Source organism: Mobula birostris, chromosome 7 (assembly GCF_030028105.1).
Source record: "Mobula birostris isolate sMobBir1 chromosome 7, sMobBir1.hap1, whole genome shotgun sequence".
In the NCBI taxonomy this organism is placed as follows: domain Eukaryota; kingdom Metazoa; phylum Chordata; class Chondrichthyes; order Myliobatiformes; family Myliobatidae; genus Mobula; species Mobula birostris.
Window position 1 is genome coordinate 113369212 of NC_092376.1, and position 144179 is coordinate 113513390.

General features: G+C 42.7%; 1 protein-coding gene across 1 annotated transcript; it reads right to left on the reverse strand.

Annotated features, from left to right (window-relative positions):
• Positions 1–8156: 8156 nt before the first annotated feature.
• On the reverse strand, positions 8157–117121 carry LOC140200379 (receptor expression-enhancing protein 2-like). Its single transcript, XM_072263633.1, has 8 exons — positions 117017–117121; positions 87960–88032; positions 50922–50998; positions 48757–48877; positions 45087–45200; positions 35422–35569; positions 17155–17324; positions 8157–15969 (listed from the first exon to the last, which is right to left on the reverse strand). The coding sequence occupies exons 1-8, from the start codon at positions 117046–117048 to the stop codon at positions 15895–15897; spliced, it is 810 nt and encodes a 269-aa protein (XP_072119734.1). The 5' UTR covers positions 117049–117121; the 3' UTR covers positions 8157–15894.
• Positions 117122–144179: the final 27058 nt, after the last annotated feature.

Sequence of the window (144179 nt, forward strand, 5' to 3'; positions counted from 1 at the left end):
CTCCTCCCCTTCTCTCTTCTTCATTTCCATGCTGGCCTCCCTCTTCCCTCTTCTCCTCACCTGCCTATCACCTCCCCTGGTGCCCCTCCTCCTTCCCTTTCCCCCATTGTTCACTTTCCTCTCCTATCAGATTCCTTCTTCAGCTCTTTACCTTTTCCACATATCATCTATCACCTTCCAGCTAGCCTCCTTCCCCTCCCCCCACCTTATTCTGGCATCTTCCCTTTTCCTTTCCAGTCCTCATGAAGGGTCTCAGCCCAAACGTCGATTGTTTATTAATTTCCATAGATGTTGCCTGACTTGCTGAGTTCCTCTAGGATTTTGTATGGTACGTGCTGCTCAAAGACATACACTTAATTCATTTGAGAGTGAAATACTGTGCACTGTTACTTCATTATTGGGTTGCTCCACAACTGGCTGCAGGAGTTTGGGATCACTTTTTTTTAAATTTAAAAGGAATTTCAAGTAATTGAACTGGACATTCACTTTCCTTCCGTACTCTTACCAATGCAAATAAACAGGTCTAGGTTACATCGGGCAGTTCTTTCAAGTGGGACAGTATTATTATAACTCATTCTAAAAATAATTATAGGTTAACGTACTATTTCTTGAAATTGTGGAATAATTTTCAGTGGGGAAGAAAGAATGTATGGTGATATCCAAAAAGAAGGAGAATCCTATCTGCAGGCTGAGAATAAACGGGGAAGACATAAAACAAGTACAGAACTTTTGCTACTTAGGAAGCTGGGTGACATCAGATGGCAGTAGCGACTTGGACATCAAAAGAAGAATAGAGATGGCAAAAGACACCTTTACGAGAATGAAGAATATACCGACCAATACTAAACTAGGCATGGCAACCCGCCTCAGAGTACTGAAATGTTACATTTATCCAGTTATGTTATATGGCTCAGAATGTTGGACAATATCTAGTAACATGAGAAAACGAATTGAAGCAGCAGAGATGTGGTTTTTGAGGAGGATGCAAAGAATATCATGGACGAAATGAATATCTAACGAGGATGTCATGAACACAGCAAACACAAAAAGAGAAATAATGTATGAGATCATGAAAAGGCAATGTAACTTCATTGGACATGTGATTAGGAAAGAGGAGTTAGAATGCACGGTAATTATGGGAAAGATTGAAGGGAAGAAAGCAGAGGAAGACAAAGACATGATGATGGAGATAGCAGCCAGAGAACTGGAAATGAATACCAATGAATTGATCCACTTGACCGGAAACAGGAATGTGTGGGCCATGGCAGTCAAAGCTCAAACTGGGTATGGCACCTGATGATGATGATGGAGAAGAAAATTCGGAAGAGTCATTGAAGTGGAAGAAGGAAACCATTATTTCCTCTGTTTTGTGAGTTAAAGAAGGGAAAAGAGTCATTAATTTAAAGTTAGTATTGAAAACAATAAGGGAAGTTTGGTGAACTATATGGACTTAGTTATTAAACATGGAGCAGGCAGAAAAAGCAATATAAAAGACTAGATTGGTATGAAAAGCACAAATAACTATGAACTTACTTATTTATTTAAACATGCTTTCCAATATTATTTTCCTTTTAGTTTTTTTTACCTCCCTAGTTCAGTCTACAGGACCACCTCCTTGGGTCTGTCTTCTTCACATAATTTGAGCATTCACACTGGTTATTTGCACCTTAAAGAATTGTTTTATACATTAGTAAGAAACAGAGAATTTCTATCCAGCTTTTTGTTGTTCCTTTTCTTCTCGTGTATTTGTATTTCTGAGCTCTTGGTATTATGGACCCTTTGGTAAGAGAACCTCCATTTATCCTAAGATGCTGTCAACTGGAAATCATTTAATTAATAATGACATGCCAGAAGAGAAACATGATGTTGGGTGAAGGTTACTTGTTTCTGAATATCTAGCTAGATGCAGGTGTCAAAATTTGATGACAAAAAATAGTGTATGAACAACATGTGCCATTTTTAATATGGTAAACAGCTAGCAAGTTCAAGAAATAAGCAGAAAACACATGAATTTTCTACTCTTTTTACAGCTTTGCATGAACAGCATCTAATCTAAAAATATGTATTAATTTTGAAGTAAATTTTCCATTAAACTTAAAATGAATAGCACATGTCATTCAACCTAAATGGCATACTAAGTAAACAATTTAAACTCCGGCATCTCATTCCTTCAAATACTGAATGGTTGCATGAAATTTTAAAAATATAGGATCTACTTCCTCTCATTATCTCTTTTTTTTCTTACTTGATTTTGCCTTCTCAATCTAATTTTATTCCAATTAAGCCTATTCACACCTTCCTTTATGTTTTCCATCACAGATCTCATTAATTAGGAAGAAGCATTATTGGTATTGCTGTTTATTCATTTTCCTCTTTCCCTGGTATAAGATTATCCTTATCTCTTCCATTAAGTTAGAACATAACATTTTTGAGGTAATTTTTTTTTACAGAGAAAGAACTGTACAACACAAGCTATTAAATGCTGCAATCCACAAATTCAAGCCCAAGATCTTATTATAATATTTCCTCTTGTAAACTTTTATGCTATTATGTACTTACAGTTCCTCTTACAAGCTTGTGGGCTTATTTGTGTCTTTGGATGAAGCATAGTTGGCACTAAGTCAACCCTAAATTTCTTTTATATATTTCCAATTGGTTGCTTTAAGAGGTTCACAGACAAATGCCTTGGAGTAAACTTCCTGAACTCCATATCTATAAGAGAAATAAAAAAAAGAACGTGTTGAGATGATAGACCAAATTTGAATTATTTTCCACTTTTTTTGTTTATATCTGGAAAATTTACATCTGGGTGAGATTGCAGAGTGCTCAACTGACCTCTGATCGTTTGTTGATGAGGCTCTTTCTTGTATGTAAAATAGAAGCGGCAACAATACAGTACTTAACTATTAAAAGTGTCCTACAGCAGTCCCAGGAGCATTTAAAATGAAGTTTGATACCAAATCCATGTTTTTCAGAAGTACTAGAATGTACAGCCAAAAAGGAAAGTTTATAAGAGTGTAAGAGTTTTAGAGTTCTTTTGCAGTTGATTACACAACTACCAATGGTGGTTTCGTTAAGACAGGTGATGTTCAAGAGAACAAAACTGGAGGAGTGCAGATATCTCAGAATAGTAGGGTTCCAAGCAAATGTTGAGATCTGGAGGGCACTGCAATGCTGAAAGTTTTTGAAATCAAGGGATTCCATAACCAGTGCATATCATGGGAGATTCATAACATTGCTTATCCCCATTACTGAGGGAGCAACTTCTTAGAACAAAGTGATAAAACCCTGAATGAAGACTCCAGAGTCTAAACAAGTGTAGATTATAAACTATGTTCCAGAATTATAAGTATTCCAGTCTCTTCATTCTATATTGGGAAATATTAACATCTAATGATAAATTTCACTCTTTAAGTGATATGCCACCCTTGAAGAAAAAAGCAATTTGTTTTGCCTATCTAAACTGGCCAATAACCAAAACATCAAGTGGCTATTAATTTCTCTCGTGCTTTAGAATTTTATGTACTATGCATGAAAATGAAAACATGAAATGAAAAAAAGAATGTATGTCTGTCCTGTCAAAAGGAAACCGGTGATTTGATTTAATGTATATGGGCATACAATCTCTTCAATGAATCTGAGTTAACTTTAATCTGAAGTTCCTCCTGAAATGAAGCAACCTGAAGTCTAAAATTCCCACTTGACCAAGTACATAACTGGTGGACTGTGGCAATCATGAAAACTTGGAGTACAAATGTAAAATCCTTCCTGATAGCCTAGGGTATCCGTACCAGAGTGACGTGGCATCTAATTGGCCTGAGTCATTCCATCCAAAACACATTGCTCAAAGGTCATTGAGATCCATAGCCAGGTCCTTCCACTTGCTTCTGAGTTGAACTTTAGTAGGTTATTATGGTCTGTCAGGCTGATACAATATGATACCATTATATAAGACCATAAGATATAGGAGCAGAATTAGACCATTCGGCCCTTTGAGTATGCTCTGTCTTTCCATCAAGGTTAATTTATTATCCCTATCAAAATCATTCTCCGGCCTTCACCCCGTAACTTTTGATGCCCTCACTAATTAAGAACCTATTAACCTCCGCCTTAAATATACCCGATGTCTTGGCCTGCACAGTTGTCTGTGGTAATGATTCGCAGATTCACTATCTTCTGGATAAAGAAATTTTTATTTACCTCTGTTCAAAATGGATGTCCCTCAATTCTAAGGCTGTGCCATCTGGTCTTAGACTCTCCCACTGTAGGAAATAACCTCTCCACATCCACTCTATCTAAGCCTTTCAGCATTCAATAGGTTTCAATGAGATCCCACCTCATTTTTCGAAACTCCAGTAAACAGGCCCAGAGCCGTCAAATGTTCTGCATGTGTTAACCCTTTTATTTCAGGGATCATTTTCGTGAACCTCCTCTCAACCCTCTCAATGCTAGCACATCTTTTCTTAGATAAGGGGCCCAAAACTGCTGACAGTACTCTCAAGTGCGGGCTGATCAATGCCTTATAAAGCCTCAGCGTTACATCCCTACTCTTATTTTCTAATCCCCTCAGAATGAATGCTAACATTGCATTTGCCTTCCTCACCACCAACTCAACCTGCGAGTTAACCTTTAGAGAATCCTGCACGACGACTCCGAAGTCCCTTTGAAGCTCTGATTTTGAAATTCCTCCCAATTTAGAAAATAGTCCAAGCCTTTATTCCTTCTGCCAAAGTGCATGATCATGCATTTCACTGCACTATATTTCATTTATCACTTCTTTGCCCATTCTCCAACATCCTGCTTCCTCAACACTACCAGCCCCTCCACCTATCTTTGCATCATCCTCAAACTTGGCCACAAGGCCATCAATTTTTTCATCCAATCATTGATCTATAACTTGTAATGGATTGGTCCCAACACCGACCCCTGTGGCACACCACTAGTCACTGGCACCCTACCAGAAAAGGCCCCCTTTATTCCCACTCTTTGCCTCCTGTTAGCAAGCCAATCTTCTATCCATGCTAGTACCTTTCCTGTAATACCATGGGCTCTTATCTTGTTAAGCAGCCTCGTGTGGCATCTTGTCAGGGGCCTTCTGAAAATCCAAATAAACAACATCCACTGACTCTCCTCTGTCTATCCTGTCTGTTATTTCCTCAAGGAGTTCCAACAGATTTGTCAGGCAAGATTTCTGCTGTAGAAAACCATGCTGATTTTGGCCTCCAAGTGCCCAGAAACCACATACTGTACTTAACTATTGGCTCCAACATCTTTCCAATCACTGAAACCAGGCTAAATGGCCTATAATTTTCTTTCTTCTGCTTCCCTCCTTTCTTAAAGAGTGGAGTGACATTTGCAATTTTCAGGAACACTGGAGCCATTCCAGAATCTAGTGATTCTTGAAAGATCATTACTAATGCCTTCACAATCTCTTCAAATACCTCTTTCAGAACTGCAGTCCATCTGGTCCAGGTGATTTATTTACCTTCAGACTTTTCAGCTTATCAAGCACCTTCTCCTTAGTAATATCAATGACACTGTCTCGTTTCTGGCACTCTGCTAGTGACTTCCATGGTGAAGACTGAATCAAACATTACGTTCATCAGCCATTTCTTTGTTGCCCATTATGACCTCCCATTTTCCAGCAGTCCAATATCCTCTCTTGACTCTCTTTTGCTCCTAATAAAAAACTTTTTGGTATCTAACTTTTAATTATTGGCTAGATTACCTTCATATTTCATCTTTTCTCTATGTTTTTTTGGTTGCCTTTTGTTGGTTTTAAAAGCTTTCCAGTGCTCTATCTTCTCACTAATTTTTGCAAAATTATTTGCCCTCTCTTTTGCTTTTATGTTGGCTTATGTCAGCCACAGTTGCCTCACCCTCCCTGAACTCTTCATCTTTGGGATGTATCTTTCCTGCACCTTCCAAATTTCCCTCAGAAACACCAGCCATTGCTGCTCTGCCATCATCTCTGCTAGTAACCACTTCCAATTACCTTTGGCCAGCTCCTCTCTCAATCCTCTGTAATTCCCACTACTCCACTGTAATACTGATAGATCTGACATTAGCTTCTCTCTCTCTCAATTTTCAGGGTGAATTCTATCATATTATGATGACGGCCTCCTAAGGATTCCTTTACTTTGCGCTCCCTAATCAAATCTGGGTCATTATGCAGCATCCAATCCAGAATTGCCATTCCCTTAGTGGTCTCAACCATAAGCTGCTCTTAAAAAGCCATCTCATAGGTATTCTACAAATTCCCTGTCTTGGGATCAGCATCAACCTGATTTTCCCAATCTACCTACACATTGAAATCCCCATGATTATCTCAACATTGCCCTTTTTGCATGCCTTTTTTAAAATCTCCCATTGTAACTTGTGGCCCACATCCAGGCTACTTTTCGGAGGCCTGTATATAACTCCCATCGGGATCTTTTTACCCTTGTAGTTTCTTGGATGTTAAGCTCCCAACTATTACCTTCTTTCAGCCACAACTCACACATGCCCACACTTGCCAGTCTCTAACTGCGCTACAAGATCATCGACCTTTTTCCGTATACTGCGCGCATTATAATTTAACACCTTCAGTCCTGTATTCATCATTTTTTTTCGATTTAGGCCCCCTATTACACTTTAACTCATCCTACCTCCACACATTCTCACTACCTCAGCCCTATCAATCTGGTTCCCATCCCCCTGGCAAATTAGTTTAAACCCTCTCCCACAGATCTACCAAACCTGCCTGCAAGGATTTTGGTCCCCCTTGTGTTCAGGTGTAATCCATCCTTTTTGTATGGGTCATATCTTCCCTAGAAGAGATCCCAATGATTCAGAAATCTGAAACCCTGCCCCCCCCGCATCATTTCTTCAGCCACACATTCACCTGCCAAATCATCCTATTCTTATCCTCACTGGCATATGGCACAGACAGCAATCCAGAGATTTCTACCCTCTAGGTTCTGCTTTTCAGTTTAGCCTAACTTCCTCTATTCTCTCTTCAGGACCTCCTCCCTTTTCCTACCAATGTGTACCACCACTTCTGGCTGCTCACCCTCCCCCTTTTGAATGCTGTGGACCCAATCTGAGACATCCATAATCCTGCCACCTGGGAGATAACATACCATCCGAGTGTCTCTTTCAAGTTGACAGAATCTGCTGTGTACTCCTCTACTTGTGCAATCCCCTATCACTACCGCACTCCTTTCCCTCCTGAGCCACAGAGCCAGACTCAGTGGCAGAGACCCAGTCACTGCGGTTTCTCCTAGACCACTGCCCCCCAACAGTATCCAAAGCAGTATTATTATTATTATTGAGGGAACTAGCTACAAGGTACTCTACAGTGGCTGCCTATTCCTTCCCTCACTCCCCCTGCCTACTTGCCTGTCCTTTCGATACAAGGTTTATCTTTGGATGTTAAGTTCCCAACTATGATCTTCTTTCTTCTTTCAGCCACACCTCACAGATTGCCCACAACATCACACCTTCTAGTCTCTAACTGTGCTACAAGTTAATCTATCTTATTCTGTATAGTGGTACCTACCAGGTACCTATCCCCTGCAACTAATGGATGACTACCTTCCTGTAGCTCCTATCTATCACCTCCTCATTTTCCCGTATGAGCCAAAGTCATCCAGCTGTTGCTCCTGTTTCTTAACATGGTCTCTAAGGAATTGCAGCTCAGTACACTTCATGTAGACGTAGTTATCAGGGAAACTGGTGGTCTTTCAGAGTCCCCACATCTTACACAAAGAACATACCATTACCTCCGAACCCATTCTCAGCACACCAGCTATGTATTAACAGAAAATAAAACTGACTAGAAACTTACTTAGAACCTCTGCCTGTGCTTGCTCAAGCCTGTTGAGTCAAAGCCAGACCATTCTAGCACTGCTCTGCTCCAACAATGGCCGCTCTGCTTACACCTCCATTTTTATTGGCCCCACACTAATTGTAGCTCACTGATAGGAGCCAAAAGCACTGGAGCTCTTTTTAAGCCTTGCATTGTGTCACCAACAAATGGTGAGTTGATTGCGGCCTGCTGATATTTGAAATGAAAGCTAACGTCAGTCTTAGAGTATCTGAAATAGTTTCAAGAAATGTTATATAATTCAATCAGATTACAAAAAAACAGTCATTTTTCTTTTAATTATGCAGTTTCAAATAGACATTACATTGTTAAATATATACTGTTAAGTAACCAAATACTGGTTTACAAACCAGGTAAGGGCATGTGCAGTTTAGAAAAAATACAGAAAATGCAACTCCTGCTAAACTATATATACATATAAAAAACATCACTACCAGTTAGTCACAACTATTGATAAATAATGTGCACCTCTTGGCTTGGCATTTAAACGGTTGTTACAGAAATTCACCTTTGCATTTATGTTGACTGTAAAGTTTTGCAGTGCCTTGAAAAAGTACTCAACCCCCACAACTACTTTCACATCTTACTGTCTCATTTTCTAAATTTAAACTATATTGAAGTAGGGTGTTTTTGAGCTAATCTACAAGACATTGTACATCATGTCAAATCAAGAGAAAAATTCCAAAATCTGTCAATAATTTATTAAAAATTAAAAATCAAAATTGTGAGGATGAAAAAGTATTCATCCTCTTTGTAATTACTAGGCTAATGTTCCTCAGGTGCAATATTGTATATTACCTTACCAAGTCACCCAGTTTGTTATGCAGAAAATTAGAGGATCTCCTGTTTTCAATGAATTAATAAGGATAAATACCCCCCTCTCTGTAAGGTGCAACAGTAAGGAAGAGTTTCAATAAATCAAACCAAAGTTAAGACGAGAGTATTCAAGATAAGTCAGAAAATGATTATAGAGAAGCACAAATCTGGGGAAGGATACAATACAATTTCAAAGGCACTGAACATACCTCAGAGTACCATCATGAAAAAGTGGGAAAACACACTGCCTAGGGTAGGCCACTCCTCTCTCCTTAATCACTGGAGTGGAATGTCACTTTCAGAGAGGCGACTGGGATGCCAACAGTCATTCTGAGTGAACTGCAAAAGTCAGTGGCTGCAACTGGAGATGGAGTTCATGGCTCCACAACCCCCATGGCCTTGCAAAAAGAAGTAGCAAGGAAGAAGCCCCGACTAAAACAGAAAAGCATCCTTGTCCATAAAGACTCTGCAAAGCATAATTTAGAAAATGTTGTAAAGATGTGGAATGAGGTTTTGTGGTTGGATGAGACTAAATTGGAACTTTTTGGCCTCAACACTAGGCAGTACTTGTGGCGTAAATCTAATCTTCCGCCAAGTAACACCTTCCCTACTGTAAAGTATGGTGAAGGTAGTATCATACTATGGGGATGCTTTTCAGTAGCAGGCACTGGAAATCTGGTCAGGATTGATGGGAAGATGAATGCTGCTAAATACAGAGAGATCCTGGATAAAAACCTGCTACCCTCTGCCAGAAAGCTTAAAGTGGAGCGGAAGTTTGCCCTTCTGTAAGAAAGCGACCCAAAGCACACTGCCAGAACAACTATGGAGTGGCTTCAAATGAAGAAAACTGATCCCCCTGCATGGCCCAGTCAGAGTCCTGTCCTTAACCCAATCAAACATCACTGACAAGACCTCAGGATAGCTGTCTACTGCCACTCCCCAGCTAACCTGGCACAGCTTGAACAATTTTACGAGGAGGAACGGGCAAATCTTGCGCCATCACATTGTACAAAGCTAATGCAGACTTATTCAAAAAGACGACTGGTTGTAATAGCTGCAAGAGGTGGTTCAAATAAGTACTGAGTGAACGGGGATGAATACTTTGGAACTGCTGACATTTCAGTTTTTGAATTTTTAGTTTTTCTCTGTTTTTGGGGCTCTACTGGGAAAAAAAGGAGCATGTGATTCACAAATAAAATTCTCAGTTAATTTGATGAAAATCCCTGGTTGTAATACTCATTTATGTGAATAAAGGGCTGGGGGGATGAATATTTTTACAAGGCACTGTAAAATGGTTAATAAGGAAGCTTGAGCTGGAGACTGAAGAGGTACAGTATTGTTGCAGAATGGAAAGTGATTTGGCTCATTTTGGTTCTAGTATAGTGTGGGTTTAAATCTACATGTAAGCTTCAAACCTGTTCTGTAGATTAATAGATCCAGATTAGGTTTTACTAGTTGTAATTAAGTGGGGTAACCACAACAAGTAAGCTGCAAGTTCCAGAAGTGTACACGAGCAATTGAAGATTATTCAGTTCACATATCAAGTGTGGTTTCACAACAACTAGGATGCATCTTCTTAATTACAATGATGTTGACATAAATATATTCCTTTTCTGATCAATATATGCTGTCAGAGCCAAGTCCACTGACGATGGGTTCCTACAATTTTGCTCATGAAACCCATTGTTATACATAAGTTAGAAAATTATGAAATTGTTAAATATGCATTATGTTTTAAACAGTGTAAATGCAGGGGATGGGAGAGAAAGAAAGAACAGGATGGAAAAAATGACAGAATCAAGTGGGAAATATGAGAGTAAACAAAGAGAAAGGACAGATGAAAGAGAAACGTAGATAAGGAAGACAATTAGATCCAAACATATAAAGAAGTACACGAAAACATCAACCTATTCAACATACCTGCCCTATATCGTCGTGGTTGCAACCTAGAGATGACATTGAATCCCACACATTTCTTTGTATAATTAAATGATCTGGAGCATTGAAAAGGTGAGAGATGATGCATATTACTAACTGCCGTAAAGATGAATTCAGGTGTTAAAATGTAATCCTTAAAAGCTTTGTCATATTGTTTTGACTTGTCAGCTATAGGTACATGGCTCTTGTAACACTGGGTGGGTGGTTAGGAATATTAATATGCTACTGTGCAAATCCCAAGAGGAACTGACCTTATGATAAAATAATTAATTTTCCATTGCATGTTTAACAGTGGGTACTGCCACTTCTGTGGCAGTAGAGTAGCAGGAGAAACTTGATTAAATTGTTGCATAGGTCATACGGCATGGATGAAGGTGGAAAGATACTTTATTTGTGGGGCTGTCTTTGCTTGCTGGGCCATTGAGGCAATTTCCAACACAAGAACTAAGGACAAAATGGAAGTTAGCATCAGCAGGTTATTTCCAGGGTCCCAGTGCCATTCGTGAGGAGAAGAGTGACATTCCAAACAAAGTGTTATGAGTACATGCCACTTACAAGAATTAATGTTAGTGGCACTTAGTCAAGAGGTTGCTCACCTGGAAAATTGGGGTTCTATTTACTATTATCTTACAGCTGAAAATAAGTAGTACCTCAGAGGAAAATAATAATGTTTGGTTATTTATTTCATTAATATTAATCTTGTTTATTGGTTTCCATTTAGTGGTTATTATCCTGCTAGAATATAACTGTGCAATTTAAACAAGACTTAGTATTTAGAATTGCCCAGGTTTCTGCAATGTGGATGAGGAGGAAATGCATCGGGCTCCGAAAGATTCCTGTAGGAAATTGCTGTGAATATCCCAATTTGTTCCCTGCATTCTAAGTAAATTTTTTAACTGGTAAATCTGATTCAGTATGTAGCTGGAAATGTTCTTGACTTTGCTTTCAGGAGTGAGAATGCAGGCAATTATCCTTGTTGCAAACTTGAATCCTTGTTGCAGATGATCTTGGTGAGTGGACATTGGAGCACTGCCTTTGGATTTTGGCTTACAGTCAGCAGTAAGCTAACAGTTGGAGATTGTGGGTGGACTGTGGATGCTGACCTGGACATGATGGGCTGAACAGCCTCCATACTGTACTGTTTTATGTTTCTCTAAACCCTCTTGTTGAAGGGACTAAATACTTCCATATAAAGACTTGTTCATGCTCCATGGAATTTCTTACAGAACTTTACACCATTTTCTGAGAGAGCAAAATAAATGAAAGCATTACCACCTAAAATATTATATACAGTGTAATCTATTTACCGAATAATTTAATATATACTTATGAATGGTTAGCAATAACAGTGACTTGTATTGAAGAGAACTAATTAGTTACATGGATAGAGAAGCATTCAGAATGTTTTTGGAAAAGAGGATAAACTTATTTCTCTGCAGATGTGATTGGAAAAGCAGTTAATTCTCAAAGCTCCTTTGGAGTCTTTATTCCATGTCAGTTTTCTATCTTTAATGCATCACGTCTCCAACCTCCATTGCTTTGTCACAGTGCACCTTAGTGAATTTTGAGCCCAATATCTATTCTTCGTCAAGATCCATCGATGCTTTCTTCACCAAAGGGATTTGAGGAATCACTGGAGACTGATCGGTTCCTGATTTCACAGATTCTTTGAGACCTTTTTAAATGTCTTTTTTACTTCACCAGCTAAAGTTAGATTAGTTAACAGTGCAAAATGGAAATAAAAGCAGGAACTTCCCTGGCTCAGCTATGTAATGAGAAACCCAGTACAGTGAAATTACAGAGAAGAGAGTGTGTCTGTATATTATTTTCAAAACTAGGCCAAGCCTCCAGCTCTAAAGCAGCAGTAACAAAACACACCAAGGGCAACAAGATCTGATAATGAAAACAATGTATACAGTTTAAAACAAGTGAGGCACACTACTTGAGACTTTATGCAAACTCAACTGAACATCTTGCATAACATTCAGAAAGAAAAAAATAATTGGCATTATATTTCTTACTTTGAGAGGAATGCATTAGTCAGCACAGAACTAGCATAATAATAGAAAGCAATACCTAGGTCTTTATGCATGAAGCACAAGGCTGAGGCTTGTAGTGCACTGGATTCCCCATGGGATATCAATACTAAACACTGCTGAACCCTGACATCCAAATCCAGATGTACATAGTTTGAGGAAGTACAGAGGGCTTTAATTAATATGAGTACCTGAGACTTTGATAAGAGCTATCTTATGAATGACTGACATGAAAAATATCAGTTTTTCTTAATTATACATACTAAGCAAATCACTGCAAAGCTTTGCCAGTTACTAATAGATCTGAGGGATCATAAATGTCCTCGAATTGGATGGCTTCCTACCTCATAAATTTCTATGATAAGACCCATCACAATGCCAATAATTAATTATTGAATTTTAATTGAATAATAAGTATCTTGAAAATAAACAAGATACCACATATAACCAATATTGAGATGAAAGATATTTGTCAAGCACGTTCACCTAAAGCATCTTTAAATAGTGACCATGTACAGCCAAAGGACAAAAGCTTCTTGTGAGACCAATATTCGTCGCAAATGGAGTGCAAATGAATTACTGCAACATCAACAACATCCTCCATAAATTCTCAGATGAATGGGAACCTGATAGGTTACCCATGTGCATCTTTCATGTTTTGCCTAAATATTCTTCCATTAATGAAGTTTTCTGCAGGAAACCAGCATTTGTTCCTGATATGAAAACCTATTGATCATTGTGAATGTCAGTGAATTGAAAATTTACAGCATGAAAATGTTTCGAGGTGCTGAACATCAATGAAATAGATTCACATTTCTCCCGTTACGTGAGTGGGGCTGGTTTATCTTGTTCCAGCAATAATGGAGAACCAGTATATTTTATTTTCCATCATTTGCTAACAGTATTTCTAACTACAATCAAGTTTCGATGGTGGGTAAATCTAGTAAAACAACAAGTAGGAGCTAGAGAGAACTGCTCAGCTCAAATGACATAAAAAGTATGTTACTCTTTTTGGGATTTGGGTATCAAACTATAACTTTCAGCTTTGTATGTGTTTTGTAATAACGTGGATAGAATTTGAATCTGGTATTTTTTTGTCTGGATCAGTAACAACCACCTTGTAAACTAACTAACAGATGTATGTTTGTAATAAACTGAGATTGTAAGTTGTAATTTTAAATGTTCTATTTACAAAAATTGTAAATAACCGAAGTATTAATGATAACACAGAAACTGATCGATCATGTAAACATGTAGGAGGAGGTAATTAGGGCACTCACTGAAATAACATGCTTACTACACTGACCTCTAGTATAGAGTGATGACTGAAGGCTTTTATTCAGTGTATTAAAAGTTATACATTTTGTTCAGTCTAGTACATCATGTACAGTATAGCGCATATCCTGGTAATGCATTTGCAAAAATATCTATATTCCAGTTGTAATCACATGATTTCACACAGCTTCATTTCCTACATCACTATAATTTCCATTCATGTGACATTACTTCAGCCCCACTATATGTACAGTATCTACTGGCAAATACTAAAACGTGAACAATAACTAAACAGCATGCTACACAGAATAGGGAATATAGTAAGCACTTGGCAGCCAGTTTATTTTAACTTGATGTCCATAAATCAATCTCACTTCACTCTCATGGTTTTCGAGAGCACCAGAAACTGATTAAATTACTGTTTATGGTTCATCACCGATCATCTCTTAAAACCTACAGGGAAATTCTGGAAAGCAGTGTGGTAATAATGTTCTGATCCTAGATGTCCATATAACAATTAGAAAATTCTATTTCAACTACTTCTAGTGCATAGGAAAACCATGCAGACATTCAAAAACAGGTCATCATTAGGCCACATGAACCTGGATCTCTGAATGCAGTTGTAGCTCTGGGAAATTAGTGAAAATAACATCAATAGATTCCATTTCAGAATCCCAGTTCTATAATTGAAAGGACAATCAATTCCATATCCTAGTCCAGAATTCCAATGCAGCAATCTGTTTCCTTTCACTGAACCAAATCTCTGGCGGCTTCTCTATTTCACAGTCCCCAGCTCTCCTTATATACTATGTACAATTCCAAATGAATAATCCCCTTCTCATCACTTCCACGGCACAGATTTCCAGCAAACCCAAGTCACTTTCCATCTACTTCCATTATTTAGAATCCCAAATCACTTCCTCTCAATCAAGGTATAAATTTCAAAAACCCTCACATTCATTTTAATGCTACCAAGTTCCCATGAAGGTATAACCCCCCACACATATTTTTCCATTCGTAGCATGTTAGTTAAGCATGCTTTCCTGTTCATTCTTGCAATGCGATTTTCTATATCTGAAAATAAATTTCCAGTGCATAGTTTTTAATTCTGATTGAATACAGTGAGTCTGCTACCCAATGACATCTAAAGATCTGAATATGATGATACATTTTAGAAATCTAATTACTTTGTTTAATGTATTTTCTTTATTTTTTTGAGATAGATGGTTTGTTAAATTAGTAGGTGAAATATTAGGTTACAGAACTAAAATCTGAAAACATAAGTTTAAAAACAGTTTTCATACTGTATCTTCAGTTTATAAGATTTCCTGATTCCAAAAAATTACAGTACCATCACAAAATACCTCAGCCAGCTTTCCTTCTCTTTATCAGTTCAATTGGAGTGCAAGCTAAATCCATTTAGGTTACCTTAAGGTCGAGTTCGCAATAGCTGTTCACGTAGTCACTTCCGGGCACAAACTAACTAACTATCTGGAATGTTAGTCCTCTTTTATTCACTGATGTTAAAATTCATAGTTTTTATCCATGCTGCCTTTTCACAGAGACCATACGGAGCAGGAAGTGATACAAATGGGGGAAGAAAAATAATCCAGAGGGAAATAACAGTGATTGCAAACATAAGAATGGCTTAATATTTCCTATGATATATTTTGGTGGAACTTTATTTTGAATACCATGGATGAAATGCATATATAACACTGAGCAAGATTACTTAAGTCTAGTCCCTCAACAACAGCTCAAGTACTGCTATGCTGTGGTGACGACTGCATTCCCCCATACCTGCTAAAGACACAGTGCCCAAGCTCCTATTTACAAGGTATAGCTCTTCCATTATGCTGTGGCAGTTTCTCTGCTTGAAGCAAGACTCAAATCTGTGATGTACTGAAGGCAGATGGAAAGACTTGTGGCACTCTGTACGGCTTCTTCCCCGTGTGATCCAGTTCACGCAGACTCGGGGCTGGTGGTGGTGCTAGTGGCCTTCTTTTTAGCACGTAACTTTACACTCTTCGATTGTGGCTGTAAAACAGATATTAAAAGACAACTGATTAGATTGTGGGAGTTGAAGTGCAAACAATGGTCCAACTCCATTAAGAAAGCAGAACAGGAGAAGATAACAACATCTGTTAATCATAAGTTGGAACAATTTTATTCATACTGGAAAAAATGGTTTAACTGCATAACATCTCATAGGCCTGATTTTATTCTCACAATCAATACGTTGTTAAAAAAAATCACTCCCTACTCTGTACATAGTTTTCTTCTTTCGATTATTCTTTCTTTCCTCCTCTTTCTATACGAGTATACTTCAGATAAATATTATATTATATTTTGTGACAAATATGATTATATGATATATATGTACAGTATCTGAAATACATCCAATGGAAATGTTTGTTTGATGATGAAACTCAATAAAAAATAAATTACAAAAAAAAAGGAAAGCAGAGCAATATGCTGGACCATCCAGTCCACTCAGAGAGACATTCCCACTGCTGGCCCCTGTGAGTGTGTTCAGGAGAAGTAAAATTACCCCGTGTATCCACTCCTCAGTGCTCTCCAGCTTTGCAAGTTCTTCAAGCTGCTGATTTTTTGACAAAATGCTCGTGTATTTGCAATGAGTACATTTATTATCAAAAGCAAAATCCGGTCAAATTGAAAAAAATGCAGCGTTGAAAAATATTTTCTGCGTGACAGCTGTTTATCACTGGCTTTCGTTTGAAATGAGCAAAGCCTGTAGGTATTAAGCATTGCTCATCAATCAAAGAATCTCGATTCCTATGCCTACACCAACATCTGTTAACCTTTCAAAGATTTACACCAGCCAGCATTAATTAAGTGCACATTCAGTAGATCTTATTTTTTGGATAAATTAAAGTATCACCACCTATTAAGATTTCATTCTGCATTATAAGTTGTCATCACACCACAAGCATCTGCATTTCTGAAGAAATTCATTTTATTTTCTAAACTCAAAAGAATTTCAGAAGTTTAATAATGGTTCTTCAAAATCTATACTGTTTCATACAGTATGATCTCTGCATTATTAAAATATCCGTAATTCAATGTACCCCTTGAAGAGGAAGAACTGACGAGTCAGAATTGATGAGCTGGAGAATATTAACTGATGGAGTGGTTAACAAATAAATAAGACAGCATTTTGATAACTAAATTTAATTGAGGCTAGCAAACATAATAAAATACCTCTGAACGCTGCAGTTTTTGTTTACTGGCTTTAAGGCTCTGGGTGCGTTTTGGTACTTTGTCCACGATATCTTCATCTGCTTGTTCAAGTTTCACATCTGGCTGCTCTCCATCTGATTTCTGAGCTTGTGCATTTCCTAGTTCTTCCCCTGAAGAAAGCCGGCGTGTGTCTGAGAAACAGCGAGCAAAAAGAAGGGGGCTAAAACCCAAAACAACATTTTGTTGGAGTGCATTTCTCGAAAGTATTTCAGAAATACTGAAAACAATTCTTAGCAGATGCAAACAAATTATGGATTTCTCAGAATAATAGTAATATATAAATACGAGGTACTGTTACAGGAATGTAGACATATACATTTTCCAATTTGTTCTTCAATAATGCTAGACTTGGCCTTATTGATGCTTGTTCAATTAATAGAGTCTCATTTAAAATTTAGAAAAGACACCTAAAGAATCACAACCAAATATTCCTGCTCTACCGATGTGAAATGAAAAAAACTGCCTTTGTTCCTTCATTGGACATGTGTGACATCACACTGTAGGTGATATTTTTTACTTATCACTTTCTTAGAATATGGATGTTGCTTGCTTTTACAGCATTTATTGCCCATCTCTAAATGCCCTTAAGTTTGATCTATTTTGAAACGGACTTTTTAACATTGTAAACCAGTGGGTTGTTGTTGTTATGTCTCTCGCTCGCTGTGAAAATGGGGGACACCTCCCTCTCCCTTATTAGAGTGAGAGAAAACCTGCGGTTTGTCGAATGCTGGATGAAATGTGATAGACTTTCGGGTAGCTGCAAGGTCTGTGTCTTTGCTATCGCCTGACTCATGCTTCTGCTCGGTAGTGGGTGTGGTTTTATTTGCCGGGGGGAGGGGGTATCGTTGCTTGCTGCCACTTACGCGCGGGAGGGGAAGCTGGTGGGGGGGTACTTCGGGGTTCTCATGTTTAACCATCGTTCATTCTTTGGGGCACTTCCCTGTTTTTGTGGATGTTTGTGAAGAGAAAGCATTTCAGGATGTATATTTGTATAGATTTCTCTGACATTAGATTGGACCTTTGCACTGCTGTTATCCTGGTGAAAGTATTCCCTAATGCTGTTGCTGAGTGGTGGGGGGGTGGGGCTAGGACTTAGATGTTGCAGTCTCTTTCTAATAATGTAGAACAAAGAGAGAAAACAGATGTTGACACGTGTCTGTTGCCCTTGTCCTCATAATGATAAAAATCATGAGTTTGGTAGATGTTGTCCAAGTACCCTAGGCAAGTAACCACAATGTATCATGGAAGTGGTCCACACGCTGCAGACATGGTGCACTAGAGGTTCAGGGAATGAATGGCTAAGGTGGTAGATAGGATTCCAGTCAAGCGGATTGTCTGTTAGAGAACATGGAACCATACAGGGTAGTCCAAGCACTTTGGACTATGATGACCTTTTAACTAACTGATCAATCTGACCCTTTCCTCCCACATAACCCTCCATTTTTATTTTATACACGTGCCTATTTACGAATCCCTAATTGTTTATGCCTCTACCATTACCTTTGGCTTTCTGTGCACCTATCACTCTCTGTGAAAAAAAATCTTACCTCTGACATTCTCTATACTTCCTTCCAATCACATTAAAAATATGCTCCCATGAAACAACCATTTCTGCTCTGGGGAGAAGGTCTCTGGGTGTCCACATATAGAAACATAGAAAACCTACAGCACAATACAGGCCCTTCGGCCCACAATGCTGTGCCAAACATGTACTTAATTTAGAAAGTACCTAGGGTTACCCATAGCCCTCTATTTTTCTAAACTCCATGTACTCTAGGAGGCTCTTAAAAGACCTTATCATATCCACCTCCACCATTGTCACCGGCAGCCCATTCCACGCACCCACCACTCTCTGCATAAAAAATTTACCCTGACATCTCCTCTGTACCTATTTCCAAGTACCTTAAAACTGTGCCCTCAAGTGCTAGCCATTTATCTCAATCTATGCTTCTTATAATCTTTGCTACTTCTATCAAGTCACCTCTCATCCACGTTTGCTCCAAAGAGAAAAGCCCTAGCTTGCTCAACTTTTACTTATAAGACATGCTTAACAATCTGGACATCATTCTGATAAATCTTCTCTACCCTCTCCAGGGCTTCCACATTATATTAGATTATGAGGACACTCAGTCCTCGTTTATTGTCATTTAGAAATGCATGCATAAAAATGATACAATGTTCCTCCAGAATGATATCACAGAAATACAAGACAAACCAAGACTAAAACTGACAAAACCACATAATTATAACATATAGTTACAACAGTGCAAAGCAATGCCGTAATTTGATAAAGAGCAGACCATGGGCACGGTAAAGAAAGTCTCAAGTCCTGATAGCCCCATCATCTGACGCAGACGGTAGAAGGGAGAAACTCTCCCTGCCACGAACTTCCAAGCGCCGCAAACTTGCCAATGCAGCACCATTGGAAGCACCCGACCGCAGCAGACTCTGAGTCCGTCCGAAAACTTCGAGCCTCCAACCAGCCCCTTCGACACAGCCTCTCCGAGCGCCATCCTCTGCCGAGCGCTTCGACCCCGCCCTGGCCGCCAAGCAACAAGCAAAGCCGAGGACTTGGGGCCTTCTCCTCCAGAGATTCTGGACCACACAGCAGCAGCAGCAGCGAAGCAGGCATTTCAGAAGTTTCTCCAGATGTTCCTCCGTGTTCTCACGTATGTCTCCATCAAATCAGGATTGTGCACGGCACCCTACTTGACAGATAACAGATATCATCATCACCGGAGTGGCCGCTGTGAGCTGCGTCGCGCCGCCATCTTCTCCATCCTTCCTATAATGAGGCAACCAGCACTGAGCATAATATTCTAAGTGTGACTTAACCACAGGTTTGTATAACTACAACATTTCCTCATGCTTTTGGACTCAGTTCCCCAAATAATGAAGGCAAACAAACCATATGCTTTCTTAACTACTCTGGCAACTTGCACAGCACCTTTGAGGTATCTGTGAAGATGGAACCAAGACCCCTCCATTCTTCCACACTGCTAAGAATCCTGCCATTAACCCTGTACTCTACCTTCAAATTCAACCTTCCAAAAGTATATCACTTCACACGTTTCCATATTGAATTCCATCTGCCACCTCTCAGCCTAGCCCTGCCTCCTATCAATGTTCAACCGTCCCTCTCCACTATCCACACCGTCACCAACCTTTGTGTCATCTACTAACCCGCACTTCAACTTCCTCATACACGTCATTTATAAAAATTTTAAAAAAGCAGGGGTCCCAGAACAGATCCTGTGAAACACCTCTGGTCACCAATTTCCGAACAGGATACACTCCATCTAGTACCAGCTTCTATCTTCAGTGCGCAAGCCAATTCTGAATCCACACAGCCAAGTTTCCCTCAATCCCATCCCTCCTGACTTTCTGAATGAGACTACCATGGGGAACCTTGTAAAATGCCTTACTAAAATGCACATACACAACATCCACTGCTCTATCTTCATCCATTTGTTTTCGCACATCCTCAAACAAGTCATGCTGGCTTATGAGGCATGACTTGCCCCTCACAAAGCCACGTTTACTATCTTCAATCAGACAATGCTTCTCCAAATGCTCATAAATCCTGCCTCTAAGAATCCTCTTCAATAATGTTGTCACCACTGATGTAAGAGTCACTGTTCCATATTAATTTCTAAGGGTGATCCCTATTCCCTTTCTTAAACAAAGGAATTATATTTGCCACCCTCCAATCTTCTGGTATTACTCCTGCAGCCAATAAGGACACAAGGATCATCTTCAAAGGCACAACAATCTCTTCCTTCACTTCCTGTAGCAACCTGGAGTATATCCCGCCTAGCCCCGGGGATCTAATGTTTTTCAAACATTCCCGCACATCCTCTTTCTTAATGTCATAATGTTCTACCATATCAGCCCGTTTTACACTGTCCTTACATTTGTAAAGGTCCCTCTGACTGGAAAATACCGAAGCAAAATATTCATTAAAGACTTCCCTTACCTGCTCCGACTCCAGGCATATGTTTCCTCTTCTATCCCTGATTGTTCCTATTCTCACTCTCATCCTTTTCTTCAGGTACTGTATATGTAGAATGCCTTGTGATTTTCCTTAATCCTACTCATCAAGGCCTTCTCATGTCCCCTTCTGGCTCTCCAAAGTCCATTCTTAAGCTCCTTCCTGACTACCTTGTAACTCTCCACATCCTCATCTGATTCCTGTTCCCTATTCTTAAGTATACTTCTTGCTTCCTCTTGACTAGATGCTCTACATCTCTTATCAACAATGGTTCCTCCACCCTACCATTCTTTCCCTCCCTTAATGGGACAAACTAATCCAGAACCCTATACAAGTGCTCCCTAAACAACCTTCACATTTCTGTTAACAACAGGAATTCTGCAGATGCTGGAAATTCAAGCAACACACATCAAAGTTGCTGGTGAACGCAGCAGGCCAGGCAGCATCTGTAGGAAGAGGTGCAGTCGACGTTTCAGGCCGAGACCCTTCATCAGGAGTCCTGACGAAGGGTCTCGGCCTGAAACGTCGACTGCACCTCTTCCTACAGATGCTGCCTGGCCTGCTGCGTTCACCAGCAACTTTGATGTGTGTTGTTCACATTTCTGTTGTGCATTTCCCCATTCCAAATATGTTCCCAATTTACAGTCCAAAGTTCCTGCTGAAAAGCATCATAATTCATCCTCCCCAATTAGGTACCTACCTATACTATCTACTCCTATTCCCATCCAAGTCAATGGTAAAGGGCAGGGAGTTATGGTCACTATCTCTGAATGATTACCCACCAAGAGATCTTTCACCTGACCAGGTTCCTTGCCTTCTATCAGATTCAGTCATCCACCTGTCTGCATATTGGGCCAGGAATCCTTCCTGAACACACCTAACAAATTCTGCCCCATTTCAAACTTTTGCACTAAAGAGATTCTAATGAAGATTAGGGGAGTTGAAGTCACCCATGACAACAACCCTGTTAGTTTTTAATCTTTCTAAAATTTGCCTCCTAATCTGATCCTCAGTGTCTCTGTTGCTACTGGGGAAGGGGTAAGTCTATAGAATACTCCGAAGACAGTAAGTGCTCCTTTCCTGTTTCTGACTTAGATATCTCCACGATGTCCTCCCTTTCTTCAGCTATGATACTTCCCCTGATTGGCAATGCCATTCCCCCACTTCTTTTACTTCCCTTTCTGTCCCTTTTGAAATATCTAACAGGAACATCCAGCACCCATTCCTGCCCTTGTGACAGTCAGATCTCTGTAATGGCCACAACATCATAGTTCCATGTACTGACCCATGCTGTAATTTCATCAGCCTTGTTCTGAAACTTCTTGTGTTAATATAGTACACTTCCACCCATCTAACTGACTGTTCTAATGCCCTATTCACTGCCTCTATACGTCGCATCTATCTTTACACCAACTGCCCCACCCACTCTGGTTCCCATCCCACTGTCAATCTAGTTTAAACCCACTCCAACAGCTCTAGCAAATCTTGGTCCTCTTCAAGTTCAGGTGTAATCTGTCTGTTCTGTACAGGTCATATTTGCCCCAGAAGACATCCTGATAATTCACAAATCTGAAATCCTGCCACTGCATCAATTCTTCAACCATTCATTCGTCAGCCAAATAATCCTATTCTTAGCCGCACCGGTGTGCAGTACAGGCAGCAATTCAGAGATTACTACCCTTGAGGTCCTGCTTTTCAGCTCCCTACCTAGCTCTCTCTATTCACTCTTCAGGACCTTATCACTTTTCCTACCTTGTCATTGATACCAATACGTACGCTGACTCCTAGCAGCTCACCCTCCCCCTTCAGACTGCTATGGACATGATCCAAAACATCCCTGACCCTGACACCTGAGAGACAACATACAATCTGGGGTTCTCTTTCACATCTACAGACTCCTCAGTTTGTTCCCCACACTATTGAATCCCCTATCAACACTGCTCTTCTCTTCTTCCCCGCTTCCCTTCTCAGCCACAAAGCCAGACTCGAAGCCAGAGTGATATTTACCTCCTTGAGTGTCAGAGCTACAATCATCCAAGAAAACCCTGGTAATTATCACACGCCCAAATTGTGCCATGTAGATGTCAAACCTGCGCAGAAAGGCACCTCTCAGTCTCCACCCAACTAACAAGAATCGCCTGCCACTCGTTTCCAATTCAACACCCGCAGCCTATTAAAACCCAGCTCTCATCCACAGTCCTTGTTCGCCCACTGAACCAACCAGCCTCAACCAGTTGCTCCCAGCCTTCAGTTATATTGTTGGATGTTGTGTTCAGTATCTGTCCTCTCTTGTTTTGTGCCCCTCATGGCTTGTTATTTTGCAGTCTGTTATTAAAGTTACTGGCTAGTGCCAAATCATCTCCCTGCTCCTCGACTTTGTGACAGGATGAGTGAGTCAGAGATTGACCCAGCAGAGTCTGCTCACCCAAAGGAAGTCATCCACAAACATGAGTTCGCGATCTGGAGGCGGCAGGAAAACATTGACCATTTGCTCGCTAATCTCAAACAACTCACCATCTCATTACAGCAACCTCACGCCAGACAGTCTCCTCCCTCAGTGCCCAAATGTTTTGACAGATTCCCAAGCTGATGCCACAACCTCCTGTCCCAGTGTATCTTATATTTCGAACTACAGCCACCTCTATTCTATGGACTGAGCCAAGGTTGCCTTTGTCATTTCTCTGATGACTGGGTGAACTCTGATCCAGGCCGCCACTAACTACGACAATAAAACCACAATTTGCAATAAATATGAGCAATTCACTGCTGAGATGCACCGGGTTTTCAACCATCTGGGAAATGGAAGGAAGGTAGTGGATTGGATACTTCACATGCGTCACGCTTGGTGCTGGATTACACGGTGAAATTCAGAACCCTCATGCCATGTGCTGGACTTCAGGATCCTCACACTCGGTGCTGGATTACACGCTGGAATTAGAACCCTCGTGCTCGGTGCAGGATTATACAATGCAATTCAGGACTCTCTCACTCGGAGCTGGTGAAATTCAGGACCCTCACAGCAGAGTGCAGCTGGAATGCAGAAGTGCAGCTGATCCATTACCATCACAGCCTCTTGGAGCACTTGAAAGACGAGCTGTCAACCTGGGAGATGCCCACCGACCTCGAAAGCCTCAACACTCTGACCCTCCGTATTGAAGAGTCTTGTGTTATGACCCACCAGATCATCAACCAGAACCCCAGTTCTGTTCCCTGAACCATCTCAGGCTGCAGGACCGTCATGAGAAATGCCTCCAGAATTCATGCAGTTAGGGAGAGCTCCCTTGCCATCCCCCCGCAACCCCCATCAGTATGAGTGTTGGTAGAGGAACAACCTGTGTGATTACTGTCATCCACACATCAAATCATCAAATGCCCACTGCTTCAAAACCAGCACCTCCAGGTAGAGATGAGGGCCTTCTATCCGATAAGCTCCCCCCTCACCCACGGCCTTTTTGTTTCAGTATCGTAGCCCGACTCACTCTCTCTGTCCTCCACAACCTGATGGCTCTACGTGCACATGAGACTCTGGTGGATTCCAATGCAGCAGGCAACTCTCTGGACTGGTCTCTGCGTGTGCCACTTGGGCTCCCTATAGAGTCTCTCTCAGCCCTTCTGCATCATGGCCATTGAAGGACGTCCCTTGGGGTCCAGGATGGTCAGAGCTCACACACGCCCTATGCACGTGAGTATCCAAGAGCACCACGAGTCCATACAACTCCTCACTGAACACTCCTCTAGTTTGGATCACGCCTGGACATCAGTTCACTGCTGAGTTGGGGACCCACCTGATGCAACCAAAGTTTAGTTCACCCCGTGAATCCATGGAGACGGAGGAAACCCTTGTCCTCACCAAAATCCCACAGGAATACCACGACTTAGCCATTGCCTTCAGTAAAAGGAAAACCAGTTCCCTGCCACCTCACAGACCACATGACCATGCGATCGATCTCCTGGGAACTACCCCTCCCAGAGGTCATCTGTTCTCCCTCTCCACTCCTGAGACCCATGCCATGAATGACCACATTACTGAAGGACTGAAGCATAGCTTCATTCGAACATCCCAGTCCTCATCAGCTGCGAGGTTCTTCTTAGACAAAAGGAAAGATGGGAGTCTCTGTCCCTGCATCAGCTGCCATGCATTCAACAAAATCACCATTAAGAACTGCTCCCCTCTCCCAAAATCATGTCTGACGAATTTCATAGAATTTTTTGAGGATGTAGCTAGTAGAGTAGATAGGGGAGAACCAGTGGATGTGGTATATTTGGATTTTCAAAAGGCTTTTGACAAGGTCCCACACAGGAGATTAGTGTGCAAACTTAAAGCACACGGTATTGGGGGTATGGTATTGATGTGGATAGAGAATTGGTTAGCAGACAGGAAGCAAAGAGTGGGAATAAACGGGACCTTTTCAGAATGGCAGGCAGTGACTAGTGGGGTACCGCAAGGCTCAGTGCTGGGACCCCAGTTGTTTACAATGTATATTAATGACTTGGGTGAGGGAATTAAATGCAGCATCTCCAAGTTTGCGGATGACACGAAGCTGGGCGGCAGTGTTAGCTGTGAGGAGGATGCTAAGAGGATGCAGGGTGACTTGGTTAGGATAGGTGAGTGGGCAAATTCATGGCAGATGCAATTTAATATGGATAAATGTGAGGTTATCCACTTTGGTGGCAAGAACAGGAAAACAGATTATTATCTGAATGGTGGCCAATTAGGAAAAGGGGAGGTGCAACGAGACCTGGGTGTCATTGTACACCAGTCATTGAAAATGGGCATGTAGGTACAGCAGGCGGTGAAAAAGGCGAATGGTATTCTGGCATTCATAGCAAGAGGATTCGAGTACAGGAGCAGGGAGGTACTACTGCAGTTGTACAAGGCCTTGGTGAGACCACACCTGAAGTATTGTGTGCAGTTTTGGTCCCCTAATCTGAGGAAAGTCATTCTTGCCATAGAGGGAGTACAAAGAAGGTTCACCAGATTGATTCCTGGGATGGCAGGACTTTCATATGATGAAAGACTGGATCGACTAGGCTTGTACTCTCTGGAATTTAGAAGATTGAGGGGGGGATCTTATTGAAAAGTATAAAATTCTAAAGGGATTGGACAGGCTAGATGTAAGAAGATTGTTCCCGATGTTGGGGAAGTCCAGAACGAGGGGTCACAGTTTGAGGATAAAGGGGAAGCCTTTTAGGACTGAGATGAGAAAAAAACTTCTTCACACAGAGAGTGGTGAATCTGTGGAATTCTCTGCCACAGGAAACAGTTGAGGCCAGTTCACTGGCTATGGTTAAGAGGGAGTTAGATATGGCCCTTGTGGCTAAAGGGATCAGGGGGTATGTTTTCTGTGGAATTCTCTGCCACAGGAAACAGTTGAGGCCAGTTCACTGGCTATATTTAAGAGGGAGTTAGATATGGCCCTTGTGGCTAAAGGGACCAGGGGGTATGGAGAGAAGGCAGGTACAGGGTTCTGAGTTGGATGATCAGCCATGATCGTACTAAATGGCGGTGCAGGCTCGAAGGACCGAATGGCCTACTCCTGCACCTATTTTCTATGTTTCTATTAATGGGTAGCGCATTCAAAATGCTCCATGGGGCTGGGGGGATGAGCGAAAGACAGTGTCCAACACATCCACTGGCCACTGATGCCTATTGGGCTTTTCAATAGTCCAGCCTTTTCCAAACTTCCATTAACGAACTCCTCCAAGAAATGCTACACAAGTATGTGTCTCATCTTCTCCAGGGATCCTCAAGACAATAATTGCCATATCCGTACAGTCTGTCAGCATCTCCTCAAGAACCAAATATACTGCAAGATATAGAAACGCCAGTTCCACAGCCCAATCATTTCCTTCCTGGGGACATACTTTCACCCCAAGGCTTAACCATGGACCCAAAGAAAATGTATGCCATCATTGAATAGTCCCGACCACACTCCTTCAAACAGCCACAGCACTTCCTGGGCTTCTCCAACTTCTACTGCTGTTTCATCAATAACTACAGCCAAATCGCCACTCCCCTCACCTCCCTCTCCAAATCACATACCTCACTGATAACCTGGTCAGTTGTTGTGGACCTGTCTTTTGAGAAGCTTAAGAGAGGCTTCAGCACTGCTCCCATTCTCTGCCACCCAAACCCCTTCGGACATTTTCTGTTAGAGGTAGACGCATCTGACATGAACACCATGGCCATCCTCTCCCAGCGAGGACTGGACAGGAAGACGCACTCTGTACTTTCTTGTGTAAGTTCCACTCTACACAGCACCATTATGGATTAGGGGTACTTGCTATTAATTATGACCTTGGAGGAACGGAGATAATAACCGATAGGAAGCACGGAGCCCTTCCCGATCTGGATTAACCAACAGAACCTCATCCATACAACAGGCTCACAAACTCAACCCATGTCAGGTGCACTGGACCTTGTTCTTCAACTTCACTACCTCCTACCAACCCAGCTCCAAAAGCAGTAAGGTGGACACCCTATCATGACAGTTTGACCTGCTGCAATGGAATTTAACCCTAAAGCTCTCATTCCATCCTCGAAGATCCTTGCCCTGATTGGGCTTTTGAGAACCAGATCCGCAAACCCCTACGGCATGAGCCCGCTCTGGCTGACACACCTGACAACTTCACGCACGTGTCAGCAGCTGTGCACTCTGAGACGTTCCAATGGGCCCATCCCACATGCCTCTCCAGCCATCCGGGCTCCGGATTTTCTGAGACCCCAGTTCTGGTGGGCCCTCATGGTTGCAGATGTATGTCAGTTCGTACTGCCCGCCCTCAATATGTTCAGCCCAATTCCCACAACTTGCAGCTCTCTGGGCTCCTGGGACCCTACCAGTCCCTCAATGCCAGTGGTCCCACACATTGCCATGGATTTCATCACGGTAGATTGGGTCTCCAAGGCAGCCCACCTCCACAAACCTGAGTCAGCCTGGAACCCCAGCATGTAGTTCACCTCTGTGGTTTTCCTCAGGACATTGTGTCAGACTCGGGCCCACAATTTGTCTCCCATTTCTGGCAAGCCTTCTGCTCCCTCCTCTACACCTCAGTAAGTTTGGCTATTATCTGTGGACCAACAATCAGCTAGAAAGAGCCAGACAGCAAGTGGAGAAGATTCTGTGACACTTTGGCTTTCTGCCACGAGCATATCACCCTTCGAAATGCTTCCTGGCTACTAGCTCCCATGGAGGAGCCAACGGTAGAAGTCCAGCCCACCAAGGCCCTGGTTCGCTGCTGCAGGAGGGCATGGAGGGCAATCCTTGCTGCCAACTGTGCCTACTGCTATCATGCCAAACGCCAGCAGTGTCCAGCCAGATGACTCCAGCCTGGGGTGCATGTCTGACTGTCCACCCGAGATCTGCCCCTGCACACAGCTCTCTCACTAGTCCATTGGTCCCTTCAGTATTACCCATCGCAACAATCCAGCCATCAATCAAGTTGAACAGCTTGAAGAAGAGGGCCTAGTGAGCCTGACGTTGGTTGAGTTGGTGGGTCTGTGGTTCTGGTGGTCAGGAGGGAATCAGAGTTTCCCATCAGCCAGTGTCTCCGTTCCTCCAGCTGCCATCATCCCTCAGGGTCATAGCTGCCACAAGTCCCTTGTCCTTCACTCGACCCACCTGAACCTGCACCTCCCGAACCTACGATGGTGGACGGTGGTCCAGTGTAAATGGTTCGACAGTTGATGGATTCACGTCATCGTGGACGGTGTGTTCAGTACCTGGACAACTAGGAAGGGTACAGCCCAGAGGAGAGGTCTTGGGTGCCATCTACTTTCACCTCGGATCAGCAAGAAGTTCCACTGGACCCATCCAGATCATCCTGGGCCATCAGAAGCCAGATGTAGGAGGGACGTCCTGTCAGGCTTGTACCGCAGGCACTTCCAAGTCTCTACCCAGCTAACAGTAATCACCTGCCACTCGTTTCCAACTCGTCACCTGCAGCCTATTTAAACCCAGCTCTCATACACAGTCCTTGTTCACCCATTGAACCAGCCAATTCCTAGCCTTCAATTACGTTGCTGCCTATGGTGTTTACTATCTGTTTTATCTTGTCTGGTGGCCCCTTGTGGCTTGTTATTTTGTTGTCTATTATTAAAGTTACTATTCATCACTGAATCACCTCTGTTGCTCTGCTTTTCATCTCCTCTACATTTCTGGACAGTAAGTGGTGGAAAGGTTTTGGGATATCAGCAGCTTCCCATAGGACACTCAGCTTCTGATCTGTTCTTGTTACCACAGTAAGCATGTAACGGCCCATTTAAGTTAGCCCCACAGGATGTTATGATAATGTACTCTTATGCCGACACCATTAGTTATCAAGGTTATATGGTCAGAATCTTTTTAGAAGTCGTCATTTATGGCACTTTTGTGGCATGAATGTTATTCCTATGGTGAGGTTATATGGTAAATATAAAGCCCACCATCCACACAAATTAGAGATTCACAGGACCTCTTCTATAATATTTCATTTATCAATATCAACTACATGTGAATAGTCAACCAACCCAATCATCTCATTTGTTTTACAGAGCTTAACCTTTTCTATACTGTGCTTGCATTCATTTTAGAATACCGTTTATCATTTATTCCAATATTGGGCTTTTAACATGCAAAAGATTCCCAGCAATATGAAGCTGATTTTAACTTTCATTCTACTTGTAACAACCATGGTGTTTGGAATGAATTACTTCACTGAATTGACTTTTTTCAACCCACTTCAGAAAATTTAGAACACGGTTCTCTTTAATTTTTTTCTCACAAATTGTTTAACAACTCTGCCAATAAAACAGGATCTGAAACAATTCTGAAGGCTCCACGTGCACCTCCACAAGGGAAGGCATTGTCTAAAGAAGGTGGATAAACCACTGAATGTTGAGCCTAGTGACACTGAAGGTGAAAACATGGCAAGAACCCTGTTGCGTTTTTAGGAGGCAGGGGAAAGGGAGGTCGATGTGCAGGGAATTGCACAGAATGACCAAGGACTTCAGAATTCTCAGTACACCATCAGTACTCATCAACAGGCTTCAAAACCTACACACCTCATGAATGCGTGCTCAGCCTACTGCTCGACTCTCTCTACGGTCATTACTGCGTGCTTATGCACAGCACAAACACCAACTATAAACTCACTGATGACACATTTATTATTCGCAGAATCTCAGGTGATGATGAGGGGGCGTACAGGAGGGAGATAGATCAGCTGGTTGAGTGGTATTGCAATAACAATCTTGCACTCAATGTCAATAAGACCAAGGAATTGATTGTGGACTTCAGGAAGGGGAAGTTGGGTGTACACGCATCAGTCCTCATGGAGGGATCACTAGTGGAAAGGGTGAGCAGCTTTAGTTCCTGGGCATCAGTATCTCAGACGATCTATCCTGGGCCAAACATTGATGTAATCATGAAGAAGACATGCTTCATCGGGAGTTTGAGGAGATTTGGTATACCAGCAAAGACTCTAGCAAAATTCTACACATGTACGGTGGAAAGCTTGCTGACTGGGTGCTTCACCACCTGATATGGAGGCTGCAATGCACAAGATCAAGAAAAAGATGCGGAGGATTATAGGCTCAGCTGGCTTCATCCTGGGCACTGGCCTCTCCACTATCAATGACATCTTCAAAATGCGGTGCCTCAAGAAGGTGGCATCCATCATTATTCATGACATGCCCTCTTCTCATTGCTACCATCGTGGAAGACATACAGGAGTCTGAAGACTCAACATTTTGGGAATAGCTTCTTCCCCTCCGCCACTAGATTTCTGAACAGTCCATGAACCCATGAACACTACTTTTTTATATTTCTTGTTGTAAGTTGTGATAACTTTTGTGCATTGCATTGTACTGCTGCCACAGAACATTTGTCAGTGATAATAAATCTGACTTTGCAAATTCAGTAAAGAGGGATTTTCCTTATAATAAAATATAAGTCCTGATTTTTATTACATTGAGTAGAAAAATTACAAACATGATAAAAAAGATGAAACTTACACATATTTTCCAATTGAAGGCAAGAGGAGAAAAGGAAGAGTTAAAGCATTGGCAGTGGGGTAGAATCCATCAAATCAATGTAATCAACGTAACACTCAAAAGCATTAAGTGCTTCAATTGTATCAACAGAAATATAAAAGAATTATAAAAAAGCCTTCAAAATGTATTCGTGCACATTCTATATCTCACTCACAGAAATATTCATAATGTATTCACTATCAGTTTCTTTTTATATAAAATGACTTTTCATGAGGCCTAATATTGCTAGGCCTCACCTCACTGTTGGAGATTGTTGCATACTGTGAACATGGGTAGAATCATCAGTGTTTGAAGTATTTAGTGTCAGTTCAGAAGAAAACCATAAGACATACAAATAGGAGTATTCAGCCCATTGAGTCTGCTCCGCCATTCAATCATGACTAATTTAGTTTTTGCTCTCAACTCCATTCTCCTGCCTACTTCATGCAATGAATTCCACAGATTCTCCACCCTCTGATTAAAGAAATCCTCCTCATCTCAGTTCTAAATGGGCGCACTTTTAGTCTGCTCTAGGTGTTTAATTGGAATAATTGTTTATCAGGTTTCATAACCTCTGCCCTATTTTAGGATTCTCTCTATCACATTCACCTTAAAATCTGGAGGTTATCAGCAAGACCGCCTTGGCTGTCATACGGCAAATCCTAAAGACTCAGCAGTGCTCACAGAATGATGAACTTTATGTGCTGCATAGAGTCATAGAGCAGTACAGCACAGAAACAGGCCCTTCGGCCTATCTAGTCTGAACCATCAATCTGTCTAGACCCATCGACCTGTATCCAGCCTCATTCTTTGCCAATATCATAAAAGAATCCTAAATATATATGCATTGCTAACCAACAAGGAGAAACATCACAAAGGACGTAATAGCAATGCCTAAGGAGGAGCTTTTTCTATTACAAACTGCATTGGACCAAGGCCTAAGACTTTTCTTCTCATGGCTTTGGTCTGTCACATACTGAGGGTATGCAATCATGAAGTGACATCGAGAATTGGGTGCGGTGCTCTGAAGCTGACTGATTTCTTGGCATGATTCAGCTTGGGTATGGATGGGCAGAATGGCCGTTGCAGAGCTGGGAGAGTAGGTATCAGGATGTGAAGGAGTCCATGCTTAATGTGTGGAAAATATTTCCTGCTTAGAAAGATGAGAGATTGGAGTCACAGAGCCATTGAAAAGTACAGCACAAAACCAGGCCCTTTGGCCAATCTAGTCCATGCCGAACCATTTATACTGCACTTGGACCATATCCCTCCATACCCCTACCATCCATGTACCTATCTAAACTTCTCTTAAACATTGAAATCGAGCTCCCATGCACTGCTTGTGCTGGTAGCTCATTCCACACTCTCACGATCCTCTGAGTGAAGAAGTTTCCCTCAAGTTCCCCTTAAATTTTTCACCTTTCACCCTCAACCCTTGACCTCTGGTTGTAGTCCCACCCAAACTCAATGGGAAAAGCCTGCTTGCATTTACCCTATCTATACCCTTCATAATTTTGTATACCTCTATCAAACCTTCCTTCAATCTTCTACGTTGCAAAGAATAATGTTCTAACCTATTCAATCTTTATTTATAGCTCAGGTCCTCCAAACCCGAAAACATCCTCGTAAATTTTCTCTGGACTCTTTCAACCTTACTTACATAAAGGTCTAGTTCAGGGAAACTTCAGACTTTGCACACAAATCAAAGAAAGCTTACAAACCAGGAAGCTGCAGATGCTGGTGTGTAAAACAAAAACAGAAGATGCTGGAACAATTCAGTCAGTCAAAAAGCATCTGTGGAAAGAAGATCTAGTCAATGGGTATCAGGGTCTCTTTCGTAGAAATGAGGTTTTCAACTGGCTAAGTCCTTCCTACATTTTCTGTTTTAGTTAGAGACAGTTACAATTCTGTTCAGCAAGCAAGTGGGACATTGGTCTACCCTGCAGGAGGATAAGAGTACAAAAGTAGAAACCTTTGCATCAGTTATATAGGGTCCTGGTGAAACCATATGTAGAATATTGTGCTCAGGCTTGGCTTTCCATTTAAGGAAGGAGATACTTGTGATAAATGAACACTTGTAAATCTTTGGAATTCTCTACTCAAGAGGGCTGGGGAGGCCCAGTTGCTGAGTATATTCAAACACATTGATATTCTTTTTTAATATTGAGGAACTCAAAGGCTATATAGTGCAGGATAGTGGTGCCACTAATAGAAGATTAGCCATGACTTACTGAATGGAGTAACAGGCACGGGGCATGGGAAGCTGCTTCTGTTTCTGATAATGGGACATGAATGTGTAGTATGTAGAAATTCAGTGAACCTCCTTTGTAATAGATTCAGTTGGACTGAGAGAATTTAACTTTATCTCTCTTTTACCCTTAGTAAGGCTGTGTGCCAGGGAAATCAAAGCTGTGCATCTGGGAGGTAAAGGTATGCTTAGGTACAAACTGCAGGAAATGTTTTTAAGTGAAGTAATCTTATCATTTGACTATAAATCATCTGTCTAAATATACCAGATGATTCTGGTGAAGTACTCCTGACCAGTACCTCACGACACTCCATTTAAGTTATGCCCAGAGTTTGGAATAAATCAGAAACTTTTAACGAGTGTTCACACAGTTGCAAGTCTTAGGCCCTTATCTGGGGAAGTTTTTTGCCGATTTACTGTAGCAGAGTTTATTAACAACACAGAAATAAGATTACACTTAGCGTGTGTTGTGCATGTGCACTTTCCCTGCTTATTCCAGACCAAACTGGAAAGTTCTTTTCTCTTGAACATCAAAACCTCGTTACGCATTGTCTGCTATGTTAATTCTCTCCCCAACAGTTTTGGCACAGTCTAACTGAAAACCTCGCACTCTCACAGATAACAGAGCATGCACTGTTCTCCTGTAATATATCAACTGCTTCCAAATGTCTTTATCCAAAAACTTCTGGCACAGGATGGTGTTTTGAGCTCCTTACCTACCTGCACCAGTGACACGACAAGGAGAAACCCCGTGAATAACAAAGAGGATAGAATTTAGAATTATCCTGCCTCACTCAAGAGTTGTGCTAATGCCCAACCAGTTATAAAGGAGCTTGTCAGCATTCTGTACACATACAGTGCAGCAGAAGCTGAGAAGTTTTAGCCCAAGTGCAGCCATGTAACTCATCTTTGTTTACTCAGGCAAGCCACCTCTTTTTCAGACTATGTAGTAACCCTGTGATGCGAAGGCACTGCACAAACAGGAACCCTGCATTACTGTGTCAAACCATTTTGTTCTTTAGGACACAATAAATGCAAACCCACTTGAAGTTTACAATGTTGCCTAGCTACAAATCCAATTGTCAAGTACAGTAAATTTACAGAGAAAATCCTTAACACACATGTGGCCATTTTGACCTTAATGTAAAGTGGATGTTGGCAAATTAGCAACCAATTTTAAACCCCTTGCAATATTATTTACATTCAAAATAACAGGCTGGTGTTGTGCAAAGAATGTTGTGCATTCACTTTAAGATGTTTTATCCTGTTGCATGGTCAAAATTACCCATATTTAATACAGATGTAACAAGTGATGCTTCCATGATTATATACAACTATAGGCGTATTTAAAATTTTGTCTATTAATGATACTAGAAGATGCCAGATTTAATTTATCAAACAATTAATTCCTGAGCTGATCATTGAAACATGTTAGCTAATGTTAGATGTTCTCAAAACAGAATGATATAGTACACAAAATCAATGCCATGGTAGACTAAAACCATCTATCACAAACTCCTACTGTACTGCAACCATGCTTATCCAAGACAAAGAGGCAATGTCTGTAACTACAGACAAAAGCAGCAATGACTTTTAATAATTTAATTACCCTTTTCTAAAGGCTGGAAATTGTGCTGAGTTTTGCGCCCACTTTTCAAAAGCCAGTTCCATTCTAGAACAATAATGTGACACCAACTATGATCCAACTTGCAGCGAGGAGCTATGTAATGCTGCAGAATGCTCCTTCATATTCGAGTTAGAAACATGGAATAATGGGTAAATGACAGTAGATGAACCCCCAATCTGATTGAAATAGTGAATGGATGCTTTGACGTATCACTAATCTATCAATTCTGAGCTCGTCTTATGAAGGAACAGAACAGAACTCTGGTTCTTCCAAGTTGCTTGTGTTTACTCATGTGGTTAGCTTAATGACAAGAGGAATAATGTGCCCTGAGTGACTGTTTTTACTAAATGTACCAGAATCACTTATTGTTTCCAGAAGGTTGCCTGTGGATGTTCTCATGTGGGAGTCCGTGCTGCGCGGGTGGATAGAGTCCTCATCGCGGAGCAGCGTCAGGTCCTGCATGCTGAAACTCCGCAGCTTGTCCGACAGCACTCCTTGACCCTGGGCAACATAGGAGATGGACGATGTTAGCGGCAAGCGAAACCTAACAGCAGCAAGATAACCAGCTTGTAAACTAGTGACTGAGGGCACCAGCGGAACAGTCCACGCTACAGTAACAAGCACCAGACTCGATTCCACAGAGTTCTTACTTCAACAATATTGTGTGCAATTAAAGTAGAAAGCAGAAACAGATGTATTACGGAGGGAAGAGTGCTTAATTCAAGATTTATGAAGGAGATTAATGAAAAGAACTATCAGTTTCTGAATTACTTACAGACGGAAGAAGTGCACATGCTTTGGTGTGTATATACTGTATACATATACATATGGGAATGCTTGGGATCCTAACATTCCCAGCTCAAAATCACCTGGCCCTGGTGCTAGGAACTGCTCCCACAATGTATGGAGTCACTTTTAAGGACTCCTCATTTCATGTTCTCGATAATTATTGCTTATTTATTTACTATTAGTATTTCTTATTTTTTCTTTTGTATTTGTACAATCTGTTGTCTTGTGCACGCTGGTTGTCCGCCCTATTGCATGTGGTCTTTCATTGATTCTACAATGGTTACTGGATTTATTGAGTATTCCCTCAAGAAAATGAATCTCAAGGTTATATATAGTGGCATGTATGTACTTTAATAATAAATTCACTATGAACTTTGAGCTTAGAAATATACAGATGGTGTCAACAAAGGCATCCTCCCCAACGTTCCTCACATCCTCCCTGAAAATAAGGTTACACCAGAGCAAGATTGCCTTATCGAAGGGGAGCGCTGTTTATTCTGTTTCACAGAGCCGAGGCTCACTCACAACTCGCCTGACCCAGCCCTCCAGCCCAAGGGTTTTACAATCCACCTCATGAACCTGACAGCAGTGTCAGGTAAGGGAAAATTTGGAGGTGTCTGTTTTACGGTAAAGTTATCAGAGTGGACATACAAGTGGTACAAGAGGGAGGCTGAGCAGCCAGAGGTCGTGGTGAACATTGGCAATTGATAGGAAGGGGAAGTGGTCCTGCACAGTGAGCATACGCGTTAGGTAAAAAGCTGAAGAACAGGACCTACAAGATAGTAATGTCTGGATTACTCCCAGTGCCACGTGCTCATCGGATCAGGAATAAGATGATGGTGAGGAAATGGTGCAGGAGGCAGGGTTTCAGTTTTCTGGATCATTGGGATCTCTTTTGAGGAAGGTACGGCCTGTTCAAAAAGGATGGGTTACATCTGAATTCGAGGGGGACCAATATCCTTACTAGAATTGTTGGAGAGGGTTTAAACAAAGGGAGGATCAGGCAACCGTAGATGATAAGAGAAGTCAAAGAAAGCATAAAAGCAAACAAGAGAGCATAAAATATAGCAAAAATTAGTTGGAGATTAGAGGATTGGGAAGCTTTTAAATACCAACAAAAGGCAACTAAAAAAACATAAGGAGAGGAAAGAGGATTCCAAAAGTTTATTAAAATATATAAAGAGCAAAAGAGAGGCGAGTGTGAATATTGGACCACTGGAAAATGATGCTGGAGAGGTAGTACTGGGAGACAAAGAAATGTCGGACAAACTTGCATCAGTCTTCACTGTGGAACACATGAGCAGTATGCAAGAATTTCGAGAGTATCATAGAAAACATAGAAAACATAGAAAATAGGTGCAGGAGTAGGCCATTCAGCCCTTCGAGCCTGCACCGCCATTTATTATGATCATGGCTGATCATCCAACTCAGAACCCTGCACCAGCCTTCCCTCCATACCCCCTGATCCCCGTAGCCACAAGGGCCATATCTAACTCCCTCTTAAATATAGCCAATGAACCGGCCTCAACTGTTTCCTGTGGCAGACAGTTCCACAGATTCACCACTCTGTGTGTGAAGAAGTTTTTTCTCATCTCGGTCCTAAAAGGCTTCCCCTCTATCCTCAAACTGTGACCCCTCGTTCTGGACTTCCCCAACATCGGGAACAATCTTCCTGCATCTAGCCTGTCCAACCCCTTTAGGATTTTATACGTTTCAATCAGATCCCCCCTCAATCTTCTAAATTCCAACGAGTACAAGCCCAGTTCATCCAGTCTTTCTTCATATGAAAGTCCTGCCATCCCAGGAATCAATCTGGTGAACCTTCTTTGTACTCCTCTATGGCAAGAATGTCTTTCCTCAGATTAGGGGACCAAAACTGCACACAATACTCCAGGTGTGGTCTCACCAAGGCCTTGTACAACTGCAGTAGTACCTCCCTGCTCCTGTACTTGAATCCTCTCGCTATAAATGCCAGCATACCATTTGCCTTTTTCACCACCTGCTGTACCTGCATGCCCACTTTCAATGACTGGTGTATAATGACACCCAGGTCTCGTCGCACCTCCTCTTTTCCTAATCGGCCACCATTCAGATAATAATCTGTTTTCCTATTTTTGCCACCAAAGTGGATAACCTCACATTTATCCACATTAAATTGCATCTGCCATGAATTTGCCCACTCACCCAACCTATCCAAGTCACCCTGCATCCTCTTAGCATCCTCCTCACAGCTAACACTGCCGCCCAGCTTCGTGTCATCCGCAAACTTGGAGATGCTGCATTTAATTCCCTCATCCAAGTCATTAATATACATTGTAAACAACTGGGGTCCCAGCACTGAGCCTTGCGGTACCCCACTAGTCACTGCCTGCCATTCTGAAAAGGTCCCGTTTATTCCCACTCTTTGCTTCCTGTCTGCTAACCAATTCTCTATCCACATCAATACCTTACCCCCAATACCGTGTGCTTTAAGTTTGCACACTAATCTCCTGTGTGGGACCTTGTCAAAAGCCTTTTGAAAATCCAAATATACCACATCCACTGGTTCTCCCCTATCCACTCTACTAGTTACATCCTCAAAAAATTCACAGAAGTGAATGTAGTTGCTACTACAAAGGAGAACGTGCTTGGAAAGCTGAAACATCTGAAGGTAGATAGGTCACCTGGACCAGATGGGCTACACCTCAGGGTTCTGAAAGAGGCAGTGAAGAGATTGTGCAGGCACTAATAATGATCTGTCAAGAATCACTAGATTCTGGAATGGGTCCGGTGGACTGGAAAATTGCAAAAGTCACTCCACTCTTTAAGAAGTGAGAGAGACAGAAGAAAGGAAGTTATAGTCCAGTTAGCCTGACTATATTGGTTGGGAAGATGTTGGACCCAATTATTAAGGATGAGGTTTTGGAGTACTTGGAGGTGCATGATAAAGTAGCCAAGTCAGCATGGATTCCTTCAGGGGAAATATTGCCTAACAAATCTATTGGAATTCATGAGGAAATAATAGGCAGGATTGACAAACGAGAGTCAGTAGATGTTGTTTACTTGAATTTTCAGAAGGGCTTTGACAAGATGCTGCACATGAGGCTGCTTAACGAGATAAGAGCCCAATGTATTACAGGAAAGATATTAGCATGGATTGGTGGAAGGCAAAGAGTCAGAATAAAGAGGGCATTTTCTGGATGGTTGCTGGTGACAAGTGGTGTTCCACAGGGTTTGGAATTGGGACCACTACTTCTCACGTTGTTGGTCAATGAGTTGATTACAGAATTGATAGATTTCTGGCCAACTCTGCAGACGGTACAAAGGTAAGTGGAAGGGCAGGTGGTGTTGGGGAAGCAGGGAGTCTGCAGAAAGACTTGGACTGATTGGGAGAATGGGCAAAGAGGAGGATGATGGAGTATAGTGTAGGGAAGCGTATGGTCAGAGACTTTGGTAAAAGGAATAAAGGCACAGTCTGTTTTCTAAACGGCGAGAAAATTCAACATACAAAGGTGCAAAGGAATTATGGAATCCTTGTGCAGGATTCCCTAAAGGTTAACTTGCAGGTTGAGTTGGTAGTAAGGAAGTCAAATGCAATGTTAGCATTCATTTAGAGAAGAAAATAATATTAAAGCAATGATGTAATACTGAGGCTTCATAAGCATTGGTCAGACCACACTTAAGAGTATTGTAAGCTGTTCTGGATCCCTTATCGAAGAAAAGATGTGCTGACACTGTAGAGGTTTCGGAGGAGATTTGCAAGAATGATTGTGGGAATGGAAGAGTTAACATGTGAGGAGCATTTGATGACTCTGGGCCTGTACTTGCTGGGGTTTAGCAGAATGAGGGGGATCTCATTGAGATCTATCGAATATTGAAAGGCTTCGACAGAGTGGATGTGGAGAGGATGTTTACACCACCATTAAGGACACCTACTGGTCCATCCCTCACCTGCACTTCGGTCAATCCAACCACCTGGCCATGCTTCTTCTACCTCCACAGACAGAGCTGCAGAGTGTAGCAATGATGAAGAAGACTATGAAGAGCAGGACAGTGGAAGCCAAGAAGCAAATTCAGGATTGCTTCAAGTCAGTGAACTGGAACACATTCAAAGATTCATCAAAGAACCTAAATGGATATGCTACTCTCAGGGTGGATGAGTAACACCTCATATTCTGTCTAGGTAGCTCCAACACGACAGCATGAACATCGATTTCTCCTTCCAGTACTCTTCTTTCCTTTCTTTTTTACTTTTCCCCGAACCCTTCCTTTTTCTTATATTCTCCACTCTAGCCTCTTATCTCTTCTCCTCACCTACCTATCACCTCCCCCTGATGCCCTTCCTTCTTCCCTTTCTCCCATGGTCCACTCTCATTTCCTATCAGATTCCTTCTTCTCCAGCCCTTTACCTTTCCCACCCACATATCTGCACCCGTCACCTTTTAGCTTGTCCTCCTTCCTCTCCGCCCACCTTTTTATTCTGCTGCCTATTTGACATGCCAAGAGTTTGGCCTGAGAGTCTCGATCGTGTTCGGAAGCTTAAGATCTCAGGGCTCCGGGGATGGGCGGATCGAGGGTTGGTGTCATGGCCGGAGACTCGTGTGGCGTCAGGGAGGCTGGAAAATCTTTCGCTATGGGCCCAAAGATGTGAGGTCTTTGCAATCTTCGGACACAGAGCTCGAAAAAAGCAACGACACGGACTTTTAACATCGTAAACCAGCAGGTTGTTGTTATGTCTCCCTGCTCGCTGTGAAAATGGGGCCACCTCCCTCTCCCTTACCAGGGAGAGAGAGAACCTGTGGGTTGTCGAATCTCAGATGAAATGCGAGGCCTTTGGGGTAACTTGGATGCACATTTATTTTGCTGGTGGGGGGAGGGGGTGATCGTTGTTTGCCGCCGCTTACGCGTGGGAGGGGGGAGCTGGGGGGGACTTTGGGGTTCTCATGGTTAACTGTCGTTCATTCTTTGGGGCACTCCTCCGTTTTCGTAGATGTTTGCGAAGAAAAAGCATTTCAGGATGTATATTCTATACATTTCTCTGACATTAAATTTGACCTTTGAACCTTTGAACCTTTGAACTCCCTTCCTTTCCAGTCCCGATTAACAGTCTCGGCCGAAAATGTTGCCTGTTTATTCATTTTCATAGATGCTGCCTGACCTGCTCAGTTCCTCCAGCATTTTGTGTGCGTTGATCTGTGTGTGCCACAGTCATCACCAACTTCTTAAGAAAATGTACAGATGAGGGTGTCCCCACAAAACTTTTCTGAGTCTTCCACAACCAGAAGCCCTGGATAAACCAGGAGATCCATCATCTGATGAGGGCTAGATCTGTTGGCCAGAGTCTTACAAGTACAGCTATGGCTTCTAAAAGGCCATTGTGAACAGAAACGGCAATTTCAGACTAAACTGGAATCATGGATGGACACTGTGCAGCTGTGGTAGAGTTTGCACAACATCACTTCCCACAAGACAAAAGTGGGTAGCTTGCGACAGTGACCCATCACTCCCAGATTAGCTTTACGCCCTTTATGAACTTTGATATGAGAACTATGACATGCCAACACATCTCCATGTGACCCCATAATTTCAGTCTCTCAGGCTGACATCTGGGCATCCCTCAAGAGTGAATCCATGAAACATATCTGGTCCAGAAAGCATACCTGGCCAAGAACTAAAGATCTGTGCAGACCAAATAGGTGGAGTATTACATACTCAATATTTAACATCTTTTGCTTCTGTCTGAGGTTCCCAGCTGCTTTAAAAAGGCATCTATTGCACTTGTGCCCAAGATGAGTGTGGTGACCTGCTCCAATGACTACTATCCAGTGGCATTTACATCAACCATAATAAATTGTTTTGGGATGGCATGAAACCACTCCAGCTTCAGTGATGATCTGGATCCACACCAATTTGTCTACGGCCAAAACAGGTCAGCAGCAGATGCAATTTCTCCACCTCTTCACTCTGCTTTGGACCATCTGGACAACAGGAACTCAGATATCAGGTTGCCTTTCAATACCCCATCTTTCCATCCAAATTCATCATCAAGTTCTGGACCTCTGTACCCCCTTCTGCAACTAGATACTCAACTTCCAAATCAAGAAAGTCAATCAGTGGGGATTGGTAACAGCTCCTCTCTGACCATCAACACTGCTGCACACTTGGGCACCTTCTCTACTCTCTAAACACGTATGTCTCTGGCTAATTCACTGACAACACTACAGCTGCTGGATGAATCATAGGTGGATGGTCACCATTCCAATAGCATAGGTCACTTGTTTGAATGATGCCACAAAAACAACCTCTCGCTCAGTGACAGCAAAACTAACGAGCTGATTGTTGACTTCAACAGAGAAAGAGAGTGAACATATATGAGCTATATTGAGGTATTGATGAAGGAGAGAGTAAGCAGCTTCATGTGCCTGAGCATTAACATATCAGATACCCTGTCCTGGTCCCAGCACATACAGGAGATGCGATCAAAAGGAAAGTGCACTAATATTTTTATTTTCATAGGAGGCTTGGCATGTTAGCGAACAATCTACTCAAATTATACAGATGAACTGTAAAGTATGCTGAATAGTTGTATCATGATCTGGTACAGTCACCTGGATGCACAGGAAAGGAAGAAGCTGCAGAACTCAACCCAATTCATCACAGGCACATCCCTCCCCACCTTTGGTGGTATCTGCAGAAGGAGCACGCTCAGGAAGACCATAAGACATGGAGCAGAATTAGGCCATTCGGTCTGTTGAGTTTGCTCCACCAATTCGTCATGGCTGATTTATTATCCTTCTCAACCCCATTTTCCTGTCTTCACCCCATAACCTTTGATGCCCTGATTAATCAAGAATTTTATCAACCTCCATCTTAAATAAACCCAATGAACTGGCCTGTACATCTGTCTGTGGCAATGAATTCCACAGATTCATCACTCTCTGGCTAAATAAATGTTTCCTCGTTTCTGTTTTAAATGGACTTCCCTCGATTCTGAGGCTGTGCCCTCTGGTCCTAGACTCACACACTATAGGAATTATCCTCTTCACATGCACTTTATCTAGGCCTTTCATATTTGATAGCTTTCAATGAAATCCTCCCTCATTCTTCTAAATTCCAGCAGATACAAGCCTAGAGCCATCAAACACTCCTCATATGTTTACCCTTTCATTACTGGGACTATTCTCGTGAACCTCCTCTGGAGCTTCTCCAATGCCAACACATCTTTTCTTAGATTCGGGGCCCAAAACTGCTCACAATATTTCACATGCGGTCTGACTATGTCTTATAAAACCTCATCATTACATCCTTGATTTTGTATTCTAGTCCTCTCAAAATGAATACTACCTACCTGCCTGGCCTCTCGACACAAGGTTTATCTTTGGACGTTAAGCTCCCAACTATGATCTCCTTTCAGCCATGACTCAGATATGCCCACAACATCAGACCTGCCAATCTCTAACTGCACTGCAAGATCGTCTACCTTATCCTGTATGCTGAACACCTCCAGTCCTGCACTCGTCACCCTTTTCGATCTTGTCCCTCTGTAATTTGCCCTTCCTCTCAGTCTCACTACACAGTGGGGTTGTCTCAGAAGTGCTCAGAATCAGCATGTGGCTGTAGCTATCATAGCTGAAATGTATTCTTGTTGACCCAACACAAGGAAGTACAAGATAATCTTAATGTCAGGAAGTTCTCACTGACATAAACTGTTCAACAGCCTGCTTAGCCACCATGCTGACGCTATAACCAAGAGCACTCACCAATGCCTCTACTTCCTTAGGTGAAAGAAAACTGGCATGTTGCCTTTGACCCTAACTGGTTTTTATCAAAGCACCATAGAAAGTATCCTGTCTGGATGCATCACAGCTTGGTGGGGCAACTGCTCCACCCTGGGCCACAAGAAAATGCGCTGTATTAAGGGACAGCGAAAAATGTGTCTTGCCTATGATGTTTTCAATACGACAGTGCACTGACGTACTACAAGGCAAAACAACAAAAGAGTGCAGACTGAAAGGTTACAGTGCAGATAAAATGCAGCACAGCTGAACAGTAAAGTGTGGGGTCACAACGAGGTAGATTTTAAGTGCATGTTGTCGTACTAGGGAAACATTTAACAGTGTTATAACAGCAGAATAAAAGCCGTCTTTGAGCCTGGTGGTGTGTGCTTTCAGGCTTTTGTATCTTCTACCTGAAGGAAGGGGGAAGAAAAGGGTAGGTGGGATCTTTGATTATGTTGGTTGATTTACTGAGGTGGTGAGAAGTACAGGCAGAGTCCTTTGAAGGGAGGCTGGTTTCCATGATGTGTGAGCAGTGCCCACAACTCTCGGCATACCACGGGCTCATCGCTTGTTCAGCAGCCTCATCTGTGACACTTTGCCAAAGCCCTTCTGAAAATCCAAGTACACAATATCCACCCATTCTCCTTTGTCTATTCTCCTGTTATTTCTTCAAAAAATTCCAGCAGATCTGTCAGGCAAGATTTTTCCTAAGGAAACCATACAGACTTTGGCCTATTTTATCATGTGCCTCCAAATACCCCAAAACCACATCCTTAACATCAACTCCAACATCTTCCCAACCACTGAGGTCAGACTAATTGGCCTGTAGTTTCCTCTCTTCTGCCTGTCTCCCTTCTTGAAGAGTGGAGTGACATTTACAATTTTCCAGTCCTCTGGAACCATGGCAGAATCTATTGTTTCTTGAAAGATCATTACTAATGCCTCCACAATCTCTTCAGCCACCTTTTTCAGAACCCTGGGAAGTACACCATCCAGTCCAGGTGATTTATCTACCTTTAAACCTTGCAGTTTCCCAAGCACCTTCTCCCAATTAATGGCAACTTCACTCACTTCCACCTTCTAACACTCTCAAACTTCTGGCATACTGCTAGCGTCTTCCACAATGAAGATCGATGCAAAATAGTTATTCAGTTCATCCGCCATTTCCCTAGCCCCTGATTACAACCTGTCCAGAGTCATTTTCCAGCGGTCCGATATCTACTCTCACCTCTCTTTTACTCCTTATACCTGTATATCTGAAGAAACTTTCAGTACCCTCTTTGATATGTTTGACTAACTACCTTTGTATTTCATCGTCTCCATCTTTATGATATTTTTAGTTGTTTTTTTAAAAGCTTTCCAATCCTCTAACTTCCCACAAATTTTTGCTCTATTGTATGCCCTCTCTGTGGCTTTGATTTCTCTTGCTAACAGTTAAACAGCATAAAGTGGTAAGTGCATTTTACGATCACCTTAGCGGCAGCCGTTACTGCAGCATTGGCAGCAAGATTGAGTCCACGCTTGCCAAACCGCATCATGGTCTGATAACTGCGATCTTTGGCTTGGCTTATGTACTCGTCAATTTCCTATAGATGATCAGAAGAGAGAGCAGAATTAGAACAAAGAGGCAACAATCTGAAGTGTGCAGCACTTCTAGAAATGTTGGCTTTAATTGTTCAAGCATCCCTGTGTTGGCCAAAGGAGCATCAAGCTCTTAAAACTATGAGTCCTTCCCACGTTATGATAGTCCAGAGAATTGTTCAGAACCCAAGCAGTTTGTAAGTCGGAAGTGTGGCTTCTTGCTCATATATTTAAATAAATAAATCCTTCAAGATTCTACAGTTGTATTAAGAATAAAAGATCATCTGTGCGTGGAACCAAAGGAAATGGGAGAGACTTCTGATGAACCTTTCTCTTCAGATATTACTGGGGAGTAAATGACGAAACCAAAGAAATTGAGGTAGGTTGTCTTGCATCACTTAAGAATTAGCAGTGAGGGGGTATTGGAGGCATTAAGGTGCTTTGAGGTGATTAAACCTCCAGGGCCAACTCCAGTGCATCTCTCACCTCGTGGGAAGATAAAGAGGAAATCGTGGAGGCTCTTGCAGAGATTTTTCCTTCAATTCTGGCCACAGGTGAGGTTCCAGAGTTCTGGAGAGTAGCTAATGTGATACCGTTGTTTGAAACAGAATAGCAAAAGGAAAACACAGGGCAGTGAGTCTGACACTGGTGGTGGGTAAGTTACTGGAGAGGATTCTGATGAACAGCATTTGATTTGGGACAGTCAGCATGACTTTGTGTGTGGGAGTTTGTGTCTGATAAATCCTTGGAATTCTTCACAGAAGTAACCAAGAGGGTAGATGGGGGTAGGGTAAAGGATGTTATCTATATAAACTTTAGCATGGCCTTTGACTAGGTCTCCTGTGGCAGTCAAGTCTGGGAGGTTAAATTGATGGGATCCAGGGGAAAATTGTGGGTTGAGATCATAATTGGACAGTGGTAGAAAGCAGAGGGTGATGGTTGAGGGCTGTTAATCAGACAAGAGGCCTGAGTCTAGAGATGTGCCACAGGCGTCAGTGTTGGGATCTGAGGCGTTTGTAATTTATATAAATAATTTGGATGTGAATGTACAAGGCTGATTGTGATTAGCTATGTGTATGGACTGAGAACTAGCAAATGGCTTTTAATCCAGATAAATGTGGGCTACTGCATTTTGGAAGATCAAACCAGGGGAGGATTTATACAGTGAATGGTAGGTTCCTGGGGATTGTTATAGAGCAGAGGGACCTCAGCGTGCAAGTGCATAGTTCACTGAAAATAGTGTCGTGCATAAAATGGATTGTGAAGGTGGCATTTGACACACTTGGCCTTCATTCTTTTCTACAGTTTTGGTCACAATGTTGTGGGAAAAATATTACGAAACTATTAAGAGTGCAGGACATTGCCTGGACTTGGGGGCCAGAATTACAGGGAGAGGTTGTGTCGACTAGAACTTTATTCCTGGAATAGAAACATAGAAATCTACAACACATTACAGGCCCTTTGGCCCACAATACTCTAGAAACTGCCTAGAATTTCCCTACTGCCTAGCTCTCTACTTTTCTAAGCTCCATGTACCTATCCATGTGTCTCTGAAAAGACCCTGTTGTATCCACCTCTACCACCAATGCTGGCAGTACATTCCACACATCCACCACTCTCTGTGTGAAAAACTTACCTCTGACATCCCCCTTGTATTTATTTCCAAGCACCTTAAAACTATGCCCCCTGTGTTAGGCATTTCAGCCCTGGGAAAAAGCCTCTGGCTATCCACATGATCATTGCCCCTCATCATCTTATACACCTCTATTAGGTCACCCCTCATCCAAGAAGAAAAGGCCAAGTTCACTCAATCTGTTCTCATAAGGCATGCTCTCCAATCCAGGCAACATCCTTGTAAATCTCCTCTGCACTCTCTCTATAGTATCCAAAGCCTTCCTGTAGTGAGGTGACCAGAACTGAACACAGTACTCCAAGTGGGGTCAAAGTAAGGTCTTATATAGCTGTAACAGTACCTCACAGCTCTTGAACTCAATCCCACAGTTGATAGAGGCCAATATATCATACACCTTCTTAACAACACTGTCAACCTGTGCAGTAGATTTGAGTGTCCTAGGACACAGATCCCAAGATATCTCTGATCCTCCACGCTGCCAAGAGTTTTACCATTAATTTAATATTCTATCTTCAAATTTGACCAACCGAAATGAACCACTTCACACTTCTCTGGGTTGAACTCCATCTGTCACTTCTCAGCCCAGTTTTGCATCCTATTGATGTCCCGCGGTAACCTCTGACAACCCTCCAGACTATCCACAACAACCCCAACCTTTGTGCCCTCAGCAAACTCACTAACCCACCCTTCTACTTCCTCATCCAGGTCATTTATAAAAATCATAAGGAGGAGGGGCTCCAGAACAGATTTCTGCAGAACACCACTGGTCACCGACCTACACTGAGACTGAGGGTGTGACGGTATAAAAGATCATGAGGGGCAGAGACATAGTGAAAGCACAGCCTTTTCTCCTGGTGAAGGGGTGTTAAAAACAAGAGGGCATATGTTTAAGATCAGAGGCAAGAGATTTAAAAGGAAAATAAGAGGAGCTCCTTCATTCGAAGGGTGGTGTGTGTTTGGACTGAGCTGCCAGAAATAGTGATTGAGGCAGGCACATTAGCCGTGTTTAAAAGTTATCTGGATAATTACATGGATAGGAAAGGTTTAAAGGGCAAAATATGGGCAGATTAGTCATGGATGAGTTGGGACAAAGGCCTGTTTCCATGCTGCCCCTTCTCAATTATTAAATGACAGACATTTGCTCAATGATCTCTGAGTCAAACATAATGGATTAGTCAGAAATACCAACAAAATTCAGCAGAATTTGTGATTTTTCCAGTAATTCTCTTTTTGCACAATCACCACTTATCTAGTGTAGGAGTATTACCTTTCTGTTTGATAAGAGTGCAAAAGGAAAGCACTTAACTGTTCCCAAATGCAGTGCAACTCAAGGTCAAATGACCTTAACAGAAATTGCCTGGTTCATGTTGAAATTCTCCTTCCTTAATATGAACAGCATTAAGAATGAGCCATGTAGCAATTAAAAGCAACACAAAATTCTTAGGCAGGTGCACTGTATATTTGTGCCAGAAACAGTATGTTGGTGCTACATTAACTTTCAATCATCTAAAAAGGTATGACAATATTAATGGCAAATATTCCTGATAACAGTTCTGATTATGAAACTCCTTCAACAAATTACTCATTTTCAACTGAGGAAGATGATGTCCCTGCCTGATAAATACTGAGGAAAGATACAAAACAAAGATAAGTTTATGCACTGGATCTTCCTTGTTTGATAAAACACAAGCTAGACAAGGGAAGTCAAAATGGAAATAAAATTCAAATTTTTAATTACAATGATTTTCAAACTGCTATTATCTTATAGAACATTCATTAAACCTTCTTCCCCAAGTTTCATTTTTGACTTCTGGTTTAACATCAGCATAAACACTAAAACTTGGTGAGGTATTGAATTTTTCACATGGATCCAGATGTTCTATCAGGGTGTGGTGGTAAAAACTACAATCCAGCCTAATCAGTGATACCTTCTCTTTGCTGGATAAGGTCGGATGAACAAACTTTCTGTACAGAACGCTGGAGCCTTTTGTGTATGGAGACAACAACCAGATAACGAAAGCTATCTTCAACTCAAAGTAAAACGGAAACCTGTGGGAACACAATAGCAGGTTAACTGAGCAGAGAGATAGAGTAATTAATGAAAGTCTGTAAATTATCTCCCCAGGACCCACAAATTCTCCAACTGTGTTTTCAGTTTCTTACTAACAATCTTGTACAAATGGTAGGACAGACACTAAATGTCATTAAAGTTCTTTCTCTATGCTTAACATTGCTTCATCCATTTTAGCAGCAGTTGAATCACACCCACACAGCTTGCTTTCTGGTGCCAATCAATGCAATTCCAGAAAGGGATTATTGGGCAGATAGCCATCATATTAGAACAAGAGAGCCTGGGTTCCACAGGTGGAAAGAAAACTTAAGGAAGAACTTTTCATTACTTCACCAAAAGCAGGCAATGCTTGGAATCATCTCTTTGACAGAATGGAGAGACTTAAATCTCTGCTTTATCTAATCAGAATCAGGTTTAAAATCACTGGCTTATGAAATATGTTGTTTTGTGGCAGCAGTACATTGCAATACATAATAATAAAAAAACTATAAATTACAATGAGAAATTTGTAATTTCTTATGGCCGCCTTTTTGAGGCATCGCCTTTTGAAGATGCTGGAAAAGTTAGTGCCCCTGGTGGAGCTGGCTGAGTTTGAAGTTTTTTCCGATCCTGTGAAGTGGCTGGTGATGCAACCAGTTAGATATTCTCCATGGTATATCTGTAGAAATTTGTGAGAGTGTCTCTGGAGACATATGAATTCTCCTCAAACTCCTAATGAAACATAGCCATTCCCATGCCTTCCTTGTAGCTGCATCAATATGTTGGGCCCAAGACAGATCCTCAGGGATGTTGACACCCAGAAACTTGAAACTGCTCACCCTTTCCACTGCTGACCCCTCAATCGGGAGTTTATTTTTAGCTCTAATCTGATTGTTTCTTAAAAACTGCATATAATTTGATTTACTTGCAAATGTTGCTTATCTGATGCTGTGTGCCTGTGACGCTGCTGCAAGTTTTCATTGCACCTGTGTATAAGTGACATGCCATGGATCTCTTGTTGAGTGGATGAGATGGATTTCTTAACAGTCACTCATCCCGTTTCCGAGTAGGGGCAGTCTTTGACCTACATCAAAGCTGATCAAAACTCAGAAAGAGAAGTGCACACACAGCTACAAGCCTTTGTGGAGCACGTATTACACAATAATAATCTAAGTGTGCTTTGGAGAGGGTTCAGAAGAGGTTTGCCAGGAAGCTACCTGGATTAGAGGGTAAGTAATATAATGAGAGATTGGACAAACTTGGGTTCTTTTCTCTGGAGTTGGGGGGGGGGAGCTGAGGGGAGATCTGATAGAAACATAGAAACATAGAAAATAGGTGCAGGAGTAGGCCATTCGGCCCTTCGAGCCTGCACCGCCATTCAGTATGATCATGGCTGATCATCCAACTCAGAACCCTGTACCAGCCTTCCCTCCATTCCCCCTGATCCCTTTAGCCACAAGGGCCATATCTAACTCCCTCTTAAATATAGCCAATGAACTGGCCTCAACTGTTTCCTGTGGCAGAGAATTCCACAGATTCACCACTCTCTGTGTGAAGAAGTTTTTCCTCATCTCGGTCCTAAAAGGCTTCCCCTTTATCCTCAAACTGTGACCCCTCGTTCTGGATAGAGGTTTGTAAGGTTATGAAAGACATAGATAACGCAGACAGACAGTGTCTTTTTCCCAGGGTTGACATTTCTAATACCGAAGCATGCATTTAAGTGGAGAGGGGGAAGTTCAAGGGAGATGTGAGGGCCAAGGTATTTTTTACAGAGAGTGGTGGGGGCTGGGATTGTGTTGCCTGGGGTGGTGGCAGTGAAAAATACATTAGGGAATTTTAAGAGGTGTTTAGATAGGGACATGGATGTGAGGGAAATGGAAGAAGAGGCAGAAGGCATTAGTTTAATTGGCCATTTGATTACTAATTTAATTGGTTTGGCACAACACTGTGGGCTGAAGGACCTGTTTATGTGTTGGACTGCTTCTTGTCTACAGGATACATTTCACAACTCCACTGTTGTCATTTCCATACTACTGTACTCACCATGACAGGATTATATCTGTGAGCGTCTCTGCTGTTGTAAAAAATGCAAATACTATCCAATACATCATCCACTTCACCTGAAAATGAGGAACATATGTAACTGTTAGCAACAGGCCATTCAAGATTCTGCCTTATCCGTTGAGTAGATGATTTTGTTGGAGTATTTCTTATTCAGTCAAACAAACAGCAATTTGTAATCATTATGCAATGAACAGCTCACAGTGTACTTAATAACAAGAGATGTTAGCTATATTGTGAGTAATAACTGTACAAAAATGGGGATTCCACTCAGATAGTGACGAGTTACGTTGCTAATTAAACATAACTTTGAACTTTGCAAATATGTTGAGTTGCTGCTAGTTAACAATGCTTACAAATGAATATTAGAATCACGTTCTTCAAAAATTCTGCAACATCCAACGGTTTTTAAAATAACACATCCAATGCTTTTGTATGGAGCTCTTCAGCCAGAAAACATTATAACGTGCAGTACCCTCTCCATCCCACTAGATGTCGATAACTTGTCCTTCAAAATGTTTACATTTTGACTACATTTTCAAGCAATGAAAGATAAAGGGGTTGATTGAGGCTGCTCGCTGTGCATCCTGCTCCTGGTTTCATCATGTAATAGTACAACATTGAGCTCACTTTCCCTTCCCTCTTCTAGTCAGCATCTGGAAAGTCACTCAAGCCATCAACCATGAAACTGAAAACCAATAATTGCAGTATATCGTACTATACAGCAGATTCTCGGTTACAATGGCATTCAGTCAAGCTACCTGCTGAGCTGAGGACCTGGGCAAATTCCTGCCTTCTGCAGGTGTTCCTGCAGCAATGAGTTCCCCATTTGTCACAGAGACTGCATGGAAGGGAAGGGGTGATGTTGAAGGAACTGGGCTTGCCTGAAGCTGCTCAGCATTGAGATCTGGGCTTCAGGACTGCACCCCACTAGACATTAAGCTTGTTACTACAGAGAAATCTCTACACTGGGTGGAGGGCAGCCAGAGAAGAAGAGAAGACAGCAGCTTCCACCGCATCCAATTGGAGGTAATGAAAGAAAGGCCACAGGAGCCAGGCAGACTGACAGTGCATGGAGCAGATGCTGCTAGTTCCCAGAGAAGGTTCACACTCACCATCCTGGCCAGGTACCAGCCCGGAGCCCTGACGCCTCAGCACTGACAGAAATATCACTCACTCTGGCCCACCCACCATCAAGCTTCACTGGAGCCTCTTCACAGCAAGACAGTGGAAACATCAATGGTGTGACAAGGTCAAGAACATATGTGCCTTCTGCTCTTGCAAATTTCACACAACTACATATTACTTCCAGCTAATATCTCTGCACCAGTGTTATGTAAACATGTAAAAAGACTGTTGTAATGTAGCCTAGAATATATCTGCTGTTTACCAGAGAGAAAGGAGTTATGGGGAAATGATGTAGCCTGTAGTGCCCCTGCTGAGGTGTTGTAACATTAACTAGACAGTCAGCCAAACGCCGTTCAAAAATGGCATGAGAGTCAGGTATAGCCTCCTAGCTCCTTGGTTTTACTAGAGACTCAACGGCATAACATAGTGATAATAAGTGAAACTGAACAACTACAAAATACAGTGCAATTACCACATTGTTCCATTCACACAAGTAAATATGCACAGGTAAGTAAGAACATAGTTAAATTTGCTGCAGGTAAATAGTATGTGTAAACCATTAGCATCTAGGTTAGTGGCTAATAAAGTCAAGAATAGCACTCTATTTCATCAAAATTTTATTGATCTTCTTCGGTTGTCCATCGAAATCCAATGACGACGTCCACTCCTTAAACGGTGAGATCTTTGATGACTATACAGTCCTATCCTGGACCCACAAGCTCTATTGCAGGTGGGACATGTATATGTAGCAGTGGTGGCAACCATGGCTGCATTTCTCCTGGCTCTCTTCTGCTGTCTTCTGGTTGTTCTTTCCATCTGCAGAATACAAACCCCGTCCCTACACAGCTGTCGCCAAGTTGTACGGTCAGCAGCAACCTCCTCCAGGTCCTCAGGTTTTTATATTAACTTCTAAACAATATAGTGTCAACTTACAAGCAATGTTTCTGCTGAGGAAACAGCACGATGGCTTTAGATCGAAACTTCTTTTGCTCCTGACATAAACCTCTGGCTTTCTGCCAGCCAATGTGCATTCCTACTTACTATTTTCTGACAGCCCAGGAAGTAACCTAATACAGATCTGAAACTGCTTATTTCAAAATAAAAGCTGAATGTGCTTAATCACACAGTGAAAGCATAACTCAGTTCTATGAAATGCAGAACATAGTATAAGAGACTGGATGAGTGGAGCACCAACAGAGAGGCTATGTACAAGTAGGGCCAAAGTCATTTCTACCTCCTGAGGTGACTGAGGTCCTTTGGAGTATGCAGGCCCCTCTTTCACATGCTCTACCAGTCTGTCACCAGTACATTCTTCTATGCAATGGTGTGCTGGGGCAATGGCATCAACATGGGTTGATGGCATAATCCATAAACTGATTAGAAAGGCTGTCTCTGTTACAGGAGTCAAACTGGACATACTGCAGGCAGTGGTAGAACAAAGGACCTGAAGGAAAATCCTGCCATTTCTGGACAATGTTTCTCACCCTCTGCTTGCCACCTTGCTCCAAAGAGCACTATATGAGGTCATTCTTACCCTCGGCCAATAGGCTCTATAATGACTCAACATATAGCTGGGGAAGTGATGACCCCCTCCTGTTAGAATCTTGAGGGAACTTGTTTTTTAATTCTTTTTTACTTCTCTTCTAATATTTGTATATTTGTGCACTTGTAATGCTACATTGACACTGTACTTTCCTTTGGGATCAATAAAGTATCTATCTATTTATCTAAGAGTATGAGTAATAAGCAGTTGAAATTGATCTGAGTATTACTAGGATGAACAATGAAGACACAGAATTACGTAAATAAAATGCTGGAGATAAAACAAAACTACTCCAAAAATTGTTTTGAAAGAGTAGAGACAAACTTAATCTAAAACTGATCCATAACTGAGAAGGATAATTAGCCCGTGTTCAATCTTTTGTGCATTACAGCTTGATGCTGTTTGATGCGGTAATATTGTTACATCACAAGTTTCCTTTTACAGAAGTTTCATTCCACGGTGCTGTTGTAACAGCAACTGCTTCATTAACCTCAACCAGAACGTTTAGTGTGAAAATATCTGATGGAATTCTTTCGAAGATGATGAATTTGGAGAAGGAAGATTTGTCCAGTTACTGTAAATTATAGGAATGACGGCATTTCCAGTTTCTCACACCTACCTGATGCAAGTCTTCGTCCCAAGCCATATTTAAAAGATATTTAGGCAGGCACATGGATAGAAAAGGTTACAGGCCAATGCAAGCTCGTATAGACATCTTGGTTGGTATGGCCAAGTTGGATGTAAGGGCCTGTTTCTGTGCACTATCACCAGACCTCTATGACTCTGTGCTTAGGGAAGTGTGAGGTGGAGATGAGGGTAGGTGTGCCAGGGCAGGTGGTGGCAGAGGCAACCCATTTTCACTCTGAATAAACATCATATTTGTATAGATCCATCTCAGCCACCTTGAGTGACAATTGCAGTATTCAGCTGAAATATGAAGGTATAATTGAAAGCAGCTTTGTTTTCCATGGTGAATAGCTTCCATTAGGTTCTTGATGACAGCAAAGTACAGCAGGGACGCTGCTTTCCACAAACCCCACAACTTGTTGATGATGCAGATGTAGCCATCAGGTTTTCCCTGAATAGGAATGGCTATAATTTTTCAAGTCCACAAGTGGTTTTGAGTAATAAACAACATAATGCCACAATAATTATTAAAAACTAGTAGACTAGTTAGGGAAGGGATACTCAATGCATTCCTAATTAATAAAATGATCAAGATTTAAAGGCACCTTTAGCCAGCTGCCTTGCTGTGTGACATGCAGAGGAGCTGAAGGAGAGACTGTAGTATTTGGAAGACTGAAGAATCATTGCTCAACGGCTGTCACTTAATCTGGAATGTTGTCTATATGTGCTGTACATTAATATCAATCCAGAAGACTAATGTGAAAATCCAGAACTGTTGGTAGAAGAGGAAGAGGAACGAAGAAGAAAAGATGGAAGTAGAATGACATCACTCATTTGGTAACGAACCTCTGTAAATATCCACTCCATTGTTGTCTTTATTTACTGATGCACATAAAAATGTATGGTGGTTAACATCACCTCATCTGCCAGAAATTCTAACTTATCCTGAAGGAAAAGCAATTGAAGAAAACAGTTTTTTAAAGAGATACAGCATGGTAACAGCTTCTTTCAGCTGATTGAGCCCACACTCCTCAGTTACACCCAGGTGACCAATTAGCCTACTAACCCGTACATCTTCACCAACCCGTACGTCTTTAATAACCCGTACATCTTTACTAACTCGTACGTCTTTACTAACCCGGACATCTTTACTAACACGTACGTCTTTACTAACCGTATGTCTTTACTAACCTGTACATCTTCACCAACCCGTACGTCTTTACTAACCCGGACATCTTTACTAACCCATATGTCTTTACTAACCCGGACATCTTTACTAACACGTACGTCTTTACTAACCCATACGTCTTCACCAACCGTACGTCTTTACTAACCCGTACATCTTTACTAACCCATATGTCTTTACTAACCCGGACATCTTTACTAACACGTACGTCTTTACTAACACGTACGTCTTTACTAACCCATACGTCTTTACTAACCGTACGTCTTTACTAATCCAGACATCTTTACTAACCTGTATGTCTTTACTAATCCCTACGTCTTTACTAACCCGGACATCTTTGGAAAGTGAGAGGATACCAGGGCACGAAGAGGAAATCCACATAGTCTCGAGAGAACATACAATCGTCTTACAGACAGCAGGAATTGAACCTGTGTCACTGACGTTGTAAGAATGTTATGCTAACTGCTTCACTATCATGCTGCCCCATTATTATTTTGTGAATTTTTCCCAACCTTTCCCAAATGCCTCAACACCCACAGTCTGATGGACAATCTTCTCATGACCATCAGCAGGATGATTTTTTTTGTGCAGGGTTGAGAACGTGTACTTTCAGTATTTGGAAGTAAGGATGCTAATCCAACAGCCAGCCATTCAGTGTAACTGGCTGATGTCACACATGCAAGTTCTTTCAGGCAACTTTAACTTCATAAACGATCAACAGCCATGCATTGCATTAGAAATACTTCACTATATCATCCACAAGGTTCAACACTGAAGCTTACAAACTTCTTTGCAAACTGTGTGAGAGGTGCTGCTAAGTTCCCTTATCATTGGGAACAGATCACAGCTGAAAATAGGCTTAATCCATATTGTTAAATAGAAGCTACTTTTCATCAGACCTGACAATTTCTGCACCAGGTGCTCCCAATACTATTGACATTTGGGAGACCACATTCGCTCTCTTCATTACCTTGTGCCATATATATTGCACACAAACTTACATACGTATAAGTGCTTGGCGATGGAGTCCTGTTGAAAATGGCAGAAATTCTGCAGAGTGATGCTCAGGATGAGGAGGCTCGTGGGGTGGTAGGTGAGGACAAAAGAGGAACTCTATCTATGTTAAGACGGCGGAAAGATGGGGTGAGCGCGGATGTCCAGGAAACATCCAGGTGCGGGTGAGGTCAACATAAAAGGTGGAGAAAGGGAAACCCCGCTGTTTGAAGGAAGAAGACATCTATGTCGTCCTGGAAAGGAAAGCCTTATCCTGAGAACAGATGCAGCAGAGATGAAGGAACTGAGAAAAGGAAATGGCATTTTTACAAGAGACAGGGTAAGAAGAATATAGATAAGATAACCATGGGAATCATTGGATTTTATAAAAATTATTGGTAGACAGTTTGTCTCCGGAGATAGAGACAGAGAGATCAAGAAAGGGGAGATATAAAGTCAATAGTATTGGGAGCACCTGGACCTTGAATTTAAGTGCAGGGTGGATGATGGAGGCAAGGTTAATGAAATTGCCAGCTCAGCAGAGGTGCATGAAGCAGCACTAATGCAGTCATCAATATAGAGATGAAAGAGTTGCCGAGCATTGACTGTTCCACGTAGCTAACAAAAAGGCAGGCATACAATAACTGAGGCCCATGGCTACACCTTCAGTTTGGAGAAAGTGGGAGGAGCCCAAAGAGAAATTGTTGAGGATGAGGACCAGTTCTGCAAGATAGAGGAAGGTGGTGGTGAAGGGGAACTGGTTGGGTCTGTTGTCAAGAAAGTAGCAGAGAACGTTAAGACCTTCTTGATGGGGATAGGGGTGTGTAAGGACTGGATATCATTGGTGAAAATGAGGTGATCAGGGCCATGGAGTTGAAAGTTGTTGAGGAGATCGAGAGCATGTGAAGTGTCGTGGATGTAGATGGGAAGGGACTGAAGCAAGGGTGATTAAATGGACTGAGGTATGTAGCCACGCGTTCAGGACAGGAGCAGGCAGAAATAATGGGCCTACCCAGACAGTTATATTTGTTGAGCTTGGGTAGGAGGAAGAAATGAGCAGTGCAAGGGTAAGGGAACTATGAGGTTGGTGGCAAAGGATGGGAAAACCCTGGAGTTAATGAAGTTGGTGATGGTGTCAGAGATAATGACAAAAAACTGCAGGTACTGGAAATCTGAGACAAAAACATTGTTGGAAAACCCCAGCAGGCCATGTGGCATCTGTGGATAGGGAAGTTATGTTAACATTTCAGATCAAGCATGCTTTAGTACATAACAGCAGTCAAGAAGAGAGAACATTGCCAACCTTTCCAAGGATAACTGGGAATAGACAACAAATGTCAGCCACAACCTTCCTTTTCAAATCCATTGCTTTAAATTGCACACAGTCTTCTAAATGTGGCATTACTCCAAAAAATTGAAGGGTTAAAACAGTTCAATCTGCATTATTATTAAAACATATTCTAGTATTCAAATATTTTCAAGAACACTTGGAGCAATCCGACAAGTGTTCCCATGCAGGTCTGAAGCGGAGCTTGAAAAACCAGCCAGTTTTCAGTGGGAATTTTTGATTGGATATTGGCACAGACACAGTAGAAGTATTCCTGTGCATGTCTGGAGTGGAGCTTGAAAAAACCCAGTCTCCATAACAGAGAGGTACTGTCTAGCAGAGCGGTCATCATGGGAGTGGTCTGAGTCACAGTGGTAAGACTTTGGCTCAACAGGCTTCGGTGAGGTAAGTAGGTAAGTTTATTTCTTACTTCTTTTTCTTATTTAACCCTTGAAAGAATAGGGATAATGTCTGCAGGGCCAGAGTTCTGTTCTGGGTGTCAGATGTGGGATTTCCAGGAGACTTCCAGCCTCGATGCACCTGGTGAAGTGTGATGCAGCTCCTTAGAGATAGTGTTAGGGGACTGGAGCTGCAGCCCAATGACCTTCAGCTTGTTAGAGAAAGTGAGGAGGTGATAGACAGGAGCTGCAGGGAGGTAGTCACCCCAAGGCTACAGGAGACAGATAAATGGATGACTGTCAGGAGAGGAAAGGGGAAACATCAGAGAATGAACAACCAAGAACCCATCCCCCTTGACAATAAGCACTCCATTTTGAGTGTGTTGGGGGGGGCTACCTGGGGGGAGCAACAGAGACTGTGCCTCTGACCCTGTGGCTCAGAAGGGTAGGGAACTGTAGAGAATGGCAGCAGTAATAGGGCACTCTATTGTCGGGGGACAGGTAGGTGATTCTGTGAACTCAAAAAAGAAGCACGGATGTTAGGTTTGCCTCCCAGGTGCCATGGTCTGCAATGTTTCTGAACACGTCCACAATATCCTAAAAAGGGAGGGTGAGCAGCCAGAAGTCGTGGTACATATTGGTACCAATGACACAGGTAGAAAAGGGATGAGGTCCTGAAAACAGACTACAGGGAGTTAGGAAGGAAGCTGAGAAGCAGGACCTCAAAGGTAGTAACCTCAGGATTGCTGTCTGTGTCACGCGACAGTGAGGATAGGAATAGAATGAAGTGGCAGATAAATGCATGGCTGAAGAATTAGAGAGGGGGCAGGGATTCAGATTTCTGGATCTTTGGGACCTCTTCTGGGGCAGGAGTGACTTGTACAAAAGGGATGGGTTGCACTTGAATTTGAGGGAGACCAATATCCTTATGGCATAAGGAGGGACAAGCCAATGATTGGGTACAAATGCAGACAGAGCAAGCAGTTAAATTGTACCACAGAGGCAAAATTCAGAAGGGCGAAGAATACAGGACTGAAGGTGTTGTATTTAAATGCATGTAGTATTCGGAATAAGGTGGATGAATTCTTAGCACAATTAGAGATTGGTTGGTATGATGTTGTGGGCATCACTAAGTCATGGCCGAAAGAAGGTCAAAGTTGGGAACTTACATCAAAGGATATACTTTGTATTGAAAAGACAGGCAGGAAGGCATAGGCGATGGTGTGGCTCTGTTGGTAACAGATAGAATTACATCTTTAGAAAGAGGTGACATAGAGTCCGAGAATATTGAATCTTTGTGGGTGGAGTTAAGAAACTGCAAGTTTAAAAATCCATTATGGGAATCATATACAGGCCTCCAAATAGTAACCAAGATATGGTGTTGAGATTGCAAAGGGAGCAGGAAAGGGCATGTAATAAGGGTAATGACACAATTGTATTGGGGGACTTCAATATGAATGGGAATTGGGAAAATTAGGTTGGTGTTGGATTGCAAGAGAGGGAATTTGCTGAATGCCTACAAGATGACTTTTTAGAGCAGCTTGTTCATGATCCTACTTGGGGAAAGGCGATCTTAGATTGGGTGTTGTGTAATAACCCAGATTTTATTAGGGGGCTTAAGGTAAAGGAACCTTTAGGAGGCAGTGATCATAATATGATTGCATTCATACTGCAATTTAAGAGAGAGAAGTATAAGTCAGATATATCAGTATCGTAATTAAATTAAGAGAACTGCAGAGGCATGAGAGAGGAGGTTGCCCAGGTGGATTGCGGGGGTGGATTCTGGTGGGGATGACAGCAGAGTAGAGATGGTTGAAGTTTTTGGGAATAGTTCACAAGGCGCAGGATAGGTATGTCCCATAGAAGAAGAAGTTATTAAAAGGCAGGGGTAGGCAACTATAGCTGATGAAGGAAGTTAAGCACTGCATAAGAGCCAAGGAAAGGGCATATAATGTGGCAAAAGGGAGTGGGGAGTTAAATGATGGGAAATTTTTAAAATCCAGCTAAAGGCAACTAAAAAGTCATAAGAAGGGAAAAGATGAAATACGAGGGCAAACTAGCCAATAATACAAAGCAGAACAATAACAGTTTTTTTTTAGTTATATGAAGAGTAAAAGGGAGGTGAGAGTTTATATTGGACTACTGGGATATGATGCTGGTGAGGTAGTAATGGGGACAAAGAAATGGCAGATGAATTTAATAAGTACTTTGCATTAGCCTTTGCTGTGGAAGACACTAGCGGTGTGCCAGAGGTTCATGAGTGTCAGGGAGTAGGAGTGAGTGCCATTGCTATTACAAAGGAGAAAGTGCTAGGTAAATTCAAAGGTCTTAAGGTGGATAAGTCACCTGGACCAGATGGACTACATCCCAAAGTCCTGAAAGAGGTTGCTGAAAAGATAGCAGATGCATTGGTTATAATCTTTGAACAATTACTTGATTCTGGCATGTTCCAGAGGACTGTAAAATTGCAAATGTCATTCCACTCTTAAAGAAGGGAGGAGGGAAATTATAGGCCAGTTATCCTAACCTTACTGGTTGGGAAAGTGTTGGAGTTCATCATTAATGATGGGGTTTTCAGCTATTTGAAGACTAATGATAAAATGATAAAATAAGTGATAAGTTAAAGTCAGCATAGTTTCTGTAAAGGGAAATCTTGCCTGACAAATCTGTTAAGAGTTCTTTGATGAAATAACAAGCAAGCTGGACAAAGAAGAGGCAGTGGATGTCACCTACTTGGATTTTCAGATGGTATTTGATAAGGTGGCACACATGAGGCTGCACAAGGACTCCTAAGTCCCTTTACACCTCTGTTTTTTGTATTTTCTCTCCACTTAGAAAGTCATCAACCCTTTCATTTCTTCTGCCAAAGTGCATGACCATATACTTCCGAACACTGTATTCCATCTGCCATTTCCTTGCCATTTCCTAATCTGCCTAGTCCCTCTGTAGTCTCTCTCCTTGCCCCTCCATCTGTCTTCATATCACCTGCAAGCTTTGCAACAAAACCATCAACTCCATTATCCAAATCATTCACATATAAAAGGATCGGTCCCAACACAGATCCCTTGTGGAACACCAATAGTCACCGGCAGCCAGCCAGAAAAAGGCTCACTTTATTCCCACTCTTTGCCTCCTGCCAATCAGCCACTGCTTTATCCATGCTAGAATCTTAGATTAGATTAGATTAGATTATGAGGACACTCAGTCCTCATTTATTGTCATTTAGTAATGCATGCATTAAGAAATGATACAATGTTCCTCCAGTATGATATCACAGAAACACAAGACAGACCAAGACTAAAACTGACAAAAAACACATAATTATAACATATAGTTATAACAGTGCAAAGCAATACTGCAATTTGATAAAGAGCAGACCATGGGCCATGGTGAAAAAAAGTCTCAAAGTCCCAACAGCCCCATTATCTCACGCAGACGGTAGAAGGAAGAAAGACTCTCCCTGCCATGAACCTCCAGCGCCGCAAACTTGCCGATGCAGCACCCTGGAAGCACCCAACCACAGCCGACTCTGAGTTCGTCCGAAAACTTCGAGCCTCCGACCAGCCCTCCAACACAGAGCACCGAGCACCATCTCTGCCGAGCGCTTCGACCCCGACCCCGGCCACTGAGCAACAGGCAAAGCCGAGGAGTCGGGGCCTTCCCCTCCGGAGATTTTGGATCGCACAGTAGCAGTGACAGCAAAACAGTCATTTCAGAAGTTTCCCCAGATGTTCCTCTGTGCTTCTCATGTCTGTCTCCATCAAATCAGGATTGTGCAGGCATCCTACTTAACAAATAACAGATATTCATTCTGGCGTGGCTGCTGTGTGCTGCATCGTGCCACCATCTTCTCATTTAATCTTTCCTGTAATACCATGAGCTTGTAGCTTGTTAAGCAGCCTCGTGTGTGGCACCTTGTCAAAAGCCTTCTGAAAATCCAAGTACACAATATCAACTGATTCTCCTTTGTCTGTTCTGCTTGTTATTTCTTCAAAGAATTCCAACAAATTTGTCAGGCAAGATTTTCCCTTGAGAAAGCCATGCTGTCTACGGCCTCTTTTACCATGTGCCTCCTAGTACCCTGAGATCTCATCCTTAACAGTCAACTCCAACATCTTCCCAATCACCGAGATCTCATCCTTAATAGTCAACTCCAACATCTTCCCAATCACTGGCCTATAGTTTCCTTTCTTTTGCTTCTCTCCCTTCTTGAAGAGTGGAATGACATTTGATATTTTCCAGTCTTCCAGAACCATTCTAGAATCTAGTGATTCTTGAAAGATCATTACTAATGCCTCCATAATCTCTTCAGCTACCTCTTATTCAGTTCATCAGCTATTTCATTGTCCTCCATTACACCCTGTCCAACATCATTTTCCAACAGTCCGTTATCCACTCTCACCTCATTTTTACACTTTGTGTATCGGAGAAAACTTTTGTTATCCTTGTTAATATTACTGGATTGCTTACTTCCGTATTTCATCTTTACCTTCTTACTTACTTTTTTAGTTGCCTTCTGTTGGTTTTAAAGCGCTTCCCAATCCTCTAACTTCCCACTAATTTTTTCTCTATTATATGCTGTCTCTTTGGCTTTTATGTTGGTTTTGACTTCTCTTGTTAGTCACGTTTGTGAATATATTTCCTTTAAAATACATCTTCCTCTTTAAGATGTACATCTCCTGTACTTTCCAAATTGCTTCCAGAAATTTCAGCCATTGCTGCTCTGCCATCATCCCTGCCAGTGTTCTTATCCAATCAATAGATGTTTTCAATAGAGATTTACCTACAGTATATACATGGATTTTTCTCTGGAATGAATTATCTATTGGCTCACCTCCATTATTCCTGATTGTTGGAGAAAATATCGCTTTATGAAGATTGTGGAGGCACTCACTTTATGAAGAATTATTACTAGTAAGATCTATTTTCAAATGGTTTATGAATAATGCAAGCAGCAGAAAAGCAGTCTCTGACCACTGATCAATAATCTGCCACAGAGCATAAAACAAACTGATGGAGGAACTCATTGTGGGTTCAGCAGCATTTGTGGGTTCATGGAAGGGAGATGGTGGAAGGAACTGTCAATGTTTCTGTTCAAACCCCTGCACTGGGACCATTCCTTTCCTCTCACAGACCCTACTTAAGTTCCTGAGTTCCTCCAGCATATTGCAGCATTTGCAGTCTCTTGCATCTGCCAAGTACCACAGTTTGTTCTCTCTCGGGAAATGATTATGAAAATCAATTTTCAATACAAAAAGCTATTTGTCACTAGTCATCACTCAATCTGCAAAGTCATTAAGCGTAATGCTTTCCCAAACATTCTCTGAAATGTTGTCATCCAAGGTACAATTAATTTCTGATAGGATCCCAACCATCAGTTACTGTTTTGAAGTCCACGCTGATGTTCTCTGTCTACATTAAAATTTTATTCCACCATGCTTCCTATTGTAGGTGCTCCAGATTCTTTGTGGTTGGCAATTAAATAAAGATTTTACCGATATTAATTGAGGTAGGAGGATAACAGCTAGTCCTAGGCTTAGATGGCAGTCAGTACACCACTGGATGAACATCAGAGAATGTATATAGTAGAACCACCTGAAATTCTCACCCTTCACAGACATGCATGAAACAAGAAACCCCAAAGAATGACTGACAGGAACATCAGAACCCCAAAGCTTCCTCCCCCCCTCCACTTGCACCAACAGAAGCAGTGAACTCCCACTCCCCCCCCCCCCCACCCCACTATGCAAGCAAGGCCAATGCAAAGTGTGAATTTAATCATAATTTGACACATGGTGTAATTTGAATTAAGTGATTTGGGGTGAAGAGCAGTTTATTATATAACTTCTTGCCACACTATCCCTGCAGCATATTTTAAGGGATATGGCAATGTTACTTGTCAGATGATAAAGCACTACAGCACAGTAAATGCCCTTCAGCCAACAATCAAAGTTCCCTCTAATTTGTGTGCAAAAATCTTGTGCTATGCAATTTTATGCCCAGTGACAACATGTGTGCACTGAATTTTATATATAAAGGTATTTATTTTAACAGCAAGAACTTTAACCTCCAACAAGAACTTTAACCTCCTCTTGGCTTCAGGAGGAGGGAACCAGAGGTCCATGAGCCAGTGCTCATTGGAGAAACAGAGGTGGAGAGGATCCGCAACTTTAAATTCCAGAGTGATATTATTCTAGAGGACTATCCTGGGGCCAAACACATAAGTGCCATTATGAAGAAAGCACAGCAGTGCTGCTACTTCCTTGAGTGTTTCTGGAGATTCAGCATGACATCTAAAACTTTGACAAACTTCTAGTGATGTGCAGTGGAGAAAATATTGACTGGCTATATCACAGCCTGGTATGGAAACACCAGTGCCCTTGAATGAAAAATCCTACAAAATGTAGTGGATACTGCTCAATCACTCATTGGTAAAGCCCTTCCAATCACTGAGCACATCTACATGCAACGCTGTTGCAGGACAGCAGCATCCATCATCAGGGACCCCCAACTCCCACGACTAGCTCTCTTCTTGCTATTGCTATCAGGAAGAAGTAACAAGAGCCTCAGGACTTGCACCATCAGGTTGAGGAACAGTTACTACCTCTCAGCCATCGGGCTCTTGAAGCTAAGAGGATAACTTCACTCAACTTCACTTGCCCCATCATTGAAAAGTTCCCACAATCAATGGCCTCACTTTCAAGGACTCTTCATCTCATGTTCTCAATATTTATTGTTTATTTATTTATTATTATTGTTTCCTCTTTTGCACATTTTGTGCTCTGGTTGAACGTCCTAGTTGTCAGTCTTTCTTTGACAATATTATAGTTATTATTCTGTATATTTAAGTATACCCACAAGAAAATGAATCCCAGGGTTGTATACGTTCATATATACGTACTTCGATAATAACATTTCTTTTGAACTTCGTTTGTTGACAACATCACTGTCGAAAGTGGTGATGAATCAGTATATAGGAGGGAGACTGAAAATTTGGCTGAGTATTGCCATAACAACGGGCAATAACACAATGACGACAAGAGCAAGGATAATCTTTATCGACTACAGCTCAGCATTCAATGCCATCATCCCCCCAAAACTAATCAATAAGCTTTTAGACCTTGGCCTCAATATCTCGTTGTGCAATTGGATCCTTGATTTCCTTACATGTCGGCCTCAGCCAGTTCGGCTCACCACTCTCAACCAACTCTCTGTCTTGTTGCAGCATCCCCGCACCAGTCAACTTCCTCCCTTGGAGCACCAGATGCAGGCGCCCAAATGCTTTGACGCATCCCCAATGTAATGCTGCAACCTCCTGTCCCAGTGTGTCTTACGCTTTGAGCTACAGCCATCTCTGTATTCTACCGACCAAACTATGATTGCCTTTATCATCTCTCTCTTGAGTGGGAAAGCTCTGACCTGGGACAATAAAACCACCATTTGCAATAATTACACTGGACAACAAAGACTTTGCTTCCTGAATACTCTTGGGGTGTATCATATGAATTTTGGGCTGCCGAACATGAAAATCACCATGATATTTCCCTATCATGCAACATTTTTTAAAAATTGCCTATATTTGTTGTTTCAATTGATCATTTATGTCAAATAAAATGTTGAATCACAATCAAGAGAAAATCTGCAGATGCTGGAAATCAAGTAATACACACAAAATGCTGGAGGATCTCAGCAGGCCAGGCAGCATCTATGGAAAAGAGTACAGTCAATGTTTCGGGCAATTTATCAGGACTGGAAAAAAAGAGATAAGAAGTCAGAGGAAGAAGGTGGGGTGAGAGGAGGAAGAAGAACAAGATAGGAGGTGATAGGTGAAACTGGGAGAGGGGGAGGAGTGAAATAAAGAGCTGGGAGATCTATTGGTGAAAGAGATAAAGGGCTAGAGAAGGGGGATTCTCACAGGAGAGGACAGAAGACCATGGAAGAAAGGGAGGGGGAGAAGCACCAGAGGGAGGTGATAGGGAGGTGAGGAGATAAGGTGAGAGAGGGAAATGGGAATGGGGAATGGGGAATGGGGAATGGAGAAGGAGGCAATTACTAGAAGTTTGAGAAATCACATCAGTTTGCAATTGTGTTGATGTGCATGCTTCACATGCACAGCATATTGTGTGTACCCATTATAACCAAGTAACTGTATTTTCAGGAGTAATTGTGATAGCAAAATGTGTCGTCATTGTTGCAACAGCCACAATACTTTCTGTTATATTTGTGGCGAGTATACGCTTAAATCTCAAAGACAAAGCATGACTTCTCTTGTTAAGAAAGCCTATGAGCTCTACTTCGGGTGTAAAATTGGTGACCAAGACAAAGCCTGGGCTCCTCACATCTGTTCCACCACATGCGCTTGGCTCAGGTGTACTCGGAAATCAATGCTGTTCACTGTCCCAATGATATGGTGAGAGCAGAAGGAACATGTGACAAACTGCTACTTCTGTCTGTCTGGTTTCTCTGCTAAAAACAAGAATACTCCAATCTCCCTTCAGCCATGAGATCTGTGCTGAAGACGATAATCTTCCAGTCCCAAAGCCACCAGAGACATGGAGTCTAGAGGAGGCAGACGAAGATGCTATGATGCACAAGCCAGGTATGGAAAATAGCACTGATACTGATGCAGATTTTGAATCCTTTATGTTAAGTGAGCCTCATCTGATAACTCAATCTGAGTTAAATGACCTGGTCAGAGACTTGTGTTTGTCAAAGGTAAAAGCAGAATTACTGGATTCAAGACTGCAAGGATGGAATCTGCTGTCACCAGGCACAAAAATTTCCATGAAGAATTTCAATATTTGAAACAGCTGTTTCCTAGAATAACTGATGCCAAGATTGAGGAAGGCATTTTTTTGGTTCACAAATCAAACAGGTCATCAATGACAGACAATTTTAAGAACTTCTAGTAGGACTGGAGAAAATTGCATGGAAGGCGTTCAAGGATGTTGTTGAAAAAGCACCAATCTACGTGCAGATGATTGACAACATGCTTCAAGCATACAAAACCATGAAGTTCAACTGTCTCTAAAGATACATTTTCTGCATTTCCATTTAGACTTCATCACTGCAAATCTTGGCACTGTGTGTGACAAACACGATGAAAGGTTTCACCAGGACATTGCAATCATGGAGAAACATTATTAGGGTAACTGGAATCCATTAGTGCTGGCTGATTATTGTTGGACATAAGCCAGAAGCCTCAGACACTGAGTACAAATGAAAATCATCAACAAAACATCAGTTGAACTATGGCAAAACATCAGCACCATTATGCAATTAAATACATTATATTCAATAAAAGTTAATTTCTTGTTTCTAGACTGAAATTATATTTGTGTTCAGCATCAAGCAGTCTATCATAATCACAAAAAAAATTTCTGAGGAAGCCACACTTTTGGAAACATTTGCTGTCCAATGTAATGAGGAATTTACTGCTGAGATGTGCACATTTTCAACCATCCAGAAAGTGGAAGGGAGGCAGTGAATCAAGATACTTGGCCTGCGTTAAGGCTCAGGCTCAGTGCCGGACGACACCATAAAATTCAGGACCCTTGCAGCAGAGTGTGGCTGGATTGCCGATGCACTGCTGACCCATTACCACCACAGCCTCTCAGAGCGCTTGAAAGACGAGTTATCTACCTGGGAAATGCCCATTGACCTCAAGAGCCTCATCACTGACCCTCCGTATTGACAAGCGTCTTACTGTATGAAACAGCCCTCTACATCACCAGCCAGAACCCGAGGTTCCATTCTCAAAACCATTTCAGGCTGCAGGATCCTCATCAGCAATGCCTCTAAAACCCTCGCAGTGAGGGAGAACTCCCTTAATACCCAAAAGCGTGAGCGTCGGTGGAGAACAACTTGTGTGTGTACTGCAAAAGTGCTGATTACCCACAAATCAAGTGCCCACCGTTTCTGTGAAATCACACAACCAGGTAGAGACGAGGGGGCTGGTATCTGATAAGTTCCCTCCGACCTCTCATTCCAGCACCATAGTCCGACTCACACTCTCTGTCCTCCTCCACACACCGACAGCTCTTCACACCCAGAAGGCTCCGGTGGATCCCAGCAATGCCCTTAACTTGGGTTACCCCTGGCTCTCCACTCTTGACCTTCACTTCCCTAGTCATCCAGTTCACTGCTGAGTTGCAGGTCCACCTGCTTGCAACCTCAGCTCAGATAACTCTGTAAATCCATGGAGACAGAGGAAACCCTCGACCGTACCAAACTCCCACAGGAATATCACGACTCAGCCTTGCCTTCAGTAAAAGGGAAGCAGCACCTGACGCCTCATGGACCACACAACTGCACGATCGACCTCCTTCCGGCCGTCCCCCCTCCTCGAGATTATCTATTCTTCCTCTCCCCACCTGAGACCCAGACCATGAAAGACTACACTCCCAAAGCACAATAGCATGGCTTCATTCAACCATTCCAGTTCCCAGCTTGTACAGGACTCTTCCTTGTCAAAAAGAAAGAAGGGGTTATCTATCCCTGCATTGATTACTGTAGATTTAACAAAATCACCATTAAGAACAGCTGCTCTCTCTCTTTGATAGATAACACATTTGAAACACTCTGCAGGGCCCAGATCTTCACTAAACCAGATCTATGGAGCACATACAACCTGATCCACATCTGCCAGGGGATGAGTGGACCACACCACTCATAACACCCACTGACCACTACAGATACTGAATGATGCCTTTCTGACTTTCCAACAGACCAGCCATTTTCCAAGCCTTCATTCACAAGATCTTCCAAGACATGTTGCACACCTTCCACGTGTCCTGCATCAAGCCGCCTGAGCCTGCACCTCTGGCCCCCGGGGTGGTGGAAGGTGGTCAAGTGTACACAGTTCATGGATTAACGTCATCGCAGATGGCGTATGCAGTAGTTTGCTGAATGGGAATGGTACGGCCCAGAGGAGAGCTCTTGGGTGCAGTACAGTTTCATCTTGATTCCATTGCTCATTGAGCAGTTCCACTGGACCAATCTGGATCACCCTAGGTTGTCAGATGCCAACCATAGGAGAGGGGGTTCTGTCAGGCACCTCCCAGTCTCCACCCACCTAGCAGGAGTCACCTGCCACTCATTTCCAACTCATCACCTGGAGCCTATTTAAACCCAGCTCTCATCCACAGTCCTTGTTCTCCCATCGGACCAGCCAGCCTCAACCAGTTGCTCCCCATCTTCAGTTACTTTGTTGTCTTTGGTGTTTAGCATTTGTTCTCTTGTTTTCTGACTCTTGGTGGCTTGTTATTTTGCAGTATGTTACCAAAGTTATTGTTCATTGATGAATCGCCTCCACTGCTCTGCTTTTGGGTCAACCTTCCTCAACATTTCCTGACAGAGGGTAGCTCTCCAACATCTTCTCAAGGGCAAGTAAAGAAAGGCCACAAATGCTGGGCATGATAGCACTGTCCATGTCCCGCAAATCAGTGTAAATAATTAACCTGCAGAAAATTCAACTACATATTCACAAAGAATTGGTTACTTGACAATGACCAATACTTATCACAAATAAATCAGTCCCAGAGTTTTCCATGTTTTAACTGCTAAGTCTTGAAAGAATGTACTACATTTTGAATTCAACAGTGAATCAAAGAATCATTATAATAATTTCAGTAGCAGGTGCTGACAATATCATGTTTTGCTTCTATGTTAAATTCCATCCCCACATCTTGCTTATGAGTCTTTGACTTAAACTCTTAGTACTCCCAATCAAATAGATGCAGAGAATCAAGCCATGACAAACTTGGGACTTTATTAGGTTACTGACATTTGGATGCAGTGAGGCCATAAAAAGGGAAGTAAATAACATGACAACCTATCAGAATCAGATGCCCACAGGGAATCTCACACTGCAATCTCAACTGGCTACAGCCACAGAGATGGGGATATGGAAGGCTTGGAGTCACATCAGTTGAACCAGTTCCCTTTACTATATAAATTTCCTGCACAATCACGTTAGAAAATGTAAAGTTAGTTGTGGTCAACTGTGGCTTTGATCTTATTTCCACCCTTTGTTTTAAACTTCCACCATCAAATTACTTATTTCAACTACTTGTAAATTAGTTCTTGTAAATGCACCATACTGGTGACTTGCACATTCCAAGTCCCAACAGTATGCAAATGTACTTCTTCTAACCTTTCATCATATCAGTGTAAACTTATAAATTTGTGCCCAGTCAGAAGATGGGGTACTGTTTAAAAGTCACATTTAGCTTTATTTATTAAGACAGTATGGTAAGCCACAGACTCAGAGTGTGTGGTGATAAGAGGCACTGGGAGCTTTGCAACGAAAACGAAAGAATGCTGGGGTTACTCAGCTGGCCAGGCAGCATCTGTGGAGGTAGAAACAAAGCTGACATCTCAGTTCAACAACCCTTCATCAGAACTTAATGTGGAAGCTTTTGAAACAGAACAGCACATCACAACCTACAAGACTCAACACTAAGAACATTGATTACAGATGATTATAATCAGACAAAACCCAGTCTTGCATCTCATATTTCTTGGATTTGGAGCCTTCTTTCTCCCTTTCAGATTTCATACATTTCCTGTAAGTATACCTTTTGGATAGACACCTTTTGTTATTCAAAAGTCTTTATTATACTCTGCAGCCAGCATGACTCAAGTTATTCAAATTCCCACTGTGAGGAAAAACCTGATTCCTCCTTTCTATGTGCTAAAATGTGTAAACACAAAATGGAAGTTTGCAAGTCAAAAAGTTGTCAGCTTGGAATTGTGATAATGGCTGAAAGCTGTGCATGGGTGTGTACTGTAATGTAATATTGTTTATGATAGAAACTGTTCTATACAATTCTCAAACACTGTCATTGAGTTGTTGTGTTCACGTTAAGAGATAGCATCTGACGTAATGACATCAGTGTAAAGCTGATGTTCGTAATGGAAGTAAAGTGTTGAGCCTTTTGTTACTCACATAAAACAACTCTTCACGTGCTTTATTCACAAAATCCTATAGGCACACATCCTTAAGATGAGATACCAATAAAGAATGTTTTCTTCCTTAAAGATTTGTTATTAGACTATAAGGCATAGGAGCAGAATCAGGCCATTTGGCCCATTGAATCCACTCTGCTATTCCATCATGGCTGATTTATTATTCCACTCAACCCCATTCTCTCACCTTCTGAGCCGAAGCCAAAGGCACAGGCTGATGCCGCTAGGCAATGGAAAAGTACACTGGTAAAAGTTACTCAAACACAAACAAGAGAAAACCTGCTGATGCTGGAAATCCAAGCAACACACCCGAAGTGCTGAGGAACTCAACAGGCCAGGCAGCATCTATGGAAAAGAGTATAGTTGCCGTTTCGGGCTGAGACCCTTCAGCAGGACTGGAGAAAAATTGCTGAGGTGTAGATTTAAAACGTGGGAGGAGGGAAGAGAGAAACAAGATGATAGATGAAACATGAAAGGGGAGGGATGAAGTAAAGAGTTGGGAAGTTGATTGGTGAAAGGGTTACAGGGCTGTAGAAGGGGGAGAGGACTGAAGGCCATGGAAGAAAGAAAAGGGGGGAGGAGCACCAGAAGGAGGTGATCGGTGGACAAGGAGATAAGGTGAGAGAGGGAAAAGGGGTGGTGAATAGTGAAAGAGGCGGGGGGGGAGCAGTACCAGAGGTTTGAGAAATTGATGTTCATGCTATCAGGATGAAGGTTACCCAGACAGAATGAAGGGTGTTATCTTCCTACCAAAGGTGGGAAAGGGAATAAAAATGGGTGGCCACTGGGAAACTCCGCTTTTTCTGGCAGGTGGAGTGTAGGTGCTTGGTGAACCTGTCTCCCAATCTACGTCAGGTCTCACCAATATACAGGAGGCCACACTGGGAGCACCGGACACAATATATGACCCCACAGACTCACAGGTGAAGTGTCGCCTCACCTGGGAGGACTGTTCCGGGCCCCGAATGGTAGTGAGGGAGGAGGAGTAGGGGTGGTCTAGCACTTGTTCTGCTTGTAAGGGTAAGGGCTAGGAGGGAGATCAGTGGAGAAGGACAAATAGACAAAGAAGTCATGTAGGGAGTGACCCCTGCAGAAAGCAGAAAGTGAGAGGGAGGGAAAGATGTGCTTGGTGGTGCGATTCCATTGGAGATGGTAGAAGTTGTGGAGAATTATGTGCTGGATGCAGTGGCTGGTGGAGTGGTAGGTGAAGACAAGAGGAACCCTATCCTTGGTAGGGTGGCGGGAGGATGGGATGAGAGCAGGTGTGTGTGAAATGGAAGAGATGTGGTTGAAGGCAGCGTTGATGGTGGAGGAAGGGAAGCCCCTTTCTTTGAAAAAGGAGGACATCTCCTTCGTTCTGGAATGAAAAGTCTCATCCTGAGAGCAGATGCGGTGGAGACAGAGGAATTGAGAGAAGCGTTTTTATAAGTAACAGGATGGGAGGAGGTATAATCCAGGCATGTAGAATAATTTACGTTCCAAGCCTACACTGGTGTCCGTCCCATACTTTTCCTATGCTGCATTGCTGCTGCTTCCTACACCCATGCAGAACCCATCGACTTCATCCACTTCGGCTCCAGCTTCCACCCTGCCCTTAAATTTACCTGGTCCATTTCTGACACCTCCCTCTCCTTTCCCGATCTCTCTGTCTCTATCTCTGGCACCCTGCCAGAAACAGCGGGATCTTCCAGTGCCACCCATTCTAATTCCACTTCTCATTCCCATTCCGAATATGCCCATCCATGGCCTCCTCCACTGTCGTGATGAGGCCACACTTACATTGGAGGAACAACACCTTTAATTCCATCTGGGTAGCCTCCGACCTGATGGCATGAACATTTATTCCTCAAACTTCCATTAATGCCCCCCCCTTCAACATTCCTTATCCCCTTTCCCTCTCTCACCTTATCTCCTTGCCCACCTATTGCCTCCCTCTGGTGCTGCTCACCCATTTTCTTTCTTCCATGGTCTTCTGTCCTCTTTCATCAGACTCCCACTTCTCCAGCCCTGTAGCTCTTTCACCAATCAACTTTCCAACTCTTTACTTCATCCCACCCCCTTCAGGTTTCACCTGTCACCTCGTGTTTCTCTCTCCCCTCCCCCACCTTTTAAATCTACCCCTCAGCGTGTTTTCTCCAGTCCTTTTTATTTGTAATTTATCTTATACTGAGTTTCATCATCAAACAAATATTTCCATAAGATGTATTTCAGATACTGTACATATATATCATATAGTCATATATGCCACAAATCTCCACATAATATTTATACACTTATAGAAAAGAGAAGAAAGAAAGAACAAGCAAAAGGAGAAAACTATGTACAAGCAGGGAGTGATCTTTTTTTTACAACATATTCATTGATTTGTGAGAATAAAATCAGGCCTCTGAGGTGTTATATGGTTAAACCATTTTCCCAGTATGAATCAAATTGTTCCAACTTACGATTAACAGATGCTGTTATCTTCTCCATTTTGTAAATGTCCATTGTAATTCCCATCCATGCATTTAAAGTTGGGCTCTCCTGAGATAATCATTTCCTGGTAAGGGTCTTTTTACCAGCCACCAGCAGTACATTCATTAAATATTTATCTCTTTTCAACCATTCTTGAGGTATATACCCAAAATATATGGTATTAGTTTCTAATGGTATTTCACATTTAAAGATGTCTTGTAGGGCATTGTGTATCCCACTCCGATAGTCTTTGATAACGGGGCAACCCCAGAAAATATGATAATGGTTTACATGTTGATTTCCACAATTTCTCCAGGAAACAGGGAGGTTACTATCATAATGGGATTTCTGAGAGGGTGTAATAAAATATCTTATCAAGTTTTTCCATCCAAACTCCCTCCATTTCTGTGAACTGGTACACTTCCATTGATACCTCCATATTATTGTCCATTCTTCCTCAGATGTAATTATCCCTCCTTCCTTCTCCCATTTTGTTTTAATGTATGAAGTCGAATGTGTTGTAAGATTTGACAAACCCTTATACACGCTTGAAATGATTCTACTACCGTTATCTGAATTATATACATTTCTAATTAGCTCTATCAAACATGTACTTGCCTTGGTTACATTTTTAACCCTCCTATTAACATACTGTTGCATCTGTAAATACCAATAAAAGTCTTGTTTTTCTAATAAGTGTATCTCTTTAAGCATTTCAAAACTGAACAGTGTTCCTTCTTTCATTATATTGCAAATAGCTGTTATTCCTTTAGCTGTTCAGTCCTTAAATCTAGCATCCAGTTTATTCGGCGTAAAATCTGAGTCATAAGCACACCATTTAAGAATTGCAATATCTCCCTCTAGTTTATATTCTTTAATAATATTTTTCTATATTTTAAGAGTCCATTTTACCAATGGGTTATCAATAGTATTTACGTAACCTTGTAGGTTGTTATCAGCCAAAATTGCCTGTATGGGGATGGAAAGTATCCTCTCCTCAATGCTTTTCCATTGAGCGCCATATGATGGGTTGTACCAGCATATCACGGCTCTCAACTGTGCTGCAAAATAATAATCTCTAAGAGAAGGTAGGCCCCATCCCCCCTTTTACTTGGTTAATTGCAGTTTTAAGGTGAACTCTAGGCCTTTTACCTTGCCATATATATCTTGATAACATTTTGTTCCATTCATTGAATTGATTTTGGTCAATCTCTATTAGTAGGGTCTGAAAGAGCTATAATAGTCTGGGCAATATATTCATTTTAACGGATTCAATCCTTGAACTGAGACTTAGAAAAGGAATTAGGTTCCATCTTGTTATACTTTCCTTAATTTTTTTATACATAGGCAGATAATTACATTCTAATAATTTTGCCAAATCTTTGAAAGACTCTGTTTGCCCAAGGATATCTACTTTCAATTTCTCTTGGTGGGCTATAATTATAAGTAATTGAAAGTAATTAGGTTTTACAGTATCTATATTGATCTTGTATCCTGATAATTGACCATATTGTTCAAAGGATTGCATCAATTTAGGTAAAGAGTACGTTGGTTGCCCTAGATAGATCAAAATGTCATCCGCGTAACAGGCCAATTTATGCTCTGTTCCTTTTATAGTAATTCCCTTGATATCTTCATTTTGTCTGATGTATTGAGCTCATGGTTCCAGATATAATGCGAAGAGTAGCAGTGACCATGCACAATCCTGTCTCGTGCTCCTTTCTAGGGTAAAATTATTTGATAAATATCCATTGATTCTAATCCTAGCAGTAGGATTGTCATATAGTGCCTGTATAGTTTTAATAATTGTGTCATGTAGACCAAATCTATGTAAAACTCTGTATAGAAAATTCCAATTAATTGAATCAAATGCCTTTTCAGCATCCACGCTTATCACTATTGCTCCAATTTTATTTTTTTGTATATGATCCATAATGTGAAGTGTCCTTCGTATATTGTCTTGTTTTGGCGTTGTTATATAAAACCTGTCTAGCTATGTATCGGTGTGGGTAGAAACTCTGCTAATCCTTTGACCATGATGGAGGTAAATATTCTATAATCCACATTAAGAGCAGATATTGGTCTAAATGACCCACATTCCATTTTATCCTTGCCTTCTTTCGGTATAGCTGAGATTATCGCCTCCTTCCAGCTGGGTGGCATTTGCGCCTTTTTTTTAGAGCCCAGTTCAGTATGGGGAGTAAAACAGGAATTAACTCACTTCTAAACTCTTTATACCACTCTGCCATATATCTACCTGATCCTGGTGACTTGCTTAATTTAAGACCACTAATTGCAGTTTTTAGTTCAGCTTCAGTTATGTCAGCAGTCATCGTTCTATTTTGTTCTTTGCTTAAAGTGGGTAACTCTAGAGAATTCAGGAAGGTGTCAATTTTGGTTATGCTTCCCCCTGGAACTTTGGAATATAGAGTTTTGTAAAACATTTCAAAAGTTTCTTGAATTTCATTTAGTGTTTTTTTAATCACTTTTGTTCTTCGATCCCTAATTCTATGAATTGTTATTTCTGCTATCTTTTTTTCCAGTTTCCACGCCAGTATTTTCATAGATTTAGATCCACTTTCATAGTGTCTCTGTTTCAGAAACATTAAATTTTTTCTGATTTCTTGTGTAGCCAAACTATTAATTTCATTCCTAATTTTTAAAATTTCCTCTAATGTATCCTGTGCCAAACTCAATTTGTGTTTTTTCTAGTTCCTTCAGCTTATTTTGTAATTCCTCTAATGTTTTATTCCTTATTCTTTTCTTATATGAAGATATCGCTATAACTTTCCCTCTTAAGACAGCCTTCAGAGTATCCCATAGAATGGGAGGTGAAACTTCTCCATTATCATTGAATTCTAAGTAAAGACCAATTTCTTTTTTAATTTGTTCCTTAAAATAGAGATCATTGAGTAGACTTGAATTTAGTTTCCAAATAGTATTCTTTGGTTGTAGGTCAAAATCAACAGATAAATATATAGGTGCATGGTCACTTACATCTATTGTCCCAATTCCACAGGTGATTATTTTGTCTCTATCTTTTCCAAATATTATGAAATAGTCTATTCTTGTATATACAGATTGGGGGGCAGAATAGTGAGTGTAATCCCTTCTGTTGGGGAAAAGGTCCCTCCATATATCAATTAGACCAACATCCTCAAAAAGTGTGTTAACTTTCTTATGTAAGGACTTTGTTTCATAGGTTTTTCTATTGGAAGAGTCTAACTTTGGTTGTAATTGTAAATTTAAGTTTCCCCCACATATCGAGAGACCTTCTGTTTCCGTTACCATGATATTAGTAATTTTCTGGAAGAAACTAATATCACTTCCTGGGGGCGCGTATATATTCAGTAGAGTAACTGAATTTCCGTCTATATTTCCCCTTACCAGAATATACCAGCCCTCCATATCTCCCATTTCGAATACTTTTTCAAAATTTAGCTTGCTTGAGATGAGAACAGCAACTCCTCTCCTATGTCCTGATTTATATGAGGAGAAAAACAAATTAGTGAAGCCCATTCTCTTTAGTTTTCCATGGTCTTTATCACTTAAGTGAGTTTCCTGTAAATATACTACATGGGCTTTTTCTTTCTTCATTTTTGATAGAATTTTACTCCGTTTGATTGAATTTAACAGCCCATTGACATTAAAAAAAATGAATTTTACTTTGTCCTTAGCCAAGTGTATTTATCTGTCAGTATATACTTTATACTTTATTGTCGCCAAACAATTGATACTAGAACGTACAATCATCACAGCGATATTTGATTCTGCACTTCACACTCCCTGGATTACAAATGTTAAATATTAAAAATAGTTAAAATTAGTAAATATTAAAAATTTAAATTATAAATCATAAATAGAAAATAGAAAAATGGGAAGTAAGATAGTGCAAAAAAAGCCCTGAGAGGCAGGTCCGGATATTTGGAGGGAACGGCCCAGATCCGGGTCAGGATCCATTCAGCAGTCTTATCACAGTTGGAAAGAAGCTGTTCCCAAATCTGGCCGTACGAGTCTTCAAGCTCCTGAACCTTCTCCCAGAGGGAAGAGGGACAAAAAGTGTGTTGGCTGGGTGGATCATTGAAATTAGCAGAATAAAACTTAATTGATCTACTCCCTGAACAAATAAGAACCAAGAAACGCGAATTGACAAAAAGGTAACGAAGGTGTGATTCCAAGGCTGAGGTCTCTAGTAGATGACCCTGGGTTTCTCCACTCCTGCTGAAGGGTCTCGGCCTGAAACATTGACTGTGCTCTTTTCCATAGATGCTGCCTGGCCTGCTGAGTTCCTCCAGCATTTTGTGTGTGTTGCTGGAAAAAGTTATGTTAAATTTACAAAGGGTACAAGAAGGGGTACCTTCTTGGTGAAAATGGTAATCTCCTCTTAAGCTGGATCACAAGAAAGCAAGACTGGAGAAGCTACCTGATATTTCCCTCCAGCAGCATATGATGTAGTGTGACTGGGTGATCGGATGATAAGTATTATTTTGTCTCTTTTCAAGGTTCAAAGTCAATCTTATTATCAAAGTACAAATATGTCATCATATACAACCTTGAGACTCATTTTCTTCTGTGCATACTCAATAAATCTATAAATTAATAACTATAACAGAATCATTGAAAAACCGCCCAATGAGGGCATTAGGGTAGAAGACAACAAACTGTGCAAATACAAAAAGAAGAAATAATAATAATAAACAAATAAGCAATAAAATCAAGAATGTCAGATGAAGAGTCCTTGAAAGTATATCTATTGGTTGTGACAACAGTTCAGTGACGGGGTAAGTGAAGGTCAGTGAGGTTATCCCCTCTGGTTGAAGAGCCTGATGGTTGAGGGGTTATAACTGTTCCTGAACCTGGCAGTGTGAGTCCTGAGGCTCCTGTACCTTCTTCCTGATGGCAGCAGCGAGAAGAGAGAATGTTCTGGGAGTTGGGGTTGGGGGTCCCTGATGATCGACGCTGCTTTCAGGTGACATTGTTTTGTGTAGATGTGCTCAATGGTTGGGAGGCCTTTACCCTGACAGACTGGGCCGTATCCACTATTTTTTAATATAGGGTTTTCCGTTCAAGGGCATTGGTGTTCCCATACCAGGCTGTGATGCAGCCAGTCATACACTCTCCACCAAACACCTATAGAGGTTTGTCAACATTTTAGACATCATGTGAACCTCTGCAAACTCCTAAGGACGTAGAGGTGCTGCCGTGCTTTATTCATAATTGCATTTACGTGCTGGGCCCAGGACAGGTCCTTTAAAATAATAACATCTAGAAATTCAAGGTTGCTGACCCTCTCCAACCCTGACCCTCCAATGACTTTTACTTCTTCACTGGCCATTTGTCTTTCTTTTTGCATTTATTCTTTATATTCATCTAATAATATAAAGTGGTTAAGGTGTTCGTCTAGTGATCTGAAGGTCGCTAGTTTGAGCCTTGGCTGAGGCAGTGTGTGTGTCCTTGAGCAAGGCGCTTAACCACACATTGCTCTGCGACGACACTGGTGCCAAGCTGTATGGGTCCTAATGCCCTTCCCTTGGACAACATCGGCGGCGTGGAGAGGGAAGACTAGCAGCATGGGCAACTGCTGGTCTTCCTTACAACCTTGCCCAGACCTGCACCCTGGAAACTTTCCAAGGCATAAATCCATGGTCTCATGAGACTAACGGATGCCTATAAATCTATTAAGGTAATTTCTTGCAATCTTGAATACATGTACAATGTCTCCTTTGTTTGCAGATACCTCTTGCTGCTGAATCAGAAAAGAACAAGGGATAAATATAAAATTACTTTCATTATAATCACAAACATGCCCCATTATTCTCTCCGTATCGCTCCACTTTCTCAGCAAGTTAAAACTTGTCTCATCAACATGAAACAGTATCCATAGTGGTTCTGATGAAGGATCTTGGACGGAGCACATTAAGTCTTTTCACAAATGCTGCCTGATCTACTGAGTGCTTCCAGCATTTTCCGATTGTACTTCAAATCTTCAGCATTTTACAAAAAAGCATTCACCATCTACAGCAATTTGCTTTTGGATTTTTCCTCTGACATTGAAGCATATCAAACCTGGACAGCATTTAACCACAGGTCCACAATGGTCACGTGGTATCTCACTAAGGTTTCCCTGATAGCACCACCTGAATCTGCAGACTCTACAAAGGCAGCAGGCGTTCTGGTAAACCATTCACCTGCAATTTCCTTTCAGGTTGCATGTCTTTCTGGCTAACAGCCTTCAATGTAAGGAATTCACCGGTCAATGACAGCAGCTTAGCAGTGCCTACTGGAATGATAGGATAAATGCCAGCTTGCATATCTCTTAAATTAGGGGTTCCCAGCCTGGGGTCCATGGCATAAAAAAGGTTGGGAACCTCTGTCTTAGAGGAATATTAAACAAAAATCTAAAACTTATCAGCATTCTTGGTCAATTGTAATAATTAGCTTGAATCTGCACAGCAGCAGTGAAAGTAACTTGCTGATCCACACTTCCAATAAATTAAAGACTATTTTCAGACACAACATTTTGTTAAATCTTATGTGAAATATTGAGAATTATGGAGCACATGGTCACATGTTTCACCGCTGTACTAGGAAATGCTGGGATTTATAAATAAGTAGGTTAAACATTTTATAACATAAGGTAAAACTGAGGTACCCAGTTAATTTATGAACACCACTCCATCTTCAGGTTTTCTTTTTTCAGCTGTACTGCTGAATTGGACTACAATTGATTAATGCCAAATTATGTGTTGGGTTTGAATACTGTTCTATTGCACTGTGAAACAGTCACACTGAATTGCAGAAAGAAAATGTCAAATACCAATGAAAACACAACATATCTCTTCTATTTCATTGCAATTTATGCAGCAATCTTCAATAATATATTGGTGACACCACTTTCAAATCTAAGAGGCCACATTTACATTTTCAGTGTTTTCCTTCGGTAGACAGTGCACATTGAGTGGATTGATGCCATTAGGGAATGTATTCACTTGTACAGGGATTAATTTAATCTCCTGCCTGTATTGGATTTGTGAAAAAACGTTAAGTGCATTAACCTGTCCCTACTAATAGCCTTGCCATCAGATGCGTAAAATAACTGAACATTAAAGTAAGTCCAGTTATACCGCATCTATTTGTAAATCAACATGTAGAAAGTGAGGCACCAACCATTGGCAGCTGTTAACTGCTTCCCATCTTTGGCATTATATTCTGTGTCTGGCTTCTCAAAAGTTCGTATTATCCAAAGTGTGGTAATGGTGCCTTGCACATAAGAAATGCTAACACGACAAATGGATAGACTGATGATATTGCAAACATCTAGACTGAATCACGCCATGAATGTTAAGTAGGCCATGCACTTTTTTGTATTCTTGTATATAATTTTCTGAATAAAGTTTATTGCTGAAGTAAAAAAAAATAAGCTGACATTCACTGATAAATCATTTTGGAGCTGCATGTCCAAAAAGACTGGCTGGATAGAAAAGATCTGGCAATTTATGTTGAAAAATATTTTACAAACAAAAGTTAAGGGTTTATACTAAAGGCAGAAGGAAATGAATATCTCACTGCATCCAGTAGACGCAGTCTCTCCTGAATAATTCTAAGCCCAAAACTTTGTGCAGTGACCTGGGTACTAATACAGTACTTACGGATGGTTCTTGAATAAAATGAACAAATAAATAAATTATTCCTTGAGTGCTGAATCTGGCTCTAGAGTTCTTATTTCAGAAGGAATTCCCTAGCTGCCATGTATCACCGTCAAATCAAAAAATGAAGACAAAAATGGAGTTAAAAAATCAGAATTTTGGACTAACTACAATGCTCCAAGCAACTGCATAATTGCTGCATCATAGTCATCCATTGAATATGGAGGGACTTTATCTATTCCGGAGACACGATATTCTGAAGCCTGAAGAACAACTTGGATCTGCTCCAATTTGCCTGCTGTCACAACAGGTCAACAGCAGATGCAATTTCATTGGCATTTCACTCAACCCTGAAACATCTGGATAGTGCATACATCAGGATACATTCAATCACTATCAAAACTAATCAATAAGCTTCAAGATCCATGCCCCAATATCTCCTTGTGAAACTGGATCCTTTATTTCCTCACTTGCAGATATCAGTTAGTTTGGATTGGCAACAACATCTCCTCCACGATCACCCTCAGCTCAGGTGGTTAGCCCTCTGATCTACTGCTTTATACATCTGACTGGGTGGCTAAGCACAGCTCCAAGGCCATATTTAGGTTTGCTGATGACACCACTGTTGTAGGTTGAATCAAAGGTGGTGACAAATCAGCGTATAGGAGGGAGATTGAAAATATGGCTGTGTGGTGCCACAACAACAGTCTCTTACACAAAGACAGCGAGACCAAAGAGCTGATTATTGACTACAGGAGGAGGAAATCAGAGGTCCATAAGCCAGTCCTCACCAGGGGATCAGAGGTGGAGAGGGTCAGCAGCTTCATATTGTTATCGTTTCAGAAGACCTGTCCAAGGTCCGGCAATTACGAAGAAGACACAGCAGCGCCTGTACTTTTCTTAGCAGTTTGCAAAGATTCGGCACGTCTCCTAAAACCTTGACAAAACTTCTATAGATTCATGGTGGAGAGTAAACAGACTAGTAGCATAATGGCTTATTAGGGAATCACCGATGCCTTTGACTGGAAAAGCGTACAAAACGTAGTAGATATGGCCCAGTCCATCACAGGTAAAGCCCTGCCCTGCATTGAGCACATCTACAGGAAGTGCTGTTGCAGGAAAGCAGCATCCATTGTTAAGGACACACACTATCCAGGCCATGCTCTCTTCTCACTGATGCCATCAGGATGGAGATGTAGGAGCTTTAGATCTCACATCACCAGGTCCAGCAACAGTTATTACCCTCAACCATTAGGATTCTGAAACCGAGTGGATAACCTGTGGCTGTGATTCACTTTCGAGGGTCCTTCAACTCTTGTTCTCAATCTTATTTATCTGTTTGCTTGATTATTATTAAGTTATTTGTTGTCATTTTGTTATTATTTTTCTGTTTTGTATTTGCACAATATGTTGTCTTTTGCACACTGGTTGCTTGTCTGTCTTTGTATTGTGCATTTTTTCATTGATTCTATTCTATTTCTTTGCATTTACTGCAAATGCCCACAAGAAAATGTATGTACTCTGATGATAAGTTTACTTTGAAATTTGAGTTCCATTTAAAAGCATGTTCTTTACTTTTCCCCTCTAGAATACAAAGCTTGTTTGTATTAAATATCTGCTAATGATAGTGAACACAGAGATGATCAAATTCTTATAGTTCGTGCTTTTGAGTTATTTACCTAGATCATGAGTAAATAGAATATATGTGTGTGTCAGCTCTGTGTAGTTCTCACCTGAACCACAAGATGTGCAGTTAATCAGTGAAAATATTGTAAGTAGATTCAGGTATGGCAGAGGCTGGGATACAGTATACCTGGCACAGGCAGTGTTCTGCAGCTCTTGAAAGTAAAGCTTATTCAACATCCAAATGTTTGAGGAAATTTACATTGCTTCCCAGACAGGAACTTAAGATTAATTTCTTTTCTCCAGTATTTGTTGATAGGCAATGGGAAAATCAATTCTCTCTCTCTCTCCCATCCAACTCTTTCCTTTCTTCCTCTCTCCCCCCCTCTCTCTCTCTCTCTCTCTCTCACACACACACACACACACACACACACACACACACACACACACACACACACGTGAAGAATGACATCAAGACTCAAAATAATGCTACATTTTAATCAAGTTGCCTGCCTTTTCCACACATATTGCTATTATATACAATTAGTTCACAATATAAAAATATGGATACAGTGGATGGGCAGTGCCCTTATCTCCACACATTCAGCACATCATTCTCCATATCCTCTGCCATCTTCGTCAAGATTGTACCACAAAAACATCCTTCCATCAACTCTTCTCAGAGATCACACTCTATGTGGACTCCCTTGTTCACCCGTCTCTTCCCACTGATCTCCCTCCCGGCACTTATCCCTGCAGGCAGGACAACCACCATCCAGGACATGCCCTCTTCTCAGTGCTGCCATCAGGAAGGGACAGGAGCCTCAATCCCACACCACCAGGTTCGGAACAGTTATTACTCCTCAACATCTGGCTGTTGGACCAGAGGGGATAACTTCACTCACCCCAACTGACTCCACAACCTATGGACTCACTTTGAAGGACTCTGCAGTTCATGTTCTTGATAGTTGTGGCTTATTTATTTCCTTTTCCCTCTTTTCTTTTATTATTTGCAGTTTGTTGTCTTTTGCACATTGATTGTCTTGGTTGTGCGCAGTTTTCATTGATCCTGTTGTGTTTCTATTTGCTCTGAAATGAATCTCAGGGTTGTGTATGGTGATGTACATCTACTTTGATAATAAATTTACTTTGAACTTTGAAGCGTTACACCCCCTCCTTCACCAACATTCAGGGACCCAAACAGACCCTCCAGGTGAAGGGACTCTTTACCTGTGAGTCTGTCAGGGTCATCTACTGTATGCGTTCCTTCAGGTGTGGCGTCCTCTACATTGGTGACACCTGAAGTAGACTGGGGGGCCCACTTCATCGAGAATCTTTGCTCCACCTGCCACAAAAGGCAAGATTTCCCAGTGCCCACCCATTTTAATTCTACTTCATATTTCCATTCTGACATGTCAGCCCATGGCCTCCTCTATGGCCATAATGAGGCCACACTCAGATGGGAAGAGTAACACCTCATATTCCATCTGGGTAGCCTTCCACCTGATGGTATGAAAATTGATTTCCCTCACTTCCAGTAATTTCACATCCCTCCTCCTTCTTTTTCCCTTCCCCATTCTGCCTCCTGTCTTAATCCTTCTCTTCTCCTCACCTTTTCACCACCTCCCTCTGATGCCCCTCCTGCTTCCCTTTTTTCCCATGGTCCAGTGTCCTCTCTATTAGATTCCTTTTCTTCAGCTCTTCACCTCTTCCCCTCTTCCACCTACCACCTCCCAGCTTCATTCCCCCCCCCCTCCCTCTGCAGTCTCCCAACTTCCCCCTCTCTGGCTCTCTGGTCTCGCCTGTCTCCTGTCAGCTTCATTCCCCCCACCTCCAACTGCAGTCTCCCAACTTCCCCCTCACCTGGTCTCGCCTGTCTCCTGTCAGCTTCGTTCTCCACCCCCCCACTGCAGTCTCCCAACTTCCCCCTCACCTGGTCTCGCCTCTCACCTGTCAGCTTCATTCTCCACCCCCCCCACTACAGTCTTCCAACTTCCCCCTCATCTGGTCTCGCCTGTCTCCTGTCAGCTTCATTCTCCACCCCCCCACTGCAGTCTTCCAACATCCCCCTCACCTGGTCTCGCCTCTCACCTGTCAACTTCATTCTCCACCCCCCCACTGCAGTCTCCCAACTTCCCCCTCATCTGGTCTCGCCTGTCTCCTGTCAGCTTCATTCTCCACCCCCCCACTGCAGTCTCCCAACTTCCCCCTCATCTGGTCTCGCCTGTCTCCTGTCAGCTTCATTCTCCACCCACCCACTGCAGTCTCCCAACTTCCCCTTCACCTGGTCTCGCCTGTCTCCTGTCAGCTTCATTCCCTCCCCGCCAACTGCAGTCTCCCAACTTCCCCTTCACCTGGTCTCGCCTGTCTCCTGTCAGCTTCATTCCCCCGACCCCCACTACAGTCTCCCAACTTCCCCCTTATCTGGTCTCGCCTCTCACCTGTCAGCTTCATTCTCCACCCCCCCACTGCAGTCTCCCAACTTCCCCCTCACCTGGTCTCGCCTCTCACCTGTCAGCTTCATTCTCCACCCCCCCACCGCAGTCTCCCAACTTCCCCCTCACCTGGTCTCGCCTCTCACCAGTCAGCTTCATTCTCCACCCCCCAACTGCAGTCTCCCAACTTCCCCCTCACCTGGTCTCGCCTATCTCCTGTCACCTTCATTCCCGCCCCTCCCAACTGCAGTGTCCCAACTTCCCCCTCACCTGGTCTCGCCTGTCTCCTGTCAGCTTCATTCCTCCCACCCCCACTACAGTCTCCCAACTTCCCCCTCATCTGGTCTCGCCTCTCACCTGTCAGCTTCATTCTCCACCCCCCAACTGCAGTCTCCCAACTTCCCCTTCACCTGGTCTCGCCTCTCACCTGTCAGCTTCATTCTCCACCCCCCCACTGCAGTCTCCCAACTTCCCCCTCACCTGGTCTCGCCTGTCACCTGTCAGCTTCATTCTCCACCCCCCAACTGCAGTCTCCCAACTTCCCCCTCACCTGGTCTCGCCTGTCTCCTGTCAGCTTCATTCTCCACCGCCCCCACTGCAGTCTCCCAACTTCCCCCTCACCTGGTCTCGCCTGTCTCCTGTCAGCTTCATTCTCCACCCACCCACTGCAGTCTCCCAACTTCCCCCTCACCTGGTCTCGCCTGTCTCCTGTCAGCTTCATTCTCCACCCCACCCCCCCACTGCAGTCTCCCAACTTCCCCCTCACCTGGTCTCACCTGTCTCCTGTCAGCTTGTACTCCTTTCCTTCTGGTTTCCTCTCCCTTCTGGTTCTGATGGACGGCCTCAGCCCGAAGTGTTGACTGTTTACTTCTCTCCATAAATACGGCCTCAGCTCCTGAGCTCCTCCACCATTTTGCAAGTGCTACAGTAAACAATGGTCCCTGATGTAGGACATGAAGACTAAAACTGGCCAATTTTCTAGTGAAGCTGTTGCAGTTCAGTTTCCACGCTGGCATCTATATAACTTTAAAATTTGTAAGGCTGCCCTCAGTATTTAGTTTATATAACTTTAGAACTTGTAAGGTCATCAGTGAGAGGAACACCTTACAGTGACAGCTGTAAGATCAGGGTTCATATTCCCGCCACTGTCTGTAAAGAGTTTGTACGTTCTCCTCATGACCGTGAGGGCTTCCTCCGCTACTCTGGTTTCCTGCCACACTCCGGTTAAGTTAGTGAGTCGTGGGCACGCTGTGTTGGATCCAGAAGCTGCTGATTTGGAGGGATGCCCACCACAATCCTTGCTGGTTTGATTTGACTCTATGCACATCACTGTATGTTTCAATATGCGTGTGACAAATCTTCAGCACAAATCCGATCCTTCTGATTATTGTCCAATCAGTCTGCTCCTCATCGCAGTAAAATATTGGAAGGTATCCTAGCAGCGCTGTGAAATGGCACTGACTCGCCAGCTACCTTCTCACTGATGACCAAATGGCCTTTGTCCGGTTTGCTCAGCTCCAGGCTTCACTTGTATTCTAGAGGTGAAATGAGAGTGACTACCCTCGAGAGCAAGGTAGCATTCGGCCACAATCTAAGACAAAAGTCAGTGGGCATCAAGAGTTAGCACTTTAAGTGACTGTGGTCCCACCTTACACAAAGGAAGATAGCTGCGATTTCTGGAAGTCACTCATCCCAGCACCAGGACATCACTGCAGGAGTTCATTAGAGCAATGGCCTCAGCCCAAACATCTCCATCCTCCACATCAGAGGTTAAAGTCAGTTACTGATCATCACACAACGTTCAATCTATTTGCAACTCCTCAGCCGACAATGCAGCCCATTCCTGGTCGCAGCAAACTACAATATATGAAAGTCCTAGAATGAGTCTATCCACCCTGGATATTTAGTAGCATTTCCAAATGAAGTCCTTCAACTTCCTGTCTGCTGCTATTGACCAGAAACTCAACTGGACCAGCCAAATAAAGTCCGAGGCAGGTCTGAGGTTGGGTGGGCTGCAGTGTGAAGCACCACCTGATATTTTAAGGCCTCACCATCATTTCAAGGGACAGGTCAAGAGCATGTAAGGATACTCTGCATTTGCCCAGATAAGCTCAGCTCCACAATATTCAAGAAACTTGTATCCATGACCCGATAGATTGGCATCCCATCCAGCATTGTAAACATGCATTTCCTCTGGGCTACATTGCTTACGGTCTACAAAATGCATGGCTGTTACTCATTCTGGACTAATCTACTGGTGTGAACAGATGAGGTATGAGATGACCTGGCTTTTCACATTTCCTTCTCTTAGGGAGGGAGGGAACGTCGACTCAGACCTTGAGAGGCCTGTGTTGGGCATTTTCATGCCTTACGAGGCGCAGATTGGAAGCCTGTGTGGGGCACCACTCCTCACACAGACATTAGAGCGATGTGTGGTTAAGTGCCTTGCTCAAGGACACAATCATGCTGCCACAGCTGAGGCTCGAACTAGCGACCTTCAGATCACTAAACGAATGTCTTAACCACTTGGCCACGTGCCCAACACACGTTCCCTCTCTTAAGTATAATAATACAAATCCAAACACAGAGCAAATCAGCTTCCAAGACTTCATTGCTCCTCAGACCCCCTATTTACAGTACATAAAACCATTTCCAATATAATAAATACTTTTGAAATCAGAAGTTACTCACATATTCCTTAACATTTTTTGTTTTGACTGCCTTGTAGGAAGAGTATGCAGGGTACAGAGTGCCGAATATAAGCCTGTGGGAATATAACATCATAATTAGTGGATGAAAAGAGACAGAGTAATTCAAAAAAGTAGACATGCAGACAAGAATGTCAAGCGGAGATTGAGTCTGCAAGTCAGTGAGATGGATCATTTGGAAACAGACAACTGCAAAGGGAGAAATTGTAATGAAGAATGAGCTAACTAGTTCCTCTGAATTCCCACATACATCTTTGACTTACAATAAAGAGCAACTCCTCCACACAGTTATGTAATAAGCAATTTTTTTGTTGGATTATTACAGTAAACAACAGTTATAGAAACATAGAAAACCTACAGCACAATACAGGCCTTTCGGCCCACAAAGCTGTGCTGAACATGTCCTCACCTTAGAGATTACCTAGGGTTACCCATAGCCCTCTATTTTTCAAAGCTCCATGTACCTATCCAGGAGTCTCTTAAAAGACCCTATCGTATCCACCTCCACCACCGTTGTCAGCAGCCCATTCCATGCACTCACCACTCTCTGCATAAAAAACTTACCCCTGACATCTCCTCTGTACCTACTTCCAAGTATCTTAACACTGTGCCTCTTGTGCTAGTCATTTCAGCCCTGGGAAAAAGCCTCTGACTCTCCACACGGTGAATTCATAACAACTGCATTGTTAAATTGGGTGTGATTCTAATTCTGTGCAATAAATGACAGGTATTCTTAGCATCAGAGCTGTAATGGCAAATTTTCTTAAAAATCTTTTGGATAATGAGTTTTTGTGGCTCTTCATCTAATTACATCAGATGCAATTATCGTACTCTATTATAACTATGTCCAGCACAGCAAACCCTAAAGATGATCAATTAATCTGGCAATCAGTGGTGCTGTATGTTAAAAAAGGGAAAAACATCACATACAGAATACAGCACTATAAAGCTGTGCTGAAACATTTCCTATATTCAAAGCTCCCTTTTTATCTTCTTCTATGACACCATCACTGACAGATCTGTAAGCAGCCGATACTTTATCAGTGTTGTATGCTATCCCTGTACACAACCAAAGTTCAAACAAAATCTACCACGAGACTTCCAGTGTTTGATACCATTGCATTCTTCGGTGAAACACTTTTGACAACAGCTGTGGAACCATCACAGTCACAGATACTGTGCATGTTATCATGTACCTGAATTCCTCTGCAATACCAAGGCACTGTGATGACTGTACCATTGAACCATAGAGATCGACTGTAAAAGAGGCTAATCAGCCCATCGTGTCCATGCTAGCTAAAAATAGAGACATTTCACTATCTCTCACGTTTCAGCTTTTGGTCAGTAGCTGTGTTTGTTGCAGCTCTTCAAGTACATATTCAGGTACCACTTTAACTGTGATCAGAGTTTCTGCCTCCAGGTATGGGTTCCACATCGTCACTACTCCTATGGGTAGAAGCATTTTTCTTCAACTCTCCTAACACAGGCATAAGCACCAGGCACTTCACACCTGCTTTGCCATTTAGATAGATTACGACTGATCTACTCCAGGCCTCAATTCCTCTGCCAGCTCTGTGAATTCCCTGACTGTTCAAAATATATCTTCTCCCCTTTAAATACTTCTAGTGATCTAGTCTCACATCCTCTGGAGGACAGAATTTCAGAGATACGCCACCTTCTGCAAGGAAAAAATATGTACCCAGTTTTAAACGATTAGGTTTGGCAGGTCAATAACATCTTCCCTCGTTTACATTTTAATCCCTTAATGCTGGGGACTGCTTTAAGAAATGTGAAAACACATTCTTGGGACACATCTCAGTATTAACTACGATCATCTCCGAAACAAGAATTAAACATTCACAAACATGACAAAGCATTACTTTGATCCAGTTCCCCCCTAAAGCAGGAACTCCACAAACTGTGGCAAGGCAACATACTTTTGGATATTAAGTCTTCAGACTGACTCATTAACTGAACAGCGGATGTTAACCAGTAAATATCAACATGAATGATTGTTTTTAAAAGCTTTTTTTATACTGACAATACTGGAAAGCATGGACACGGTTGGGAAATTTCCTCATCAATCTGCACTGCTGTAAAAGACTGATGAGGTCTTATGCTCCTCATATATATTCAGCCAAACTTCAAAGTAGAGTAAATTTATTATCAAAGTACATCTACGTTACCACATACTACCAATAGACTCATCTTCTTCCAGTCATTTACAGGAAAAACGGAAACAAAATATAATTTTATATTAAAAAGACTATACATAAGACAAGGGTTGACAAACAGCTAATGTGCAAAGGAAGAGAAACTACGCAAATAAAAAATAATACTGAGAGCATGCATTGTAAAGAGTCCTTGAACGTGAGTCCGTAGGTTGTAGAATCAGTTGTGAGTAGCGATGAATGAAGTTATCCACGCTGGTTCAGGAGCCTATTGGTTGTAGGGTAATAACTGTTCCTGAACCTGGTGATGTGGGACCTAAGGCCCCTGTACCTTCTGCCTGATGGTAGTAGCAAGAAGAGGGCATGGCCTGGATAGCCAGAGTCTCTGATGATGGATGCTGCTTTCTTGTGGCAGCATTCCATGTAAATGGACTCAAGGGTGTGACGGACTGGGGTGTATCCTCCATTTTCAGGCCTTTTCAGCTCCTGGCCGCTGGTGTTTCCCCACCGGGCAATGTTGCAACCAGTTAGGTTTCTCTCCACTGTGCATTTATAGAAATTTGTCAAAGATTTTGGTGGCACGCTGAATCTATGCAGAGACAATACGGTGCATTATCTGTGATTATGTTTACGTATTGGTCACTGGACAGGTTCTCTGATAAGATAACATTGAGGAATGACCCTAGTGAGAAGCAAGAGGTGCTGGAAATCCGAGCAACACACACAAAATGCTGGAGAAAGTCAGCAGGCCAGGCAGTATCTATGGAAACGAGTAATGTCGACAGCCTGGCCTGCTGAGTTCCTCCAGCATTCTGTGTGCGTTGCTTGACCCAAATGAGGACTGTTTCATGAACCTCTGGCTTCTTCCTCATGTCCTCAACAACCAGCTCTTTGGTTTTGCTGAGAGGTTGTCATTGTGGGACCACGCAACCAGATTTTCAATCTCCCTCCTGTATGCCAATTCATCACACCTTTGATTCAGCCAACAGCAGCGGTGTCATTAGTAAACGTAAATGTGGCATTGGTGCTGTTCTTAGCCACACAATTATTAAGTATAAAGTGGGTAGCGCAGAGGGCTAAGCACATAGTCTTAGCCCTTATGTGCACCTATGCTGTTGGTGGGTGAGTGATCCACCTGCCATTGACTGTCTTTTATTCTTTTATTGGGACAACCCTTTGTAGTTGGTGTATCTGCTGCAATTTAAGTATACTGTGTTTTCTCAGCAAGTGGACTTTGTCTGCTCAACATAGACTGTTTGCTGACAGTCATTATTTTGCTTATTCCATCTCAATGCTACTGTGGTGTTCTCAACACTAATTTTTTTGACATTTTCCATTGAGTTGATTAAATTAAATGCATCAGAACATGATAACTTACTGAACACACACTAGGATTAGGAATGCTGTGGAGCAAGGGTGATTTGATCTACTGGAATTCAATGTTCAAATCAAAATTATGCTAGCATCAGGAGTCTCTTTTTTCTCTGGACTGCAAAGTGACAACAGGCTGAAAACTTTTGGGTTTTCATGGTCCAGCAATTCAGCAGCAAACATTGTCTGTTCATGCAAATAATCCACATTGATTAGAAAGGCAGTGTGGTGCATTTGTTTGGAAAGTGCTGGATGGAAGCAGCAGGGTAGAATGGAATTCTGCCTCACAATTACTTCCTAATCACAGCATTGTGGGGTGTTCATCACTTTTTTCTGTTTCTCTGCACAGCAATTCTCCACACGTTTGTGGCCCCCTGTTCTTCTAACGTGAACTTAGCTACTGGATATTTGACACAAATTTTGTGCTCGTCCATTCAACTAAAGAAAATGTGCTGGGATCCTATTGGGATGGCTGTGTTTGAAACACAGCAATATAAATCTAAAGGAAGTATCCAGTTCCTTGGGAAGTGTTGCAATAAAACACTTCATGGGTCAAAGCCAGCGCAGTAATTTTTTTTCACAGAAAATGGGTTTTGGATTACGGATTCTGAGATGGAGAAATAAAGCCCGTTATGAAACTGTGAAGATGGCAGCAATAACTTAACATGATATCCTTGATACAGGTATGAACCATCTTCCCACAAACACACAAAGTCAGCGCCAATTACTACGTTCATGAAAGCACAAGCTTTTAAAATCAGCCTCAATGCTGACTTTCGGTTGCTATTTCATGTCTGACCTTGCCTTTACACCTTGCTTTTCACATTCCTTTCATGATTCTTCATAGAGTCGTAGCGCAGCACTTTTCAGCTTATCAGGGTTTAAGTTTAGCTTTGACTTCATCTTCCAACAGTGTACAACCTTTACTTTCGCAGATCCTGATTGGCCAGTAATGCAAAACAAATGCAGGTTGGACTGGCTGTTCGAAATGACTCATTCAAATTAAAACAAGTCAGTTCATCCACCACCTCCTGCATCACACCACATACCTATCACTATCCAGACCATGCACAGAGCACAAAAAGGGAGAAACAAGTCATTGGAAACCACATTCCAGAAGTGAAGAGCAATCTAGCTCAGTTACTGATGTGTCGCAGACTACCAACTGGTGATGAATTTCAAGGCACTTTTATTCATAGAGTAATACGGAAAAGCAACAAGCTTTTTGTTCTGCCACTGACCATTTACGATGTCACTCTAAACTAATCCCACTTGTTGGCACATGGTCTATATCTCTCAATTCCCTGCCTGTTCATGCGTCTACCTACATCCGGTATGAGAATCATGAGTACTCAAAAATTAAGAGTAGTGTTGTATTTGTTAAATAGTCTGAATATGGCAGGAGGAGAAGATGGCGCGACGCAGCGCGCGCGGCCTCTGCGGTGATGAATATCTGTAATCTGTCAAGTAGGAGGCCGTGCACAATCCTGATTTGATGGAGATGGATGTGAGAGTACGGAGGAACATCTGGTGAAACTTCTGAAATGCCTGTTTCACTGCCGCCGCTACTGTGTGATCTGAAATCTCCAGAGGGGAAGGCCCCAAATCCTCGGCTTTGCCTGTTGCTTGGCAGCCGGGGCCGGAGTTGAAGCGCTTGGCAGAGATGGTGCTTGGTGCTTGGTGTCGGAGGGCTGGTCAGAGGCTTGAAGTTTTCGGATGGACTCAGATTCAGACTGTGGTCGGGTGCTTCCAGGGTGCTGCATCGGCAAGTTTGCAGCGCTGGAGGTTCATGGCAGGGAGAGTTTCTCCCTTCTACCATCTGCGTGAGATGTTGGGGCTATTGGGACTTTGAGACTTTTTTTTAACCATGACAATGGTCCGCTCTTATCAAATTACAGTATTGCTTTGCACTGTTGTAACTATATGTTATAATTATGTGGTTTTGTCAGTTTTAGTCTTGGTCTGTCTTGTGTTTCTGTGATATCATACCAGAGGAACATTGTATCATTTTTTAATGCATGCATTTCTAAATGACAATAAATGAGGACTGAGTGTCCTCATAATCTAATCTAATCTAACGTATCAATGCCACTCCATGTAAAAAAGAGAGAAGATAAATATTCAAACACCAAGCAATAGGATTCAAAAGAACAGATATTATTTGTAAGATTATTATGCCTCTATCTACCAGATGCATAGAAATATCTAGAAGTTTTGCTTTAGATTTTTAATCTCAAACTCTGACTATTTAACATTATGATGTCCTTCAATGCAATGGCATCAGAAACGCTAATTAGACGTTGGACTATTAATAGCGTATAGTTTAACAAAAAATTAATGCAATCTAATAGTGTATAATTTAACAAAAACATAGAATGCAGATTCTGATAAGCTGCGGATGCAAAATCAGTGAAGGCTGTACTTACTGCTCAAAGTGACTCATTCAAATTAAAACTAGTCAGTTCATCCAACACCTTCTGCATCAATCCTTTTATCTATTATTATCCAGGCTAAATTCCAGGTAAGGTTAGGTTCCTTTATTCCTCCACCTTTTATAACAGTGACTAACGGCGACTCCTTTGCCTGCATCTCAGAAACAGCTCCATTTCCACCTTTAATATCTTTATTTTTCCCTTTCAGAGTTCTCTTGAAGACCCTGACCTGGAGTTACAGGTAGGCTTCATTTCTTTGTGGGAATGGGACCTGTTCTCGGGGTTCCATGACTGGCTATTATTTGACATGCCAAGGGTTTGGCCTGAGATTTTCGATCGTGTTTGGAAGCCTAAGATCTCGGGGCTCTGGAGACGGGTGGGTCGAGGGTTGGTATCATGGCTGAAGACTCGTGTGTTGTCAGGGAGACCGGAAAATCTTTCGCTGTGGGCCCGAAGACCTGAGGTCTTTGCGATCTTTGGACACAGAGCTCGAAAAAAGCGACAAAACAGACTTTTAACATCATAAACCAGTGGGTTGTTGTTATGTCTTCTGCTCGCTGTGAAAATGGGGGACACCTCCCTCTCCCTTGCCAGGGAGAGAGAGAACCCGTGGGTTGTCGAATTTGGGATGAAATGCAGAGCTTTTGGGGTAACTTTGGTCTGCGTCTTTGCTATTGCTTAGCACATGCTTGAGCTCGGTGATGGTACCAATGCGCCTTTTTTTTGCTGGTGGGGGGAGGGGGATCGTAGCTCGCTGCTGCTTATGTGCGGGAGGGGGGAGGTGGGGGGGACTTTGGGGTTCTAACATTTAACTCGTTCATTCTTTGGGGGCACTTCTCTGTTTTCGTGGATGTTTGCAAAGAAAAAGCATTTCAGAATGTACATTGTATACATTTCTCTGACATTAAATTCGATCTCTGAACCTTTGAACCTTTGACCATCTCCCCAAAATATTGTTTCATTTAGACTGCACCAAGACTAAGAACAAGTTCTTAACTATTTCTGAATTGGATTCGTGACATTTAAAGGACATGAAAATAACATACTTAAGTTTACAGATGATACAAAGTTAGGTGGGAAAATGGACTTAAATCATCTGTTTTGAAATTTGCAGTTAACTGTCCTTCTGCACTATCAAATATTTACCAGCACAATAGTGAGGACCTGGAATATAACAATAGAACTCTGTAAGACCATAAGATATAGGAGCAGAATTAGGCCATTTGGCCCATTGAATCTACTCTGCCATTTTATCATGACTGATCCATTTTTCCTCTAAGCCCCAGTCTCTTGCCTTCCCACCCCCTCCCTCCACCCCCAACGCACCCCCCATGGCCTGACCAATCAGGAATCTATCAACCTCTGCCTTAAATATACTTATAAAGACTTGGACTCCACAGCTGCCTGTGGCAACGAATTCCACAGATTCACCACTCTCTGGCTAAAGAAATTTCTCCTCATTTCTTTTCTAAAAAGGACACCCCCCTATTCTGAGGCTGTGTCCTCTGGTCTTAGACTCTCCCACCATAGGTAACATCCTCTCCACATCCACTCTACCAATGCCTTTTACCATTTGATAGGTTTCAATTAGGTCACCCCTCATTCTTCTAAATTCCAGTGAGTACAGGCCCTGAGCCATTAAGCACTCTTTATATCACAAGCCGTTTAATCCTGGAATCATTTTCATGAACTTCCTTTGAACCCTCTCGAGCTTCAGCACATCCTTTCTAAGATAAGGTGCCCAAAACTGCTCACAATACTCCAAGTGAGGCCTCATCATGGCTTTATAAAGTCTCAACATTACATCCTTGCTTTTATATTCTAGTCCTCTTGAAATGAGTGCAAACATTGCATTTGCCTTCCTCACTACAGACTCAACCTGCAAATTAACCTTTAGGGAATCCTGCACGAGGACTCCCAAGTGCCTTTTCACCTTAGTGTTTTTGTATTTTCTCTACACTTAGAAAATAGTCAACCCTTTCATTTCTTCTACCAAAGTGCAAGACCATACACTTCCAGACACTGTATTCTACTGCCATTTCTTTGCCCATTCTCCTAATCTGTCCTTCTGCAGCCTCCCTACTTCCTCAAAACTACCTGCCCCTCCACCTATCTTCGTAATGTCTGCAAACTTAAAGCCATCGATTCCATCATCCAAATCATTGACATATAACATAAAAAGAATTGGTCCCAACACAGACCCGTGTGGAACACCACTAGTCATCAGCAGCTAGCCGGAAAAGGCTCCCTTTGTTCACACTCTTTGCCTCCTGCCAATCAACCACTGCTTTATCCATGCTAGAATCTTTCCTGTAATACCACGGGGTCATAGTTTGTTAAGCAGCCTTACGAGTGGTACCTTGCCAAAGACCTTCTGAAAATCCAAGTACACAACATCATCTGATTCTCTTTGTTTATCCTGTTTGTTATTTCTTCAAAGAATTCCTAAAGATTTGTCAGGCAAGTTTTCCCTTGAGGAAACCATGCTGACTACGGCCCATTTTATTGTGTGCCTCCAAGTACCCTGAAACCACATCTTAAACAATGAACTCCAACACCTTCCCAACCACTGACATCAGACTAACTGGCCTATAATTTCCTTTCTTCTGCCTCTCTCCTTTCTTGAAGAGTGGAGTGACATTTGCAATGTTCCAGTCTTCCAAACCATTCCAGAATCTAGTGATTGTTGAAAGCTCATTACAATCTCTTCAGTCACCTCTTTCAGAACCCTGGGGTGCACACCATCTGGTCTCGGTGACTTACCTACCTTCAGACCTTTCAGTTTCCAAAGAACCTTCTCTCTAGAAATGGTAGCTTCACACACTTCATAATCCCTGTCAGCTGGAACTTCCACCTTACTGCTAGTGTCTTTCACAGTGAGAAACTCCCACTTAGTCCGGTTCATAACTTAACAGTTGTGCCTCCATTGTTCAAAGACAAACCTGAAGTTAACGTGTGGAATTGAAGAGAGTGTTATTAATAGTATTGATACTTACAATTCTAGTCAGTTTCCGTAATACACGGGAGACTAACACCAGAGAGATGTTCCAGCCAGGCAAGCACACCCATCTCTCCAGAACTAACTGTGCTTCTCAGGCAATTACCTGACAATGTGGAAAATTGTTCAGGTTTGCCCTGTTGTTGACAGTTCTATCAAGCCACACTTACTCATTAATAATCTACCCACTAACATCCAGATTGGATTCTGTGAGGACCACTAGGCCTTATCACAGATTTGATCCAAGTTCTGATATCAAGGCAGCAATTGACCAAATGTAGCATCATGGAGAAAGTGTCCCAGAGGTTGGACTCAGGCCTTTTATAAAGGAAGATGACTGTGGTTGTTATATGTCAATCGTCCAGCCTCAGGACATAACAGCAGGAATTCCTCAGGGAAGTACCCCAAGACTGAACTGTTCCATCAACAACCCAAATTCCAGCGTAAGGTCAAGAAATGGGGATATTCATTGATATCTGCAAATGCTTTATTCCATTAGTAACTCATTCAATGAAGCATTTCAAGCCTGCATGCAGCAAGACTTTGATAATACAAGTATTCAACCATGAACTGATAAATAGTGGATAACATTCATACCACCAGAATATGAAGCAATAATCTTTTCCAATAAGAGAGAGTTTAAATACCTGCCCTTGGCATTGAGTACCTTTACGACTTCCAGCATGAACATCCTGGGGGGGGGGGGGGTGGTCAACATTGAACAGAAATTCAACTGAGGGCCAACCACATTAAAATTCATGGCGACAAGGATAAGGCAGATGTCATCTGCTAACACTTCAAAGCTACTTCATCATCAATATGGCACAAATCACGAACATGAGGGAATATTCTTCACATGCTTGGATGAGTACAGGTCCAGCAGTTCTCAGGAACAATGCAGCCTCTTCAGCTGGCTCACACCAACCACCATAAATATCCATTCTTTCCATCTCCAGAGCGAGATACAAAAAAATGCACTGCAGTTACTCAGCTCCAACATCCAACAGCACCTGTCTCTCTGCAATTTATATACAGTGTTTCCTGCAGACGCACTTCATTAGCTTCATTTTTGGTATTTATGCGAAAATAGTTCATTAATTATTAGCAAGACTTTTCATTTCTAAGGCAAAAGCCAAAATGCTACATGAAAAAGTTGCCAGGTAACTTTAGTAAATCTATAAACCCCGCAAGGATTCGGCCACAAAAATAATAAAAGAATATTTCTAAAATTTGCTGCTTAGTGGAATTTCAACTGGATTGGGAAATCTTCTCAGTGTCAATGACCAGAGAGCTTAAAAAGAGGATTTTCATAACATTCATAGAGTCCATTCTCACGTACGGGTGCGAGACGTGAACACTCACCAAGACGATGCGAAAGTCTCTAGATGGTTGCTATACACGAATGCTCCGGATGGCTCTTGACATGACTTGGCAACAGCACGTTACAAACGTCGAGCTCTATAACAACCTACCGATGCTCACCACTAAAATCGAGGCGAGAAGACTGCAATTAGCGGGGCACTGTCTACGCCACCCCAAGCTACCTGCCAGCCTAGTCATCATATGGGAGCCCAAGCACGGGAGGATGAACCCTGGGCGCCCTCCCAAGACTATGGTCAGTATGCTCCTAGAAGACAGCGGCACGGCTAATGTAGATGAACTGAACACACTGATGAGGGAGAGGGAGAAGTGGAGAGTCTGTCATTGTGCCCGACGCTGGCCCCCTAGGCCTGAGTCGATGTAGCAGTAGTAGTAGTAGTAGTAGTAGTAGTAGTAGTAGTAGTCAACGAGTGGAAAATTCAGCCAATATTAGGGTGATGGAGGAGAGATATAGATAGCATGGATTGAGTCAGTTGGTACTAAACAAGTTGGCAGGACATGCAAGTGTGGCACTAGAGGGGCTTGCTAGAGGGTGAATGGAATAGCTGGGTGCAGTGGTTGGTAGAGATAAGAAGTGAGGGTTCAAGTGTCCTGTTCCCATAGGGGTGGTGCTTGATCAACAAACAAAAATTCAATTTAGCAAAGGAGAGCTTTATAATTCTCATCAACTAGGAAAGTCAACGCTCTTTGATTTTAAGTCTCATATTATCTTGCTGCTCAGTTCAGAGATGAGTGCGTTGAAAAAAATCTGGGCTCACTAACTATTTTTATCTTAATATCTTTCAGGCATAACCTTGTTTCTCATTTCTCATTACAAGGTGTGAAAAAGTTGCAGGGGAGGGTGCTGAGTACATGCGAACATTTGGACTGGAGTGGTGAATTAAGTGAAAGGATCCAAAATCTGCAAATCACCATTGTTGTTGGCAAAATCTCAGAAGTTACATGGCAACAAGGAGGCACAAAAAATGAAATCGATCAGCTGGTTGAGTGCTGTCACTACAACAACCTCGCACTCAACATCAGCAAGACCAAGGAATTAATTGTGGACCACTGGAAGAGTGAAGTTGGGAGAAGACACACAAGTCCTCATTGAGGGTTCAGTGGTGAAAAGGGTGTACAGCTTCAGGTTTCTGAGTATCAACATCTCACAGGATCCATCCTGGGCCCAACAATTTCATACAATCATGAAGACACCACTCTAGCAACTCTACTTCATTAGGAGTTTGAGGAGGATTGGTATGTCACCAAATACTCTCGCAAATTTCTCTAGATAACTGGTGGATAACATTCCGACAAAACCATGAGCACTACCTCGTCATTCCTTTATTTGCACTAGTTATTTTGTACTTTTTAGAAAAGTTTTATCTTTGTGCTGTGCTGCTGCTGCAACACAACATATAATGGACGTGGTACTGAATTGTCTCTGCAGGAGGCAGAGCAAAACGTTAGACCCAATTATCTATGTTCGATGTATTCTTCAGCTTGAGCTTCTTTACGGCTTTGTGGAAGCTCAGATCACAGCTCATGCGGGTGAAAGATCACCTGGGACTCAGGACAACTGGTGTTTACAGGATTCCCTATGAGTGCAGAGTAGTGTATATCAGCCAGATGGGATGCACTGTGCAAACCCGTATCAAGGAGCATTGGAGGTGTATCCATCTGGATTACCCGGAGAAATTGGCGGTAGCAGAACACTGCATTCACAATGGCCATAGGATTAACTTCAACAGGACAAAACTACTGTGCTGTGCCAGTGGCTTTTCCGAGCGCCTGGTGAAGGAAACCATTGAAATAAAACTGGAGGAAATAATTTTAACAAAGACAGAGGTCTCACTCTAAGTAAGAACTGGAATTTGATTGTAAAAAAGCTGGGACAGTGGAAACCTGATTGGATGAGGACTAGCCAGTCAGGAGGGACGGACGATGGGGTATAAATACCACCAGACTAGACATGCTCAGGCATCATCCCTGATGAAGATGGCAGAGTTTGTCATCGAAACGTTGGTTATAATTGATACCCATACCCGCTGGAAGCCCGAGAAGAGTTTATTCATCATACACACGGGGAAAGCACTAGATCCTTTTTCATTTTATTGGAGACATTATCATACTTTGGTTCACAATTCCTGAAGTGCCCGTGTTGTTGATTATTTGGTAGTGTGGTGAGGCAAATTGATGGGGATTATTCAGGTGGTCATCAGGTGTTAGCTCAGGCCTCACTACAATCAGAATCAGGCTTAATATGTTCTGAAATTCGTTGTCTTTGCAGCAGCAGAACAATGCAATATATAATCATAGAGACAAAAACATAAATCACAGCATTATATATATTAAATAGTTAAATGAAATAGGTAGTGCAAAAATAGAAAAAAAAGGTATTGAGGTAGTGCTGATGGGTTCAATGCCCATTCAGAAATCGGATGGCAGAGGGGAAGAAGCTGTTGCTGAATCAGTGAGTGTGTGTCTTTGGGCTTCTGTACCCCGTTCCTGATGAGAGGAAGGCATGTCCTGGGTCATTTTGTCATGACTGAAATATTTACTGGATGCAATACTTTAACAAATCCCACTTTACTTTACATTGGCTGAATTCCATGCCATTTACATGTTACAGTAAACAATACGAGGCAAGCAGAATTACAGCAGCTCTTACGGGGAAAAAATGGTGCCAATTGTTTAAAGCAAATGGTGAAGAAGTGTGGCAGCTCCACCGAAGATAAGGAAGTCTTGGTGGAAGAGAATAAATCATCAATCAATCACAGGATGCAGAGGTTCAAAACCCTGGTCTGTTGAGCTAAAAGAGACCTTCCTAAAAAGGAAATCGACTGATAAAGAACTTGCAAGCAACAAGGACAGAGACGGCTTGCCATTTCAATCCCACCACTTTTCAGCCAGGCTTTGAAAGGCATTGCAAAGAGATTTCTTTCTCAGGTCAATCAGTGGTATATGTACTATAAAAGATTTCCATCTCTTGTGAAGAATGATATGCTGCTTCACAAGCATATCTATGAAAGAGGTGGGAGTGGAAGTCAGAATCATGGCTCTATTACAACTGAGAAAGTATTAGCTAAATGCTGAGCTCAGATGATAAAGCCTCAGTGGCCACTTTATTAGGTACCTCCAGTACTGGATAAAGTGGCCACTGGGAGTATGTTTGTGGTCTTCTGCTGCTATAGCCCATCCCCTTCAAGATTTGACATGTTGTGCATTCAGAAATGCTCTTCTGCACACCACTGTTGTAACATATCGTTATTTGAGTTACTGCCACCTTCCCGTCAGCTTGAACCAGTCTGGGCATTCTCCTCTGACCTCCCTCATTCACAAGGCAGCTTTGCCAGCGTGTTTTCTGATTCTTGCATCATTCTCTGTGAACTCTAGGGACTGCTGTGTGTGAAATTCCGAGGAGATCAGCTTCCTCAATGTGTTCAAACACGTGGAAATAGTTCAACTAGCTCAAAGAGCATTAAGCATAAACGAAAGAACTGCAGGTAGTAGTGGTGCCAACATCAACAAGCTTGGCAAACTGTCACAGGGTTTGCTGCTGGCGATCCAGCTGTTTGTCTCAAACTTACTGCTTCATGCCATGTGAAGAAAATTAAAGTACCTGAAAAGTGGAACACTAAACCTTTGTTAGCCCACAGTTACCATGGGTACAGGCTGGCCGCACCACTTAATGGAAATCGTTGTTAAAATTTCCACGTGCACTTTTCCATCCAAGTGGACTTTATTCTATTATACTGCTGATTTGTGACTAATAGTAGAAAGAAAAAACCGTGAATTACCGTAAATAGTTAAATAAATTAAGTAATGCAAAAATAGAAATCAAAAAGTAGTGAGGTAATGTTCATGGGTCCAATGTCCATTCAGAAATCAGATGACAGAGGGAAGGAAGCTGTTCCTGAATCACTGAGTGTGCGCCTTCAGGCTTCTGTACCTCTTTAGTGTTGGTAGTTATGAGAACAAGGTACCCACGAGAGAGTAGTTATGAGAGTCTAACCACCCACCGTTGATGTCCAATGCTATTACCATTGCTGACTCCCTCATTTCCAGTTGGGGATCTTCACCAACTGGAAACTCAGTTGGATCAGTCATGTAAGCATTTTGGCAACAGGGACAGGTTAGAGGCTTGGTATCCTTCGGTGAGAGACTCAGTTTCAAGTTCTCCATGGCCTTTTCGCAAGTTAGATTTATCTGCCCTGCTTCCAGGAACTGCACGTTCAATGAGCCCACCACACACAGCTAATTGGTAAAATGCAGTGTGCCCCCTTGCCAAAACTGCTCATGGTAGCCTGAAGTGACCAGCAAACTTCTGGAGTTCATTGCAGGGTGTTTTGTCACGGGCGAGAGCATTCCCTTCAACAGCTCATCTTGATGAATGAGGGCACTCTGAAAACAGTGCTCTCTACACTTGGCTGATGTGTATCCTAAATCAGAAAATGTGACCTAATTCTAGCTGCAGACTCTTCACAGCAAGCACAGCCCAATGTACAATGTCATTCCAGAGCTTCTCTACGAGGCAAATATCTTACACCTGCTGCTTTAGTCAAGTGTCGTAAGTTGTGAACCAGGTTGTCCTCTTGAAGTAACTGCCTTTTTACGATTTGCGGCTGAAAGCAAAAAAAATCAAACTTCACTATTGATCTGACACCTTTTTCTCCAAGTAACAAATTCCTACCTAATTTGCATTTTGAGATCACTTTAGTTAACTAAACTTTAATCTGACTTGTATCATCAGTACTATAATCTCCTTTTCCATTACAAAACTATAGACTATCAATGGTTTATGCCAGTTTTGTTGATAACTTTGATGCTTTATGGACCACTAAGATAAAATCTTGACATGGTTTGTAGTGTTGTTGGGGAGTGTTTGAGGTGGGAGTGAATGGATGCTTGACTCTCAGTCTTATTCCTGAATCACTTTCTGTGTGATTATCATTGTTTGTAGCAGAGAGTGGATCGTTCTTCTGAAAGGTACTGGAGAAGATGTCTAGTTTACTGGATAAAGTGAAATGCTCAATATTAGAGATATTAAACCATCCGTGGTGCCATTGAGTCTGTTTCATTCGGTTAACTGTAATGAATGTTCAGTGAAGAGTAAACAATATAATTAACTAGAGCAATCATGATTCAAAACATATCCAAAATGCTGAATCTGATCATGCATTTTAACTGTTGCTTTAGAAGTTTATTTATTGTGTCAACAAGCTGGTTGATAAAATGATCCCCAGATTTTATTTGTAAATCAAAAATAAGAAAGTGCAGATGCTGAAAGTCTGCAATAAAAAGAGAAAGTGCCAGAAACAGTCAGAATCTGTGGAAAGAGAAAAAGAGTTAACTATTCAGGACTGGATCCGATAATCGTGGGATTATTAGAGGGTCTGGAACTTTAAAGCAGCACACAGATTTTATGGGAAGCAATCCATCAGCAGGCACTGGCTCTCTCAGGCTAACGTTAACGATGTAAACACTGAGCCATCAGTAAAATAAATATAGTCTTGGCTAGGAACTAAATGCCAGCAGCTGGGACACTGATGATCAAATCAATTTATTTGTCCTCCAGCATAAATTATCCAAACTCAAAATTCAATAACGGATACTTAAAAAAAGAATGATAGTCCAACTTGCTTTTTTAATCTCTTTGCAAAAGGATACCACAAAATCCCTGCTTTGACTGCAGCAAGAACGTGGGTGACTGCGCTACTTCATGCAAACTGATTTGCTCTGAAATGGTCAGGAGGTGACTTTGGATGCTGGGCCAACTCAGAACTGAACTGGTGCAGGATTACAAACCCCACTTACTGCCACAAAAATTGTAGGCCAATTATAAATCCCTACCAAAGTGCTTTGAGATTTGGTTAATTCACTTCCCCAGCTGAACCAACTGTCAAAAGTGCTATAGAACCATAGAACATTACAGCACAGAACAGGCCTTTTGGCCCTTCTTGGCGGTGCCGAACCATTTTTCTGCCCAGTCCCACTGACCTGTTCCTGGACCATATCCCCCCCCCCATACACCTCTCATCCATGTACCTGTCCAAGTTTTTCTTAAATGTTAAAAGTGAGCCCGCATTTACCACTTCTTCTGGCAGCTCATTCCACACTCCCACCACTCTGTGTGTGAAGAAGCCCCCCTCCCCTTAATGTTCCCTTTAAACTTTTCCCCCTTCACCCTTCACCCTTAACCCATGTCCTCTGGTTTTTTTCTCCCCTAGCCTCAGTGGAAAAAGCCTGCTTGCGTTCACTCTATCTATACCCATCATAAATTTATATACCTCTATCAAATCTCCCCTCATTCTTCTACGCTCCAGGGAATAAAGTCCTCACCTATTCAACCTTTCTCTGTAACTGAGTTTCTCAAGTCCCGGCAACATCCTTGTAAACCTTCTCTGCACTCTTTCAAACTTATTAATATCCTTCCTGTAATTTGGTGACCAAAACTGAACACAATACTCCAAATTCGGCCTCACTAATACCTTATACAACCGCATCATAACATTCCAACTCTTATACTCAATTCTTTGATTTATAATCGCAGATATCTCTGACAGTCACTCAAGATTTATTCTGAAAAAAAAATCAAAAATTATACCATCAATGAGTATATAAATATTTTAAAATAAATAAATGCATTTAAATTAATGAATTTAAATGAAGTATAAACTGCTTTATACTTAAATTTCTCCCTGACTACCATACCTCTACATTGAAATGAATTAAGCTTGCTGTACCTGCAGCAAGTGGCTTGCCTTATTTCAATGGGCAGAATTAATTGCTGGAAGCAGCAGGAACGCATGCACTGTTACTAAGCTCTCCAGTAAGTCCAACACTGCAGTACCATCAGGTAATTCCTGGTTAACAATGCAACAAAAAATTAAGGACTTCCAAATATCTTATCATGGGACTACCGGCCCTTAGAAAAGGATTTGAGTGTTTGGTTTCCTCCTTTACCACAGAGTGGAAAATAAATTGATGGGAGATGCCACAGCAAAATGTTGTGCTCCTGGGCATGATCATGAATCATGAGTTCAAACAGCAGAGGAGCAGCTGGCAAAAGTAAATGCAGGTTTTTAAGTAAGCCAACAATAATCATCTAGTACCAATTAAGTTGAACTGGGCCGTCGGAAAGGCATAACAGCCTGACACAGAACACACTCATGAAATCATTTCCTTCTGTCAACATTCCAAATGAACATCTTCCCTAGTTACCTCCCACTTCAGTGACCTGAATGCCATATTGACAGGAGGAAGTAGATCTGTGAGTCCTCAAAATTGACTCTGGGACCATAGGATTTCTCCTGTGGCATTATGGCCAAAATTGGTAAACAAAAATCCTGACGATTAACTTCTCCTTCCTCCCTCAGATGCTTTATCACCCGTTACAGCGAATCACTCACTGCACTCAGAATCAGAATCAGGTTCAATATCTCCTGCGTCTGTCATGAAATTTGTTGTTTCATTACACAGTAATAACCCTATAAATTACAATAATATATAAAAATAAAATTAAATAAGTCGTGCAAAATGAGATAGTAAGGAAGTGTCACACATCAAAGTTGCTGGTGAATACACCAGGCCATACAGCATCTCTAGGAAGAGGTACAGTCGACGTTTCAGGCCGAGACCCTTCGTCAGGACTAACTGAAAGAAGAGCTAGTAAGAGATTTGAAAGTGGGAGGGGGAGGGGAGATCCAAAATGATAGGAGAAGACAGGAGGGGGAGGGATGGAGCCGAGAGCTGGACAGGTGATTGGCAAAGGGGATATGAGAGGATCATGGGACAGGAGGCCCAGGGAGAAGAAAAGGGGGGACGGGGGAATCCCAGAGGATGGGCAAGGGGTACAGTGAGAGGGATAGAGGGAGAAAAAGGAGAGAGAGAGAGAAAGAATATATATAATAAATAAATAACGGATGGGGTATGAGGGGGAGGAGGGGAATTAACGGAAGTTAGAGAAGTCAATGTTAGAGAAGTAAGGAAGTGTTCATGGGTTCATTGTCCATTTAGAAACTGAAGGCAGAGGGGAAGAAGCTGTTCCTGAAAAATTGAATGTGTGTCTTCAAGCCCCTGTGCCTCCTCCTTGATGGTAGCAGTGGGAAGAGGACATGTCCTGGGTGATGGGGGTCCTTAATGGTGGAAGCTGCCTTTTTGAGGCATCGTTTACTGAAGGTGTCCTGGATGCTGAGGAGGCTAGTGCCCATGATGGATACAACTTTCTGCAGCTTTTTCTGATCTTGTGCAATGGCCCCTCTATACAAGACAGTGATGCAACTAGTCAGAATGCACTCCATGGTACATTTGTAAAAATTTGCAGGAGTCTTTGCTGACATACCAAATCTCCTCAAACTCCTGATGAACTATAGCCACTGTTGAGCCTTGTTTGTAATTGGGCCCAGGATACATCCTCAAAGATGTCGACACCCAGGAACTTGAAACTGCTCACTCTTTGATTCCCCAATGAAAACTGGTGCGTGTTCCCTTGACTTACCCTTCCTGCAGCCCACAATCAATTTCTTGGTCTTACTGATATTGAGTGCAAGGTTGTTCTTATGACACCACTCAACCAGGTAATATATTTCCTGTACGCTTTCTTATCACCATCTGAAACTCTGCCAACTTGAGTGGTGTCAGCGGCAAGTTTGTAGATGGTGTTTGTGCTGTGCCTAGCCACACAGTCGTGAGTGTAGAGAGAGTAGAGCAGTGGGCTAAGCACGCATCCTTGAGGTGTGCCGGTGTTGACAATCAGCAAAGAGGAGATGTCAGACTGTGGCCTGCTGGTGATGAAGTCAGGGATCCAATTGCAGAGGGAGGTTCAGAGGCCCAGGTTTTGGAGCTTTTTGATTATGAGGGTATGGTAGTATTGAATGCTAAGATGTAATCAATAAACATAAGTATTACTATTGCCCAGCTGATCCAAGCAAAATGGAGGCCCAGTCAGATTGCATCTGCTGTAGACTTACTGTGGCGATAGGCAAATTGCAATGGGTCATTAAATGCAGCTAAAATGATCTGAAGTTCCATTAACTTTCAAATTTCCACTATGTAAAAAAAAATACAAAGTCATATACTGATGAAGGTTTTTTTGACAAAACTTCACAAATTTGCCAATTATCTCTCTGGGAGGATGGTGCAAAAAGCATGTTTCTTATGACTCCTTTTCTACGGGCCAGTAGTTCCATGATAAAATATATGGAAGTCCTTAATTTTTTCTTGCATTTCCTCAAACACGAGGAAATCTGCAGATGCTGGAAATTCAAGCAACACACATCAAAGTTGCTGGTGAACACAGCAGGCCAAGCAGCATCTCTAGGAAGAAGTACAGTCGACGTTTTGGGCTGAGACCCTTCGTCAGGACTAACTGAAGGAAGAGCTAGTAAGAGATTTGAAAGTGGGAGAGGGAGGGGGAGATCCGAAATGATAGGAGAAGACAGGAGGGGGGGGATGGAGCCAAGAGCTGGACAGGTGATTGGCAAAAGGAATATGAGAGGATCATGGGACAGGAGGCCGAGAGAGAAAGAAAAGGGGGAGGGGGGCCCAGCAGATGGGCAAGGAGTTATAGTGAGAGGGACAGAGGGAGACAAAAGAGAGAGAGAGAGAGAGAGAGAGAGAGAGAGAGAGAGAGAGAGAGAAAATAAATAAATAAATAAATAAGGGATGGGGTACAAAGGGGAGATGGGGCATTAACAGAAGTTAGAGAAGACAATGTTCATGCCATCAGGTTGGAGGCTACCCAGGCAGAATATAAGGTGTTGTTCCTCCAACCTGAGTGTGGCTTCATCTTGACAGTAGAGGAGGCTGTGGATAGACATATCAGAATAGGAATACATTCTTACATTGCTATGTCAATATCCTAGAACTTCCTACTAACACTGGAAGTGTTCGCACCAATGGTCTGCAGCAATTCACAGAGGTGACTTGTTCCTTGTTCTTCGTCAGACAAATCCAAATCCCACTTACAAATTACCATGTTCCTAGTCTACGGTTTCAATGCAGTGGACTGCATGCTGTCTGTGTGGAACCTGTATGGGCTCCAGCTTCCTCCCTCAGCTCAAAGGCATGTTGGCAGGATAATTGGCTACTGTAAGTTATTCCTAGTCAAGGTAAGTGACAAAAAAAGAAACAAGTAGAACTGATGGGCATACAAGAGAGGATCAATTGCAGGTCTATGGGAAAGTCATGAGGGAGATTGGGAGCTGGCACTGACCCAAAAGGGTGCACAGCCCTCCTCTGTGTACAAGTCGTAAAACACATTTACATTTGTTTCCACTACTGCCTTCATTTTCATTTAATAAAATATTGCCTCGCTTATAATGCTATTGTGACACTGTAATTTCCTTTGGGATCAATAAAGTATCTATCTTTCTATCTGAAAGCTGAATCAAACTAAAACTAATACCGAACTATTGAAGAGAAAGCCAGGACCAGTGACAAAAACCTGGTGAAAGAGCAAGGTATCAGTTTCGGATATCCTCTCTCAGTTTATACTGATTTATGATTTGTTGTTTTTAATGCTTCTATACTTATCCATACCAAATCAATAAATAACAATAGTTAAAACCATATTTTACAACTTTAATAGCAGTGTGCAATTAACTTTTACCCCAAAGCATGGTTAGACAGCCCCGGATGTGCATTTAGCTCTCAGTTTAAGCAACATGGCTACTCTTTGATAAATCATGGAGAAATCTCAATAAATCTGTCTCTCAGGATCTCACTGTTCAATCAGTCAGGTACAAAGATGTTCAATACAAAACCCTACAGCTGAAACTGAATAAAGATATTGCATAGTACTGCATGATTAACAGTTCTAGGATAAGCTTGGTGCCCTATGTGTTGAGGAACGCGGTGAGGCAGCTCTATCCCTATTGGAGAAGGATGATAGACTGGAGGGAATAGTATGTCATAAAACAATTGACCTAATTAAACAATAATGCTTTCACAATGATTCAAAAATATGATAACAGATCAGTGCGTTTGCAGATAAATATTTCTAAATACATAAACATGACCATGTGCAAGGGACCACTCGGGATATTTGTCATTACTGCATTTTTTAAAAATTTAACAGACCTGGGTAACAACACTGTAAGAGTGCTGTTAACCATCTTTGTTCCTCAGGCAAAAAGCCATCTTCTCTCATTCCAATACCTCAAGCAGCAAAGATCCTCGCACAAATAAAAGGATTTAAATTTACAAATTGAAAGAGCCTCAAGCTATTCCACGGCGTTTTATAATCTATCAATCAATGGATGGCCTCAAATGCTGTCACTGTTGTCATGGAGGCCGACAGCAATATGCACAAGCAAGTTTCCAGAATAACAAAGATTGATCTTTTTTTTGGTCCCAATTAAGGGATGAATGTTGCCGGGACAGAAGAAGAGTTTCTTGTGTTGCATAAAATGAGATATTTTGCATTTATTTGGTCAGGCAGTCAAAACCTTGGTAAAACAAGAGACTGTGCTCTTGGCGATATACGAATGAATCAGCAAAGCACTCAGATGTCAGCATAGATTGTGTGCGTCGTTAAAACCCACAAAACCTCCACCCCAAGAACTGAAAGTGCAGTCGTAGAAATCAGAAGGTGGTGATTCTGCATCTGGAGCCTTTGCTCCATTGTTGAAACCTGTAATTGGATTTCCCACAGTTATGCAACCCAGGCTTCAGACTGGAATTCCAAAGTCCTTTCCAGTCACCTGTAAAATGTGTAGATCCTGAACTTGCATTTTGTTGCAAGGCCACAGATTTCTTCCATATCAGAAGATGCTTAGGAACAGGTTGCTCAGAGCCATGAGCATGTTCACCTTCTATTAGAACACGTCTCAATTCAATTCACCCACCTTTGCTTACTTAACTCTTGACAAACTTACCCAACTAATTGAGCCAATCTCTGTCCTGAAAGTTATGCTTGTCTCAGAGCACCACAGTAGCACAGAGGTTAGTGCGACAATACTGAAGCTCATGGTGTTCTGGAGGTCAGAGTTCAATTCCAGTGCTGTTCTGTAAGGAGTCTATGTATGTCCTCTCCCCATATAAAATGTGTGGTATTTTCCCCAGGTATTCCAGTTTCCTCCCACAGTCCAAAGATGTACTAGGTAGGTTGGTTGGCCATTGTAAAATTGTCCCATGATTAGGTTAGGATTAATCGGGGTTGTTGGGGGTTGCTGGGGTGATGTGGCTCAATAGGCCTGAAGGGCCTATTCCATGCTGTATCTCAATAAACTAAATAAATAAATCCAAAAACATCGTAGGATTTATAGTTTTCCCTCTGCCCAGTGTGAGAGTAAATATTTTCAAATCTGATTCTTAAATGACCAAGCTCTAATTTTAATGAACTTTATGAACCTAACATTCATTCTAAATCTGATCTAGCAAACGCCTTTGTAGCTGAATTAGATCCCTGCCCAGTCTTCAAAGGTCAAGTGAAATACAAGCCAGGTTTATACAACAGTCCTTTTAAGCCAGATGAGCATTGTGCTCTCTCAAAAGCACAAGTACATTTCCTGATTATTGCTGTCAAAATTCAGTTCAGTACCCCAAACAAGGTCTGAACAGACTGTACTGTATACAGCAGGACTTCCTTATTGTTACATCGTAGCCCCCTTCAGATAACAATCCATAATACTGTACTCCAATGGCTTTGCTTATTCACCTTTGCACCAGTGCACCAGCTTTTATAATTTCTGTATGTGGACAACCACATCACTACTCCTCACCAGTTCCTATGTTATGCATCAGTAAAATGTGCCTGTTTTGTAAACAAAGTTGTAACCCACGTGATTCCCTTATTTAACTCTATCTACCAGTTTTAGCCATTGTCTATGTTCTATTATATAGGGTAAATGGACTTAACAATACACAATTTTAGCCCAAAGTTCGATTTGTTTATCCTCGTGGCAGAACTATAACTTGGCGATTGATAAACCCTAAACATTATGTTGTAAATACTGGCCCAATTTTGAAGAGGACTACAGGATTCCAAATTGCTCAGGATAATTGTATATTCTTAAATTGTGAACCTGCAGAATTACCTACTACTCCAAAGCAGACAGTGTACAGGTGAGGGGGCAGGCAAGTCCTTGGAAAATTGTTTTGAGAATTTACTACCTTACTTTTTCTTACCCTTGTTCAACCGACATGCCATTGTCATGCTACTACCCAGGTGCTGAAATCTATTAGTGTAATCCACCTTTGAGGTAGCTGCGTGTTGCTTTTCCAATGTGGAGAAAGCTCGAGCAATGATGCTGTGAAATGGGAAGGCGCCTTCAATATATGGCACCTTCTGTCGAAGATCAGCAAGACACTTTCATCAAGACAATGTTAGGAGGCCAGTAAACACAATAATGAATGAAAAAGAGAAAAACATCAAGCGGCATATATTTGATCAAACAGTAACACAGAACAGTAGAGCACAATACAAGCCTTTCAGCCCACAATGTTGCACCAATGTTTTAACCTACTCCAAGATCAACCTAAACTTTTCCTCCCATTTTTACTTCATCAACGTGCCATATAATTAACATATCAATGTTAAATTAGGATGAAGAATAATTATTTTTCTTGTATTTTCCTTGTAATTTTCCTATGCTTCCTTGAATTTTATATATTCACCTATATACATGTATTTATTCATCGAATTTTCCAACGATTACGCTTCTATATTTTTCTTAGTTTTCTTAAATCTGGTTATCTTATAGGCTAATTATTATCTCCACTGCTTTTACCCTTGTTATTTCAGTTCTTTCTTTGTTCTTGTAACATTTCATAAAATGACTACTACCCAGGTGCTGAAATCTATTTGTGTAATCAACCTTTGAGGTAGCTTGCTGCATGTCACTTTTCCAATGTGGAGAAAGCTCGAGTGACAATGCTGTGAAATGGGAAGGCAAGAAGTTTTGTGCCTCATTCTTGCCTTCCAAAGAACCTTGGAATGGCAAAAATATTAGAATCCAACCTACCAGAGTTAGATAGCAGCAAAGTTTGGGACATTTCAGAGTCGTTCCAGCAAACTTGCAGACTCCTTGTAAGGTTCACTTGGACTTCAACCTCTGCAACCTCACTCTCTTTTGCAGAGTGTGGTGCATCAAAAAGAAGTCAGTGAGCATGCAGCAAACTCAGACGTCTAGTTCAACTCCACAATCTACAGCATTACAGGAACTCTTCAATTCAGAATAGGAAAGAGCTACTGAGTGGAGCTACAGTGGTACTAGAGGGCTCATCTATGGAAACAACTTAATTTCCACCTTTAATGTCTCTTTTTTCCTTTAAAAGGTGGATGGGTTCCGTCAGTGTCCTTGACCTGCAGTTGCACTCAAACTGCAGTTCTTTGCGGTGGTATTTTCTGCTCCTGGGGCTCACCAACCAGCTGTTTATTGATATCCCATGGGCGTGGCCAAGTAGACGAGCGTGCCTTTGGGGTTCCGAGGCTTTGAGACCCTGTGGACGAGCTGATTCAATGCCGGTGCTACTGGTGTAAGCACCGGGGTAAAACGGAATACCAGGAACAGTGGATTAGCTGTCGGAGGTCTCTGTACTCACAAACCTCTGTCTCTCACTCATTGGTGGGGGAGAATTTGCTGCTGATTCTCAAGTCAGAGAACTCGAAAAAAGTGACACGGCAGACTTTAACACCATAAATCTAATGTTTTTACAGTCATTCATTCTTTGGGGCACTCTTCTGTTTTTGTGGAATGTCTGCGAAGAACAAGAATTTCAGGTTGTATATGATATACCTTCTCTGAATGCTACAAACAACATGCCCAGCAATGAATTTGCCAACCAAAGCTTCCTTTTGTTAACAAACTTTCTTTCAACCAACTACAGATCTTGTATCGCAACAGCTATAGGACATTACAGACATGGCATGATGTCAAGAAGACTGGCATCTGAAACTAGTCACCAACCAGCTCCTAGCACCAGATCCAAAAATTTGGCTATCTTCATCTGACCAGCTGTTGCGTCACTGGGCCATTTTTTGTAAGCAGTTCCACATGAAGCCTGGCATCGGTGCAGTTAATCTACAGTGCTAAGATCTCCAAGATACATTTCCAATGTACACTTATGGTGCAAGTAAAACTAAAGTACACATTGTGGATGAGTGGTGTTAGGCCTGCACAAGTAGGCACCTCACCGTCTCCACCCAACTAAAAGGAGACAACTGCCAGTCAGTTCCAAAGCATCACCTGCAGCCTATTTAAACCCAGCTCTCATACACAGTCCTTGTTCACTGATACGAACCAACCAGCCTCATCCAGTTGCTTCTAGCCTTCAGTTATTTTGTTTCCTTGTCGTGTTAAGTTTCGATTCTCTCCCGTCACCTGTAATTTTGCAGTTTATTATTGAAGTAATCACTCACTGCTAAAAACCATCTATAAATTTGCTGATGATACAAGCAGTGTTGGAAGAATCTCAGATGGAGATGAGAGGGCGTACAGCAGTGAGATATACCAGCTAGTTGAGTGGTGTAGCTGCAACAGCCTTGCACTCCTTGTCAGTGAGACCAAAAAGCTGATTGTGGACTTCAGGAAGGGTAAGAGGAAGGAACACATACCAATCCTCATAGAGGGATCAGAAGTGGAGAGAGTGAGCAATTTCCAGTTCCTGGATGTGAAGATCTGAGGATCTAACCTGGTCCCAACACATCGATGCAGCTATAGAGAGGGCAAGACAGAGGCTATATTTGATTAGGAGTTTGTGGAGGTTTGGTTTGTCACCTAAAACAGTTGAAAACTTCTATAAATGTACCATGGAGAGCTTTCGGACAGGCTGCATCACTGTCTTGTATTGGGGGGGGGGTTTCTGCACAGGGTCGAAAGAAGCTACAGAAAATTGTAAACTTAATCAGCTCTATTTTGGGTACTACCCTCAGTATCCAAGACATCTTCAAAGACCGGTGCCTCAAAAAGGGGGCATCCATTATTAGGGACCCCCAGCACCCAGTACATGCCCTCTTCTCGCTGTTACCATCAGGTAGGAGGTACAGAAGCCTGACGGCTCACACTCAGCAATCCAGGAGCAGCTTCTTCCACTCTGCCATCGATTCCCAGATGGACATTGAACACCACCTCATTTTTATTATTTTTGCTTTTGCACTATTTTTAATTTAACTATATAATATACATATATACTTATTGCAATTGATTTACTTATTTCTTTCAATGTTATTGTGTATTGCATTGTACTGCTGCCACTAAACTGACAAATTTCAGGACATGTGCCGATGATGTTAAAACTGATTCTAAATTGTCTCCGCTGATCTGTATTTGGGTCAAGCCTCCCCTACATTTCCTGACATGCTGCTAACCAGTTCCAATGGTTGACTTTGCCAGCTACACCAACACGTCCATGGTAGACTATAGACAAACTCTAGGTACCTAAATGGCAGAACCAGACCAAAATACAACACATCGGGTTTCTGTTTCCAACCATTATGCACATTCCCCCTTATTTAATCTTGTGACTCGACAGAAAGGAAAGGACTCGATTTGATAATTATAATTTCAATTGACAAGAGGCAGATCACTAGTCCAATTAAAAATCAAAAGCTTTATGCACTTTGAGTCATTTATTATTTCAACCCTTATACCGCAACACTTAATTATTTTAAAACAGGATTTTGCATTACTTGATCAATTAAAACATTGTTTGCTGCATAAAGAATCAGCGCAGAACAACTAAATCACAGCACTGACAACACAAACATCCAGGTGCTATTAGCATTCACAACACTCGTCCAATCGGTCCTGATCAAGGCCAACTGACACTAGTCATGCAAATACAATCTGGCCCACATTCACACAGTGTTATCCTGTGTTCCTGAACCCCCTCACAGGATCTGTGCAATGGGAACATATCCCACATTCACACAATGTTACCCCGTGGCAGGGTCTGTGCAATGAGAACGTTTCCCACATTGACACAATGTTACCCCGTGGCAGGGTCTGTGCAATGAGAACGTTTCTCACATTGACACAGTGTTACCCCGTGGCAGGGTCTGTGCAATGAGAACGTTTCTCACATTGACACAGTGTTACCCCGTGGCAGGGTCTGTGCAATGAGAACGTTTCCCACATTGACACAGTGTTACCCCGTGGCAGGGTCTGTGCAATGAGAACGTTTCCCACATTGACACAGTGTTACCCTGTGGCAGGGTCTGTGCAATGAGAACGTTTCTCACATTGACACAGTGTTACCCCGTGGCAGGGTCTGTGCAATGAGAACGTTTCCCACATTCACACAATGTTACCCCGTGGCAGGGTCTGTGCAATGAGAACGTTTCCCACATTGACACAGTGTTACCCCGTGGCAGGGTCTGTGCAATGAGAACGTTTCTCACATTGACACAGTGTTACCCCGTGGCAGGGTCTGTGCAATGAGAACGTTTCTCACATTGACACAGTGTTACCCCGTGGCAGGGTCAGTGCAATGAGAACGTTTCCCACATTGACACAGTGTTACCCCATGGCAGGGTCTGTGCAATGAGAACGTTTCCCACATTGACACTGTGTTACCCTGTGGCAGGGTCTGTGCAATGAGAACGTTTCTCACATTGACACAGTGTTACCCTGTGGCAGGGTCTGTGCAATGAGAACGTTTCCCACATTGACACAGTGTTACCCCGTGGCAGGGTTTGTGCAATGCCATGCAGCCATTAACTATTTCCCACATTCACACAGTACAGCTGTGAACCCCAGCTCTGGTCCATGTTCACACAGTCTGTGCTGAGACAGTTGGGGGAACGGTAAAATAAATGTCACCAAACACCTCAATGATACCAACCTCCAAATAATGAGCAAGGACCAAGCATCGTCCAGAAAACATCTCTCTCCCTATAATCTGGCGTTAGCTCAGCTCTCAATGCTCCTGCCCTGCACTCACCGGAGGAAGTAATAAGGTCACCTTGAGATAGGTCACCCTTACTTCTGACCTCCTGAAGTCCAACCTTGCCCTGCAGGAGAATCCCTCCATTGGCAACATCTGGCTCCTGTCCTCTCCACATTCTCAGTCACAGCAGAGTCCATCTTAGCTCCAAGAAACCCACTGTCACCAAGGAACCCATTGTTAATTGCCACCCAGCCCGACAACCTCACGGAGCCCCTGTGCTAGACTCACCTTGGCATCCTCCAACACTCCCCTCCTCCCATCCACGCCCGTCTCCATTATGACCCTGCCTCTTCATCCGACCTCAGCCCTCCTCCGCCCTGTCGCTCTGCACTCGCCTGTTCCCGCACCCTCTCACATGGTCCCCCGGCCATCTCCATCGTATTAAAGCAAAGAGCCAGCGGCAACCAAACTGGAGCGAGCTCCCAGCGCGGGCATCGTTGTAGCCAGAGCCCGAGAACGTTCATATCCATCTGACAGCCAGAAGCGATTACATCAACCGGATTCCGTTTTTAAAGATAATTTAAAAACGAAGTTCTTGTGAGCGACCATTTCCAAATGAATGCAAGCAACAAAATGAGAATATTTCCATTTGACATTTTCTTTTGATCTATGCCAAGGTTCTCTAAGCGCTACGTGCTAAACAAAATACGCTTTTTTGATTCGTTTCTCCAAAGGCATTTAACAAGGACATCTCGATGGGTACGGGAGGTGGAGTGAGGGTTGCTGATGATAAAATGCGAGATGATTGAGTGGAACTGACTGAGGCAGACCGCTCGCACCGATCGGGGAGATACCGGTCGTACTCCGCAATACTCACACTACCAGACGTGAGATCATCCAGGATACCATGGCGAGGACTCGAGTTTGCGGCCGGCAATGTGTCCCGAAGCTGGAGCCAGTGTTGTGTCCAGATGAGAGAGAGGATCCGCCGCAGCGGGCGCTGTCTCCTAGGCTGCGGCGCTACCTTTCCCCCGCACGGCGAATAGATACCAGGCGGAGTTCCGGCTGCTCAAGCACAGGCGAGCTGCTTTAAAGGGGAATGACGCAGGCAGCGACCTTCTTTGCAAGAAATTAAATAAATAAGTCTCGTCTTTAGCCTTTGCTCACCGCCCTAACAGCCAAGTTTGTCCTGTAGCCGTGATATGTCTGTTGATGTCATCCCTGTTTCTCCCCGTGGAGGAACGGTTTGCTATCTTTCTGTAAATCCGCAATGATGTAATGCCAACCCACTGGTTACAGATCTAATCTTGTGAACGTTTTAGACGGTGGCTCATTTCTTATCAGGTTCAAAGTCACAATAGTGTTTACCTTAACGTTGACCGGTCTAACGGTGGAAGTGATCAGCCCTAACACGTCAAACATCACGTCTTTAATCATCTAAGTGCACCAGAAGCTCTCCGTCTGCGCTAATCGCTTTATGTTCTCCGTATCTCTGTTCGAGTGCGTCTGCTTTAGACCATAAGATTTAGGAGCACAATTAGGCCATTCGGCCCATCGATTCCGCTCCACCACCCTATCATGGCTGATTTATTATCCCTCTCAAACCCATCCCCCTGCCCTCTCCACATAACCTTTAATGCCCCAACTAATCCAGAATTTCTCAACCCCCTCTTTAAATATACCCTATGTCTTGGCCTCCACAACCACCTGCCGCAATGAAATTTCACAGGTTCTCCGCTCTCTGGTGAAAGAAATTCCTCCTCATATTCTCATATCTGTTCTCCAGGGACACCTTTCAATTCTGAGCACGTACCCTCTAGTCCTAACTCTCTCTTTTCATGTCCACTCTATCCAGGCCTTTCAAAATTTGGTAGGTTTCAATGAGCTCCCCCCTCATGGTTCTAAACTCCAAGTACAGGCCCAGAGCCATCAAACGCTCTTCATACATTAACCCTTTCATTCCCCAAATCATGCTCACAAATCTCCTGTGGATGCTCTCCAATGGCTTTGGGGAATCCTACACCAGGGCTCCCAAGTCCCTCTTTACAACTTCAATTTCTGAATTCTTTCTAACAAAGTTCATGACATAACACTGTCTCACTTGCAAAGTGCTTTCATTATTCCCCAAATCTCCACTCTTGCTGCCCTCAATTCTGCCAGATCAGCTCCATCTAGACACTGCACATTGTCAGTCTGTTATAAGGTCTCCTGTGCCATCTGACCAAAACATGGCTGCCCCACTGAACCAACCCAGTAACTCTGAACCTTGCTCATCCCGTTCTAAGTTACCATCCTCTATCACTGGGGTTCCCAACCTTTATGCATGGAGTCTTTCCATTTACCGAGGGGTTTGTGAACCCCAGGTTGGCAAACCCTGCTCTAGCATATTAAGTGCACATGCAGATTGAGCTACATGAATACTTGCTCATCTTCACCATATACAGTGTAGTTCCTGAATCACAGTGTCTCCACAATCCCACCATGGCTCCTGCCAACAAACCTCCACTGCCTGCTGGTTGAAATATTCTCACAGCATCTCCCTCCTTAAACTGTTTCTCTCAACTTTGTGCTTTGTGCCATTCCTTCTAACTCCTTTTCTATTCTACCACCTGTCCTTTCAAGATAGGCTATGTCCTGAGCCATGAACCCATCAGCCTCTCAGCAGGGGAACACACTGCAATTGGCTGTGGACAGTCCTGTGTAATGCCAGCAGTGATTAATGAACTGCATGGGACATTCTCCTGCAACTATGGATTTATTGGTTCCTTCATTTGCAAAGCAGTATCAAGGAATAAGCTGACCTGAGATGGACACCATTTTTAGTATCTGGTTGGACAGGGAAATCAACAGTCATAAAATCTGAATTCAGGGCCTTTCTGTTCCATTCTGTTGTGATGCATGACCCCAAATGTCACACCAACAATCATTCACTTAGTATGACTACTGACAAGCTGGAAGAAAAATAAAATCAATGTATGTCAGCCAGAAGGGACAAGCTGGCAACCACTGTGGCCCGTAGTTCCAGCACACTAGGCAGCACATCAACAGATCTTCAATGTTCTGAACAATCACAGGTCATTACACAGGATATCTGGTCACCATCCATATGCAAACTACTCCCATCTGTTGAGCATGGACGCCTTCCATATGTGCACTTTTGGAAGCACCCCACTTCAGGCTCCCAAAAAGTTAATGTTAACTTCTCCAGAAGAGACTAATCTCGTCTCTGATTCAGTCCACCCTGACAAGTTGACTGAAGCAATCTCTTTGGCAAAATGTCTTGCTTCCAATTAATCATTGCATCTTTCTAAAACAACCATGACAACGCCATTCATTATTCTTCATCCCAGAGCCCAGGATTCCACTCTGAGTAAAAACTGAGTAAAAGGTTCAAAATGGAGGCTAAAATTTGTAGAAATTTGGAGAAATACCAAAGTATCCTGAGAAAAGCCATAATATCATAAAGATGTAGGAGAAGAGTTAGGCCATTGGTCTATTAAGTCTGCTCTACCATTTGATCATGGCTGATTTATTTACCCCCTCAACCCCTTCTTCTGCCTTCTCTCCATAATCTTAGATACCCTTACTAATCAAGAATCCATCAACCTCCATTTTAAATATACCCAATGATTTGGACTGTGACAACAAATTCCACAGATCTTCACCGTCTGGCTAACTAAATTCCTCTTCAGGTCTGTTCTAAAGGGATGTCCTTCCATTCTGAAGCAGTGTCCATTGGTCCTAGGCTCTCCCAATATTCTTTCCATTCTTTACATGCCCATTCTAGCAAGCCTTTCAATATCTGATAGGTCGCCCCCCATTCTCCTCTAGACCCTTTCCAATGCCAGCATATCCTTCCTTACCATACTCCAAATGTCGCTTGATCAATGGTTTATAAAGCCTCAGCTTCTCAAAATGAATGTTAACATTGCATTTGCTTTTCTTACTATCATCTAATCCTGTAGGTTAACTGTTAGAGAATCCTGAATTAAGACTCCCAAGTCCCTTTGCATCAACAATTTATGAATTTGCTCCTCATTTAAAAAATACTCTATGCCTTTATTCTTTCTATCAAAATGTATGAAAACACAATTCCTTACTCTATTCATTCTGCCACTTTTTTGCCCATTCTCCTAATCTTGCCTACATCTTTCTGCATACTCCTTGCGTCCCCTACCTATCTTTGTATCATTCACAAATTTGGTCACAAAGCCGTCAATTCTATCAGTCAGATCATTGATATGTAGCATGAAAAGTAATGGACACAACACTGACCACTGTAAAACGCCACTACTCACCAGCAGCCAGCTAGAACAGGTCCCCTTTTGTCAGGAAATGTGGAGGAGGTTTGACCCAAAAGTAGAGCAGCAGAGGCGATTTTAAATAATCAACTGCAAAGTAACAAGCCACAAGGGACCACAAAACAAGAGAGAACAGATACTAAGCACCACAGACAACAAAGTAACTGCAGGCTAGGGGCAACTGGTTGAGGCTGGCTGGTTTGATGAGTGAACGACGGCCGTGGATGAGAGCTGGGTTTAAGTAGGCTGCATGTGATGATTTGGAAACAAATGACTTCTGTTACGCCTTGGGTTCAAAGGACATAATCCAGGAAGGAAACAATTGTGGTGTGGAACAGTCAGTTTTCTAACTTGCAGTACAGTTAGTTTTCGAGGAGATGCTGAAGGACAGAATGGACCTGACAAGCATGATCTTAGGGGTTCTAGGGAGAGGATGAAGTTGTCGTTGAGGTAGGCAAGCATATATCTATGTAACATGTCTCAGAGGATTTTGTTAATGACGGCTTGGAAAATGGCTGGATTGCTGGAAGTCCAAATGGCCTCTGCAACTATTTGCAGTGGCCGGTGGGTGTCATAGGCACCGTCTTCCACTCATCTCCCTGGTGGATGCGGATCAGGTTGCTGAAGACCCAGGCCCCGCGGAGTGTTTTGGATGTGCTACCCATCAAAGGGAGAGGGTGGCAGGTCTTAACGGTGATTTCATTGAGTTGAAGGTAGTCGATGTGGGGACGGAAATTCCCACCTTTCTTTTTAACACCGGCTGTGTACCGGGATGGTAAGATAAAGCCATACCGTGATGTTTCAGTGACATAATCAATCATGGCTTGGGTCTTAGCAGGGTGGTGGGAGAAGAGACAGCTTCGGGCAGGTGTGGTACCTGGGAGAGGTCGATTGTGTACGTTGTGTGGTCTGTGAGGCAACTGGGTGCTGGCTTCCTTCTTACAGAAGGTGATGGCAAGGCTGGGGTGTTTCAGTGGGAGCTTGGCGAGGCGAGGGTTTCCTCCGACTCCTCGGACTTATGGGGTGAAGTCAGCTGAGGTTGAAGGTGGTGGTCCAGCAGGTGGGCCCCCACCTCAGCGGTGAACCAGATGACCGGACAAAGTCGGGGTCATGAGTGGAGAGCCAGGGGTAACCCATGATGAGAGCAGTGTTGGTGAGTCGATGAGAAGGAATGGGATGGAATCGCAGTGCTCGCTGATGCTCATGTGCATAGGCTGTGTTTACGATCTGACCATACAGACAAACACAAACACAAACGCGCGCGCGCCTGGTCCAGAAATTTGCCCGCTGTGCCAGAATCCACAAGAGCCTCCCACGTGCGTAGAGATGTCCGGCTGTGGAGGCAGACAGACAGAGTGAATTGGGCTGTGGTGCTGGAACAAGGGGCTAGGATCTGGCTGACGATCTGGAGGGTCGTTCCATAAGAGCTTTTCAATATGGAGGGCAAGAGTGACGAGGCGTCTGAGGTTGGTGGGCATCTCCTGGGTAGACAGCTCGGCTGTCAATCACTCCGAGGGGCTGTGATGGTGACGGGCCAGCAGTGCTTCAGCATTCCAGCTGCACTCCACCATGAGGGTCCTGAATTCCGCGGTGTAATCCAGCACCCAGCGTGAGCCCTGATGGAGGCAAAACTTCTGACCTGTTGCCTCCCTTCCACTTCCTGGATGGTCACAAACCCAGTGCATCCCAGCGGTGAAGTCCTCAGATCTGTTGCTAATGGGGGTCTTATTTTCCCAGTGATAGCTTGCCCTGTCAAGAGAGAGATGGCGAAGGCAGTCTTGACTTGGTCTGTAAAATGCAGGGATGGCTGGAGCTCGACAGTGTAAGCCAGGAGGTTGTGGCACCGGGCTGGGGATCCATCAAAGCATTTGACACCAATACGCAGGGCTCCAAGGGAGGAGCTTGACCGTTGCGGGGTTCCGTATCGAGACGGAGAGTTGATTGAGAGTGGCGAGCAGATGGTCAATAGTTTCCTGCTGCTTCTGGGGTGTATGCTCATGCCGACGGAACAGTACCTTTAGGCGAGCAAATTCTGTTGGTTCACTCCTCCTGCCAGGAAATGTAGAGGAGGCTTGACCAAAAAGCAGAGCATCAGGGATGATTTTGGAGTGAGCAATAACTTTAATAATAAATTGCAAAATAATAAGCCACGAAGGACTACAAGACAAGTGAGAACAGATACTAACTGAAGGCTAGGATCACTGGTTGAGCCTGGCTGGTTCAATGGGCGAACAAGGACCGTGGATGAGAGCTGGGTTTTAATAGGCTGCATGTGATGAGTTGGAAATGAGTGGCAGGTGATTCCTGATAGCCGGATGGAGACTGGGAGGTGCCTGCCTTTTGGTGGCTGATAGGACCCACCCCTCCTAGGACAGGGACCTGACGGCCCAGGGTGATCCAGTGGATCCGATGGAAGTCCTCAGTGAGTGATGGATCCAAGATAAAACTGGATGGCACCCAGTCCCTCTCCTCTGGGCTGTACCCTTCCCAGTCAACCAAGTACTGCATGCCCCAACCACAATGATGTCAATCCATCAACCGGTGACGCGTGTACACGAGACCACCTTCCATCTTCCTTGTATCCAGAGGTGCAGGCTCGTGTGGATTGAGTGATGCAACAGGCTTGAGGCAGGACACGTGAAAGTAGATATGATCCTGAGGGGCGGTGGCGGCTGGAGACGGTAAGTGACCGGATTGATGCGATGAGTAGTCTTGAAGGGGCCAATGAACCGGGGAGAGATCTTGCGGGAGTCGATGCGCAGGGGCAGATCTTGTGTGGACAGCCAGACACGGCCCCATGCTGGAATAGTCTGGTTGGGCACCGCTGACAGGTGGCTTGGAGGCAGTAGGCGCGGTTGGGCTCAGGAAGGGGTGGTGGTTGGGAGAGGTCGATCATGCAGTCATGTGGTCTGTGAGGTAGATGGTTGCTGGTTTCCCTCCTACTGAAGGTGACGGCAAGGTCGGGGTGTTCCAGTGGGTGTTTGGTGAGTTTGAAGGGTTCCTCCATCTCCAGGGATTTACAGGGTGAAGTCAACTGAGGTTGCAGGCAGCCGAGTCCCGAACCCAACAGTGAACCAAATGACCAGGCAAAAGTGAGGGTCATGAGTAGAGATCCAGGGGTAACCCACAATGAGAACAGTGTTAGTGAGTCGATAAGGAGGAATGAGATGGAATCGCGCTGCTCACTGATGCTCATGCACACAGGCTGTGTGCACACTCTGACCATCCCAGACCTCAAGGGACGTCCATCAATGATTGTGATGCAGAAGGGCTGAGCGATAAGCTTTGGTAGGAAGCCCAAGCTGCACGCACAGAGTGTGATCCAGAAGGATGCCTCCACCACAGTCTCCTGTGTGCCTGGAGCCGTTGGGGTGTGAAGGAGGACAGGGGGAATGAATCGGGGTGTGATGCTGGAATTAGGGGCCAGGATCTGGCTGAGGATCTGGAGGGTTGTTCCAAACCACTCTTGTCAAGATGAAGGGCCAGAGTGATGAGGCTTTCGAGGTCGGTGGCATCTCCTGGGGTGACAGTTCATCTTTCAAGGGCTCCAAATGGCCGTGATGTTAATAGGCCAGCAGCGACATTCCAGCCACAATCTGCCACTCGGGGTCTTGAATTCCATGGTGTAATCCAGCACTGAGCACAAGCCTTGATGCAGGTGAAGTATCTGATCCACTGCCTCCCTTCCACTTCCCAAGAGAACTCAGGTCTCTGGGCACACAGCCAGCAGCCTGCTTGCTGCTTTCAATCTTCCATGTACTCCCACTGCACACCAGATTCCTACAGAGGCACTGACGTCGAGTCTGCCCACCTCCAAAGCCACGAAATCCCGAAACTCTGAAGGTGCACTAGTCTTCTAGGCCGCGTCCTTGGTATATTGAATAGTGGCCAGTCGTGAGACTCTGAAAGTGGGTCCCATTTTTGCAAAGAACCGAAGTCAGTGTGTAACTCCAGGTCAGGGTCTTCAAAAGAAATCTGAAAGGGAAAAATAAAGATATGAAATATAGAAACAGAGCTGTTTCCGAAGGTACAAGCAAAGGAGTCACCATTAGGCACCATTGTCTCCTAAGCTCCTGAAAATTACAACTTTCTGCAGCATTTTCCAATCCTCTGCAGTGGCCCCTCCATACCAGCCAGTTAGAATGCTCTCCACAGCGCATCTGTAGAAATTTGCGAGTATCTTTGCTAACATACCAATTCTCCTCAAACTCGAAATGAAATGTAGCTGCCTTGTAGTTGCATCAATACGTTGAGTCAGGATAGATCCTCAGAGATGTTGACACTCAGAAACTTGAAACTGCTCACCCTTTCCACTACCAGTCCCTCAGTGATGACTGGTGTGATCCCTCAACTTTCCCTTCCTGACGTCCACAATCAGTTCCTTAGTCTTACTGACTTTGAGTGCAAGGTTGTTGCTGAGACCAGCAATAGTTATGTCATCAGCAAATTTATAGCTGTGCTGAGCCATACAATAGTGAGAGAATAGAGCAGTGGGCTAACCATGCATCCTTGAGGCACGTCAGCATTGATTCTCTTGGTCCTGGGCTGCCGCTAACAGGGACAATAAGACCTCCATTTGCAACAGATATGAGGATTTCACCAGTGAGGTGCGCCGGGTTTCTGACCATCCACAGCCTGCTGTACTTGCATGCTTGCTTTCAGTGACTGATGTACAAGAACACCTAGATCTCGTTGTACTTCCCCTTTTCCTAACTTGACTCCATTTAGATAATAATCTGTTTCCTGTTCTTACCACCAAAGTGGATAACCTCACATTTATCCACATTAAATGCATCTGCCATGCATCTGCCCACCCACCCAGCCTGTTCAAGTCACCCTGCATTCTCATAACATCCTCTTCACATTTCACACTGCCACCCAGCTTTGTGTCATCAGCAAATTCGCTAATGTTACTTTTAATTCTCTCATCTAAATCATTAATATATATTGTAAACAGCTGCGGTCCCAGCACTGAACCCTGCGGTACCCCACTGGTCACCGCCTGCCATTCCGAAAGGGACCTGTTAATCGCTACTCTTTGTTTTCTGTCGGCCAGCCAATTTTCAATCCATGTCAGTACTCTGCCCCCAATACCATGTGCCCTAATTTTGCCCACTAATCTCCTATGTGGGACTTTATCAAAGGCTTTCTGAACGTCCAGGTACACTACATCCACTGGCTCTCCCTTGCCCATTTTCATAGTTACATCCTCAAAAAATTCCAGAAGATTAGTCAAGCACGATTTCCCCTTCATAAATCCATGCTGACTCGGACTGATCCTGCTTCTGCTATCCAGATGTGTCGTAATTTCATCTTTTATAATTGACTCCAGCATCTTCCCACCACCATAGGTTATCCGACCCATTGAATCTGCTCTGCCATTCAATCATGGCTGATCCTTTTTTTCCCTCTCCCCCTCAACCCCATTTCCCAGCCTTCTCTCCATAACCTTTGATGCCATGTCCAGTCGAGAACCTATCAATCTCTGCCTTAAATATACCCAATGATCTGGCCTCCGCAGCTGCCTGTGGTAATAAATTCCACAAATTCATCCCCTTCTGGCTAAAGAAATTTCTCCGCACCTCCATTTTAAATGGACACCCCTCTATCCTGAGGCTGTGCCCTCTTGTCCTAGACTCCCCCACCACGAGAAACATCTTTTCCACATCTACTCTGTCTGGGCCTTTCAACATTCAAATGGTTTCAATGAGATCGCCCCCCCCCCGCCCCCATCCTTCTAAATTCCAGCCAGTACAGACCCAGAGCTATCAAATGGTCCTCGTGTAATAACCCTTTCATTTCCAGAATCATCCTTGTGAACCTCCTCTGAACCCTCTCCAGTGCCAGCACATATTTTCTTAGATGATGAGCCAAAACTGCTCACAATACTCAAGGTGAGGCCCCATCAATGCATTATAAAGCCTCAGCATCACATCCCTGCTCTAGTATTCTAGACCTCTTGAAATGAATGCTAACATTGCATTTGCCTTCCTCACCACTGACTCAACCTGCAAGTTAACAATTAGGGTGTTCTGTACAAGGACTCCCAAGTCCATAAGACCAAAGATATAGGAGCAGAAGTAGCCCATTTGGCCCATCGAGTCTACTCCGCCATTCAATCATGGGCTGATCCAATTCTTCCAGTCGTCCCCACTCCCCTGCCTTCACTCCATACCCTTTGATGCCCTAGCTAATCAAGAACCTATCTATCTCTGCCTTAAATATACCCAATGACTTGGCCTCCACAGCTGCTCATGGTAACAAATTCCACAGATTTACCACCCTCTGACAAAGTAATTTCTCCGCATCTCTGTTCTAAAAGGACGTTCTTCAATCTTGAAGTCGTGCCCTCTTGTCCTAGAATCCCCTACCATGGGAAATAACTTCGCCATATCTAATCTGTTCAGGCCTTTTAACATTCAGAATGTTTCTATGGGATCCCGCCTCATTTTCCTGAACTTCAGGGAATACAGCCCAAGAGCTGCCAGACGTTCCTCATATGGTAACCCTTTCATTCCTGGAATCATTTTCATGAATCTTCTCTGAACCCTCTCCAATGTCAGTACTGTATATCCTTTCTAAAATAAGGAGCCCAAAACTGCACACAATGCTCCAAGTGTGGTCTCATGAGTGCCTTACGGAGCCTCAACAACACATTCCTGGTCTTATATTCCATACTCTAGAAATGAATGCCAACATTGCATTCGCCTTCTTCACAACCAACTCAACCTGGAGGTTAGCCTTTAGGGTATCTTGCACAAGGACTCCCAAGACCCTTTGCATCTCTGCATTTTGAGTTCTCTCCCTATCTAATTAATAGTCTGACTGTTTATTTCTTCCACCAAAGTGAATGACCATACACTTTTCAACATTGTATTTCATTTGCCACTTCTTTGCCCATTCCCCTAAACTATCTAAGGCTCTCTGCAGCCTCTCTGCTTCTTCAACACAACCCGTCCAAATCATTGACATACATTGTAAAAAGCAGCGGTCCCAACACCAACCCCTGTGGAACTCCACTGGTAACCAGCAGCCAGCCAGAAAAGGATCCCTTTATTCCCACTCTCTGTTTTCTGCCGACCAGCCAATGTTCCACCCATGTTAGTAACTTCCCTGTAATTCCATGGGCTCTTACCTTGCTAAGCAGCCTTTTGTGCGGCACCTTGACAAAGGCCTTCTGAAAATCCAGGTATACCATGTCTACTGCATCTCCTTTGTCTACCCTGCTAGTAATTTCCTCAAAGAATTGCAGTTGGTTTATCAGGCAGGATTTTCCTTTCAGGAAGCCATGCTGGCTTTGGCCTATCTTGTCATGTGCCTCCAGGTACTCCATATTCTCATCCCTAACAATCGATTCTAACAATTTCCCAACCACTGATGACAGGCTAGCAGGTCTATAGTTTCCTTTCTGCTGCCTCCCACCCTTCTTAAATAGCGGAGTAACATTTGCAATTTTCCAGTCATCCGGTACAATGCCAGAATCTATCGATTCTTGAAAAATCATCGTTAATGCCTCTGCAATCTCTCTAGCTACTTCCTTCAGAACCCGAGGGTGCATTCCATCAGGTCCAGGAGATTTATCCACCCTCAGACCATTAAGCTTTCTGAGCACCTTCTCAGTCATAGTTTTTACTGCACAAACCTCACTTCCCTTGAATGTCCGGTATACTGCAGACATCTTCCACTGTGAAGACTGATGCAAAATACGCATTCAGTCCCTCTGTCATCTCTGCATCTCTTATTACAATATCTCCAGCCTCATTTTGTATTGGTCCTATATCCACCCTCGACTCTCTTTTCCCCTTAATATACTTAAAAAAGCCTTTAGTATCTTCTTTGATATTAGTCGCCAGCTTCCTTTCATAATTCATCTTTTCCTTCCGAATGACCTTCTTAGTTTCCTTCTGCAAGTTTTTAAAAGCTCCCCAATCCTCTATCTTCCCACTAGCTCTGGCTTCCTTGTATGCCCTCTCTTTTACTTTTACTTTGGCTCTGACTTCACTTGTCAGCCACAGTAGTGTCCTTCTTCCCTTTGAAAATTTCTTTTTATTTGGAATATATCTGTCTTGCACCTCCTTCATATTTTGCAGAAACTCCAGCCATTGCTGCTCTGCTGTCTTTCCTACAAATGTCCCTTTCCAGTCAACTTTGGCCAGTTCCTGTCTTATGGCATTGTAATTCCCTTTATTCCACTGAAATACCAACACATTGGATTTTATTTTTTCCCTCTCAAATTTCAAAGTGAACTCAATCCTATTGTATCATTGTTCCCTAAGGGTTCCTTAACCTTAAATTCTCTTATCAGCTCTAGATCATTGCACAACACCCAATCCAGCACAGCCAATCCCCTAGTGGGCTCAACAACAAACTGTTCTAAAAAGCCGTCCCTTAGACATTCTACAAATTCTCTCTCTTGAGGTCCAGTACTGACCCGGTTTTCCCAATCCACTTTCATGTTAAAATCCCCAACGATTATCATGACGTTGCCTTTCTGACACGCCTTTTCTATTTCCTGCTGTAATTTGTAATCCACATCCCGGCTGCTGTTTGGAGACCTGTATACAACTGTCATTAGGGTCCTTTTACCCATGCCATTTCTTAACTCAACCCATAGAGACACTACACCTTCCAATCCTATGTCATCTCTTTCCAATGATTTAATATTATTTCTTATACACAGAGCCACACCACCCCCTCTGCCTACTAACCTCAAAGAATTCCAACAAGTTCATCAGGCAAGATTTTCCGTTAAGGAAACCATGCTGACTTCATCCTATCTTGTCCTGTGTCACCAAGTAGTTCATAACCTCAACATTATCAATTTACTCCAGCATCTTCCCAACCACTGAGGTCAGGCTAACTGATCTATAATTTACTTTTTGCTGCCTTTCTCCTTTCTTAGAGAGTGGAGTGACATTTACAGTTTTCCAGTCCTCTGGCACCATGTCAGAGTCCAATGATTTTATAAAAGGTCATTACTAATGCCTCCACAATCTCGACCGTTACCTCTTACAGAACCTTAGGGTGCAGTTCATCTGGTCCAGGTGACTTATGTATCCTTCGGTCTTTCAGCTTTTTGAGCAACTTCTCCCCCGTAATAGTAACTGCACTCACTTCTCTTCCCTCACACCCTTCAACATCTGGCACACTGTTAGTATCTTCCACAGTGAAGACTGATGCAAAATACTTATTCTGTTCATCTGCTATCTCCTTGACCCCCGTTATTATTTCCCCAGTCTCATTTTCTAGCGATCTTATATCCACTTTCACCTCTCCTTTATTTTTTACGTACTTGAAAAAGCTTTTATATCCACTTTGATATTGTTTGCTTTCATATTTCATCTTTTCTCTCTTAATGATTTTTTTAGTTGCTTTCTGTAGGTTTTTAAAAGGTTCCCAATCCTCCTTCTTCCCACTAATTTTTGTCTTGTTGTATGCCCCCTCTCAGCTTTGACTCCCCTTGTCAGCCACAGTTGTACTATTTTGCCATTTGAGTATTTCTTTGTTTTTGGACTACACCTATCCTGCACCTTCCTTACTTTTCCCAGAAACTCACGCCATTGCTGCTCTGCTGTCATTCCTGCCTGCATCTCCTTCCAATTTACTTTGGTCAACTCCTCTCTCATCCCACTTTAATTTCCTTTGCTACACTGAAATACTGCTACGTCAGACTTTACTTTCTCCCTATCACATTTCAAGTTGAACTCAATCACGTTGTGATCACTGTCTCCCAAGGGTTCTTTTACCTTAAGCTCCCTAATCACCTCTGGTTCATTACATAACACCCAATCCAGTATGGCTGATCCCCACTAGACTCAACGACAAACTGCTCTAAAAAGCTATCTCATAGGCATTCAACAAACTCACTCTCTTGAGATCCATTAGCAACTTGATTTTCCTAAATCGACCTGTATGTTGAAATCTCCCATGACTATCATACCATTGCCCTTTTGACATGCCTTTCCTATTTCCCATTGTAAATTGTGGTCCACATCTCAACTACTGTTGGGAGGCCTGTATTAACTGCCATCAGGGTCCTTTTACCCTTGTAGTTTCCTAACAGTCCACAAAGGTTCAACATCTTCCCATCCTATGTGACATCTTTCTACCGATTTAATGCCCTTCTTTACCAGCAAAGCCACACCAACCCCTCTGCCTACCTTCCTATCCCTCCCACATAAAGGATAACCTTAAACATTCAGCTCCCAACTACAACCATCCTTCAGCCATGATTCAGTGATGGCCACAACATCATACCTGGCAATCTGTAATAGAGCAACAAGGACCCTTATCACCGAGGATATGCCCTCTTCTTAGTGCTACCATGAAGGAGGAGGTACAGGAGCCTGAAGACACACTCAGAAGCCTGAAAGGCTTCTTCTGGTAAGATAGCAGCCTGTCTGCATGCAGCAGCCTCTCAGGGGCCAATCAAAGGTGCTTTTTTCTTTGTTAAATGTGTTTTTTATGATCACAAGATAATTTTACTCCAAGAACATTGGGTATTGCAGGGCTACTCTATCAATGAGCTGCTCATTGATCGAAGTAGCTGGACTGGTGTCGGCAGTGGGATGTCGGATAAGGAGCCAGCCGAGGTGTTGAAGGGGCCAGCTGGGATATCAATGAAGGGGCTGGCTGGGATGTTGGTGAAGGGGCCGGCTGGGATGTTGGTGAAGGGGCCGGCTGGGATATCGGTGAAGGGACCGGCTGGGATATTGGTGAAGGGGCAGGCTGGGATATCGGTGAAGGGGCTGACTGGGATATCGGTGAAGGGGCCGTTCAGGATATTGGTGAAGGGGCCTGCTGGGATATCAATGAAGGGGCCGGCTGGGATATCAATGAAGGGGCCGGCTGGGATGTTGGTGAAGGGGCTGGCTGGGATGTTGGTGAAGGGGCCGGCTGGGATGTCGGTGAAGGGGCCGGCTGGGATGTCGGTGAAGGGGCTGTTCAGGATATCGGTGAAGGGGCCTGCTGGGATGTCGGTGAAGGGGCCGGCTGGGATGTTGGCGAAGGGGTCGGCTGGGATATCGGTGAAGGGGCCGGCTGGAATGTCGGTGAAGGGGCCGGCTGGGATGTCGGTGAAGGGGCCAGCTGGGATGTTGGTGAAGGGGTCGGCTGGGATATCGGTGAAGGGGCCGGCTGGGATGTCGGTGAAGGGGCCGGCTGGGATGTCGGTGAAGGGGCCGGCTGGGATATCGGTGAAGGGGCCAGCTGGGATGTCGGTGAAGGGGCCGGCTGGGATGTCGGTGAAGGGGCCGGCTGGGATATCGGTGAAGGGGCCAGCTGGGATGTCGGTGAAGGGGCCGGCTGGGATGTCGGTGAAGGGGCCGGCTGGGATATCGGTGAAGGGGCAGGCTGGGATACCGGTGAAGGGGCCGGCTGGGATATCAGTGAAGGGGCCATTCAGGATATCGGAGGAGCTCACCAGGATGCTGGAGGAGCTGGTTTGGGTTTTCGGGAGCTGATCAGGCTGCGGACCAATTTGCTGCCTGCTACTCGAAGGCATTGGAACTGGTGCACAAAGGTGATGTGCAGTATAACCATGGAAGATTGTCTTGGACGTTTCATCTGCAATCTCAAGACTCTGTTGGACAGTGGTGATGTACATTGCCGGAGGCCTGTTACCCTTCTCTGGTGGCATGACAGATGACATGGAACCTGTGCAGCCTCAGCTGAGGCAAGAACTAGGCCTCAAGCCACTGGCTTGTTTATTTCTGCAGAGCATGTGAGGAAATACCAGAGGCGGTGGAGCATGGTGTACACTCCCGGTGGGGTCTGACCTCTCCTCTGGGTGCTGTCCATATGAGTTCAAGCGGTGGAATGACAGGCGTATGTTTGCGAACTGCCGGGAGACTGTACCATCAACTGCAGGACACGTTACTGAGGGGCTTGGACTCTCTATATATTTTTTCATGTAAATATGCTTCTTTGCTCGCTATTTTGAATGCGTTATTTTGTTTATTTTGCATCTTGGCCCCAGAGAACATTGTTTCGTTCGCTGTATCTATTATAGTTCAATAATAATTAAACTTGATTTGTTTTGATTTGCTCCCTTCTGCCACCAAATTTCTGAATGGACAATGAACCCATGAACCCTACTTCAATATATTTCCTTCTATTTTTGCACCACTTATTGAATATAATTTTCTTTTTTTTAATATATTCTTCTTACTGTAATTTATAGATTTTATTATTACGGGTTGCAATGTACCACTGCTGCAAATCAGCACATTTCATGACATATGCCGGTGGTATTAAACCTGATAACTGACATTTTCTGGCACTTAATTCCTTGTTGTTTCTGAAAATTGTATTTTCTCATACATTGCCCAATAAATATTTCAAACAGCTAGATTCTCATATCATAATGACAACAGATATATTCTAATCCAAGCTAGTTGACTGGACAAGGAATTTAGTCAGAGTCCACATTAGTGAAAATTGATGTAAATAATTTATTGTGCACATCTGTCACTTTACCAATATCTCATGATTCTGCAGATTCAAGTGTACTTTAAAGGACATCCATGGTTCATTAAAAAAAAAGCATTGTGACTATCTTTCAGAAATCAACAACTTACATTCTAGCTTTGTTACCAGATTCCTTCCTTATACATCTTTGATAATGTCGCTGTGAAGTTATGGGATACTTTGTAATGCCATTGATGTTTGTATGATCTTATAGTTCTTTTCCTTGATTTCAAAGCCCTCTACAGTTACATTCTTCCTTATTCCTATAAATTCCCCCAGCCCTATAACCTTCTGAAATTCTTCTCTCCAAATCAGTCCTGATGAAGGGTCTCAGCTTGTTTATTCCCATCCATAGATGCTGCCCGACCTGCTGAGCTCCTCTAGCACATTGTGTGTATTACTCTAGATTTCCAGCACCTGCGGTACCTCTTGTGTCTCTGATTTACTGCTCCACAACTCTGAGTTTGATTGCTCCATCATTTGCAGCTGTGTTTTCAGCGACCATCGCCCTGACACAGGGATTCATTCCTGAATCTTTTCTGTTTCTTTTCTTTTCGACTGGATATAGTGTGCTCCTCTTCAGTAAAGTATTTTGGTCGTATGCCGAAATATTTCCTTATTTGGCTTGGTGTCCTATGAGGTGATGTAATGCTTTATTACATTCGGAGTACTGTACAAATTGTTGTTATCTTCAGCTAGCATTCCTTACAAAATTTAGGATTTTGTATCAGAGCAGGGCGAGCACTCAACATCGCTAGTTAGAGAGTGGAGGGGTGAACAATGCTAGTAGTTCACAGTCACAGTCCGAGGTGGGATAACCTGCCAGAACAATTAACAGAAGGAGGAGCTTAGGAGGGTTAATGGCGCCTAACAGCGGCTCCCTTGCTTACATTTTCAGAAACAGCTCTGTTTCCATCTTTAATGTCTCTATTTTTTCCTTTCAGGGTTCTTTTGAAGACCCTGACCTGGAGTTACACACTGACTACAGTTCTTTGCGGGAATGAGACCTGCTCTTGGGGTTTCATGAAGGGCCGTTATTCGGCACACCAAGGGCTTGGCCTAAGAGCTCAGCTCACCTTCAGAGAGTCAAGATTTCATGGCCCTGGAGGCGGCGGTGGGGATTGGAGGTCGGTGTCCGGGCAGGAGATCGGTGTGTTGTGGGAAGTAGAAGATCTAAGCCTGTGTGCCCAGAGACCCGAGATCTTTGGGCACAGAGCTCTGAATTGGCGACGCAACGGACTTTTAACATCATAAACCAGTGAGTTGTTTGTTATGTCTCCCCTCTCGGTCTGAAACAGAGACATCTCTTTCTCCCTCATTAGGGATAGAGAGAGCCTGTGGTATGTCGAATACGGCGTGAACTAGTAGTCTTTGGAGCACTGCAAGTCTCTGACTTTGTTGTTGCTTTGCTCATGCTTGAGTGCTCAGTGGCAGGTGCCAATGCTTTTTTTTGCCGGTGGGGGGAGGGGGATTGTTGCTCGCTGCTGCTTACGCGCGGGAGGGAGGGGAGCTGGGGGGGACTATGGGGTTCTTAGGTTTAACTGTCATTCATTCTTTGGAAGCATTCCTCTGTATTCATGGATGGTTGGGAAGATAAAGCATTTCAGGATGTACTGTATATTGTATACATTGCTCTGACATTAAATGTACCTTTGAAACCTTTAAATGTGTTGAAATGTTGAACACAAAAAAAATCACCTATACAGCGATGATAAAATATATGTAAACATTTCTGAACAAAAAGAAAGGACCAAAATGGTAGAAGATATCAGGTACCAAACCTTAACTGTGAAAGAAACGATTCAAGTTTTTTCGTAACAGATTGGGATCCAGGTGTTGTTAGCAAAGCCAGCATCTACTGGCCATCCCTAGTTACCCTGGAGGAGGTTGTGGTGAGCTGTCTTGTTGGCTCGCTGCAGTCCTTCTGATGATGTGTTCCCAGCATTGCTTGGCAGGGATTAGACTCAGCAACAATACCTTTCCAAGCCTTGATGTTCTGTGGCTTGATGATTTGCAGAAGCCTGATGCCCTTGGTGCTGGAAGTCACAAGTTTGGGATATGCTGTCAAAGTACCTGGGCAAGTATCTGCATTTGTAGCTATCTGTCATAAACTTTTACAAGCGGGGTACCAGGCCCTGTGCTTTTTAGATGTTTTCTTTGATAACTTGGATCCATGGTTAAGAAATCTGCCAGTGAGACCAAATACACAGTGTCAAAGGTGGAGGAAGAAAATTCTAAACTACAGGAATATTTCAATAGAGTAGTCAAAGTGCCAACTCGAATTCAATCCAGAAAGGTGTGAGGTAATTCTATTTGGAAAACAAAAAAGGCAACGTCATACACAGCAAGTGATAATATACCAGTAAGTGCAGTGGAGTGTTTGTCCTCAATTTGCTGAAGGTGTCAGGGCTGGTATCTCCAAATCCATTAAGTAAACTCTCCTTTCCCGGCTGAATATTTCCTGGGAGTTTGTGCTGGAATGACATAAAACAAAAGAGTGCCGTACAGAGTTTTGTTTACCATGCTGCAAGGAGGATGTAATAGCACTTGCGATGATGCAGAGAAAATTGCCAGGTGTCAGTTGCAGGGGAGGCTGACAAGGCCAGGGAACAAAGGCAGTTAAGGTGAACTAACTATACAGTATAAATGTATAAGACATCGAGACATAGTGGGCTGGAATGACCTATTTTCCATACTAGGCACATAGATTTAAGGTAAATAAAGGACCAGAGAGAGGTTTAAGAAAATTGGCTCCATGCAAAGTGGTGTTGAAGAGTGGGCTGAAAGACGGCAGATGGAGTTTAATGCTGATAAATGTGAGGTGCTACATTTTGGTAGGACTAATCAAAATAGGACATACATGGTAAATGGTAGGGTGTTGAAGAATGCAGTAGAACAGAGGGATCTAGGAATAATGGTGCATAGTTCGCTGAAGGTAATTATTAAATGGTTATATATGGTTAAGTGTACTAGGTATGGAACAAAGGGTGGTAGAAGCAAAAACTGTCATTACGTTTAACTGGAGGAATACTCTGTGTGTTATAAGCACAAACAAGGGGAAATCTGCAGATGCTGGAAATCCAAGACACACACACACACACACACACACACACACACACACACACACACACACACACACACACACACACACACACCCCCTCTGCAGGCCAGGCAGCATCTGTGGAAAGAGTACAGTCGATGTTTCGGGCCGAGACCCTTCAGTGGCACTGGAGGGAAAGAAAGATGAGGAGTCAGAGTAAGAAGATGGAGGGAGGGGAGGAAGAAACACAAGGTGACAGGTGAAACCGGGAGAGGAAGGGGTGAAGTAAAGAGCTGGGAAGTTGGTTGGTCTAAGAGACACAAGACTGGAGAAAAGGGAGTCTAATAGGAGAGGACAGAAGGCACTTCACTCCCCTCCCCGGTATCACCTATCACCTTGTGTTTCTTCCTCCCCTCCAACCACCTTCTTCCTCTGACTCCTCATCTTTTTCTCTTCAGTCCTGCCAAAGGGTCTTGGCCCGAAACGTCAACTGTATTCTTTTTCATAGATGCTGCCTGGCCCGCTGAGTTCCTCCAGCATCTTGTGTGTATGTGTGCTATAACCAATTGGGTTAAGGACAGTGATTTGGAAAGTGGGATTTGTGTAATCAGGATAATTATCTGGTATGATCACAATGGGCAGATTGGTTCCTCTGTGTTGTAAGTTTCTTTACTTCTATGAAAACTTATTTCCTCCATCACTTACCCTGAAGATATTTCCTGCTTAGCATTACCTTTCAGCCATCACAGAGCAGCACAAACTCATTTTTAAGGATATAAATTAAATACCATGAGCCACTATATCACACTTGTGGCTAATGTGTCTCAAAACTACAAACGTGGGTTCAAGGAGTATCAGAATTTTAAAAAAACTAGTTTATAGGCAAACACTGGAAGAAAGAGTGAATACTTAGTTACCCCCTCACTCCTAGTCTCAGTGCCACCGAATCTCTCACAAAGTGCTTTGTCACATGAAAGTTGCTATAAATTGTATGTGTTGTAATAGCTTCATCCATGCCATGTGACCGGCCTACTTCAGAAATCGGTGATGAAGAGATAAATGCAGGCTGTCAGCTGACTCTACTGTTCTGCACTCCCTCTCCATAGCAACCCAGTCATAATATCCCACAGCCCAGTCGACTCAAGAACAGAGCTTTTGAGAAGGTTGTTGGCAAATGCTGTTTTCCAGCTGGGGAGGCGAAAGCTGCAGAGGCCGTGTTCTCTTGGACCGAAATAGGTGGCTGCGAAAAGTGATTTGTTGCTGTTATGAGGCTTGTCATGTTGCTTTTCCTGCTACCACATTAGGGACATGCATGTGGATCTCCACTGCTCCTTGATAGATTTAAAGCACAAGTGAGGGAACTTGCTTATCAAACAGGTAGATTTCAAAGCTGTACAGGAAAGGCTACAGATGCAGGATGATTAGAATACACACTGAAAAATTAAATTTAAGATGAAGAAATGCAAAGATTCTAAGAAGCATGATTCTTAAAGGGAAGGGAATAATTTCTTTTCACATTTGGTGATGAATCTTTGGACTTTCCAGTCATCAAACTCATTTAAAGAAGAGATAAAATGAATGTTCGTATTTCTCATGGAATAGAAGAGAGTGAATTAAATCTATGCTGGTTTTCAGACCAATCCACCAATCCTATTCCCCATCTTTTCCCTGTAATTTATTCTCTCTCATGTGCTCATCAACTTCACCCTAATTTTTCTACCGCGACCTACCCTAGGGGGTCATTTACAATAATCAAGTAAGACACTAGCCAGCCTATCTTTGAAATGTGAAAAGTAACTGGAGTATCTGGAGGAAGTTCAGACAGGGAGAAAATGTAGACTCCACTGAAACCAGGTTCCTGAGCCAAGGGGCACGATTACCAGCTGCTGCAGCCCTGCATCAATCCCATCCCTGGACCCCCTTTTCTGCTGAGACCATGGCTGTCCAGGCAACCCCAATGTTTACAGACAATTGAAGTCAGTTAGAGAAGCAAAAAACAAGCAGGGAACATGTGAGTGCTCAGCATTGATAGTTAATGCCGAAACCTGTGCGACCCTCTCACTGGGCTCATATACAAACTTGGCTCGTTAGCTAACTGCTGATGGCCACATGACTCAGCAGAGAGAAGGCCACCTTCCATAAGCATTATATATCTCAGGTCAGTGTGACTTGGGTTCCAACAAACAGGAAAGTTGGATGTTCTGATAAGGAACATTGATTGTAATGAATACCGTGTAAATATGGCTCACACACAATTATCAGTTGCCAAGAGGGTCTTGGCATTGGGCATTTGGGGGAACTTGGGGTTTCCTGTCACACTAGTGATGTCCCCAGGGCGTATGGGTTTGGACTGGGTGTACTACACAGTTCCTTGCTTCTGCTCATCATCCCGCTTAGGTGGAACTTGTACTGTCTCAAAAGCAGCTCTGACCACCGGGTGAATGGACACGGTTTTCAAAAATTTCTCTCCATCTCTCTTTTTGCATACTCCCATGAGTCTTCTCACGATGGAAGCATTTGCTCTCACTAGAATGGAAGCTTCACCTTTTCCAACCAGAACCAGACAGACCAACACTAATGTATCGACAATCTCAACTACTCCAACATCTGCTTCCGAAAACTCCAGTTTCAACAAGAAACCATCATATGGGTAATCATTAGTACTAAGGCCCCAGGTTTCCAGGCACTAAATGCATCAAACACTGGTTGTAAAAGGATCTGTAAAGTAAAGAAACTTGACAACCCGTGTCAAGTATGGCTCTAGCATAAATACCTTCAAACCATATGAATACAGCAGAGATTTGTCCCACAAAACCTTCTGGAATAGTGTTTCGCATTTTAGTATTTCCCTTAATACACTGATTGGAAAATGTTCTCTCTGATATGCCAGGCCGCTCCTTTACTGGGTCCCTCTAAAATTTTGCTTCTTTACTTCTCTGTTTGATTAACTGCTGACTTACTTTTCGAAGATTTTCCTGCCCCTCACAGGCTCACTTGAGATGTCCATCTTCTCCACAGTTATAACAGAAGATGTAGGTTTCCTCTCTAGCCAAGAGACCCTTTTCAGCAGCATTCCTCTGCAACATAAGTCCTATGAGCAGGTCAAAATTTCCCAATGGACATATCACATTTAGCTGAAACATTCACAGACATCTAACAAGTCAGCACAGCTCGTAGACATTCCTCAAAAGCTCCATCTCTTTGGCATCAGGGGCTGCCACTGAAGACACGACTCAGCTTTTGGAAATGTTCCGCTTCCCAATCATGTTTCTTCTCACTAACATCTCTGAGCAACTCAATGAAAGATGGAGGAGGGCGCATCTTGCGGGTCACTCGAATACGTAGAGCAATCACTCACACGACAGTGTGTCCTTCACAACTTGCCCAGCCTCAAGCAATTTCTCTCAGACAGTTGAATGCCCCTATTGTAGCACAAACAGTGCAGCATTTTCTCTGACCTGAAAAGCTTCTCTTCTTTCTCCTGGAATGTGTGCCTAAACACGTGTGCCTAGGGGAGTAGAAGATGGCGGCGCGACGCAGTGTGCGCGGCTGCTCCGAAATGATATCGTATTTGTTAAATAGGGGCCATGCACAATCCTGATTTGACGGAAACAGGTACATGAGAAGCACAGAGGAACATCTGGAGAAACTTCTGAAATGCCTGCTTCGCTGCCGCTGCTACTGTGCGATCGAGAATCTCCGGAGGGGAAGGCCCCAAATCCTTGGCTTTGCTTATTGCCTGTTGCCGGGGCTGGGGTCGAAGCGCTCGGCAAAGATGGTGCTCGGTGTCGGAGGGCTGTTCAGAGGCTCAAAGTTTTCAGATGGACTCAAGAGTCGGCTGTAGTCGGGTGCTTCCAGGGTGCTGCATCGGCAAGCTCATGGCGGGGAGAGTTTCTCCCTTCTACCATCTGTGTGAGATGATGGGACTTTCGAGAGACTTTGAGACTTTTTTTTACTGTGCCCATGGTCTATTCTTTATCAAATTATGGTATTGCTTTGCACTGTTGTAACTATATGTTATAATTATGTGGTTCTTGTCATTTTTTTTAAGTCTTGGTTTGTCTTGTGTTTCTGTGATATCATTCTGGAGGAACATTGTATCATTTCTTAATGCATGCATTACTAAATGACAATAAAAGAGGACTGCGTGTCCTCATAATTTAATCTAATCTAACTTCATCAGAAGATCAGCTGAACTTTCAGTAGTGCCAAAAGCATCTTCCAGAGCTTGCAGGTAATTAGCTGACATGGCCATCAGGCTTTCTGCCTTTAGGAACCTCACTATATCAGCCGCCCATCCCTTTAAACTCTCTACCGGTCTCTGTTTTCTCAAATTATCTGAGCGCTGCCATTCATCTAGTAACTGCTCAGCCCAAGCCTCATTTTCTTCTTCCCTGTAGGGTGTGGGTTTAACTCCAGGGAACATTCTCAGGCTGCAATATGGCTCTCTGCAGGGTACACTTTGACATTTATCAATCAGTGAAACCAGCTCAGAACTTAAATCAACAGCTGAAGGACTAATTAGACTTCTTACATGAGACAAGTCATTTCCCTCACTTCGCAGAAATGAGAACAATTTATCTTTAAGGTATTTCATTCCCTCCTTCTCTAGAGATATGAACTGGCCATAGCCCTGCCTGTCCAGGTACCCTTATCCTATTGGGCAGTACGACTTAGTTGTGTTACTGGTAGTCTGGACTAACACGACATCCGTACCTGCTGATCGGTTAAAATACCATTCAATCAGTGTATCTTTCCCCAACACTTTTACAGAACTCAGGGCTCTAAGTAGCAGTTCATTGGGAATTCGGTCATCCACCCTGCTCAGAACACAAGCATTACATTACATGTGGATACCCCAAATTATGAGCCAGAAATGAGGTCTTGATCTTCATGTACCCTTTTGCTCAGTAAGCCAAAGGTGGTGCTGATGCATTGAAAACAGTGGTGAATTTAGTTGATTCCCAAGATAGGAGAAGTGGTCCACCTTTTCCCACAACTTGCCCTTGAGTCTTTATTGTTGAAGGGCCATGCGGCTGATTGGTTGAGGACCAATGTCTGGTGGAGGCTGAGTATAAGACCCAGCCTCAGAAAATATCTCAATGATTGCTTGGATCTTGGCCTCTGAATATATGCAGATGAAATGTATGTCTATAAACTGCATCTGACTACTGCAGTTTCAGTAATCTTTGTTCTGGACTGCAATTACTGTAGGATGAACAGCTTCTCATTAGTTCTGAAAATTAGCTCCACTCCCAGGGGAAGTTTGTAGGAAACGAACATAGAAGTCTACAGAACATCACAGGCCCTTCGGCCCACAATGTTGTGCCGACCATGTAACCTACTCTAGAAAATGGCTAGAATTTCCCTACCGCATATTCCTCTATTTTTCTAAGCTCCATGTACCTATCAAAGAGGCTCTTAAAAGACCCTATTGTATCTGCTTCCACCACTGCCGCTGGCAGTGCATTTCACGCACCCACCACTCTCTGTGAGAAAAACTTACCCCTGACATCCCATTGGTACCTATTTCCAAACACCTTCAGACTATGCCCCCTCATGCTAGCCATTTCAGCCCAGGGAAAAAGCCTCTGGCTATCTGCATGATCAATGCCCCTCATCATCTTATACACCTCTATCAGGTCACCTCTTATCCTCCGTTGCTCCAAGGAGAAAAGGCCAAGTTCACTCAAATTATTCTCATAAGGTATGCCCTCCAATCCAGGCAACATCCTTGTAAGTCTCCTCTGCACTCTCTCTATAGTATCCACATTCTTCCTGCAGTGAGGTGAACGGAACTGAACACAGTACTCCAAGTGGGGTCTGACCAAGGTCTAACATCACTTCACGGCTCTTGAACTCAGTCCCATGGTTGATGAATGCCAACACACCATAAGGCTTCTTAACAACATTGTCAACCTGCGCAGCAGCTTTGAATGTCCTGTCGACATGGATCCCAAGATCTCTCAGATTCTCCACGCTTCCAAGAGTCTTACCATTAATATTATATTCTGCCTTCAAATTTGATGTAACAAAGTGAACCACTTCACACTTATCTGAGTTGAACTCCATCTGCCACTTCCCAGCCCAGTTTTGCATCCTATCGATGTCTCGCTGTAACCTCTGACAACCCTCCAGACTATTCACAACATCCCCAACATTTGTGTCATCAGCAAACTTACTAACTCACCCTTCCAATTCTTCATCCAGGTCATTTATAAAAATCACAAAGAGGAAGGGTCCCGGGACAGATCCCTGTGGAACACCATTGGTCACTGACCTCCATGCAGAATACGAACCATCTACAACCATCCTTTGCCTTTTGTGGGCAAGTCATTTCCAGATTCACAAAGCAAGGTCTCCTTGGATCCCATGCTTTCTCACTTTCTGAAGGAGCCTTGCATGGGGAACCTTATCAAATGCCTTACTGAGATACGACTTTGTTATATAACAAATGAGATATTACATTGTGACGAGAAGGATTGAGAAAAACATTGCTTTATTTGACATTGGCCTTCACTGAGAATGTTTCTGTTGTGGACCCATTGCTAACATCACAACTTGCATGCCATCATGGAGCTAGTGTAAGATGGAGACTATTTTCTGTGGACAGCTGAATTCCAAGACGGTGTTCTCCACTACTTCCTGATTGATGGGGTCAAGGTCTTTGCAAGGTTGAAAAAGACCATGCTCATACTGCTCATTGCAAGTCTTTTTGGAGCTGGTGCATGGTGCAGGTCATGTGCATTATGGCTCTTCTGGATAGAAGCCACACTGTGATTCAGGTGGCAGCTCCTTGACCACTGATCCTGGTGATATCTATCTTCTCTGTACGAGACAGTAGGGAGATACCCCCCTCAATCACAGTTCAGATTGTTTTGTTTCTTAACGATGGTCACTATTACAGCATCTCTGAAGTTCCTGGAATAGCTAAGTGTGAGCAATGAGTTTGTGGATTTGTGACTGAAGCTTTTCGCCATTGAGTTCTAATAGTTTTGTACTCAAATAATTAATTCTGGGCACTATAAGTCACTTCAAAAGTTCCAGTGGACTTATTCTTGCAACACCTTCATTACAAATTTTCAAATGGAAGCACAAAATAAAGGAACTCAGCACCTGTGATGAATTATGCTGTCTTTACACAGAATATCTGGATTAAGTAATTTACAAGAAATATACCTCACCGCTTGCATTCATTTGAAGTAATTCTGTATGTTATATTTGCAGTTTTATTACCTTTTCCAACTAGTACTCTGTTCTCTTTATTACAGCTTATCTTGTATTGTAAATCTGATCAATAATGTCATTGAAAACTTTAGCTTTATTGATTTATACAGTGCATCATTAAAGCCTTCTAGAATCTTCTTTAAAAAACTAGTTTAAGTTGAAGAAACATAACCATGGCCTCTTAAACTATTTTGATGGTTTGGTCAAGGAAATTGAGAATTCCTTCATTATTCCACTCAGATCCTAGTTCTACATCTAAAAAGATGGGAAGATTTTATACTGGTGCGGGACAGATGGGGATTGGCACCTTAATTTCTCCTTTGTGCTGTGTTATCTACCCGTTTGGAACTTGAACATCGATGGCACTATTCTTTTTAGTTGTAGACTAATTCAAAGAGTCTAACAATATAGAGACACCTTAAACCACCTCAAACATGTGCCACAGGCCTAATCACTCAGCTATTTTAATATAAAATTCCTCTTTCTCCCATCTTATAACCTTACAAAGCAGATAGGGTTACACTTGCAATTAAGAATTGAAATTGAGTGCTGGGCCTCGTTCTGTTCTGTTTTGAAAACAGAAGCAAAGATGTCTTAGCACAATTATTGCTCTTAACGAGACCACACCTTGCACACTTCAGGTCTCTTTAGCCAAGAAAAGATAATCTCACTCACCTCAGCACTGAACAGATTCCACAGCCTATGTTTTCACTTCCAAGAACCCTGCAACTCATAATCTCAGATTTGTTATTGATTTATTTGTTTGTTTGTTTATTTATTTATCTATCTATCTATCTATTCATCCATCCATCTGTCTGTCTGTCTATTTTTATTTATTGAATTTGCAGTTTGTCCTCTTTTGCACATTGGTCGTTTGTAGTTCTTTTTATTAATCCTATTCTATTCTTTGTTCTACTGTGAATGCCTGCAAAAAAATGAGTCTTGAGTATATATAGTGACATACAGTATATTTACTTTGATAATAAGTTTACTTTGAACTTTGA

What these genes read in the sequence shown, in the direction of transcription:
- LOC140200379 (XM_072263633.1), bottom strand. Translation starts at nt 117,048, where the DNA reads ATGGTATCCTGGATGATCTCACGTCTGGTAGT. An exon ending in CAAAAAATGTTAAGGAATAT is followed by an intron (nt 50,999 to 87,959) that starts GTGAGTAACTTC and finishes CCTCATTTTCAG; the next exon opens with GTGAAGTGGATGATGTATTG. An exon ending in GGAAACAATAAGTGATTCTG is followed by an intron (nt 17,325 to 35,421) that starts GTACATTTAGTA and finishes GCTGTTTCTCAG; the next exon opens with ACACACGCCGGCTTTCTTCA.